A 144,179-nucleotide genomic window follows, 5' to 3' on the forward strand; every position below is an offset into this window, starting at 1 on the left:
CATAATAACTAAAAGTCTAAAATCACCACAGGGTTAGCAGTCATTGGTTAATATAGTAGTATGCATGGAATGAGATTTTATATATATATATGTGTATATATATGTGTGTAAGTATTCATATATAAAACATATTATATATTTTCTCATATATATAATTAAAATCAAACCTTTATATTATTCAAGGAAAAATATTTCTCCTGTTTTTGTGGGATTACATAATAATTAATTGGATAAAGAATTTTGCTTTGCTTTGAGTCTTCACAATCAGACTCTTTGACTAATCAAAAGTTGCTTTCAAAGATTAAGTGAAATGCTAAGTTTGTTTTAAAAAAAAGAAAAGTTGAAGTATTTGCATTTTGTTTCTATGGTTTTGCCTGATAAATGTGAACAGTCTTTACCTGGTTTACCAATACATTAATTTACTTAATTTGACATCAAAATGCCAATGGAGGGCCCTGAATGCCATATAAATGCCTCGTTTACCATGAATTATCCAGATAATTGCATCTGTTGTTTATCTTTTTAGGGCTGTAGTGATCAGGCTAACAGGTACTTTGCAAAAGAGAAAGATACTTTTGATGGGAACTAGAAAAGCTGATGATAAATAGATCTTTTTCTCTTCAGTCTCCATTAAATCATAACACAAATATGTTTTGAGAATCAATCTGTGATTTGTTTTTGAAGTGAAACCAGGGTGCTTTTTTCTCATCTTTTAAATTGTTAATTACATTAAGCATTTATAAATTGGGCTTCTCTGTGTCAAATTTCTCCTACAGAATGTTTTTCTACATTTTGTCTCCTACAAAGTGTTTTAAAATTACTACTCATTCCTGATTTTTAAAAGTTTAGGTATTTCTTATAAAACTTCATATTTCTGGCTTCTCTTGAAAAGTTTGAATATTTGGGAAACTGGCCCTGCTTGTTTGCATAAAAACAATTGATTGAAGCTGAGGAGCTGCCAGATTTAGACATGGGATGGTTTCACTGTTCATCGTTTTTCAGTAATCTCTTCACTTCCCTTTCCTCTACCTCTTGAAGTGAAATTGAGAATTTCTATTTTCCTGCAGCTGAAGAGAAACAAGTAAAAAGAGGGTATTTATAGATATGTTATTTTTCTCCTTTGAACAAACCCAAATCCAAGGAGGATGGTTCAGTTCATAGTGGACTCTTCCTTCCTGAGGGTGAGGGAGGGAGTGAGGTCAGGAGAACATCAGAGAAGTCCTGATCCTACCTTTGGGGTGACTGGCTTAACTCCTCTGTCTGCACTAGAGCCTTTAAGGATGGGCAATTTGGTCCCTCACTGCTTTTGTGAATACCTCTGATGTTCCTGAAGTCTTTTTGAGACTAAACTTAAGGCCATATCACAATGAAAGCAAGAAGTTAATCTATTTCTTATTTTTCACTTGAATTTTGTTCAACTATTTTTATTTTGAAAAAACATAGTGTAAAATTAAAGAGTGCAGGTCCTGCGTTCAGACTGACTGGAGTTATTAGGCAGGATTTATTAGTAGTTTCCTCTGCTGACCCTGAAAACGATGCTTGGTCTTTCTGGGCATCAGCCTCCTTCTCTGTAAAATAATGGTGTCTGCCATAGTGTACAGAGAAGAATACAATTCAGAGTCTAGATGATAGTGCTCAGTACAGAGGGTGGCACAGAGTAAGAGCTCAGTTAAGTCTGAAGGTTCTTCACTTTCCCAATCCCACCTCCAAGCCAACTTACCAAAGTATCATATATATTCTACATGCATCAGAAAACAGTAGAGTCTAAATACAAATTATAACTAAAAGGGTAGATATTGGTCTACTTATTGATCACTTACTATGTGTTAGCCACTTTTGCGCATTATTTTATTAAATCCTTACAGTAATGCTATGTATTAGTCAGGGTTCTCCAGAGAAACAGAACCAATGTTTATATATATATATATAAAAACAGGTTTTTTATATATATATGTATATATATATATAAAATCTCTTGAGAGAGAGAGAAAGACAGAGAGAGAGAGAATGAGAGAGAGATTGAGAAAGAGGAAGAAATTTACTTTACGGAATTGGCTCACAGTATTGTGGAGGCTTGGAAAGTTAAGAATCTGCAAGGTAAACTGGCAGCCTAGAGACCCAGGGAAGAGTTATAGTTGAGTCCAAAGACAGTTCCCTGGAAAAATTCCCTCCTCTTCCTGGTAAGTCAGTCTTTTTCTATTAAGGCTTTCAACTGATTCAGTGAGGCCCACCCACATTATGGAGTGTACTCTGCTTTGCACAAGGTCTACTGATTTAAATGTTAATTATCTAAAAAGTACCGTCACAGAAAAATCTAAAATGTTAAACCAAATATCTGGGTACTATGGCCTAGCCAAGTTGACACATAAAACTAATCATCACACACTATGAAGTATGTATGCAGTTTCATTATTCCAGTATTAAAGTAGGTAGATTAAGACTCAGAAAGTTTAAGTTGTCAATCTAGAAGGCTGACAGAAAAATATTGAATCTATGATTTCAACCTAGATCTGTTTCTTACTTTTTTTTTTTTTTTGGAGCCCATGTTCCTAACCATTTGATGATAAGTGATTTATGTATTATGATATATGATCAATAATCATTTTATGATATATAATTTATATGATATAGCATACCTTAAGTTTGCACAGTATGACTCCCATTATTAACTCAATACCTATTTCCTTACAGAAATTAAATTCATAATGTAAGGACTCTCCTATCATTTTGTTAGTACATAAAAATTAGAATCTCTAATTCAGTATGAAACCAACACCCTTTCTCCATTTTTTCCTAGTTGACACAGTCCTAGGCAGCAGTGATTAGCTGGATATCTGGTTTGCTTCTTCACTAGCTATAGTCTGAGCTGTCATTCCATGAAATTAAAGTTGTTCCTTTAACACCAGCAAACACCTCTTAAATTGGATTCACCCAATTCTAACTCTCCTTATTTTTCCCAGAAGATAAACAGAATATACATATAAGACTTGGAGCACCAATTACTCCTGCTGCAGCAACCAACATTCTTAATACCAGTTGCCTAATTGAACAGTGTTCCTCCAACAAAAGCAGTAGTCTCGTAATACAACAAACATTTTAATCTTGAGAAATGTCATTGCATGAACCATAGATCAAAAGAGAGATTTATCTGGGAGAAAATTAAACATAAAAGAAACAAGGTAGAGCAAAGGACAAAAAACAAAACAGCTTTGTCAATGTTTGGTTCAATCTGAGCCAGTTTTCGAAAGTGTAGAATCTGCGACTTTAAACTCACATGATATTAATCTCTCATTATGAATTTAGTTGCAACAAAATCATTCTCATATCCTGAAAATGGGGAATCCATGCCGAATACCATTTGTTTCCTTTCTATAAGTGGCAAATAAAATGTACTGTATTTTTGCAAGATTTTAACATTTGATATAGAGGCTCTGCTAATCATTAGACTTCCCTGAGGATGCTGTCTTTCTCTTACTGTTCGTATTTTACATGAAACCTCCATTCTTTCCATCTCTTCTTTGCCCCTCTACATTCCTGATACTTCAGTGTTGAATTATCTGGGGACCCTGTCTAGGGATATCACTTTTTCTTGTAGCAAAGTGCTGTTCATTTGAAGCTAGCATAGCTTCAGAATAAATTCATTGCCATCTCTGAAATGTTATGCCTCAGTAGGAGTCTACTTGATATTTGATCTTGATATTCACTTCTCCTCTGGAATTACTTAAATCTACTAATTATTTCTGCCAGTAAAAACGAGCCCCTCAACAAATTTCTACTAAATAATCTACTTTATTTTCCCATTTCTTCTAATCTGAACATGCTCTTAGTATTTTCCTCAATTTCATCAGATCTTAAGTCTCATTATCTTATCCATGAAACCATACTTGTCGACTCCGAGTTTAAAAAAAAAAAGTGAGAAGGACCTCCAAAAGGGAGAAAACTCCAGAACTGCTCTCATTTAATTAGCTTCTAGGGAGAAAGTACATTTGAAAAGAGACTATGCCCACATCTCTTCTTTAATAATCTTTTTAAAAATCCACCATTGAGGCTTTTGTCCAGTAACCTAACCAACTGATAGCAACATTCTTCAGTTTTTACTGTACAATAGAAGGGAGGGAGACAGAGAAAAGCCGTAGGTTTTCTAAACTCTTTCACTGGATGATATAGTAGTTGAGTTCATAAATTACTGCAAATCCAGTGCTTTTTCTTAGGAAAAATCCTGGGCTTTTTCTTTTTCCATATGAGAGCTCAGTCACATACCTTATCAACTGCCATAAAATAGTTTATTTTCCAAGCTGAGCATTTCCATCCTCATCATTCAGAAAAAAAATCTCTTCCTTCTAAAAGTAAGCTGAATCGTGCCACTGCTGATATCATAGATAGAAATCTTTTGTAGGTAAGTGTAGGTTTAAGCGCACACATTCTAGGTTCAAATTCTGGCATTGCTAATTATGAGCTTTGGGGGCCATACGATGCACCACTTGGGTTTCCTTCAGAAGCACCAGCTGAGGCCATGCTCCCCTCAAGCTGTTTCCAGTCAGTGGCCAAGCATGGCAAGGACTCTGGTGTCTGACTACTGCCTGAAGCTAGACCACGCTCATGAATGGGTTTGGCACAGTGTCACCCCATCAACCTGGTCAAGACTTCCTTGGAACTGCCATGAAGTCTGAAACTCTTTCAACTCAATCTTCATGTACTTTCTCCTTTCACAGGGGTCGTGCCTGTGTACTGGTTCAAAGGATCTCCTGCCTGATCTTGCTCCCTTCTCCTTCATCCTTCACAGGCATTTTCCCTCAATAAATCTTTTGAACATCTGATTCCATCCTCTGATTATTCAAGAAACCAAACCAACACACTAGCTATGTAAACTTCTTCAAGTTAATTTACCTCTCATTTTTCAACGAAGAAATGATGATAATAATTTGATGATAATAAATGACCTCTCTAAACTTTTGAGTATTAAATGTGAAAATAAAAGTAATGCTATAGTGAGAACAGAACGAATACAAAATCTTACCTTAACAACCACCACTCTAACCAACTTCTCTTCTCTTCTTCCTCCTCCTTATTCTCCTCCTTCTCCTCATCCTCCTCTTCTTTTTCCTCTTTCTCCCCCTTTTCTTCCTCTTTTTCTTTTTCTTCTTCTTTGCTCTCTTTATCATCATTAGCTCTGGAGAATACAAAGTAGTGAGAAACAATGGAGTTTCAAATAATACAATATGGGGAAGAAAGGAGACTGCTTGGGAAACAGCACTAACTTAAGCTTAATGGTGAAAATAACAGGTAATGATAAATACCACTTATTAAATATTTATGATATCTCAAATAAGAGTGAGCTACATAAAAAGAATCAACATAATTTAATTCCCACAAGAACCTATGGTATAAGTATTGTTATCTTCATTTTAGGAGGCAGAGACTAAAAATCAGAGAAGTTCCTTATGATCACACAGCTGTGAAATGATGAGATATGAATCCATGTTTTACTGACTATAATGCTCTGCTTTAACCACATATATATGCCTAATTATGGAGGAGAAAAGTAGACCAAAGAGCAAATGGAGAAGAAAGACAAAAAACATCAGAGAACAGAAGAAGGAAGGAGAAAAAACGTAGGAATTTACTACAGGGTAACACAAAATAAACCGTCAGGGACAGGGGAAGGTAGGAGACATAGACTGTTTTGTGGCCGAGATTGTTTTGGCTGGGTGATCTCCTCAGTTCTTTGTTTTATACCGAAGTGAATTCTTAATGAGTGCTTGTGAAACAATTCTTAAACTTCAAAGGAAATTATTAGGACACCTGAATGGCAAGAGATGGTAAACTGGTACCACCTTCCTTTCTCTTCCCAGCCCTACAGATTATTGTTTGCTACCTGGAATGGTTCTGAAGGAGAGTGAGATGTATGACTATGACACCAAAATGATCTCTTTACCAAACATTATGGACAACAGAAAGGGCTACAAAAGGGACAAATTCAACCTGATAGATGTCAGAATGCAGGAGCAGAAACACTTCCAACCTAGGAAGCTGACTGTCTAGTAAAAGCCAACAACCTCCAAACACACCTTTGTTTAGGATGCTTCACTATGTAGAGGAGAGTGCCAGAATCTGCTTTTGAAAATAAGATTTTTTTAACATGAAGTGTCTGCTGTTACTGATACTGTGTTGTGCATTTTCTACATAGATTGTTTCATGGTATCTACATCAGTGGCTTTTAAGGTTTTTTCAATGCAGGAAGTCTTATACTGAAGACCAGGCTATAAATCCTGTAAAAGTATGAGTTGCTCCTGTTTTCCCTACCCTCCTTGCATGATCTTTGAGTTGTTAGTAAGAATCTCTGGGATTTTGCATATTATGGTTGGAAATATATGCATATTATGCATATACTGTCCTTGTTCATGCCATCACAGAAGCTATGGATGACTGGGTGATTAATGGTTTAAGAGATCATAAATTCCATGCAACATATTTGAATATGAACCCAGGGTTTCAAACTCTAAACCAGAGGGAGAACATTGAGACTTTCAGACTTCAAAGGAATTGGGAAGAACATGGGAGAGTAATAATTGGCCAGGTAAGGAATCAAGCTTCCTGAGTTAGGGAAACCATTCTTAGAGCCATTTCCTATAGCACAGACAGCAATGTTTTACTGTATATGTTGCAATGTCTACATTTACATAGGTACTGCCATAAAAATAGATTGTTTCTGACCTTTAATCATGGCTAGGGAGATTTCTAGAGTAACCCAACTGGCGAAGTGTTTCACAATCCTTGTTTAATTTCTCCTGCTGTCATTCATAACTGGCATCTCTGATAGTATATGACTTTGTTGGGACCTGGACCAGCCCTTATAGAAATTACTGTTCATCAAATGAGGACAGGGTGATAAATGACAGAGGTTAACCATCCATATCTGAAGTGTTTTTTCTGCTTCTTCTTATATTGGTGTGACTATTTATTTTTATATCTTTTCCCCCAACTTGATTGTGAACCCCCAGAGGGTAGGAGCTTCATCTTTATTTGTCACTATTTACTTATCTGTCATCTGCTTCGCTCCCACACCCCCAATCTAGAATATAAATTCCATGAAGGCGAGAACAGCTTTGACTTCATATTTTTATTCCCCAGCAACTAGTATGTACTGGGCACATAGTAGGTATGCACATGCCTTCTGAGAAATGATTAAGGCACTGTCTCTGGAGGTGTTTTTTATATTTCTAATACTAAGTTAGAAAATCTATTGCAGAAGGTACATTTATAACTTAGTTTATCCTTTTTTTGTTTACTGTTTTGTAAGGCTACTTTCTTTGGCTCTAAAAATATTTTCTGATGCATTTCATTTTTAACTGCACACGTATGAAACTAAACCTGATCAACTTCCCCTTGTATTACTCTAGGTTGTGTGCTCCTTCCATGTTTAATTCATGATGATGTTTTGCAGGCTGTTATCAGCTAAGAGCTGAAATCTAAAGTACCTGGATCAAAAATCCCTTAAAGAATATTATGATAGACTAGCAGTGACCATGATTTTCATGTACTGTGAAAGCAATTTTGTAACATCTCTATGCAGGTTTTCTGATGTTATCTCCATATTTGGATGAGATTTAAAAATCGAATTACTTCTCTTTTTCCTCCTCTTCACTGCTACAATCCTCTGAATTTCTTTGCAAGAGACACTAATCCCATTTTAATGGAGGCCATGCATCAAAGTTTTTAATGGCCTGCCCATCACTGAAGGAGCCTTTGATATTTTTGATAAAGGTAAGATGCAAATGCATAATCCAAATCTCAGTGGAATTTTCCACTTAGCATCCAGAGCATCTGCTGTCTTATTTCTTTGCTTTCCTGAATTTATTCTTAGATTTTAAAAAATATAAACAAATAAACTATGAATCCTATTTTATCTCAATGTCTTACTAGCAGAAACAGAGGTACACACTCTACTCCTTTCATCGAAATTTCACTCAGTTTACTATTTTATGAGAAAGTTACAATTTTTCTAATTGCTTTCACCCTAAGGGCTTTATTACCACAGTACGTTTGGGTGAAGAGTGCCTTCTGCTTGCTAGTTAATCGCCTAAGAATTGTTTGTACCTCCTCTAATAAGAGTAGCAAGGAACATAGTTAAATGAGCTTGTGCTTACTGATAGAGTTTAGGGCTTAGGAGGTAAGGCAAACATTTCAGGTATCAAATAGATGCTTAGAAATGGAGATGTCATTCATTAGTGTGTTAATCAGTATATAAACAGCTTTATTATTGCATGAGCCTCTGGATGAATCAGCAATTTCACTTACTATAAGATACTGCTTTATTGATGTTAAATACAGAAGATCAGTTGCAAATAGGATTGTGCTTTAGGCTAGAGTTCTGTCAGTTTGTCTGGATGAGGATTTAATGCAACTATATATCGTTCTTGTGAATGACATTTATTAATGCTGTTTAAGAGTTGCCATAATGTGGATCAACTCCAGGCTTTCTGAAAAATGGTTAAAACGGCATCAGATTGAGAATTATTGATAAGTTTGTAAATATCTTTTCTTGAAATTTTCATTTATTCCATTTTCCAGGAGATAAAGCAGTAGCCCTAACAGATCTAAAGTCACTTTCTTGAGATTTCTAATAAAATAGATTATCTTTTTTCTTCTTCTTCTCCTTCTCCTCCTTCTCCCCTCCCCCTTCTCCTCCTTTTTTTTTTTTTTTTTTTTTTTTGTATTTTGAGTGGGGACAGGGGCAACCATTTACCCTGGGAAACAGAATAATAGAGGCAGCAGAGAGCTGTTCATAGTTTCAATGTTAATATTCACGTTCACTCTTGGAACAATTGTTCCAGTGAAACTCCTCGAGAAAAGCTTTCAAAGAGAAAACATGTTTAGTTTTCACCAAACAATTCAATCTTTATGATAATCCCTGGTCCTATGTATTAGTTGGAGATGAAAAAGCTACTTGAGTGACAGGGTTATTGAAAATTAGTTGGTACATATTAACAAGCATTTCTTTGGTAGAAAGTAGAACGCATATTATAGTAAATTTGACTTTTTGAGCTTTCAGTTTGAAATGTATTAAAAATGGCATTTAAAAAATTATGATTAGAAAATAAATTAGTTTTATTCTAATTTTCCTATAAAAGGCTTCAGATTAATTTCCCTTCCTCAGAGAGGCCCTCATTCACCCTTTCATCAAAACCATAATACCCATTTTCTTCATAGCATTTATTTATCTTAATTACTTGTGCATTTGTTCCCTGGTTTATGTGCTGTTTTCTCCCCACAGTCAGAGGTATAAGATCCAAGCCAGCAGGGACCCTTCAGTGTGGTTCACCTTCTGACAGTTCCTTGGGGCTTCATGTGACACCTTACCCTGGAAGGTGTTCAATTAACATGAATGAATGAGTGAATGATTTGGAAAGCATCAAACCAATTGCAAAGTGCTACCTAATTGCCCAAGATGCAATGGTTAGATCTATGGCTGAATGTCAGAGCCCATCATAGTCCTGGAGATGTCCAGCTGTTGGGTGGTGGCAGTATCTCAGCTCTCTCTACTGAAAGGACACCGTGTACAGCTGTATATGTATTGCCAAAATCATCTAGAAAAGATCTTAGCATTTTACTTTACTTTTATAATGTCTATGGATTTCATAATGAATAACTTTTTCTGCTGGCAAGAACTGGTGATAGTAACAAACCTGTAAGGAAGACATTAAGTAGCCCTGTAGACTCTAACTAGCATTTCACCTCTCTGGACCTCAGTATTCTCATATACAAAATGAGGTTGTAGCTAACCAGATTCCTAAGGTTCCTTCCAGCTGTAATACCGTATGATTCTATACTTGAAATTTGATAACTTTTGTTTTATCTCCTATACACTTCCATACCTTGCAAAGGACTAGATAAACAGATAGAAATGAAAAGATCAGCAATATAAGTTAAGCTTATTTTATTCATTTATATATATTATATACATAAAATTAAGACATATATATATAAAAAAACATATATATATAAAACATAAGCTCCTGATCGATGTAGAGAAGAAAACAATTGGGTTGGTACATATAAGAGAAAGGACAGATCATCATCCTATTACTTGTTGAAGCTATTTTATCCCAAAAACTGTCAGTGAGGAAAATGAATGAATGAAAATAAAACCTATTTGTGCCAAGAGCTGAACACTATTATAGTGATTAACTAAACGATTCTTTTCCCAGATGGTGATTTATTGTCTAGTAGACTGTTAGATTGCTTTAAAAAGTAAACAAAGAAACAACAATAACAACATAACTTGAAAACTCCCTTTCAAGTATTTTTGACTTAGAAATTTAACTTATTTATATTTTAGGCAAATAGTTTAATGAAAGTCTGTTTTTTCGTTGGTGCTTGGAATAAAATCAGATAAATCAGAGACTTAGCAGAGGTATTTCTTCTGCTTGATCAAAATAGCAATTTACTATAATGATATGTATTTTCTGTGAACATTCAGAAAATAGAGATCATCAAGAAAAATATAAATAAAATAAAATGTTATCCAGACACAAATAACATTTCAATGTGAACTCTTTGGGATATATATATATATATATGACAGTCGAGCGCTGCGTACATGATTCCTAATTATATATATATATATATATATATATATATATATATATATATATATAATTCCTAATTACATATTCCTAATTATATATACATATAATTCCTAATTATATACATATAATTCCTAATTATAATCATTGAATTATATTCCTATGTAAAGTAAAGTAAAGTAATATAAAGGGTAATGGAATTTCTCATTGTCCCCAAATTACTTAAATGTAATAAACCCATGAGTAAATTTTGACTTTCCCGGTTAGATAAGGAAATGAGAGCAGGATAGGACCTTGGTCTTCACATGTATAAACTGTTGGAGACTACTGAAGCATAGGTTCACCTGGATGCCTCAGAGGATTGCTTTCCTTAACTTTATAGAGCAAGATCTACAACCTGAACATTATAATCTCCCCCTTAGAGCTGTGAATGAACATTGAATGTAGGCTTGACGTGGAGTTCATTTTACTGGCTTTCTTTTGAGATCTGTGTATTATCTAGAGTACTGTCTCATGTTAAGTAAGGCAATTGTTTATTCCTCCAAATTATAGTTCTATTAACTTCTTTGAATTGCAAATTTAGGTTTCTATATGAAGAATAGAAGAAATGTGTTTACCTAAAAACTATTTATTTAGAGGCATTTATTCATTTAGAAGATATACGATCTTTTCTAACCTTTAATTAGTCAGAAAGGGATTACTGATTTAGATGTATTAGAGAAATGTGAAATATTTTCTGTTACCTGTTTGTGCAATTTAACAGGTCTTTCTAAGGTGTTTTCTGCTGCCTTAAAAACAACATTTTAATAGTCTAACATTTTAATAACTTGAATGCATGTTTTCTTTGTGCAGAGAATTATTTAATTCTCACCATAACTCTTATGAGTTAGGTTATATTATTCCCAGTATACAAACGAGGACACTGAAACACAGGAGGTTAAATATCATTTCCAGTGTTATACTGTAAATGGGATCTTAACCAAGTGTGACCCTACAACCCGTGCTTTCTTACTCCAAAGTACAACCTCCCAAATCATGGCATAATCTGGGTTGTAGAATTAGCCCCAGTGGAAGAAGGAGACAATAACTCATCCAAAGGGAAAGAAAAACATATGTCAAGGCAGAATGGTATAAGAGCAAGTTAGAAGCAATGCTGCATTATTCAAGAAACTCAGTGTTTGGTATGCCTATGACATCAGGTAGAGATGAAGGATGCAGTGAGGTGGGCATGGGTGTGAGGGATTAGGATGGAGGTCCTTATATGTCATGGGAAGCAACTAGGTCTAAGGGATAGATATTTTATATGTTTACTGAATTGTTTATCCACTACAGCTATAATACACTGAGTGTGGTAAATTCAATATTCTACAATGGTGTGCTTTTCTTTGTATGGCTTAGCTTTTATGCTTCTATTGATGCTGTATTTTTGATAGCTTATGATTTATGGAATTTTCCTTTAATTATAATTAAATGTCCTTTTTACCAGCTTTGTCACTTTCTCCTTTAATTTTATTTTCTCTTAGAACTTCAAGGTGGGAGTGGGAGTTTTAGGAGTTCTGGAGAAGAAGACAGCTTAGTTGGTGCTCTGGACAGTCCTAATTGGTACACCTGACTTCTGCTTTCCCTTATATAATTATGTTAATATGCCTATTACTGTGTCCTATTACTGAGAAGGTTAGATGAGGTTTTGAATCATTTTATGTCCAGGTAGCAATACAATTAGAAATTAATACAGAAAACAAGTTTAAAATTTAAATAATCTCTCTCTCTCATTGGGGGTAAAAACAAAAGACAGAATATATAGAAATAAAAACAAAGTACATCATAATCCAAATCCAAGAGTCATGTCAAAAGCTGTACAGAGAGAAAATCTGTTTAAACATGTTGTTAAAAAAGAAAGAAAAAAACCTTAAACATTCAATTAAAGTAGATGAATAAAAAAATAGAAGATTTCAGTTTTGATATGAATTGACTGTAAGAAACTATATACTTAATCATTTATTTTTATAAGGTGTGGATATATTTAGTCAAGGATATATGATTTAAAAGGCTCGAGGTGGTCACACAAAATAGGAACAGAATCATCTCAGCACATTATTTTTTCTTTGTCTCTGGTTTGCCTATAAGGCATGAGGATTTTGAAGGCATTATCTATACACACAGGATTCTACAAGTGTTGAGAGAAAAAAACTGAAATTCTTTTTGTTTATATGCAGGCTCTATACTAGAATGTTCTTATACAATAATGTCCAGACATCCCTAAATAATAGCCTGCCTCCACCTCTCTAATGTCTTAGCAAGTTCAGATTCCAACAAGAAAGAGAAAAAAAAAAAAGCAATAAAAATACTGATGATTTAAAAAACAGAAAAAAAGATACATAATTTTAAAAGCTACTATTTTTAATGAACCACTAAAATATACATATCACTGACTTACCTATCCAAAGGTATAAAAAGCCCAAAACCTGAAAGGAAAAAGAAGAAATAACAATAAACACCAAGATAATTAAATGGCAATATGTAAATAACTTTGATAGTATGGATAAAATACGTACTTTTTAAGAAAATATAAATAATCATAATTATATCTGCAATTGATAACCATGAAAAAAATTTAGAAATTTATCAAGACCTACTCTTCATACCCTGAAACAAAACAACAACAAAATCCACACACATAATTAAACAAATAAATACAATAGAATGAGACAGCTTCCTAAAAAAACCTTCATACTTTACTATTTACTCTTTTTAAAAGGAAAAAAGCCTTACATGGTTTTCAAATACCAATTATGCCATTTACTAGAAAACTTCTCTTTGGGCCTTTATATTGAACTTGGAGATGTCTATCGATAAACTAGAATGTCTAGTTATTCTTTCTTGTTTGAGATTTTTGCATGTTGCTGTCAACAAGCATTGACTGAAACATTTTTCCTTTAGGCAGCACATTTTCCCTTTGGACTTTCCTTCCCCTAAAGGTTTATAAGCAGAATTATCCAATTTTCTCTTTTTCATCATAAAAATAATGAAACTGTCCTTTTTCAAGTTCCTTTACCTGCTCATATTTTTCATAATTCAGCTAAGAAGTAGCCTTATGGCATAAAGAAACAGATATTCCAACTTTCTCCTTGAGTAGAATAGAGAATAATTATTGTTAACTTGGAGTACAAGAAAAACAAGGGGAAAAGGAACACTTATTAAGCCACTTTGAACAATTATAAGTTATGAGTGAAGTTACCTCTAAGTTCATCAAAAACTACAGTGATTTTAAATCATATGATGAATATATGATGTTTTATACTCTTATATGCAAATGAATGTATGTGCAGGCACAAGCGTTTCTGAGTATAAAGGCTGAACTCTCATGATAACATTGATGCTGACACAGCTTATCCTTAATAGCCTCTCTAATCTTTTTCTGCTCTCTTCCCAGGGTTATTGTTCTTTTTAGATGACTTCTCTGTCTGCTCAGGGTCTTCCGAAAACAGTGAAGAATTACAATAATAATGATGGCCTCTAACCAAAGCCTTTTTGGGTACAAAAGATAAAAGCCCACTGTAGCTGGACCGAATAAAGAGGAGTGGGTTTGAGGTAAGACTGTAAAGAGCTCAGTGAACAAAGTATATGTAGGTAGATTTCATACAAACTAGCTGAATCTTTAGTTAAACTATTGGCTGTCAAAGCAGATAGTTTTCCTATGTCTCTCTCGCTCTTTCTAGAACTCTAGTCTCTTACTTCTGCTCCATTTTCTTCATGTGAAGATTGGCCTCTTCTACTTAGTTATCCAAATGTACCAGATTCATGGAGATCTCAGTTAGAGATCTTGGCTTTAGCACCTTCCAATCAATGAGTACAGTTGAGGTATAGTCAATGTTTTTCTTAAGAAAGATATTTCCTTGGTTGCTGGATAGACAATGGATTGCCTGGTTTAGGGTCAAATGGGTACTACGGGACAAATCAGCCTTGTCCAGGGTACGAGATCCTCTGGTTATGTTACACTGTGACTTTCAGTCTGATAAAACAAGGGTATGTGGAAGTATCAGGACTATGACTGGCAAAGAAGTTGGTGCTTTTAAGATAAATGTTTTGATAGCCCTAAGTTGCCAATATTATTTTATATATGAAGTTAGTGTATACTCTAAGAGAAATGGTAATAATGTCTTTAGGGTTTCTGTCTGCCTTCCTTACACCTTTAAACCAACTTGATTCATTTCCTGGTTTCAGTTCCTTTTATTATCATTAAAATTGACTGCCTACAACCCTCTTCCCTTGGCCCCTAGCCCTAGTCACATTCTGTTTTCATCTTCTGACTCCTGATCCTTATATTTGTCTTATCAACATCATTGTAGTTGGCTGGGAGGCTGATATTAGTCCCTGAGGCTGGACCCTCAGCTCTCTCTAAGAACTAACTCCCCTTCTAGGTGCCTCAGGAAAGAACTAGCCTTAGCTCACTCCTGCAACCAAAATTCTAGAACTAGCTACTAGACAAGAGTCTTGGACCTTTCAAGGTGTTGTTTGGACATTTAGCTGTCTTGTGTGATGTTTCAGTTTCTTTCTAAGAAGCGTTAATAAAAGTTTTTTCTGGCTAAAGAAGTTTCTTATAACTTTGTTGATGATGTCTAAGAGCTAGGAAATACTGTGCTCAGATTTATTTTTTGGCATATATAAGTGAAAACCAAATCAGCATTTAGACAGGTATGAAGTAAATGGGACCATTAAGGTGAAAAATCTAGGTCAGGAAAATAATCTAGTTAGAAGGTCATCTTAAGAGAAGGACATTTTTTTCAGGTTAATGACATCACTTGCAAATAAAAATTTCTCATGTTAATATTTTGGATATTTTATCTTGGCTAACTTTGACGCCTGTATGAGACTCTTATTTGAGATGCAGAGAAATCACTCACTTCAAGAATATTTGCAGGCTTCTTGATAAATTTATCATTGGTCTTTCCATCCAAGGACGGTTTAATAATAAATTAGAGTCTTTTAATAGCAATAGCAAAGCACCGAAGTTCTTCCTCTCCTGCATGAGATCTATGCCCTGACCCAGGATATTGTATCATATCCTAATCCCAGCATGCTGAGCAGTCCCTTCTCGGTTTGCACAGAAGCGTGCAAATGAATGCATCACTTTATCAGCCTTCAGAGTCAGAATTATGAGCTGAATAGCTTAAGAAAATTTCAGCATTCAGTTATCCTGCATAAAATGACTTAAACTGGATTTAGAGGATAAAATTTTGGTTCTAATGTGAGCAATGGAGATGTATTTTATAGCCTTCCCCCCTTACAAGTGCACAAGAAACTTTGCTAAATGTGTTTAATATGATCACTAACACTGGTGTGCTATGATTGGTTGTGACGTGTCTTAAGTGTCTTATTACAAACAAGAGTTAAAATAGTAAAGTTTAGAAATGATATATTTTTATAATAGAGTGACATAAATGCTAACATTTTAATAATCTCACTTGTACTTGTTGCATTCAGATAACCTCTCGTGTAAAAGAGAAGAAAAGTTTGGGGTTAGAATTAATGGGTCAGAGAATTTGCAGATACTAACTCCTATATATAAAGTAGATAAACAGCAAGATCTTACTGTATAGGACAGAGCACTATATTCAATACTTTACAATAGCCTATAATGAAAAAGAATATGAAAAGGAATATATATATGTATACATGTATAACTGATTCATATATACATATAACTGAATCACTATGCTGTACACCAGAAATTAACACAGCATTGTAAACTGACTATACTTCAACAAAAAATTAAAAAATAAATTAATGGGTCAGAAATTAAGTCTGGCCGTACGTACTTTTCTCCTGGAGTTAAGTTATACATCCAACTATGTGTCTTGGAGGAAAGGTGTAAGTGCTGCACGAGCTGATCATCTCCAGAACTGAAATGCCTAGTTTCTAAGAAGACATCTACAATCTGACTTTTGAAAACCTGTGTAGTCTCCACTTCAGGGGCTACTAAAAACAAATACATAACAACAAAATGTTTGTAAGTCCCTATGAAAATTTTAAAACACTTGTAAACCTGTAGAAAAAAAATCAATCCTATGTTTCCTCTTGGGTAGGTGGATGGGAAGATCTTTTCATAGAAAAGAGAGTAAGTAAATCAATCAATCAATTAAAATGAAAAATTGAGAATTTCTTATTCTGTTTTTGCCCCTTATCTGATGTTTTCTTATTGGCTGTTAGAACTTGACAGGATTAAAATCACTCACTATAAATCTCTTATTAATATAAAATGAGTTAGATTGTTTCTAAAATGTCATTAATCAGTTATCATGTTCTCATTCATTTCTTTCTGTGATCAGAGGACACAGAGAACAGCTGGTTACATTTTAGTTACAAGATAAATCATGGTGTATGATCCATATTTTCAGCTCTGGTTTTCTCCAACACTCCCCAGCACCTTAAGATATTTGGAAAAAAATCACCTAATTTTTTCATTGCTTTCAGTGACAATGTTCACCAAAATGCAATGCATGCCAGTATTTATTTTTGCAACAAATTAATTGGAGTTATAATAGAAAACAAAAAACCTGGAATTAAAAAAATTATTAGGGATCATCATGTTAGATGTAATGATCACATTTTCCAATCTTTATTGGCTTAGATTAATACACATGTAAAAAGCCTGGGGATCTAATAGTTGGAAACTAACTCCTTGTTAAAAACATACACACGTACACATATACACAGAATTGAGATAAAAGATTCATGGAGATATATTTATCTATACATACTATGCTGTGTTTTCTTTTGTATTTCATTAACTAATGTTTTTTATAACACACTAAATTGATTTAACAACATATTAATGGATGTGGATGCAACAACCTTCAGTCTGCAAAAGCTAGACTAGAAAGGGAGGCTGATATATGTATGAATACTTACAAAGTAACACTATGTATGCTAATACAGAAATGTACAAAGTGCAACTAGAAAGAGAAGGAAGTATTTTTATTTTGGGTGGAAATGTGAAGAAGATATGACGTAAAAGGTAACGTGCTGACTCTTAGTATGTAAATAGGAATCAAGAATGGGTTAGGGGTGAGAATGTGGAAAGATGAAGAATGAGGAAAGAACAAGTCTGTAGAGAGAAGATGATACCTGAGCAGCATCTTGAAGTCTGAACAAGAGCTCTCCCCAAATTCAGTGGCTCTAAATTATAAAAAGTCACATATATCATGCTGAGGAGCTTGGCCTTCATTTTTTAACAAATGGAAAGATATAGGACATACATATTATTTATGACTGTGGGCTTTGGGGTCAGACTGCCTGAAATCCTGGCCTCACTACCAGTATCTTTGCCACCTGAAGCAAGTTACTTCCCCTTTCTGTGCCTCAGTTTTCTCACAGGTAAATGGGGCCGATAATGGGGCTTACCTTACAGAGTTGTGAAAATCAAATGAGTTGATACATTTAAAATTTTGTTTTGACCCATAAAAGCCAAAACATGTATTAGTTGATCTTCATTTTATTATTATAGGAGGATGTTATGTAAAGAAGTGAAAGAAGGTGAGAAATGATTGCTGGCTGGTTTGTAAGGTCTGTAGATCAGGAGTCAGCAAACTGAGGTCTGGGGGCAAATCTGGCAGTGACCTGTTTTCTTGGCATCTGCCAGCAAAGAATAATTTTAATATATTTCTAAGGGTTGTAACAAAGAAGAAGAATATGCAGCACAAACTACATGGCCAATAAAGCCTGAAATATTTACTAACTTGTCATTTCCAAATAAGTTTGGAGTAAGTTCCAAATAACTTTCTATAACAGATGAATCTACATGTACCCAAAGTGAGTGGGTGAAAATGATTACACAAAATAAGGACAAATACCTCCCAAATCCCCAAACCTCCAAAATGTTTCTTCTTTTTCCTTAGAGGTAAAATGGAAGTTGTGGTTTGCTGCCCAGATTCCCATTCCAGACTGAGACTCTTATTCCCCAGAAATAGTGAGAATCGACTGTTGGTGGCTCATGGTTGGATTCCTCTCTGGGAACAGCAAAAGGTAGCAGCCAAGGTGAATCCCCTTCAGAGCAGCAGGAGTCCAATGAGTGGTTAAAATAGGGGAACAAAGTCTGGTAGTTGATCCCAATTGGGGAAATTCTAAAGGATAATCTAAGTTCCACAGCTCCTCTCGAGAACTTGATTGCAACTATATCACAATTCAGTCTCTCCCTTTGCCCAATCTGTTTCCCTCATTTCCCACAATTTTGTTCTTGAGAACCTTCCGCTTAAAAATGCCTACATGTTTATCCTAAAGAGTATGTCTCCTGAGGAATCCAAATTAAAACTGTGGGTGTCAATAGTGGTCCGAGGAAGCAGATTCTAAAATGGAGCTGGATTGAGAATAACACTGATGAAAGTAGATGTAATGTGATAGTCATGGCTTGCTGTTTACATGGCTTATAAATTTTCTTGGTGTTGAACTAGGATGGAATAGCTGCATAAGAGAAGCTACTAGTTGGTGCAATATCACAGATGTTTGAAAGGGTTGGGAAAATTGAGACCATGCATGGACCCAAAAACATGGGTTTCCAATGACCGAGGCTAATCTTACTACAGCTGCTGAACATCCAACACTAAGTTCCAGTACGGCATCTCCCGTGAGAAGGCCAGTAAGTTACTGCGAGGCAAGCTAATTACATTAGACATTCTCTACCCTGCAAAGGGCAGCCACATATTCTGAGTATAAGTTTTCCTTTTATCTTCAGACTCTCAGTCAATACCATTATCTGATGGTTTATAGTGTTTTAAATCAACCCATGACTCCATATCAAATCAGGGCAAGGAACCCATTTTAAAGAAACAAAAATGCAGCTGAGTGTGCTATTTGATACCACACCTCCCAAAAGCTGTTCACTTGATGTGGTAATGGAATAGCCTTGTGAAGCTTTAGCTGAGGTGACAATTTGGAAATGACTCCATTCAAGGATGGGGGAACCATGCTCTGAGACTGAAAAACATCCTCAAAGACTCCAAACATATGTTGTTGTAACTCAGCAGGTAGGATACCTGGGCCCCAGAGCTAAGGGTGAAAGTAGGAGTGACCTTGCTTGTCATTGCTTCTAGTGACCCATTGAGAAATCGGTGCTTCCAAAATCTGCAAGTCCAGATTGTATTTATCTAGAGATGTGAGTACCCAGAGAAAGACTTCTTCCACAAGGGTACATAACAAGTGTTTCATTTAATTTGAAGCCCTGCTATCCCGCTATCACTTTGAACTACTGGTGCCAAGAGACCAGAAAGCAAGGAAATGAGTCACCATCCTGCCAGGAGTTGCTAATCCTGTTCACATTGTGCATTTTGCACAATAAGGACAGGGAAAACATGTTTGGCACACAAGGGACTTAGAGTGCTTCTTGGTATGTTCTTGCCCAATTTTGATGAAACATGGACAAGTGTAGCAGCCAGTTTGAGAATACTGTGGTGACTATGGGGCTGAGATCTCTCAGGGATGTGTGGTAGACAGAATTATGAACCCCCAAGATGAGTATTCACCCTAAAGCTTGTGAATGTGAATATGATGGAATACTACCATTCCCAACAGCCTTATGGTGTAAAAGAAACTTGTGATGTAATTAAGCTTTTGAACCAATTGAATTTAAGATAGAGATTATTCTGGACTACCTAGTTGGATCCACTGTAATCACATGAATCCTTAAAAGTAGAAAAGAAAAGAAGGAGGTAAGAATTTGTCACCCCAGGTGGTGCAAGTGAGACAGCACGCATTTGAATGCAGACCCTGCCAGTTCTGAGATCTTGGGCTTGTCACTAAAACATTCTGAACATATTTCCTCATCTGCAAAGTACAAAATATAAAATCTGCAAAAAGATTTCTATAAGAAATAAACATAATTCATGAAATGGGGCATACACAAGATACTCAACAAATATTCATTTCCTTCCCTCCTCTAATTTATTGAATGCTAGTACAAACAAAAAAACTATGATAGAAAATAGAGGGAATACATAAAATGTATAAGGTTCTACATTTTAAGAAATCTAAAATCTAATTAAGGATAGATGTGTTATATATTATATAATATTTATGGCAGATATGGCATTTCAGAATAGTCATCTAGGCCTTTGCAAAATTTTATCTCTATTTGAAATTAATACTGGTATTAGATCCAATATTACAATCTTCTACTAAGTCATTTTTATTATCATGCCTTTGCTTCCCGTGTTTGGTTTCCTCAGTACCAAATTGATGAACTGTAAAGTGTGCACCCTCTCTCCTTAGCATTGCATCCACAGCCCTCACTGCAGTTGCACTGTGTGTAATGAATTGTTCCAGGTAGGAATGTTTGTCTTCTCAGCATGTTGTTCTCTCTCTGCACCTGCTCCTCTGTAACACTTCACTCCCAAACACAGATGATTTCCCTCTATGGCGACTGTTTCGAGAATGAGCCAAACACAGAGCCAGCCAAATGAACCCTTTCGAGATGAATAGGAAACCAAAAGAGGTTGGAAAGGGAACCATCCAAGGATCCAGAATCAGTCTGACCCAAATCGGAGAGCTGCCAACAGAGGACGAGGGGAACTGCCTCCCCAAGGTCACTGAACATGCTCTGGCAGCAGTGCCCGCGGGAGCGAAGGAACACCAGGTCCTCCTCCCACAGATAATTACGTGCTGCTGATGTCTCACTGTGAACATGGCAGAACCTGTGTTGTAATTCTTAGGAGGTTTCATTTCTGAATTCTCAGGAGTCCTTGGAGCTGTGGGTCTGACCCAGGCATTAACATTAAAGCTGTAGTGGAGACTCTACATGTGGCTTTGATTTCTGCTTGCTACAGGCACCCTTGTAGATCACTGTCATGAGGACTGACTGCAATTCTTTTGTGTGGCTCTGGCTCCAAAAAAAATGTCAACATCCAGGCACAAAAACCAAAGTTAGAACACACAACAGGCATCACCAAGATTTTGCAGACATCTCCCTTAGCAGAGAGAACGTGACTCAACATCTAATTATTGTAAATAGACCAAGGTGACCACTGTCTGTCTTGCTCTCCAGCAAAGAGAGATATTTCCATTTTAGCAATGGACTTCTATAGCTAATAACTACTATAGGGTTAACTTGTTAGCGATTTTTGACGTTGGGAAAGATAGGTAATTAAGGGAGCTATTTTTACAATCTTCTTTTTAAAGAGAGTTATTTCTGAGTAATCCTTTAAAATTTTTCAAGTGCTTCTGTAAACTAAACTTCCAATTAAAAAAAAAAAAGCAAAACAAAAAGAAGTTTCAGAATTGCCATCAGTTCTTATGTAATATAACACCCATGTGCAGTTAGTCAAGGATATTGGCTAATACATTCTCTGGTTTGGATACAAATTAGGAGAGTAAGACAAAAATATTTCAAGGTCATTATTTTCGAAAAATAGCATTTGTTTTATTGTAAAATTTGCATATGTTTACTACAAAATGCAGACAAGAAGTAAGGAAAAAAAAGCCAGCTATAATCCCAGCATCCAGAGATAACAATGTATTCTGAAATGTGACTTGAAGGCAGGGACCATACAGTGGTCTTGTGCTTTGCATAAGTCAAGTCAGAGGTTCTCAAACTTCATCGACTATTACATTGACCCTTGAACTAAAACACAATCAGCAACCAAACCTACAAACTTACTAAGTCACGTTTTCCAAGTGACTGTCCCTGTCCTTGCTGTCTGTATTTTCAGAAAACTGCATAGGTGATTCTGGTACATAGTCATGGTTGAAAATAACTGGATTACATATTAAACATGATTTTCAAATGATGATAAATAAATAAAATGAAAAGATAATGCATCAAAAGAAATCAGAGTACATAAACATGTGATTTCTTTTTCTCAACAGCAGAATGTGCTTATATCCTTTAAAGCCTTAAATCAGTAGCAGAGAACTCTAGTACACACATTGCTGCTTTGTGGTAGGAGAGCTCCAGCCTTAATATTCTTGAAACTGTTTCATGTACCTCTGACTAACTCCTGACCCCAAGGTTTAAGCATCGGGTACCTGTGTTTTGGCTATGGACTCACACCTCCCCATTAACTGGTGACATGCTGGCTGGTATATTCATCTCTTAGTTTTCAAACTCCTGACTCCACTTCCTGGTTTCAGTATCTCTTTTGTATTACTTTTTCTTTGGAAACACTTACAACTCATCGGTTTTTTGTTTGTTCGTTTTGTTTTTTAGGATCATGGGTGGATGGGGTTATAGTTTCTCTCTGGTTTTGGTTGAGTTTTTCATTTTCTTCCTCTTAGAAATTCCTCCCTCCTGCCCTGGCCTGGTGGACCAGCTATGCTAACCATCTTGGGCTAAACTAACCAAAGGCGAACACTCTTGCCCACGAGGTGCCTTGGAACTCAGGTTCTAAGCCATAAAGACAACTCAGTACACGTATCCTATTTAAGATAGGTCTTCTTTCATTCTTCCTCAAGATACAGTGCATAGGCTTCTTGAACTGAAGGATATCCCTTTATTCATTTATTAGCCAAATACTGATTAAGCATTTACTGTGTCCCACATACTACCTGGGGCCTGGGAGCTATACTGGCCAATAAAACATACAGTATCTTTTCACACATGAGACCTACAATCTTGTGAGGTCCTATAGAAAAGAAACAGACAAGTAGATAACACGTCAGAAGGTGATGGTGCTAGGAGGAACAATAAAGCTGATTACGAAGATGTGATGAGGTGGCCATTTTATATAGGGTATTTATGAAAAGGCCTTTCTGAGGAGTTGGGTGGCTGTTGTTAGCAGGATGTGCAGACATATAAATGGATAAGGAAAAGCTAGGTGTATAGCTGGAGCACAGTGCCAGCAAAAGGGGTAGATGCGGAGGCCAGTGAGATTTTGGGGAAGTGAATTTAATTAGAGCCTTGTAGGCTAGAGTCAGGACTACAGAATTTACTCTTGGTGACTGGGAGGCAGTTGGAAGGTTTTGAACATAAGAGCAACATTATCTGACATATTTTTTTAAAGCAAGACACTGGCTGGTAAGAGTAGAAAAGCCTGTGGAGAGGTCAGGGTGGAGGTTATGCCAAACATTTAAGTAAAGGTTAACGGGCACTTGGATGGGAACAGTGAGAGTGGAGGTGGTGATAAAATGTCAGGTCTTGAAGGCATAATTTTCCAGATGAAGGGTTTGTCTTAATTAAAAAAGGTTACTCCACAATTTCTTTATCACACAGCTAAAAAATATTAAACCAATTCTCCTTAGGACGTGGAATGAGGAAATTCAGTCTTTCAGTTTGCATAATTTGGAGAGTGTAAAACAAAGTTTTCTGGCATCTACGTGCATTTTCTTTTATTTGGAGATATTGGTGAATTATTATTTGAGAATTTGGAATATGAGTAAGCACATATTCTTATTAGACTTTTCCTGGGAGCCAGAGGTGTATGTACCATGACTATATTCCTCATCAGGCTGATCATCTCTTGATGTTCAAGTTTAAAATGTGTCTCACAGTCTGTCCTGGCCTTGGGTGCCTGGGCCTCTGAAGATACAACTTACTCTATAGTTTGGAAACCATCACTGAGGATCCCATTTTAGAATTCACACACATACCTGCTACCGGAGTACTTTACCTAGAGGCCTATTCAAGAGAAATCACATTGCTGATTCTGTTGTTGTTTTGTTGAGATTTTGGCAAGGCATATTTCACATTTTTGGAAGTACAGATCATCTGGCCAGGTGAATAATTTCCTTTCCAGTAAGTAAATAGTGCCCTGTTTGAAACATAGAAGTCCTATCTATGCCTTTTAAATGAGAGTGATTTGAGATCCCCATAGGCTGGGATTATGTTTCAGTCATCACTTTATCCCCATTGCTAAGTGCCTTTTCCGGCACCAATAAAATGTATTTTGAGTAAATGAATGTGTTCCTGCCTTGTTTGTCTGTAAAGGGGACTTTGGATAGCAACCCTTGGATATGAGTCTAGGACTGCTGCAAATTCCCTGGCACTAGAGAATTCTATGATGTAAAAAGAGATATTTTTTTTGGCTCCTTAACAAAGCTCAGGGATTTATAAGACTAGATATAATTGCTTCCAACTATGTTGGTAATGTAACATGTGTTGCACATAAAATGTCTTATTTAAACCCGAAATACTCATTGCTATTTCATAGGACAGTGCTCAGAAATGTACTTCAGAGCAGAGGCAGCCAATATACATTGTGTTTACTTTGATCTGTGATGTCTATGTATCATTTTGTTTTGACCTCCCAGTGCATGTTTACAGCAGAAAAACTGAGATCCTTAGAGGAGCTTCATGGATCTTAAATAGAAGTTTTGTTTGTTTGTTTGTTTTCTTGAGAGGAGACTTGGGAATTCAGAAATGTAGAAGAAATAACAGCAGGTGGTTAGTGTTGAGATAAATTCAAAGGGATAAAGGAAGAAATTAGTAGAACAAGGCAAAAATAATGAAACAAGAGCATTTGTATTCAGCCTATGTTCTGGATATCCTCTCTCTGTTTCTCAGCAGACTCCATGGTACCCATTTAGTTCCCTTGGTACCCAGGAAGATCATTTTCCCTCATTTTTCTAGTGATCCTTGTTCTCAGGAAATAGTAAAATAACTCCATGCTAGAGTAGCAATAATCTGCTTTCTCTCCAAAAACATTTCCATGTTAATGGGAGAGAAACTAAAGATAGATGAAGGAATAAATTGCTCCATATGGTTTCAAGAAAACAGTGAAGTGGGTGGAGGAGGTATTTTAGGATACATGAAAAGAGACCTACCCAGGCATTCCTGAAATGATACACCATGAACAACCTCCTCGAAGCCAACAGCTACTTTCCAGAATGCCACTTGACTCTGAAGAGTTGGAAGCAATTCAGATTTGTTCATGGGGTTTTCCCTAACCTGCACTGTGAAGATTATCCAACATAGTTGCTGCCTCTGAATTCAAGTACTTTCATAAGGTAGCAACAATTGAGTTTGGTCAATGTTTTGGCAGTATAAAGTTGAAACAATTACTTCTTAATTAGCTCAATTGACTTTTTCACTCCGGGGCTTCCTTCATCTTCCTTTAGCTCCTATGGTACTTTATAATTTTTACACTCTATGAAGCACGTCATACTTCAATTAGCCTCATTTTTTGTGTTGCTTAATACATTAAACTTTTGTGCCTTTGTGGATAGGGGCCATGTTATTGTCATCTCTGTATCCCCAGGGTTGGTACACACTGGTATATAGGAGTTGCTCTACAAATGTTTGAAGAAGTATATGAATGAGGCCCTCCCATGTGTGAGGCACTAATATGGGGCAAAAAGGTGATAAAAATAGCCAATACTCTTTTAGTGTATATATGAAGGCATCTTTGGTTAAGCATGACACATCAAAGGATATACTCACAAAGCAATTTATTTTTATCTCCTAGAGACTTTTAAAATCCTCTCTGTTGAGCTATTTCTTCCTCTGGTCCATTAAATTCTAGTCACTCAAAAAGAAGATGATATTCTCTAGTCTGTAAAGGAAATGTTGTGCTTGTGTTATAGTCATATTTGGAACTTTTTTCCTTCCATTTGGAAGCTTCTTCTCAGGCCTGCTATAGGGAGTGGGAGTGGGGGCTTGAGTGGAGCTGCAGAAGCTGGGAGTCTCTTTGGAGGCCTGTGTGTGCAGCTAAGGGGTGTCTCAGTAAAGGCATCTTGGAAAAGGTGCTAAGGTCTCAAATATTAATCCCAATCCTGTTCACTTATGAAATATATTTTCTTTTGAGGCTAAGAAAAGTGTTTATTCCCTGTTAATTTAGATACTAAATGGTGGTTATTAGGGTGTAAGCAATCAGTGTGCCATCCTGAGAGTGTTTCGTGGGGCTAAACTTTTTATTATTGTTGTTGTTGTACTTTTTATTATTATTTGGAGTGACTTCCATGGCTTTCAGGGTGACAGAAATTGATAGAGGCACGTGGGGTTCAGGTTCAGCTGAAGCCTCTGTGGGGGTCAGCTCTGTAGTGCCCCTTCTTCAGGAAAAACTATATGACACAAAGTCAAAAGGGAGAAGCTGCTCCAACACTTTCTGAGGTCAGCACTGCCGTGAGTACATCAAACACCTGCCATGCACCTTCCTTGGGCCCGGCATCCACTTCACAGAGACATTAGGAACCCTGACTCTCCTGCCTCAGAGCTGTTGTCTTTGTGCCCAGTGGTGTTTTATGCTCACATCTCCCTTGTGGGGACTTTAGCCAAGGGGAATGTGGGAGCTTTGCACGCTGACTCCCTCTCTATGGAAAAGGCAGGACTGGGTGGGAAGCCCACCAGCTGTACTATACAGAAAGTGTGCCTGTCACAGGTAGACCTCCAGCCTTTCAGGACTTCCCTGCTTTCATCATCCCCTCTCTGGGTTAGTGAGGCAGTGACAACCTATAATTCATGCTAGAAAAATTTAGTTGCAATGAAAACTGCCATTTCCTCTCAATGTCTGTTTGTGGCACTTTTGAGGAGCTTTTATATTGGATAGGTTGAGTAATATTCACTCACCACAGCAATGCAGAGCACAGTTTGGATGGGAGTCACAGTGCTTTGGTTGTGCCCTCACCAAGGGAATCTGGAAATTAGCAGTTACCAAGTCTTCTAGGCATATCTCTTTGGTCTTCATTACTTTCTTTTGTAGGGGCAAGCATGGCTCAGAAAGTTTCCTCTGGGTATTTCCCTTTATTCGTTTTTCATACGAGATGGACTTCTAGATCCACCACTAACTTGTGGTGGGATCTTGTGCTGTTGCCTGGCTATAGTCTCAGTTTTTTAATCTGTAAAATTGATGATAGCAATAGTACCAAAATCATAAGTTTGTTGAAAGGATTAAATGAGATAAAGAATTCAACGTACTAAACCAGAGCCTGGCAGGGTAAATTGTAAAAATTATGATTATGACTGTAATTATGCTCAACAAGTTTAATTCTGTTCTGTTTCAAAGATATTGTCCACTCATAATTTCAAAGAGTGCTTAAAGCACAATCCTTGTTTTTAAAAGCAAATACATATAAATAAGGTGCATTGTTCACATATGTATGTGCATAAAGAATGAAAAGATATAGGCCAACCTGTTAGTATTGTGGGAATACAGGTGTTCTTATTTTCCTTATTTTGGCTTAACTTAAGTTTACTAATATTTCTAAAGTTACTCATTGAAATAATTTCAGTAATAAAGTAAATGATTTATTTAATTTTAATTATTTAATTTTTTTTAGGTAGAGAGTTTCAGAGAGCAGTTTCCCCAGTCAAGGGCTGTTCTAATCTGGTCAGTGTTTTCTGTTAGCCTGAGCACTGCCAAGGATTCCACGATGAGACACTGTGTCAACAAGGTAATAAAAAATATAGTGGGGGGAAAATACAGTGAACCTATTGGCCGACTTCGTACAGAAAAATCAATATACTCTTGGTGATAGTCTATTCACTGTTGAACTAGATGTGGCTTTATTTTCTAAATACTCATAAGTGGCTTCCAACTTCACATCTGATCTGACTTCAGAATTGGAATGAAGCCTATTCTTCTCCCTGATGCTTCTCTCCCTCCAGATCTCTGAATCCTGTAATTAGTGATCCTCTGCAATTTGCAGGGTTTGATAAATTTATTTGCCTACAAGATGGAGGACAAATCATTCTTATTTACACTCTTATCTTTCTTAGCATGATAATATGCATGTAGAAAGATATGAATAAAATTTAGATTAAAGAAAAAACAAACTACTCTTTCATATATCTGTGTAAATTAGTTCATCAAGTTTCTTCCAGAAAGCAGATTTTGATGGAGGAAAGTTGGAGGGAACTTGGAGAGTTTGGCTCTGAGTATGTGTGTGCATAATGGAAGACAGGAATGGGAAGAAAGTGCAAAGGAAAGATGTGTGACAGAGGATGGCATAGACTGCGTGGGGGTCAGGGGGGTGGGGAGGAGGTGTGGGGTGATTGTGAAGCTTCTGCAAAACTCAGAGGAGTCCTCTCTAGCCCTCTGAGTATTGTGGTTGTTTATTGGTGGCAAGCAATAGATAATGATTCTCTTAATTAAAGTGGTAAATGGGGACTTGTTGGAAATGAGGTGGGCTTATAGAAGCGAAGGAAAAATTAAAGAGGGTTCAGAGTCAGAGAAGGCAGGGGACAGTATGATCCCTAAGTTGGTGAAAACTAGTCAGCAGTCTCAACAGTGACAAGCCTCTGTGATGAATTTGATCATTTTGGTTTGCACTCTTGGTGTCTCTATTCAAGATTCAAAATCCAGCAAGAATGTGACATTGGCCTAGATCCTGTGCCCATCCACTGCAGGGGGAAGACAGAGAGTTTGGTTACTGCTTCTCCAGAGAGTATGCAAGGGAGAAGGGTTTACCCCTTACTCTAGTAAAATTTGAGTTTTATTTTTGAAGGGAAAATGGTTATTCTATGGCAAAACAACCAGTAACAGTGACACCATTTTAATTTTTTTCTCTTCAACCACGTGACTTGTTTTTCTCATTTGAAAATAGGCATAGCAATACCTGTCCCTCTGTAAGACCTGATTTGGTCTGAGGTCAAGAAAGAAAGGGTTTTTGCAGAGAAGTGTTATTTAGGAAGCAATAAAGCTAGAGATCACAGCCTGCAAAACAAATAAGATAAAATAAGAATGATCGCTGTTCTCCCCAGAGTTTAGGATCTGAAATAAGGTGAACATTTATCTATCCAATCTGGTAAATAAGAGAACAATCTCTAAGGATCCAGTATTTACATCTTACTAGCTTGTCCTCCGTCTAGCAGGTTAAAATAGATAAGATAAATGAAGTCAGAATCTTAATTCCTTGCTCAGAACGACTTGCTGCTCATCCTGAGGCCGTGGCTATTGTCTGTCTGTCTCTCTCTCTGTATAGATAGACAGACAGATAGATAGATAGATAGATACTTTTTCTCTTAAATATATTGGGGAACATTTATCTAATTTTAAACTGACAAGGGAGGAAATATCTAGACAATATTTCAAAAGAGTTACTAACTTGTAGAAACTATGTTCCTATGCCTCTTTTCTATCACTGAAGGGGACCATGATGATTGAATGTCTACCCTGATATCTTTCAAAGGAGCTCCCTCAGAAGGAGTGATACAAATGTGGAAGAACTGACATTTTCTAGGTTGTTATGAAACATGTTTTTTTTTAAGGAAGAGAATCCTGGGTGGAAGGGTCTCTGAGAAGTCACAGTTGAACTCAGGGATCAAGAGACAGCAGCTTTGTAATCTTCCTGAAAGTTATTCTGGTTTTGATAGCAGTGTGTGGTGTTTGGCTCTTTTAAAGAAAGAAAAAAAATAGTTATTTTTTATTGAATATTTTCTGTAACTTGCTTTGTGCTCCCAACAATGCACTGCTCAGATTTTTTCATGTCAATTGAATAGCATTTCATATTTGGAAATGCTATAATTTGTTTTGTGATTCTAGCTCTGATGGACAGTGTGTTTCTGAGTATTCATTATAATAATAATCAGGAAATGAATTTTCATCTATTCACCTCCTTGTGCACATGCATAAATAACTCTAAGGGTAAATGTGTGTAAAACACAGAATTCTTAATCAACCTCAAATTTATGTTAATGAGTGGATAGCCAATTTTCTCAACACTATTCCTAAGATGTTCATCTTCTTTCCACTGAACTGAAGCTCAATCATATAGTAAAATCAGAAACGTAGCTATACATAACCACATTCATCTAAACTGTCTAGCATGTTCCATAGTTCTATTTAACTAACTTTATTCCAATATAATTTTTTTTGCATTATTATCATTTATCATATCATAATTTGAAAATTATCTTGTATACACTTTTATGAGAAACGTTGTCAAGATTTTAATTGGATTTGCATTTTTAGATAAATTTGAGAACTGCCATCTTTCTAATACTGTCTTTACATTAAAAATATTTCCATTTATTCAAAGCCTCTTTTACATCCTTAAGTATATATTACAGTGATTGTAATTCATTTTACATGTTCATTGCTAATATAGAAATGCTATTGATTTCTGTGTGTTGATCTTGTAACTGTCATTTTGCTGAACTCACTTATTAATTCTATAAGTGTTTTTGTTGACTACTTGGGATTTTCTACATAGGCAATCATTTCATCTGCAAATAGAGACAATATTATTTTTCCCTTTTATCTGCATGCCTTTTATTTTTTTCTTGCCTTGCTGTAGTGGCTAGCACATCCAACAGTAAGTTGAATAAGATTGGTGAAAGAAGTCCTTGCCATAGACCTAGTCTTACAGAGAAAACATTGTCTTTCAGGGTTATTTATGTTACTTGTAGTGTTTTTTAGATGCTCTTTGTCAAGTTGAGGAGGTCTTCTATTCCTCATTTGCTGAGAGTTTTTATTATGAATGAGTGTTGGGTTTTGCCAAGTTTTTTCTGCATCAGTTGATATGATGACATGATTTTTCTCTTTTAGCCTGTTGAGTTGGTAAAGCACATTGTTTAGTTTTCAAATGTTGTATCAGCCTTGCATATATGAAATAAATCCCACTTGGCCATGGTGCATAATTCCTTTCATATATTACTGGATTAAATTTAGTGATACTTTGTTAAGAACTTTTGTGTCTAAATTCATGAGAAATGTTGGCGGGGGTGTGTGTTTTATATTAGCTTCTCATCATTAAATAAGAGGAATGGGGAGGGCTTTTCTGCAGAGCTGATTTTCAAGCTAACACCCGAATAATGAGAAAGGCTGACAGAAAATTTGAGGAAGACCAGTCTAGACAGAGGGAGCATCAAGGGCAAAGGCTGTGAGGGCAGGAATGAATCTGGAGTGTTTGAGGGAAAAAAAGGAAGGTCACTGTGAATGGAGTACCGTGACTGAGGGAGGCTAATACAAGAGAAAAGTCAAAGAGGCAGAAACGGGACAACTCATATAGGGTCTTGCAGGATAGCTAGCTCAGAGTTTGCTTCCTTGCTTCCTTTCCTCCTTCCCTCTTTTTAAATTTAAAATGCAAAATGAAGATTTTAGAGACTGTAAGAAGATGAATGAAATGATCTGATATAGTTTAAAAACATTCTTTAGGTAGTTATAAGAATAGAAGACAGGAAGCAAGCAGGAAAACAAGTTGGAGGATGCTATAGTGTTTAGGAAGGACTATGGTAGAGTACATGTACCTTGTCACTTTCATGTTACAGTTGAAGAGTAAGAAGCAAAATTAGTTCCCAGATCTTAGTATCCAAATACCATCCTCTATCAAAGGAAATCAAATCTCACTGAAGAAATGTCTGAACATTTCAAGTATAAGGTGAACTTGGAATATCTTGTGGTAGAAATTAAGAACATGGTCAAAATGTGATAGGAACATATCAGAAAGATGCCGTCTTGAAATGGTTCACACTGGCCAAATCTAGCACAATTTGAGCATCAAAACAAATAATGACAGTATCACAATACACAACACTGAATAAAGCAGAAATACACAGGTCCATTGTGAATGTAATAAAATAATAAGTAAACAGATATGGAAAAAGGAAATATCTTTAGAGTAGAATGCTAACCAATAAGCCACATATGCCTGAGACGCTTAATACCCATTCATCCATTCATTGACAGCAAACTTGTGTGTTACCAGTGGATAACTCAGTGGAACAAGGCTTTCACAGAATTAATTTTCTCACTGTTATGAAGTGTTAGCAGGAAAATTGCATAACAATAAATTTTAACTTTTCTTTCTCTTTCCACTTTTTCTTGATGTGGTGGGGGAGTGGGAGAGAGATAGATTCATTCTGTAAGAAGTGATGTCCCACACAAAACTTTTCAATCACTAAAGTTTTCTAATAAACTGCAATAAATCACAATGATTATCAGCTATGTTAAATTTTTTGTAAAAATATCATCTATTTGGATCAGTTCCTTTATGGCCTTTCCAAGTAAGTTAATTATCAATATAAAATTGTTTCTAATCAAGCAGAAATTAGGCTTCCAATATTGAATATATTGACAAAAATCAACTAAGATAATCTAATCTTCCTGATGTACTTTTGTGCTTTTAATGATTATAAGAAATAACTTGTTATGTCAAGGCTGCAGTTGATGAGGCAAATATTTTGTAATAAGTTTTTATTATTATGGATTATTTTGTATTATAGTGTAATTTGTTTCATTGCATCTTGGCATATACATGAAATTAATTTTCTTAGCAATTTCTCAAGGATGACTGTGCTGGTACTACTGTAAGAGTTTCTAATGTGTCATTTACTGTAATTGTTCTAGTAATTAATTTATAAATGTTTATTTTCAAAGACTTCCCCATTTAACAAGTAATAGCATATATGTTCTATCCAAGCAAAGGGTGGTGATAATGATGATAAATTGATAACCAAATAATTCCTTCTAATTTAAGGTTTCTCTTTCAATGATTATATTAGGTGTATCAGAAATAACCATTTACTGGAAGCACATTAGTATAGGATGTCATTCATAACTGCAGCTGAATTTTAATTGAGTTCTGCAGAATTCCGTAAGTGAAGTAACTTGCTAAAACATAGCACTTATCTTTTCTATATCACTACTGACTTTCCCATTTTTTACAATAAACCTTTCCCAAACTTTTGCATTTAGGAAAAATTATTTGCAAAATTACTCTGAACTATTTAGAATCTTTATTATACCACTCAATTTTTTTTTACACTGTAGAACTTGTTCCTCTAATGCCATCATTTAAGAAAGGTATTTTAGGAGGGATGTAAGTTTTATGTATGTATGCAACAAGTATACAAGTATGACAAGTATCATTTTCTCTTCTTTGTTTTCACTGTCCTGTACTGCTAGCAAAATAAGCAAGTTGATAAATCAAAAGATGTGGACAAAGAGTTATAAAACTTATTGAAATGACTTATTTATTAATAAGCTAGACCAGGAACCTAACTGCTTATTATTGTATTTAAATACATTTACTACCTCAAGGTCAAATCCTCATTGCAAGTGAGATTGAAATATTTTTGGGAGTACAGGAAAATAGTGCTATAATAGCAGTTTTCAAATGTATTAGAGTAGATTATTTACATAAAGAAATTGTTAAACTGCTGATTTAGGAGAGATTCAGTAGATCTGAGACCTTCATTTTATGTGTATGTACAAAACAAATGGGTTGGACTAAATGTTCTCTTGGCCTCTTTTAAATCAAACATTCTATAAGTATTTGCATTTCCAATTTTGAAATGTATGTTTCTTATTAAATTCTCAAATCATTTTGCTTAAGCCTGGAAGGAATTATCCACTTGATGACTGCAGTTTGATAAAGTCAACTCAAAATAGCGAACTTTATGGCAAACCTGTTAAGATCAAGGAATAATAAAGAGATGTCCTTATGAATAAGGTGAATAATATTACTGCATCAGAATTACTGGACCTGAACAAGATCTTAGATGGCATACAGAAAACCTTGCTGGTCTTGGAGGGCTGACTTGTGTTATCTCAGGAGGTGGTCTCTATAGCTTGGTCTCTTATGTCTTTTGAACCAGCGACCACCTTTCACATATTTGTGATTGAAACACCAGGTGCTACCTCTGAACACTTGGAATCCAACTAAAAAATCTGTCCAATTAAAATTAAAAGAAAATCAAAAAGGCTTGTTTACCTGGGGTGGTTATTATTGAATCTACTAGATAGTACGCTAACCCAAACTTGACATGAAATGAAAAAATCCAGACACATACAACAGTTCTTATGTATGTGTGTCCTTTAATTGTGAACAGACTTTTGAGAATTCAGAGCAATGATCAGGCTAATAGTAACTCAGGGGACTAAATACTGCCCATAAACACAACATCGTCTACCTTCTCTAGTTTCTAATTTTCAGTGAAGTGTAGTTTGAAAGCATGATGGGGAAGAAGAAAGGAGGTATTTCTCCCCCTTTCTCTAATCGCCTCTGCAGATTACTCACCACCAGCACTGGCCTCCACAGTCAGAGGTTCCCTAGCCCTACTTTCATTTTCTCCTTGCCTTTTTTTGCAAGACCCAGCTCTTCTGCTTTAACTTAGAACTTGGGTCCATCTTTGTGATTTAAAAACTCAGTATATCTGAAGTCTGTTTCTCTTTTTGCATGGTAACTGATCTTTGGGTCTTTAGAAACCCAGAGATTTACTATTACTGCCAAGAATACAGAATATAAAAACCAATCATAAATGTGGAAAGATATTGAGAAACTTTATTTCCTCATTTTTGTATTTTTGTACATAAGATATACAAAGTGCTGTGGAATGTTATGTTCAGGGATACTTGGTTAAAGAAAAATTGTGAGGCTTTCTTCTGTTCCACAGAGGGGAAGTAGGGGGAAGGTGGAGAGAAATACTGGTCAGAAACCAGAATTTTCACAGAAGAATAATAATGAAGTGATTAGGTTGGAAAGGCCCCGTCTCCTGCTGCTCCTGGCTTAATAACCTCAGGAGGACCTGTCTCTGACATTCAGCCACTACATATCAAGTAGTCTCATGGAACATCTCTCCTAGAACATCATACATGGCTTGGAGTAAAATATCAGGAGAAGCTAGAGAGGCCTCAGTTGTTGACCCTGCCATAGTAATAAGGAAACTGAAGGGATGTTCCAGTAAGAATCTTGTTCATAGACCAGGTTCTAGCTACAGAGCAACATTTTGCAGTCAATAATTTACCTCCAGGAAATTAATTAAAAGCTGTCCTGATATTTAGAGGATGTTTTATAGAATGCTCAGGAGAATTTCAGAAAAGCACAATTTAGTAAAATGTATTTTTCTTCAAGGGTATATTCTATTCTTATTACCAAAGGCTTAAATTCAACATTTAACATCTAATTTTCAAGGTGGTAACTATACTTATCATTTTTTAGATCATTTTTTAGAGTTTTTTTTGTATTGCTTGTTGATCTGTTGATTTTTTTAAAAATTAATTAGTTAATTACTTTTAGTTACTTATTTTTATTTTGGGGGGAAGTAATTAGGTTATTGATTTATTTATTTTAATGGAGGTACTGGGGATTGAACACAGGATCTTGTGCATGTTACGTCTGTGCTCTACCATTAAGGTATACCTTCCCCCTCTTCATTTTGTAATGTATAACAATATCAAATCACTATGTTGTACACCTGAAACTAATATAGTATTGTAAGTCAATTATACTTTAGTAAAAGTATGTTAACAATAGCAAAGAAAACATTCTACTTTCAGAGTTGTTTTGTATTGAAAAAAGGAAACATAAAAAGCTCTATTTATCAGAAAAATCAATTTGATTGATACACAACTACTGCTCTCTGCATGCACTTGGGGCAACATATATTTTGTCTTGTTATTCAAGGAGATTTATAAGAGTTCTATTTCTCCTTTATTCATACAAAAAGGCTGGCTAAAGGCATAGATTTCAAGTCCAATAAACCTGACTTAAATCCTTAGTTGGCTACTTACTAGTTGAGTGATTTCAAGCCAATTAGCTCTTTCGGGATTCATTTGCAGATGGGAATTCCATTCCCACTTGTAGACGGGAATAGTGAGAGTATCCATTTCATAAAGTTTTAAGAATTAAATGAAATAATGTTGTAAGTAAATATTAACTACCATTATTATTATTAGTTTGGGTCAGTGCCCATTAAGTGTTGGAGGTAAGACTCAAACTCAGGCAGGCTGGTTTGATAGCTCATCTCATAATCACTGCATTATTTTATATATAAGATATATAAGAGATGTTCAGAAAGGAGAATGGCCAAGATGAAAGAGGAAGATGCTTTTGCTCATTGAGGTATCAAAGATCATCTTAGAGACAGAAACACTTAGTTTCCTAAAATGTTCATTAAAACATCAAAACTTTGCATAAAAATTTACTTGTAAGGAGTGTTGGTCAGCCTTTAGATAGACTGTCCAGCCAAGTTAAAAATATAAGAACTTAAAGAAAAAAATTCATAAGTTGCCAAGGTCACCAAGTCTTCTGTTTAAAATAGGAAACAGTGACAGCCACATGAGAATCACATTCACAAAGGTAATAACAAATCTGTCTAGACATCAGCAGAGACAGAATCAGGGCTTGTTTCTACGGAAGTCCAGGTTTATGGGACATATTTAAGGTTTTGTTACTTTGGAACCAAAAATAGGGTGATCCATTATTTTTTTTTTTTTTGGTAAAGTTATTTGCTATTGTTTTTGATTACCCCATTGCTTCTTTGTTTTATATGAGGATGAAAACATTTTTATTCTATTTCTTTTGAATTTATTTGCATATATATTTATTTATCACTGGTAGATGTCATGCTTATGTTGCTTGAAGCAGGCCAAATTATTAAGTTTTCCTTTTTCTACAGCAGATTCTACAGTGCCTTGGAGTAAGACAGTATGTGAAAGCAGGGTAATTTTGTGTGGTTTTAAATGTAATTTTAAAATTCTGAGCACCCAGTATGTCATGCAGCTCCACAGCAGTTTCATAATTATTTATGAAATTTCTCATTATTTAATAAAACAACATAAATAGTTTGTAAATATTATTCATTCCTAGTCTGTATCATGGGTGGCTATTAGTGGTATTTATGCTCATGCCAAATCATCTTATTTTAATATATTCATTTAATTATTTCTGACTTGATTGTTTATCCCAAGAGCACATTAAAAATACTACTGATTTGAAGTGGTGGCCTTCTGTGACTCTCATCTTTCACCTCTCATTGTTTACAGCTAGCATTGTAAATCATCTGTAATTTCTCACTTTAGTCTGTATTTCATTACAAGAAGTTGGCTTAGGACGGAGTCTCTGATTTTGGATTCACCCTGCTGAGCATGGTTTGTTCATGTCAATTCTAAATCAGGGTCAACCTCAGCACAAAATTGAAAAGGCTGCTTACAGCTAAGAGAGTTGCAATAATTGCTGTTGGTTGTCTTTGGTGCCCAAAGCTATTAATTATTAGGAGAAAATGATGTGATTTTATTAGCAGTAACATTTTATAACACTAATATTCTTGTCTCAGTGCAGTAAATAAAATGCCTTTAAGCACATTTGTGAGTAGAAGCTTCAAACCAAGTTAATGACAGAGTATATATGAGATGTCCCAGGGAATTTATTCTTGCCATAGAAGAAGAACCAGACATGATTTTTTTAAAAAAAGAGATACATTATATTATTTTCCTAAAAGGATAATGGAGACTATTCTTACCTGAAATGATGTCTCTTGTACAAGAGGATCTCAGTTCAGCTTAACAGACAAGGCTAGAAACAAGCAGTTATTACTCCCATCTCCAACTTGCCATTTTAGTTGTCTTCCTAAAAATAACATCTGAATCTGTCTTCTTGGTAGTTGGACTAAATGACTTGTAGACATGAGTGCAGCAAAACTAGCTCAAATAATGCTCAACCACTTAGGTTTATCCTTGGCCTCACCCCCCACAAAAAACAGAGAACATTAGACTGGATTTTCCAATCCTGTTCTCATTTCTCCCCTCAACATAGTGCATAGGCACTGTGACAAAGGTAAATGGGAAAAAGAAGAATGAGGAGAGGAGACTGACATTTACATATCATAAAACTATTTCTATCAGTGCCCAACAATACAGAAAGAAGGAGTTTACAGAGACATGTAAACAACTGACAGTTGACCAGGGACCTGATATTATGGCCTCCTGAAGCAAAGTCAGTATCTGCCTCCACCCAAAGTATTACCAGAATTATACATGCTGTATTTAAGCCACTGTGAACTTCTCCAGATACTGAGACAGACAAAATGCCCTGGACAATTAAGAAGATTTTATTCAGGCTATTGCAATTATGAGAATGCTCATTAATGAAGAACATCTCAAAGAAAAGGAAAGGCAGGTTTTATAGACTCAAGTAAACAAGGGAGTCATCCATGAGTCTTATGAGAGTCATGAGGATTGGAGGGGATGGTGTTTTCTTGGAACATGTAAGACAGGATAGCCCTCTAAAGTTGGTATTTCACAGAACACAAAAAGATGGAGGCATTTAAGAAAACAAAAGGATGACAGGGTTTCATAACCATCCTGTTTTCTGGGAGTACAAGGCTCAGGTAAAGTTCAACATTATCAGGATCTTAATTCTTTAGATCAAGAGTATTTCAACATTAGGCAAGCCACTTAACCTAAGTCTCTGTAAAATGAGAATATATCAGAAGTGGAGTCATAAGGTTTATAAGAAGATTAAGTGATAACAGTTTTTTTTAAATTGAAGTATAATTAATTTACAATGTTGTGTTAGTTTCTGGTTTACAGCATAGTGATTCGGTTATACATATATATATATATATATATATATTCTTTTTCATTATAGGTTATTACAAAATAATAAATATAGTTCTCTGTGCTATATAGTAGGTCCTTGTTGGTTATCTGTCTTATATATAGCAGTGTGTATATGTTAATTCCAAATTCCTAATTTATCCCCCTCCTTTCCCCTTTGGTAACCATAAGTTTGTTTTCTATGTCTGTGAGTCTATTTCTGTTTTATAAAGAAGTTCATTTGTATCATTTTTTTTTTAGATTCCACCTGCTAAGCTCAGTATATGATATAAAGAAGCAGCCAATAATGGTAGGTAGCTATTTATGTAAGATACTTCTCTCCTGGTTAATATTCTGCCCAAAGCCATATCTCTGAGTAAGTAGAGCAACAGTGCATGGCAAAATTGCACTAATTCATATTAATAGGAATGCTTAAACTGAATCAATAAAAAAAAGAACGATTTATAGATTATTTTAAAAGAAGCATACATTTGCAACTTCTGAATTTAGGCATTATCTGGAGCTCTGCAAACAATGTATTTAATAGAGTCTTTGTTCTAAAAGTATACAAGAACAGTTGTTAATTAGCTTTTCAAAACACTGATTAGATGGTAACACTTATTCCTTACTGGAGACTCTGAATAGAGCAGCTCCCCAGAAGGTGATAAGTCTTCACTTAAATAAATTAAAAACAGAAGAGGACCAGATCAAGTTGGTGGAACAGAAGGACACTGAGCTCACCTCCTCTCATGGGCCCCCCAAAATTACAACTACTTGCAGAGCAACTATCTATGAGAACAACCTGAAGGCAAACAGAAAAGATTTTCCACAGCTAAAGATATAATGAAGGAGACACAATGAGATGGTAGGAAGGGTGTCGATGTGTTCTAGTCATGACTAACACCCCAGGTCAGTGGCCCACTAAAAGAGGAACCTCACAACCACAGAGGTTCTCCCCAAGGACTGGGGCATTCAAACTCCACATCAAGCTCCCTAGCCTGCGGGTCCTGCACCAGGAATAGGAGTCCCCAGAATGTCTGGCTTTGAAAATCGGAGGGCCTTATGTTCAGGGAGAGCCAGAGGACTAGAGGAAACAGAGACTCTGCTTTTAAAGGGTGTGCAAAAAATCTCACGTACTTCGAGTCCTAGCACAGCGGCAGTAGTTTGAAAGGCTCTAGGTCACTTGCTGATCTTGGAATTAGGTTTCAGGAGAGGCAAATGTCAGGTAGAACTCCCTGTGGGACAGACATACTGGTGGCAGGTATTTTGGGGATCTGGTCCTATCACCAAAACAGTGGCACTGGAAAGCATCATTCTGGAAACCTCCCTTTAGCTTATTAGCACCAGGGGCTTATCCTGCCCACCAGCAACCTGAGCAGAAGTGCACTGCTGGGCAATACAGCCAGCCACTGGGGGAGCCTGCTCCACCCACCAGCTGGCTCACAGCACTTGTACACTGCCAGGCATCACAACCAGTCACACCAAGAGCCTGCCTTGCCCACCAGCTCACCTGCAGTAATCTCACAGGGCACGGCTTTGCAGCCAGCTGAGGGAGTGACCAGCTCCAACCATTTGTGTGCCCACAGTAGTTGGCCTCGCCACAATAATCATGAGATTAACAATCACAAAAACTAGAAGAAATAATCTAAAGAAAAATACCAAGGAATAAATATATTTAAATTATTTAAGGGATAAAAATAAATTGATAAATACAAACAAAGAACAAAACACTATAAAAAGATGAAGAAAAAGAACAGAAAGGAGGAAAAAAGAGAAGGAAATGAAAAAAAAGGAAATTAAAACTCTTTTGGAATTCTAGAAATAAAAATAAATCATCTAAATAAAAAATAATCCTGAGCATCTTTACATAACACATACACAAGAGCACTCTGAAAATTGGAGAGATGGCAGGGAAATAAATTTTTTCTCAGATGGACAGCTGAAGGGATTCACTGTCAGGAAACCTGTCCTGCAAGAAATATTTTTTAAAGTTCAGAAAGAAGTAAAATGATATAGATCAGAAACTTAAATCTCTATAAAGAAAGGTAGACCATCAGAGAAGGAATAAATGAAAGTAAAGTATCATGTTTTATATTTTGTAATTTATATAAAGTAATATAAATAATATAAAATATAATATAAATAATATAATGTTATAAAGTAATATTACTAACAATGTTATTTGATGATTGTAGCCTATGGATAAGTGAAACAAATACCATCTTATGACCAATGTCATAAAAGCAAGGAGAAAGGAATAGAAAATACTGTTATTAGATCCATATATTACAAGTAAAGTAATATAGTATTACTTAATGTGAACTTAGATTAGTTGTAAGTGTATATTGCCAACTTTATGGCAAACACTAAACAAAATTTCAAAAGACATATAATTGGTATGATCACACAGAAGATAAATGGGAATCATGTAAAAGTTGCAATTAAAAGCAGAGGAAGCAGAAAAAGAGAAAGAAAGAAAAAAAAGAAACAATATGTGCTGTGAATAAAAATGTTACAAACACAGTAGTTACTAATTCAATTATACCAATAATCACTTAAAGGTGAATGACCTAAATATACCACTTAAAAGATTGAAATCATCAAAGAAAACAAAAGTAAGGCCCAACTATGTGTTGCCTACAAGAAACCCAATTTAAATATAAAGACATGGTAGATTAAAAGTACAGAATGGAGAAAAATAACAGTACTCAATATTAACACTACTCAAAAGAAAGCTGGAATAGCCATATTAATTTCAATCAGGCTTCAGAACAGAAAAATTATCAAAAATGACGAGGGACACTATATAGTGATGAAAGGCCCTTTTCTTCAAGGAGACATAACTGTCCTTAACATGTATATAATTAACAACAAAACATCAAAATGCGTAAGGTAGAAACTGTTAGAACTGAAAGAAAAAAATAGATAAATCCACTATTATATCTGGATACTTCAATACATTCTTTCAGTCACTGATACACCAAACAGTCTGAAAATCAGTATGATTAGAATTGACCTGAATATTAATCAATTTGATTTAATTGACAATTACATAATAATCTATCTACCAACAACAGTATAAATACTCCTCTCAAGCTTACAAGGGACACTGGCAAAAATAGAACACATTCTTGGCTCTTTAAATATACATTAACAGATTTAAAAACATAGGAATCACTCAGAATATGTCTTGGATTATAATAAAATTAAACAAAAGATCAACAACAGCTGGAAAACACTTTGACATTGGGAGTTTAAACAGAATACTTCTAAATAATTGATAGAGCAATAGAGAAGAGATCAAAAATTTTTTTGAACTTAATGACAATAAAAATACAATTTATCAAAATTTGTGGGATGCAATAAAGCTATATTCAGAGGGAAGTTTATAGTTTTAAATGCATATATTGGAAAAGGTGAAAGACATAAAATCAGTCTAATACTAACAATCTATTTCCCTTAGAAAACTAGAAAAAGAAGAACAATTTAAGCATAAATCCAACATAAGAAAAAAGTAATATAAATTAGACAAGAAATCAATGAAATTGAAAACAAAACAAAACAAAAAAACAGAGGAAATCAACCAAACCAAAAGCTGCATCTTTGAAAAGATAGATAAAATTAATAATATAATTAATTAGCCTCTAATCAGGCTAGACAAAAAGAAAAATTGAGAGAGAGAAGACACAGATTAAGCAATTTTTAAAACTTATCACAATGTTCATTGATGGATAAAAGTATATAAAGTCAGAGCATGAACATGACTTGGTAAATTAAGTAGACAATTTTAATACTGTAAGAAGAAGGAATAATACAAATCCTCACCATTTGTATTGCTCCCACAAAAACTACTTCAAGAGCATTTACCATTTTTTAAAGCTGATCGTTTTTGTGCAAGAAACCATGTTTCTTTTAAAAGGACTTGTGCACCCTCCCAGGCTCAAGGATATTAAAATCTTGCACATAAAGCCCATTATCAGAGATTGAAATACAGATAATATTATTGAAATTTGGAGTGTTTACCATTGCTTACCTCACAGGCATTAAAAAGATAATAAAAGGAATACTATAAACAACTCTACGCACACAAATGTTACAAATTAGATGCAAAGGACCAACTCCTTGAAAGACACAGACTAAAAAACTCACACAAGGAGAAATCAGTAATCTGAATAGGTTTGTATCTATTAAAGACATTTAACCAATAATTAATAATCTTATAAAACAGAAAGCGCCAGGTTCAGATGATTTCAATGAGAGATTTTACCAAAGATTTAAGGAAGCAATGCTACCAATTCTCCACAATCTCTTCAGTTAAAAAAGGAGCAGAGGGACTATTTCCTAATTCATTCTATGAGGCCAGCATTTCCTAAATAGCAAAACAAACTAACTAAAATTTTTTTTTTAAAAAAGGAAAACTGTAGGTGTATATCTCTCATGACCATAGATATACTAGTTCTTAACAAAATATTACTATTTTGAATCCAGCAATGTATATCAAAATCAGACATCATAATCAAGTGAGATTTATTCCAGGTATGCTAGTCTTCTTGGACATTCAAAAATAAATCATTGTAAATCACCACATCAACACACTAAACGCTGAAAAAGATGAAAAAATTCAGAGTAAGAAATGCACTTGTCAGAGTTGATTTTCATAGGTTGGACATATTAAAATGCTTTACTAAATTTAGATTTGATGTATTTTCCAATAATGAAAAAATTCAAGTTTTCCAATTACCCTTTCTGGGTAACAGAGAACCCCCAGTGCTACTCATCTCCTTGGTGGTGAGAGATGTGAGGCCTTATAGGTTATCAGTGTAGTTTTATTAGACAGAAAACATTCGGTTTTCTGAGACGTTCTTTTTGTTAAGAACAGAGCTCACTTACTCTAAAACTAACACTGGTTTGTCATATAAGCAACAGCAGCAGGGAAGAGTAAGTTTAATTTTTGCACAAGCAATTTTGTGCAGTTGTCACTAATATCAAGGAAGTAAACACTGGGCTTAATGCTGTCCTGGTTTCTAAATAAAGAGATGTCAGACTGTACCTTTGGAGAATAGAAATTTGCCTTTTTTCTTTTTTTTTTAATCACTGAAAGGATGACAAGAGAAAGAACTGACTCCTTCCCCTTGAAATCTTGCAGCATAAGTTATTTGCCATTCAAAATGTGCACAGAAATGGGAGTCTCTTGTAACAAGAGGAACATGAAGAGAAAAACTAAAGTTTTCTTTTTCCCTTTTACTACATCATAGCAGTTGGAAGTCATTATTACGCTTGTCATTGCACTTGGGTAGGGTGTGCCAACTGTTTACGATGCGATCCTGTACAAAGAGGCAGAAACTTTTCTTTCTGGCATTTCTGGGAGAATTTGAAGGAAAGGAAAAAGAAAATGGGAAAAAAAATGAGAGTAGTTTTCCTCACCAATCTTGAGCATGGTCTCTTTCTTGTCTCACTTGAGTTATCTTGACTGCACAATTACTATGTATAATAAAATGACTATATGCCACGTTCTCTTTTTGCTTCAGTTTCTTTATCTCTAGTGAATAGCTACAGTTCCATTCATGAAAATCTTTTTATGTTTTGGAAGAAAATAGATAGCAAAATTCAGAGATTCATACAATCCAAGAGTTGGAAGGGGCTCTAAGATTTAGTCCATTTTGGACACTGAAATATAAGTTCCTTCCTATCCATTTACAGGAACTTAAGAGTAGAGCATATGTGATTTGTAAACAAAGGAGCATTAGGCAGGGAATTTGCAAATGCTCCTGTTCTTCTTCCTAGTTGCATATGTGCAGTCTATCCTCTGGAAACAGGCCACACTGAATTTTGTGTCTTCTTCAAGTTAAAAAATTGTTAAAGATTTCTCTAACAATTAGGGTCTTTGAACAATTAAATCAGCTGGCAGCCTTCAGGTGGCTGGAAATATTAATTAAAACAGAAATTATGTAGGAGATTCTGGCACGATAGAGCAGACTAGCTTCCAAGGTCCATTCATTTACTATGAGTCTATGGTTTCTTCTACCTAATTTTATCCATCCCCTTTCCTAGTTATATTATAGTATGGGCCATTACTAATGCTGTAATAGCATTTTTGATGTAATTCATGTAAATTAAATTTTGTGCAAAATTCTAAAACATTGCATATGACAAAAATTTTAGCTTGCCCTTTGGGCATCTGTGAAAATACTAATTACAAAGGCAACAAACATGTCCATGGCTTGATATATGAAAAGATGGTGTGTAATTGAATTATTCATAAGAATACCAGGTAGAACATGAGAAGCAGCTTTTATTAAGGGAAGGAAGTCAGTACCAATACCAATGATCAGAACACCATCTTTTGCTAATTTTCAGGTCTAGGCCACCAGACCTTATTTCTTAATATTTAGAGGAGATTCCTTGTGAATGATCTCCAGCATCACAGCTGTGGTTCAGCATCATGACCCCCACTAACACAGAAGAGTCATTGCATCTTCCCTAATCTATTACATCTATGGCCTATTTTCTTTGAGTTTTTAAACGAATATGAAATGACATTCCCAAGAAAGAGAATCCAGCATTACTGGATGTTGACTGTACTTACTACTGTGACTTTTGTAAAACTTATTCGTGTTTCAGAGTCAAGTAAAATAAACTGAATCTGCTTTTTGAAACAAGTCATGGCTGTCAGTTGGATTCACAAAGACCTTGTGTGACACTGAAGCGAATCTCTGTGCCTGGGAATATGGATCACTGGGTTCATTAAATATCATTTAGTAGAGATAGTTTCCACTAATTTCCATTCTCTGTTCTTCACATTTGGGAGGACCTTAAAAGGATTCAAGATGCACAACACTGTGTTACTTACTGGTAAAGGCAGAACTCTTTTGAAAAGAGATAAGGATTGTTCTGATGACAGGCATGTATATTTTAGGCTAAAGTTGATTACGATATGAATATATTGGGGATACAAGTATATTGGGAAAGTATGACAATGATTATGTGATAGACATAGGTGAAGGGGTTACCTCTAAAGACCTCTAAATGTAAATGAAATAACATTTACTAGATTGGTAACACTGGGCCAACCATTTATTTAATCTCTTAATTTATAAAGTGCAGATGATAATTTCACCTATCTCCTACAGTTGCTGATAAGACTAAATGAGAAAACATGCACAAGTTATGTAACAAATTACCTGGAAGGCAGTAAGAGCTTAATAAACATTAGCCTTTATTGTTGTAATTATTGTTGTGACAAATTATACAGAACAGGGAATTTGCAAAGCAATGTGGTGGTAGGAATAGTACCATATTGCAAAACAGCAGGCCTGGAATCTAAACTTTGTTCTATGGCTAAAAAAGCTGTCAGCAAATCGCTTAATGTATTTGAGCTTTGTACATTTTCTTGTTTCTTTGTTTTGTTTCTTTCCTATTATTTTGTTTTGTTTTCTTGCAGTCCTTTTTTGTTTTTTCTTGCATTGCTTTCTTTTTGCCTATGTTACAGAGATACAGGCTAATGAATCTGTCTCCGTCTCCTTCTCCTAAATGCTCTTAAAAAAAAAGTTGTAAAGGTCTATATGAATACATATAGCATATATATATATATATGTGTGTGTGCATATATATATATATGAAAGCCATCATATTGATTGCAAAATAAACTTGCATGTGCCTTACTGACTCTGACGATTGAAAATTTATACATTAGCATATCCTGAAGTGAATAGGATACAAGAGCATAATTTAATCAAGGAATTTAGAATAGAAGTTCCCAAATAGGTGCAATTTTTCCCACAAGTGACATTCGGCACTATCTGGACACATTTTTGATTGTCAGGATTGAGGGTGAGTAAAGGTGTTATACCACTGGTTTTCAGTAAGTATAGGCCACAGATGCTACTCATCCTCCTATGATGCACAGGCAGGGCATCCCCAAATAACAGTACACTATCTAGCCCCAGAGAGCAATAGTGCCAGTATTGTGAAACCCTGATTTAAAGCATCATTTAATAAAAGCAACTCCACAGACTTCTGTTGAGGGCCAACTGTGTTCCGGACACTGGAGTGGGATAAAATAGCCTTTGTCTTCAAGGAGCTCAGTGCCTCTGAGCGTTAAGTCATCTTCTATCATTTCTTTGTAATCATATAATTGCCTTTAATAGTAAACCAGTATTAGTCTTAACTCTACGAGAAGTATGAAAGGATGAAGGTCACAGACCTTTGGCTTCTCTATTGGATTGATAAGATACCAGCTGAGTGGGTGCAATAGTCTTATATTCATACCCATGTATGGTCCACATAGTTTGGAAGAAAATAAAAGAAAAATAAATGAAATAAACATGTAAGAAATATAATACCTATTCATAACATAAGTTCATTTCATCTCTGCAAACATACTTGAAAATGACTAAGGAATAAAGTCAGAGACAAGAGAGAATTTTTTTGGCAGATACCAGAGCACTTAACTAAAATTCTTAGTTAAGAACTAAGAATATTTTTTATTCTTAGTAGAAGTAACTTTTCACAAAAACTGTTTTTGTGAAACTGTCAGTATAAGTGTCATGGAAAAGAAAAGGGCACAGGAGGTAAGTTGAAATTAAACTCGTAATAACTGTCTGTCTCACAGGTTGTCAGGGGGGTAATTGTGATTCACACTCACAAAGTGGAAGGTGGCAGTGTACAGAGAGACTGAAACTCCTTACAAAATACCAGATAGGGATGGCAGAAATAATCACGTCAGATGCTCGGTTAGGAACCTGATGTTCTATTAGGAGAGAAACTGTTAGAGCAGAGGCTGCAAGGAATGGTGATGATTTAATAGAGGATTTAAAAGCAAAGGAGTAGTATGCTTTGATCTCTTTAATTTACTCTTAAGAAAATATTTTATTGCCATAAGAATATTTAACATTAGATCTATTCTCTCAACAAATTTTTAAGTGGACCGTACAGTCTTGTTGACTACAGGTACACTGTTGTATAGCAGACCTCCAGAGCTTGGGCCTCATGCCTAACTGAAACTTTATGCCCATTGATGAGTAACTCACCGGTTCCCTTTCTCCTCAAGGCCCTGGCAACTTGATCTCTCGAATTTAAATTGATCACAGTAATGGTGTTTGGGTGGGGAAAAAGCTGAAAGCTTTCAAATAACTCAAACTTCTATCTATAAAATTTTATCTTTAAATGCTTTTGGCCATATTGGAGCATAGGGGACCAGATTTACAGCCCCACTTTATACAATAGAAAACTGGGAAGAAATATATAAAGCATTGGTTTTCAGACATTGAACAATGGGAAGTGCAGGACCTTGATCCTTGAGTCAAGTGGAACAAAAGTAGGTGAGGTGATACTTACTTCAGCGTAAGCCCTGAGGGCAATTTCCAGGCCACAGCAGAGAGAGGAAGAATACAAGCAGAACCTTATTGGAACATTACATTGAAGAGACAGATTAAAGTTGAAGAGGAAAGCCAAAATGACTGAGCTTTATGAAGCAGAGTGTAAGAGAGGAAGGGGCTGCATAGAGGGAGTGCTCTGGAGATCTGCAGGGGTCCCCTTGAGTCAGGAGACTCCAACCTGGATAATGTAGCAGCAGAATGCAACAGGCTAAACAACTCCTGGAGCTCATGCAGGGGTGGAATGTGTTTGCATTCTCACCAGCCAGAGTAGAAAGACATCAGGAAGAGTCCTCAGAACAATGCTACCTGAATATTGTGGCTATGTTAGCTACTGAAAGGCTACTCTGCATCTGTCCTAATAAAGCTTAAAAGTGAGCCTGGAAAAGATACAACCAATTTCAAGTAATTTAATACATAACAGAACAAAATCTAATATTATTTAAAGAAATATATCAAAATCCACATAACCACATAAAATTCACAATGTCAGGCATCTACTAAAATTTGCCAGACATTCAAAGAAGCAGGGATGTTTAACTTATGACAAGGAGGATAACTGATCAATATAAAAAGACCCAGAAGTGACAGGAGGTGTGGAATTAGTAAACAAAGACATTAAAAAGTTTTTTAAAACACACTCCCTATGTTGAAGAAGATAGAGGAAAAGTTTAAGTTGATGAGGAGAAAACTAAAGACAACAAAAAGAATGAAATAGAATGTCTAGATTTATCTGAATAAAAAAATATTAAAAACTCTGATAAAATAAACAGGAGATTAGACATTTGAGAAAAATGGATACGTGAACTGGAAGGTATAGTAATAGAAACTATCCAAAATGAGATTCAGACAGAAGAAGAAAAAAAAAAAGACCACAGGTGATCTGCGGAATAATATTGAGGAGGACAGTATTAAGCAGTCAAGCTTTCGTGTAACTGGAGTCCTAGGAGAAGAGGAAAAGGAAAAATGTTTGAAGAATTAATAGCTAAGAAATTTTTCAAATTTGATGAAAACTGTAAACCCAGAGATCCAAGAGGCTCAATAAATCATGACAAAAATACAAAGAAAATTATCTCAAGTCACATAATCAAATTGGTGAATACCAGTGATAAAGAGAATATTAAAAGTGCCAGAGGAAAAAAGGTTTCATACAGAACAACAAGAATGATTGCAAACTTCCCATCAAAAACTTTGCAGGCCAGAGACATTATACTATATGAAAGAAGCAAGGCACAAAATGTTACTTACAATATGACTCTGAAAAATATACAGACAAGAAAGTTTCAGAGATCAAAATTGATAAGTGATTACCAGGGGTCAGGAAGAGGGGACAGAAAATGACTTCAAAGGGGCATTAGGGAACTTTTTGATGTAACTGAAATCAGTGGAAGCCACATGATTGAACACATTTGTCAAAACTTACAGAATTATATAATTAAACTTAGTGAATTTATTGTATGTAATTAAGCTTCGGTAAAGCTGCTTAACAACAGCAAAAACAATTTAAAAAGTAGCCTATAGTAAGTTCTTCGGCAAAGCACTTGGGTGACAAAAATCTTTTTTTATGATAATTAAGCTTCTCTATAAAATCAGATATTTTCTCATTTGGCCCTTAATTTATCTGCTGATTTTTGGTTAGTGATCATAGTCCAGGAAGAAATTTTAATGTCAGTGGGTAAAGGAGGTTTTCAAGCTCTTGAAATGTTGCAAAGTGTGAGAGATTCTCTTACGATATGAAATATCCTCAGATGCTTGAATTTAGTGGTGTTCAAATTGGAGATTAATATTTTTGTCACTAACTTATTGCTGGACTTAGTTGATTGAATGTTTAGAATGAAAACGTTAGTTTCTTATCATTTTTCTTTCTTTTCTCATCAAGTTTTTCTATCTCTGATGCAGAGCAGGTCAGAAAGATTTGCCCACTGGATGGCCTAGAGGTGTGTATCCATTTGGTGGTAGGATCAAGGTACTTATTAGTTATTGACCTGCCGATGCCGTTAGTCTTTGTGTACAATCTCACAATGAACATGAAATGTAGTGGATGTCCATTCCATGGCTTGGTCCCCAACAATTCCGTGTTTTTGAACTGGGTCTTACCTGCGCCCTGGCTATACTCTTATGGCTCTGATAAGCCAGAAAAAATGGTTTGTACCAACCTGGGCCACAGTTGGCCCAATGTGATGGCCTACTACTTAGACACTTAACAATCAGACTGTCATTCAGTTTATGTTTAAATGGGCTACTATGAAAGCTTAATGTACTATTCTACATCCTATAGATAAATAGATAAATAGTTGGATGATTTAATGGCATTTAAATGAAAGGTGAGAAAAAAATAGCCAAAAGTGAGGAAGTTTTCCGTATTTTTGAGAATAGCCTAAAAATGTGCTATGCACAATTTGTGAGATTTCACAAATATTAGAATCATGGAGTCTAACTTTTCTGGTATAACTTCCATCTAGTGCCAAAATATCTTTATAGTAGGCAATCTTTAGTGAAAATAAAATCCATTCCACTATTAAGTTGGTTGACTACTGTTCCCAGACTTAGTGAAGTTACATGTAAACTTGTAGAATTTTATTCAGTAGAATGCAAATCATATCTGTCCAGTAGACTGGATCATTCCATATTTGTATGTAACCCAGCAATCCTAGCATTCTTTTATTAAATCGCCTAAAAGTACCTTGCTCCTCAAATGCTCTTTTAATCAATTTTAACATCTTACTTGTATCCTCGTTGATAGGTTAAATTAAATCTTTTTCATGTGTTTATTTTGGATCTGTTAAGACCTTGAAAATTACATTTTATATCATGTTTCATGTTATTCCATAGCTCAGAAACTCTTCATTTCTTATATTAACATTGACTAATTTCTCCTCTGTGCCAGACACTGTACCAGACACTAGTTCCACTGTCAAGATTGTCACAATCTGGTCAGAAAGTTCGTAATGCCATGTGGCAGGATCTCTATTGAATTACTCCAGGTAGTGCACATGAGTCTGACTGGAGTATTGAAATCAAGAGAGCTGCAAAGAAGAAGCAGTATTTAATCTAAGCTTGGAAATTTGAGAAGAATTTAACCAACAAGGCAAGGGAGGGAAGTGGACAATGGGGAAGAGGACATTCTAGGTAGAAAAAAGTAGCAGTAAAGGAAGGACAGCATAGAAGAGTTTGGCACATTCATTTAATCAAGAATTGCAAGGTTGCCAGAGTAGATGGTACATAAAATGGGAAGTGGCTGCAGTGACACTATAAACAAAGGCTAGCTATAGTTTGTGAAGAACATTTTAGTTCTTGCTAAGGAATCTAGCATTATATTTTTGGCAATAGGGATCTAATTTTAAAGCATCTTTCTTCATGGTTATCTGTATTTTGGACACTCTGTGCCAGACTGGAGAATTTATTGAAGGAAAAATATACTATATTTATGAAGATCAAAAAAATGTTTCTTGAAAGAATCCAAGACAGAATTGATTAAGCTCCACATCAGAAACACTGTAAAAGAGATGGAGTAATTTTCAGATTCATTAGGGAGATAGATTCAACAGGACTTGATGAGGTGTGAGTCAGAAGGATGAGTTAATGAAGCCTTTATTGCTTGGGTAATAAACTGGGTAGATGGTCTGGTGTGGCAGTTACGCAATAAAGGGAAGACAGAATTAAGAACAACCTGGTGAAAGAAGTGAGTTTAAACATTTTAAAAGAAATAAAATACTGCCAGATTATGAGGTTAGGGAAAACATGTGCCCCTCCCCCAAGATATCTAAAGGAAATTGGGTTTAACTTAACATAAAAATGGCATTAAGCTCACCATATACTTTGGAGCTGGGCAGATTAGGGCTAGAATTCTGGATGGATTCTGAAATGAAACTTATTATATAGCATTTCTGGACATTAGATTCCTCATCTGTAAATAGGGGGTAAAAACCCCTACTTTCTATAATGTTGTTATGAGTTAATGACTTTAAAGAAACTAACATAGAGCCTGGCAGTTAGTGGACCCTCAGCAAATGAGAATATGGGAGGTGAAAGTTCCCTTACTCTCCTAAGAATAGTTTCAGTTTTATATATATAAACATATATATATATATATATATATATATATATATATATATTCAGGTATAGTTGATTTACAATGTTGTGTTAATTTCTGGTGTACAGCATAGTGATTCAGTTATACATACATATTACTTTTCATATCCTTTTTCATATAGGTTATTGCAAGGTATGAATATAGTTCCCTGTGCTATACAGTAGGATCTTGTTGTTTACCTATTTTATATACAGTAGCTAGCATCTGCAAATCCTGAACTCCCAACTTATCCCTCCCCATGCCCCTTTCCCCCTAGTAACCATAGGTTTGTTTTCTATGTCTGTGAATCTGTCTCTGTTTTGTAAATAAGTTTATTAATGCTACTTCTTGTTTAGACCATATTAAATGAGCATTTGCTCAATTTCAATTTTTGCATCTGTATTCATTCTTTCAGCGACTCAAACTTTTCACAAATATTTTTGAGTCTAAGGGCCAGACACTACTCTAGGTACTGAGGGTGCAGCTGGGTCTCTACCCTGACAGAGCTTTATAGTCCAGTTGGATACCATGAAGGGAATCCCTCCACTAATAAGACCAGAACAAATAAATGAGAGAATTATAGCTTATTTATCTTCTCAAATAATAATCTGTATAGTAAGTAGGTATTGTCAGTGGGAAATAACTGAATAGAGCTGTTGCTGTATTTTAAAAATTCCTGCTCTATAATGGAAACCTGAGGGAATAAAGGGGGCAATTTACATGTACTTAAGGTTTTACCTCAGGCATGGTGACAGTTAAGGAGGATCATTACACAGAGGCTGAAGTGAGATGGTCAGAGCAAGCACAAATGCCACAAAATGTTTCAGAAAAGTAGATAACAAGTGTGTAGCAAACCAAATTTAAACTTTAGTTTTCTATTACTCTCTATGTATTATCACGCAGTTCCCAACCCTTGCAATGCTAAGTCCTAAAATTAATGTCTTGTTACCAAAAGTTTAAATTTAGAAAGGAAGGTGGGTTCTTGGGTGAGAACTCCAAGACTTTTGTAACTTCAACAAGCTATTTTTCGACCTGCACTGGGAGAACATCAAAGTTCAGAGGACTCATGAGAATGAGATGACTCCCATGTCTTTTCTTGCTTATAATGCAATGCTCCATTTATCTAAGTTTGTTATAGATGGACTTTATTTGATTTGAAATTGATTGAACAATATTTGAGTTCACATTTGAACTTGGAGATTTCACTTTTAAAAAAAACCCAGATTTCTAGTTTTTCTTGAAAAATCTAGGAATCTGGCAACCCTGAACCTGAATTTCTACATGTCAGCTGAGTAGCTGCCTGTTGAGATGTAGCCTGTGTTCCCTCATGCAGTCTACTTCCTCATTATAATGTATCAGCTGTGTAAGCATTTGATTTTGAGAACATCTAGTCCACAGAGGTGAATGGATGCCCTGCTGTGACTGTCAGTTGGTACTTGGTATAGTTTAACTTCCCTTTGTGCCTGTGATCACATTTTTCAGACTCCCTTATCAACTAGGTTGTAGATACTTTTTGAATTTCAGATACAACACAGTCATAGGAGACTCAGAAGAGGAGCACAAGGGAAGAAACAGTGGTGGACAGGGAAAGATTTTTTTTTCCAAAATTTCTTTTAGAGGTATGATTCAGAAATAAACAAATGCTCATATTTTCAGTGTTACAGATTAATAAGTTTTAACAAATTCATACACTAATGCCACACTTAACCCTACTAAAATATAGAAAGTTCCATCACCACAGAATATTGCAGTATAAGTCATTTTATGAACATATGTTTTCAATTTCTTTGGGTACATGCATAGAAGTAAAATTTCTGTATTAGAAGGGATATATATTTAACAATTTAAGAAAAGATCAAGCTGTCTTTCAGTTATACCATTTTATACCCTCACCAACAATAAATACATGGCAGTCCCAGTTACCACACTTTCTAATCAACATTTGGTACTAGATTTTTAAAATCTTAGCCAATCTAATGGGTGTGTTTTAATATTATATTATGATCTTAATTTTATTTCCCCACTTGATTAATGATGTAGAATTTTTTTCATGTATTTACTTCTATTTCTCTTCTTGTTGAATTGTCTATGGAACACTTTTACCTACTTTTAAAACTGGATTGTTTGTATTTTTGTTATTCATGCTTAAGATCTCTTTATGTATTCTGAATACATGTCATTCCTTATATCTCTGTAGGCACATGATGAGTCATATGTCATGTCTATATACATCAATGACAATATCAATATTGATATAAAGATATAGAAACATCTGTATAAAATATAACTCCCATCCTGTGGATTGCCTATTCATTTTAATAGTGTCTTTCAATGAGTAGACATTTTTAATTTTGATACAGTCTACTACTATATTTTTTTATTATGGTTTGTGTTTTCTGTGTCTTGTATAAGAAATTCTTGCTTACCAACTAGCTAGAATCAAAAATTAACAAAGCATTGATGAACCCTGTATTGTCCAATTACCCAATACTTTCCTTCTTCTTGCCACCAAAATTAAAATACTATTTTGAATTTTGTCTTAATCATTCTCTTAGTTTTCATTAATATTTTATTGCATATATATAAATAAAACTTTTCTATTCTGAATATTTGTGATGTGAACTAAATTATATCTTACTATACATAAACTTTTGTGACTTTCTTTTTACTCTCAACATTATATTTTTAGGATTCATTTATGTTCATATGTGAAGCATTAGTTTATTACTTTTTATGGGGAAACATGGTATTCAATTCTATGACTATACCACACTTAGTTTTTTTATCAGTGGACATTTTATCCACTTTACCTCTAATATAAAAATTGCAGAGGGTGGGAAGGGATAGACGGGATTTCAAAATTGTAGAATACATAAACAAGATTATACTGTATAGCACAGGGAAATAAATACAAGATCTTATGGTAGCTCACAGAGAAAAAAATGTGACAATGAATATATATATATGTTCATGTATAGCTGAAAAATTGTGCTCTACACTGGAATTTGACACAATATTGTAAAATGATTATAAATCAATAAAAAATGTTAAAAAAAATTGCTACTATAAACATTTTTGTACAAGTTTTCTGGAACATACATGCCAGAATTTCTCTAGAGTATATAGGTAAAAGTTGAATTACTGAGTTCGTAAGGTATACACAACTTGGCTTTATAAGATAAATCATTTACCACAGTAGCTGTACTGATTTATATTCTCACCAATAATTCTAACAGTCTCTGTTACTGCATATCCTCATTGGCTCTTGGTGTTGTCTGCTTTTAATTTTTGCCATTTACCTCACCTACTAGTAACTGCTGAGGGCTTACTGCATTTCAAGAACTTTATATCTGCTTTACAAATGTTATTCCTTAATCCTCATAACAAATCTGGGATGCTAAGGACAATTATCTTAATTTAACCACATTAAATCTGATGTTCTGGAAAATTAAATATGTAAATATGTCCAAGTTAGTGATAGCAAGAATTTTCATACTATGTCTTGTTTACTGTGTTCAACACTGTACACGCCTGGTTCCATTCTAGTCCCCATATGACTCCTGAGGTACAATCTAGGTGTCAGCAGGGCTGTATTCTCTGTGAGGCTCTCGGGATTAACCTGTTCCCTTGCCTGTTCCAGCCCCTACGGCCATCTATATTCCTTGTCTCATGGCTCCCTTCTTCCGTCTTTAAAGCCAACGACAAGGTAATTCTTTCTTATGCTGCCAACTCTCTGACTCTCTTTTCTGACTTGTCCTTCCATTTTTATAAACCTTCGCATTTACACTGGACCCACTCAGAGAATCCAGGATCATCTACCTGGTCAGCTGATTAGCAACATTAATTCCATCTGTAACTCCTTTGCCATGTAACAGCATATTCACAGGTTCTAGGGATTAGGACACGGACATCTTTGAAGGGTCATTGCTCTGCTTACCACAGTGAGAGACCAGAATTTAAGGCCCAGTTTGTATGATGGCTAGATGTCCTTATAACTCTAAATCTCAGGCTCATATAGCTGGCGAACCCTGGCTGCATATGAAAATATGTTAGAGGGAAGAGTCAAGTGGTACAGTATGGGAGGGTTTCTTTAGGGCCTTTCAGGCAAGATCAGGGCCATTTCCTACATTGTGCTCCTTAAATCACTAAAGATCCATGAGTTGGAATTAAAAACAAAAGGTTCCTTGGGTAAATATTTTTGTTAAACAGTTGGGGGGTGGTGGAGAATGCTGCATAATGTATTTACTCCTTTCCTTGGGTTAGCAACGCACATTAGCGTATTAATAATCCCAGGATGCCTAGCAGTAAAGGAGTCTATTTAGCTTTCTTGTTTCCACAACTAATTGGATATGGAACCCTTACTTCTGAAATGTTGCCTCTTGGCTCTTGGCTCGCTTTTAGTGGAACATCTGAGGAATCACATGCTATGGAATATTGTTTCAGCATATTGTTGTGACATTAATTGAATTTTGGTTGTCAGACAATACCCAGAATATTGTGATATCCTGACCAGAGTGGTTTAAGTGAAACAGGGTCATCTCATTTATAAAACTTTCAAAATCAGAGAAGGCCTTTTTCAAGTAAAATTTTAAGATAGAAAGTCTTCACAATGAGATGCCCTTACCTAGGCTGAATGTAGAGCTCAAAGGAACTTGAATATTCAGCTAGAGAATATGATATTTTCCAAATAAGCACTGTGATGGCCAATGTCTTTCCTCTGTTTCTTTGAGGCAGAAAATGCATCTTTTCTTTTTTAAGTTTTTCTGAACTATCAAGTTCAGATCTTCCATACTGTAAATGCTCAAGAAAGTTGTTTTTTTGTGGGGAGACAAATGTTTTGAATATAATCTATATGAAGATACGGGACAAAAATGTAAGAAAAGAATTAGAGAAGCACGATAAGGGTGTAGATCTTCAGAACTGTACCTGTAGAAATGCCTAGATTTTTTCTTCAGTGATTTTCTATACTAACAATTTATTCATTGTGAAAAATTTGGAAAATTCAGAAAAGTGCAAAAGGAAAGTGAAAAGTGACCAGATGCAAATATTATTATCACTTCAGTGCATTTCCTTCTAAATTTGTAGAGGAAAAAGTAAAAAGCAAACAAACAAACAAACAAAACCAAGATCAAAATCAAAAACAATAGTGCTGTTTGTGGCTTTTTATTACTTAATTTATATTATGGTCATTAATTTGTTCATTAAAAACCCTTGGCAAACATCATTTTAGGACTAAAATATATTCTCCTTTGTATTTTATGAATACAACATTATTTTATCTTAATTTAAGTTTGCAAATTAAAGAAAATCACATGCATTATGGGCAAGAACTTACCATTTGGTATAGAAAATCCCAAAGTATGAGTAGATGCAATATAAAAAGAAATAGTAATTTGTGAACACAGAAACACAGAGGGTAAATGCTTTGTTTGAGAGCCCATCAACCTGTATCAGAACTGAAAAGGGAACAAGATCCTCCACATCTGTTTTGGATGCTCACACACCCCATCCTAGTCCTTTAAGTAGATTTTCTGCAAGCAACTGTTAATTGGGAATTATTGATCTGAGGGTTGATACAGCCCACAACAAAGGATCATAACTGAGAATGTTTCTGCTGAAAGGGAGAGAGTTACTGGAGTGTTGCTATCCCTGCTTTATGCCCTCAGAAACTTCAAAGGGCTGAGACAGGGCAGTCACCCCAGTTTCTCATAGTGTGAAATGAAGTGGGCAAAACTGGGCCCGTAGCAATTACCACTCCTAATTGCTGTGAAATGCTCAAACCACTTTTCTATAGACTTTTCACAGCCTGATCAACAACTGAAAACTATTCATTTAGTTTATAAATGAAACAAAGGAAGATGGGCATCCCCATTCCTGAAGTAATCAGCACAGAGCGCTTGCAGGAGGGTTATGGAATCCACCTGACAATGTAACAGAATAGGAGACGCTGTTGATCAACAGTCAGAGAGACCAATTCTGACCACAACGATGCAATTCTTTTCCTTCATGGGTCATCCTGCATCTCTCCTTCTTTTTAAACTAAGTAGAGTCCTACAAGACGCAGTTTGGGAAGCCAGAAAAACCCAAAGAGGAATAATTCCTTTATTTTTGTAACAATTTAACTGTGTTCTTTGTTTCTTTTTAGAGGGAAATTTAAAAATGTATAATTAAGTTCCTCATATATGTAGGAATCTTTCTTCCATAGTGATTTTTAAAGGAAAAATTATTCTACCTTTATTAAAATTGGAGGGATACTGAATTATTTCTCCATTGACCAGGATAATAAAATCATGGTTCACAAAATTCTATGACTGGGAGAACAAAAGGAAAGCATTTGCTTTCAAATGAAATAAAATTCATATTTATGAATCCCAATTTTTATGTTAATTTGCATCAGCTTAAATGAAACCAATTTACAGCTACTCACTCCACACAAACTCCACAGTAAGTTGGTGAAAAGTAAATTCAGGTTTTAAGAACTTACTCAAGCACCACATACTTGATTTCCATTTTTTTCTTAAAGGGATTTCTTAAAGATTGTAGTCAACTACATTGGTCATCACACTGATTTAGGAGATAATTTTCTTCAACCTTTCTTCGTTTAGCAAGCCGCTAAGTAATTTTGTGTCCTTAGTGACCAGTATTGCTAGATACTTCAAAAGAGATTACCTTATTTATCATAATAATGTGTAAGTCTCTGTGAAACTATGCATTTTTCATATTATCTTATTTTTGCTAGCAAGAAAACTAAGGTTCTGAAGCTCAAAGTTCTGATTATGTGCTTGACCTGATTTAAACTCTTATTGTGGGGATTTTTGTCTGTCGAATCCGACTACTAAAAGCAAGAAGGAGAGGAAAAAGGGGGATACATAAATCAACAATTCTACACTCCTTTAAGACAAAATCTGGAAATGGTAAGAGGAGAAAAGAGTGTCTTTTTTCACCATTTATGGTGAAGTATCTCCCTCCCCCCTACTCAATCCCATTAATAGATTTATTTTTAAACTTTCTTTTCTAATATAGGTGGATTCCTGGTTCTTGATGAGCACTTTTAACAGAGTGCTTTCTGCCTCCAGAAAATCAGCTCAGACTTTTCTGAAGGCTTTTTGGCCAGTTCTAGACACAAGTGTAAGAACTTGGCAGAAATGTAGACTGTGGGGAATTATGTGCAGTAACATTCTTGAAGGAAGGTTATTTTGAGTGCAGAAGTGGAAGCTTAAGTCAAAGTTTTCCTAAATTCAGAGATAAAATACTCTCTGGGATGTCACAGATTTCAGTTACTCTCTTCTGACTTCTACCATCATCTCTAACATGATGGTGGGCCTTGAACTTTGTGGATGGTGTACCAATCGAAGAGTAAATTCAAGAGTCTATAAGTAATGAGTCTATGAGCAATGTCCTTTTATTTTGAGTCTACCCATGTGTATTGTCCAATTTGAGGTGATTAAATGGTTGTGCGCCTCTGCGGTAAAGCAATGAATCAACACAACCTCATGATTGTCATGCTTTCGTCACTACCATCATCGTAACTACTGTCATCACTATCATCAACAATAACAACCTCCATAACAAAATGTTGCTCTACTTTAAGTAATAATTCATGGTTTTACTTATTACCTCATTTAATACTAATCATTCAACCAGTAGGTCTCACTATATTCATACACATGAGGACACTGAAGTACATAGAAGTTAAGCAACTGACTTAAGGCCACATATCTAGTATTAATAGTTAATTTAAAAAAAGTTGAAATCTGGTCTGTATAACTATAATGACTATACTATTTCTGCTGTGCCTTCTCCCTCCAAGTCAAATTAGATAAAAATGTCCCACTTCTATTGTTCTTTTAAAGCCTGACTGCCTTTCAGGAAAGATGCTTGAATATATCCTATCCATAACCTCTTGAAGTACACTGTTAATTCTGAGCTAATCCCACCTTGAAAGCACATTGGATGAAGGACATAAGAGGATACAGCTCTTTGAAAATATGTTTCTTAGATAGCAACAGCATTAAGGACATCCCAAAGGAATTATAATTAGATTGTTTTCCCTTTTACTTAATGCTGTTAAATATGTAAATAATGCTGACCTTATAAAGCATTTTGGAGGGTAATTAGAGACATGTTCTTGTTTAAACCATATTCAATAAACACATTTTAGTGGAAAGCATGTGCATCTTTTCCTTGCATGTGAAGCACTAATATATTTTGGTTTGCTAAGTAAATATACATTTTAATGTGTGTTTTAACTTGGAAAATTCATATTATTTGCAGGCTTTGATTTTTGTTGTTAGGCATTGAAAGATTTATTTATTTATTTATTTTTTGTAAAACAAGCTCAACAATTTTGGAAAAAAAAATAGCTTAAATTGCAGTTTAGGCTGAAAAAAGAAGCCAATTACACAGACAGGGTTTTGTTTTGTTTTTGTTTTTGTTTTTGTCTTTTTTTTGGTAAACCTATAAAAACATGAAGGGACTATTATTTCTAAGGTAAATAATTACTCCAGAAGATGGTAAGTCTATAATCTTGGGAAAACATTGTATGCATAGTATGGGGGAAATGGCATTAAACCAACAGTCAGCTCCTGTTCTCCCCTGAATTCAGTACTTGTGACTTTGGACAAGTCACTTAATCTGTCTGAGACTCCTGCTCCTCATCCAAATAACAAATGTATGATCCTAGAGTTTCTAAGGTCTCTTTTAACTGCATGATGAAAAGGGTGTTTTGAGTTTAGCATTTGTGTTAATAAGAATATTTATTTTCTAAGTAATTTAGATTGTCTTTAAGAATATGAAAGAAAATTAAATAATCTCTCAAAGAAATAAAATCTTGTTCATATGTCAAATTCTTCATTGACATATTATCTATGTTATATATGTTCATGTTTCCATACCCTATATAAACAGGAAAACTAAAAAGGTAATAATTGCTTAAAGAACATTGGCTTTATTGGTATAAAACAGATAAGATCATAAAGGCTAATTTCCAGACAACTAATGTGGACTTTTTCAGTCTTAGACACCTAGAAATAGATATTATTGTTCATAATTTTTAACTGAAGAAAAAGAGGGTCAAGGAGGTTAACTGAACCAAAGACATAGCTGGTAAGTGGCAGAGTTGGGCTACAAACCCAAGTCTCCTTGTTCTTATTACTTCCACATCACCATATAGTTCCCTATAGAGAGAGAATATGACCTCATTGAAAGACAAAGTAAGCACCCAATATATGAAAGCACAAAGCTAAAGTCACTGTTTATGTAAGTGAGGAAAACATGCTACTGGGATAGTCTTGTGTAGCAAAGCGAGTTGCTAAAATTGTGTAAGATTTTTGGGAAGAGTTGATTTTGGAATTATGTTGGTTACAGAGACAAGAGGGCATAGACATTAGTTGTTGAAACCTGTTTTGTGTTGATTTTAGAGAAGGGATGGGTTGACATCAGCTTTAGAAGAATGATCACTGAAAGAAATCCACAGCCTGTCCACTGACCTTCAAAGTGTCAAGCTTTGTTTATGGAAGCTAATTGTCACTGATCAGTCAGGCTTAAAATGTTTTGATGTTAAAAAGCAAACAACAACAACAAAAAACAAACAAAAACAAACAAATCTTGATTGTTATAGGCACCATGGCTATAGAACTGCAATAGATTGAGTAAATAGGTTTAAAACCATTTATAGTGTTTCCTTGTTACCACAAGTATCAGCAGTTTCACAACTGCCTATCAGTTTGGTCATTCATTGGAAGGACTCACACAACTCAACATAAAGCTATAGTTATGGCTAAGATTCAGTATAGTAATGGCTATAGTCCAGCAACAGCAGGAAAAAAGAAATACAAAGGTGAAGGCTAGAAAAGTAGAACAAAATCTTTCTTGACCTTTCTCTATAGGATCACACAGACACATTTTTCTTACAGCTATGAACTGCAGGGATGTATATGAGATGTCATTGCCCAGAATGTCCTGTTTGAATCTTGGCATCTAACTATCTTAAAGGGAGCTGGTTACATATTTACCACCTGACCAGCCATGGTGCAATCCAAACCAGTTACTATGTGCCCATCATGAATCTCTAGGTTTACTTTAAACATGTTGACAGCTTGATTCATCTTTATCCACTGCTTCAAGTGTATTGAATGGCATCAATACCATTGCAACTGTGAAAAAATCCCAATAGTTTAGTTCTCAGAGTCTGACGGAGAGTTGTCATCATGGCTACAGAGATAAGCAAGAATCACGTGAAACGGACTTGCCATTATCATTACCTTTCATCACATCATAACCATATAAATGCTAGCCTTTTATATGTCTTTTACAGATTTTTAAAAATTTCTCAATCTTTACCCTTCCATATGGACGACAGATATCTTAGGAATGTGTGTGTAAGAGGTTATAGGAATAACTCCTTAGGTATTATTTACAAGGTCTTTCAAGTATGGCTCCTAAAGCAGGGAATTTATTATAGCACTTAAGTCTTTACTCTGTCATCAGACTGCCTTGCTTTGAGTCCTGGCTGTATGCCTCACTAGCTCTTTGATCTTGTACAAGTTGCTTACCTCTCTGTGCCTCCATCTGCCCATATGTACTGAGAATAACAGCAGTATCTACTTCATTAGGTTTGTATAAGCATTAAATAAATTCATGCATACATGCTCCTTAGCAAAGAGTTTGGCACATAATAAAGAATTGGAAAATAATAACTTTCAATAACAATAATTATAATAATTAGTATTATTATTACTATTATATTCATGATCACATTTGTTTTCAAAGTCAACCCATAATTAGACACGTCATGTGTTATCATCTTAATTTACAGATGGGAGAAACTGAGATTCAAAAAATTCCAAAAAGTTTCCTTCACAGGTAACCATTTTGATAGATTTTAGACTTATGACTTGTTTCTCCTCAATTAAGAAGAAATACTTAAAATCTGAGGACACAAATATCAAATAGTTTTGAGTAAAATAAACAAAGTTAATATCTTGACGCAAATCTCAAAACTTTGTGGCAGTATTTGGATTTGTGTGCTACCAGGGTTAATTGTTTGAGGTAGGGGACTAAACCCTCCAGAGTCTCATCTCAGGAAAACATGGTTAGGCACCAGGGAATCACGAAGCATTACTAGGTATAACTTCCTAATGCACAGGTCCTTATTTTGGGGCTCACGGATAGATCTCCTGAGATGTTATATGGATTTGGTGAAAGGTCCCATAGCTTCATTAGCTTTAAAAATGGCTCTAGAGTTTCCCAAAGCTAAGAACAATTGATTTAGGATATGAGCTTTATTGTAGTTTGCATAAAACATTTATCTCTGTGGCAAGGTGTGGTAGCTAATCTCATGATTATCAACCCTGTCATACTCTTTGGTATCAGATAAAAGAATCAGAATATTATAGTTAGAAAGATCCACTGACATTATCTTAACAAAATCTATGATGTAAAAGAATAAACTAGGACCTTGAAAGTACAGCAAAGCCTTCTTAGTGAGTATTATCATTAATTAAAAAAAAATCAAATTAGCTAATCATAGCTTCATTTAAAGTGCATTCACCATACAGAAAATAGCTCTGACTTAAATCTTTGTTTAATCACGTCGTAAAGTCTATTCAGGTCATGGGATGGTTGATATTTCAGTTCAGTGGATTCTTTAAAGCTAAATTGTGAGTGTGCCAGTTTGTACCCTAGAGCTACTGTGATAGGAATAAAAGTAATATCAGCTTCTTTATACTGATTATTTGTGACTTTGAACATTTTTATTATATTTGAAAACTGTCATATTTTTTCTCCTTAAAATATTTGATTTTGAAAAGTTTTCACATTTTGAAAATTTCTAAGGCATTTTCTCCCAGAGATAAAAGTTTCCAAGTATAATAATGGCCAGTATTAGTAAATGATTTTAAAATAAAGAATATTGTTATTAATAAATATTTTCAGGCACATATTAATATAATGTGAAATGTAACTCAAAATTTGCATCAATCATATATTTTATCTTGTACTGAGTTCTTTACAAAATCTCAAACGTTGTTCTAGGTGACTGGTAGATGACATTTGTAATCCATGCCAAACCTTCCAAAGTAACTATTATTATTTCTCCTGTATAGATAACTATGTTTAAGCAACTTGTCCCAAGATGCATAGATTCTAAGTGACAGCTGGAATTTTAACCCAGATATCTACCTATTCTTCCCCAATATCCTACACATTTTTTCCTTATGTTACTGTTTATCTAAAAGAATGGTGATGTTTCTAATTTGTAGAGATTCTGATGCTGGAACTTATAAAACAGAGAAGAGATTATCCTAATTTTCATAATCTCTTTGAGATAATTTGTCTTTTCAAATGCAGATTTAATGAATTTATTAAAATGATTTAATAATCTTAGTAACAAACCATGATAACAAAATAGGGAAAAACTTTCAAAAAATAATTTATGACACTATCAATCACTTTGGCAATTATAGAAATTTGCATAAACAAAAATAAACTAAAATAGAATATTTAGACTATAAAAGTTATTCTTCTTATAAGATAGGGTATATTAGAGAGAGATATAAAAATCAGATTAACCTAAGAGACATATGGACTAAGCCCTCATTTATAACTGGTCCTATGCTTTGTACCATAGGTAAATGGGATAAACTAAGCACCCTGGAAACCAAATAAAAGAAAATAAATATGTGGTTATTAGCCTAATACAAAAATTTGTTCAAAATACTGGAACTGATAGTTGGGTGAGGATGAGATCTTATAATTGAATATAAATTCCTTCTAAGTGGAAGGCATTACATTTTCATGCAACAAATGTTTAATGAAGAACCTACCAAATGTCAGGTGTTATGCAAGACTATGAGATACACAGTAGTGAGCAAATGGGAAGGAAATGCTTTCCACGCCCTTATGGAGCACACTTCCAGGTGGGGAGACCGACAGCTGGATAACCAGTTACATGTGTTGATAGAGAATGCTTTGGGTGCTAAGGGAAGACATAGGAGGATACAGGGTCCATGTTGGGCAAATCAGGGAAAACTTTATTGCAGTGGTAGCATCTAAACTGAAAACGAAAGATGAGAGGGTCAACTAAGTGAAAAGGGTTAGAGTGTGTGTAAAGGAAAATTCCATGGTAAAAAGGACCTTCCAGGTAGCAGGAATTGTGTAGATAAGGCCAACAACAAAAACTAACAAACAAATCTGTCATCTTGTCATAGTCAGGAGGTGCCAAAGTCCACCATCTTATGACTGGATGGTCATAAGGCCTTTGCAGCCCATTTTCACCCTTATTTTGGAAGCTACGTTATAGGCACAAAAACATAGTGAGTCATTGTACAATGAACTATGAACACACATACTAAGATATTCCTTATTCATAGTCCTTTTTCTACTGTAAAACTAAACAGGACAAATACTATCTCCCTTCCCCTTGGTGATGCCATACATCATCCATTAGACCAAGTCCCAGGCAACATGGCTGCAGTGCACTAAGATCTCACTCATACAGGTGTGCACTTATCATTTACATGACCAGTGAACAGTTTATCCATTTGGTGGCAGCCAAAAAGAAACAGTGCTTTTTAAAAAAAATACATCTTGAATATAAGTGGCAAGAGATTGATTTCATGCCTCTAGGCATTTTTGTAACATCTTAGATTAGTACAGGAACACAGTAACTTGGTAACTAAGGTTTTCAAAAATTCGGTTTTCAAAAAATCAAAGCTATTTTCATCCAGAATACATTGATCCTTTGGCAGGATCCCCAAGGTAAACATTATGTGCAGTGTGTGCTGATTTTCATTCATGCCAAACTATTCCTTAAGAGTTATCTTCCATTTTCTTCACACACCTGCACATTTGAGTTACTGGGACAGGACATCAGTGATTATCTGCTTTATTATTTTATTATACTTTGGCTTTTATAAGGAACCTTTTTTGACATATAGAACTTCATCATTTCATTTGAAAATACTTTCTAAAATCCTGAATAAATGTTTTTCTCTCTGAAACACTAGCAAAGGGAGGGATGCAGATGCATACTTGCTGCAAGGGCACTGACAGTTGATGCAATCACCTGCGATCTCTCTACTTCTCTTTAGGAGGAGAAAGAGGAGAGAAGTGAAGCCAGAGGTGTGAGAAATGGCAGATATGTTTCTCCTCATCATTCAGTCTTGGTGTGAGCTTGTACTGGGAAAGCCAAACACACTGAAACTTAGACCTTATCTGAATTTCAGTCTTCATTCAGTCGTTGTTTCTGTAAGCTCCACAGCACTGCCTTTATGCCTTTAGCATGACACTTACATATTTAGAACACTTGTATTTTATCTGCTCGACTGGAAAAGGTATTCTTTGTTAGCAGAGACCGCATCTTCTCCCACCCTCCCACAATTTCTGACACAAATTGGACTCGTAATATACAATTTGGGACTGAATGTTTGCTAGACAAGTAGAGATTCCAAATCTCAGTTTAGCCTTCTATGTTGTGTGTTGGTGGACAGACTGCTTAAACTGCTGATCCTCAATTTAAATAAAAAATTCAAAAGGAGGATAAACTGTTTTGTAGTGTTGTTGTGATCATTAGACATAATATATGCATTATGTTTAGTGTTTTACAACTGTGTTTCTTACACAGGGCAAGCATCTAATAAATTTTGATTGAATAAGAGAAAGAAAACAGGGTATTATTACCTCTTAAAAGAGCCTTGGGTTTGAGAACTACTTGTATTTCTGAAATGTAACAATAGTAGCTTTAACTGACTAATAAATAAAGTTTTTCAATAGGAAGTTTATTCCCATGTAGGTCAAGACCATGAAGAAAGTCTTCTAAAAGTCACAAAGCCTCAATTATAACCCACTTTGTCCTCAGATTTCTCTTAATATGCTCACAGTAAGTCACCACTAAAGGTCATTAAAAAGGGCTGGGGAGGCCAGACAGAAAGAAAACAGGAAAGGGTGAGAGTTCCCATGACAAGTGAAGGATATGTTATGGCCTTGTCCTTAAGGAAAAAATATTTCCTGGTCACTTTTTAGGCCTAGTCCTCTGAGGGGTTTCTAGTTGTCTCCTCAAGGCTAACATAGCTAATAAAGAGATATGACAAAGATCTTGAAAGTAGAAACTAAAAAGTGAGGTCAAAAAACAGATCAAAGAAGGCTCCAAAGAGAAGGAAGATACACAAAAAATGGATTCTGAAGAAACCATGGCATTCTCAGGATTTTAGACCATTTGACCACAAACTAAAAAGTTCCCCCTTTAGCATTGTGTCTTGACTGTGTCTCTGGCTTTGGCCTTGGACTTCCCCAGATATATGAATTTAACCACAAATGAATTTTCCAGAAAAAATGCACCTTTAAATTATCTCAACATACCTGTCAATCAGAGAATAAGTGGGTACAAGTGGGTATGTTTTTATTTCACTGAGCAAATGAGTAACAATTGTTGATATCAGCTGCCAGCTATGAGTTCCTGAGTATAAGTATTTCCTCCGTTCTTTCATGTCAATGTTAATAGAAATTAATGATCTAAGTGTCTTGTGCTGAGGGACTGTGCTAACATCTATAGGTATGATGACTATTATTCTTCAGTTTGTGTGCATGTGTGTGTGTGTGTGTTTTGACTATTCAAGCTAAAACCAATCTGCCAGCCATCAGAATCAAAGTGATTCAATATAATGTTGGGTGTACAGGTTTAATGCTATTCTTATCAAAATCCCAGCAAGACTTTTTTTTTAGATATACACAAGATTATTCCAAAATTAATATGAAAAAGACAATGATATAGAATACCTAAACAATTTTTTGAAAGAAGAATAAGGTGGAAGGAATAAGTCTGCCTGATTTCAGGACTTATATTTTATAACTACAGTGATCAAGACTGTGATATTGACAGAGGAAAAAAAAAATTCATCAATAGAACAGAACATAGAGCCCAGAAATAAACCCTCAAAAATATGCTCAACTCATTTTTGATAATGGTAAGGGAGGAACTGTAATCTTTTCAACAAAAAGTGCTGGAAAAATTGGACATCCATAGGTGGAAAATTAAACCTCAAATTAAGTTTCAAATCTCATACAAAAGTTAATTCAAAATGAAATATTGACTTAAAACACAAAATCATGAAACTAAAAATTAGAAAAATAAATAAAACTTTAGTTTCCAGGGCCAAGTAAAGACTTTTTAGCCAATACCTGATCCATAAAGGAAATATTCATAAATTGGAATCTAACAAAATTTAAAACTTTTACTCTGAAGAACACTGTTAAGAACTAAAAAAGATTAGCTAAAGACTGGGTGAATCATATATTTGAATATATGCAAATCATATATTCAACTAAAAAACTCATATCTAGACTACGTAAAGAACTCTAAAAACTCAACAGTAAAAAATTTTAAAATTCAATTAGAAAATGGGTAAAATACATGAATAGACATTCTATCCAAAAGGACATATAGTTGGAAAATAAACACCTGAAAACATATCAAGCATCATTAGCCAGTAGGGAATGCAAATTTAAACCAAAATTAGCTATCACAACACACCTATTATAATGACTAAAGTAAAATCTAGTGACAATACCAAATGCTGATATGGATGAGTAAAACTGGATCACTTATGTTTTCCTGGTAGAAATGTAAACTGGTACAGCCATTCTGGAAAACAGCTTGCTTGTGTCCTAACTATTTAAACATGTAACTACCATATGACACAGCAATTATACTCGTGGGCATTTAACCCTGAGAAATGAAAACTTACATTCACCCCAAGTCCCATACAGGGATATTCACAGCAGCTTTATTTGTCATAATATCCAACATGGGAACAACCCAGAAATCTTTCAATGGGTGAGTGGTTAAACAAACCTGGCATACCCATACCAGGGAAAAGTATTCAGTAATAAATAGGAACAAACTGTGATACATACAATTATCTGGATGAATCTCTAGAGATTTATGCTGAGTGAATAAAGTCAGTCCCCAAAGGTTACATATTGTATGATTCCATTTATATAACATTCCTGAAATGACAAAATTATGGAAATGGAAAAAGTATTATTGCTTGCCAAAGGTAAGAAGGGATTGGGTGTGGGAGGGAAGTGGGTGTGTTACAAAAAAATAATCTGAGAATGCCTGCTGCAGTGAGTATGTCCAGTATATTTTCTGTACCAATGTTAATATCCTGTTTATCATATTGCGAGAGAGTTTTGCAAAAGTTAGCATAGGGGGAACCTGGGTAAAGGATACATAGGTTGTACTGTATTATTTCTTACAACTACATGCATATACAGAATTATTTCAAAATTAAAAAAATTAATTTATTAAAAATGAAATTTTGGAGAGGCAGATTCATCTCAATTTTAAAAAAAATTTATGTAAAAGATAAATGACAGCCTAATCTATAATTGTGATCTCTTATTGGAGGTGCTGAGTGATCAACTCAATGGTAGGATGGAGGGGAACTGTGAGATGAGTAAAATGTTACACAACGGAAATTTTGGCTTTTACAATAACTGAGGCCTTACGACGGCACAGTGTCCCTATTGGTTAGTGCCAAATCCCAGCAGTAGAGTTTCATTTCTTTTAAGCCATTTGGATCATTTTACAATTTCCCACAGGCATATGAAATAATTGACACCAAAACCACATCAAAACAACATTAAATATTTTATAGTTCAAGTTTCTTAAATTCTATGGCTATATTCCAAAAGTGCATGAATTTTCAGAAGCAAAGAGAAGAGTAGAAACATCAATAAACATAAAAACTCTACTGGATGTGTCTTTATAAACTAAACACCTGGATAATAAGGTCAAGGATACTTTCATGCCTTTGTAATCCAGGGATGCAAGTGGGGATACTGTAACACAGATATTCTCTAAGATTAATTACCATAGACCTCAGAGGATCTGCAAATAAATGGGGCAAGTGTGAAGGACATAGTGAAAGTAAACTTAAGAACAAGAAGATAGAAACTTCAAGGAGAACTAGGGCTGTGGTGAGAAAAATCATTGTCACTATTTCATACATCTTGGTGGTGACAAAAATACTGTAGGAATCTTATAACTTAAATTGTGATTTCATTGGACCTCTAATTATATTCATTTTTAAAATAAATTTTTATTGAAGTACAGTCAGTTTACAATGTTGTGTCAGTTTCTGGTGTACAGCACAATACTTCAGTCATATAGGAACATACATATATTCATTTTCATATTCTTTTTAACCATAAGTTACTACAAGATATTGAATATAGTTCCCTGTGCTATACAGTAAAAACTTGTTGTTTATCTATTTTATATATAGTAGTATCTGCAAATCTCGAACTCCCAAATTATATTCATTTAAAAATGGTTTACTTACATTCCTGTTGGATTGAATCCTAGCAACTTTATGGATACACTGTTGGTAGAAGCACTCCACTACAGGCCCTGAGACATGTTCCTGCTGACTATACGAGAATGCAGGACCCAGACCACTTTTTAGCCAAGACATTTCTCAGAATTGTACTTGCAGCAAACAACCTTAAGGAATGTGATAACGCCTTCCTCCACACAAAGAGCAGCCTTTTTTACACTTCCTATAAAGGAGTCTTTCAATCTGTGTTTCCCAGATATGGTACATCCATACCATGAATAGTACTTGGCAATAAAAGGGAATGAACTATGATACATGCAACCCATTGCATGTGCACTATCTGCTTTGCATCACTCCTGCAGGACTTAAGGATCAATGGGAATCAATGCAAATTTTATGCTTGTGCCTGTTGCTATGGTTGCCTTGGTCTCTAACCCAGGGATCTCATGTCTTCTACCAGCACCTGTAAACCTGTTTAAGCTAGTTTGTTACCTTGTAAGTAAGGTAAAATAGAATCTCAGACTGTGAGATGTATTTTTTTCTGAGAGTTATGAAACTATCTGATTCCCTAATTTAAATGATACATAGTACTGAAAATGTATCCCTTTGTTTAGGACTCAATTTATTTATATTTCATTAAAAGGCTATAAAGGAAAACAACATTTTTATTTGTTTTTTGTGTTTTTTTGGGGGGGGGTAATTAGGTTTATTTATTTACTTATTTATTTAATTTTTTTAAGTGGAGGTACTGGGGATTGAACCCAGGACCTTGTGCATGATAAGCATTCACTCTACTGCTAAGCTATACACTCCCCTGAGATTTTTAAATGTTTAGGAATAAGGAGCAAGTATTCTGTAATAGTCCTCCCCTTGACTCATTTAATGGAATTTACAGAGCATTCATATGTTACAAAATACACTTCTCCATTCAACTTTAAAAAAGAACCATTTGATTTTTTAAATCCTATGCTTAAAATTAAAATAACATGACAAAATGTCAGTAAGGCTTTATGATGTATATTTAATAAGATGGCTGTCTTAGAAATGTTTAAAATTCTGTTTTCTCTAGCCATAATAAGGATTTTACATGTTTTTAAAAATTTTTATTTATGCCATAATGACTTGGCATTGTCTCAGTAAATGGTGTAATAATGATGACACATACAGGAGGAATTTATACTAATTTTGAACATAAGCGCAATAGGACTACATCTACTTCCGAAGTCACTGAAATATGAGTGTTCCATAGGTGACAAGTGTTTTATTGGTATCCTATGATTTGTAGGATATTCATTTAACAGGGAACCAGGAAAACAACCCCCTTTGATACTACCAATGCATTCCATCTCTTCTCTTAACATCTTCACCCAGCTCCTATTTTCTCTCCCCTGGACTATTTTAATTGCTTCCTGTGTGTGTTCTTACCTTCATCCTCAGTCTCCCTGCAAGGTATTCTCTACACAGTAGCCAGAGTTTCATTTTCCTTATTAAAAGCACCAAGGATTTCCTACTGAACTTAGAATTAAATCCAAACTTCTTGCTCCGGCCTCTGTCTTCTCCCTCCTTACCCTACTATGCTCCAGCCACACTGTCCTACTTCTGGTCTCTTGTTCAGACCAAAGTCATACTTCACACTGGAATTCTTTACTCCTGGTTTTCAGATGATCGGCTCCTCATCTGTCCCAGCTCTGCTTACAGTGCCCATTTCATAGAGAGGACTTCCCTGACTTACTTATTACAACCTTCTTATTACATTTCCCTACCTTTTTCTCCACACAAAATTGATTGTTTTATTGTATTTCCCTTATTTCCAAGTATGTATATATTTATTAATTCATAGTCCACTTCTCAAGTATGATCCCAGGAATCCGATTCTAGTTTCTCTTGTTCATCACTTATTTCACAGCTGCTAGAAAAGGGTCAGTCACATAGTAAATGCTTCATAATATTGAACAAATGAGTAAAAAGGTAAATACCTATGGGTATTAGCTCTGGTATCAGGGAAACCAGAATCAAATCCCCAGCTCTCCGTTTTACAAGCTACGTGACATTGGGCTAGTTGCTCAACCTCACTAAACCGTTGTTTTCTCACTAGAAGAGTAGAGAGAACAACAATTCCTACCTTATAGATGTGTATGAAAAAAATACAGTAAATGCAAACTGCTGAACCCGCTGCTTCAAAAAGAAAAATTTCTCAACAAATCGTAGCAGTCATTTAATTACTAGTACCCACATCCTAGATAGCTCCTTTTTTTTAGAGTTTCCAAGCTAGCTTCACTCATGAAAGGAACTGCTGGCGAGTTGAACTTTAGGATTACATTAGGAGATGCTGTTACTCATATCATGGGATGTGGGCAGCATCCTACTTCAAATCGGATTCAGAGAGATATTTTATAAAGTTAAAATATTAAAACATTTTGCTTAGAATTCTTCCAGTCTGTTCTGTCATTATGGCTTTGCAAATAAACAATATGGGGAGAAGGACTTTTTGATCCTAAATTATCCAGAGGCCCTGCCTCATCCTGAGATATTCGAAGACTCCTATTTATACCAAAGCATTTTGCAAACAACAGCTATCACTGGGACTGCTTGAAATATGAGAATTTATCAGGACAATCTAAAACAATTTTTCAGGGCATAAAAAGAACAAAAGAAGAAATGTTATTCAACTGTTTTATTCATTCACAGCTTTTATTCTTAGAGGGCTTAGAATAAAAGGGGACATTGGAAGATTTGAAAGTTTTCTAAGTTATTAGATCTCCTTCTAATTAATAAGTTTTTTCATTACTGTTAATGTTATTCTATAGTATCTATTATTAAAATTATTATGTGAAGTGGTGACATGTTGAAAATGGCGTAAGTTTTGAAACAATGGAGACACTGGATAGATAACAAAAAGAGACATTTTAGAAGGCAGGGTTGATTTCCAGATGAATTTGGAATGATGTTGATAGCTACATCTCCTGCTCAAGTGGGCAAAAAAAGTTAAAACTCAATCTTTAACATCAACGTAGAGCTAGTAGATTAACTCAGCCATGAAACCTACCTATCACTATGAATCAATAAATTCTCAATAGTATTTAAGCTATTTTGAAATTGTTTTCTGGTTTTTTACTATTTAAAAACATAAAAACTGACGCTCTGAAGTAGGAGCTTGTCAGGTGGAGAAGAGAGAATAGTATGCATTGAGAAAAGGAATTCTAAGAGGGGCTGGACTGTCTTGGGAATGGTGATAAGTACTGAGCCCACAGGAGAAGAGCTGAGGGGGGATGGAATGCTGGAATATGAAGTCTAAAAAGTGGCCTGCGTCAAGATTATTGCTTAAAATTACCTAATCGATCCTTTACACGAGCAACTCAGGAATTGTTTTTGTCAGGGCAGGAGAGTTTGGCCATAAAACAACATATAGACAAACCCTACTAAAACAAAATCTGTTGAAATTTTTATAATAAAAGTACCATGACCTTATGTCAAGTCTTCATTGTTTATTTATCTAGGTAATTTATCATCACCTAGAAGATTATAAATGCTCATTCTCTCCAACAATCTCTTTCTCTCAATCTCTCCCCGCTAACCCTTACAGCTGTCAGATAGATTTATTAAAAACAACAAAAACACTTCTTTGATTATGTCACTTGAAGTCGAATCACTTTCAGTGACTTCTCAATTCCTTCTAAATAAATTTCAGAAAATTGTAATTGATATTCAATCTTTTCTGGGCTCAATATCTACATCCATGTTTCCATTCACACTCTAGAGTATCGCTCCAAAATTTTCTGCCCCTTTGACATTATTTATTATTATCTTCCCGGAATGTACTTCTTTTCTCCCTTCATTTGTTTCTGTGAATGTTATATCCAACTTCATGGCCTATTTGAAATGTCACATCTTTTATTTTCTCATATCTCTTCCTCAGTTGGATTCTATGTTTCCCTCCTTTGTTCTGTCTTAGACTTACTGGTGAATATTTAATAGCATTTAATTTCACTTTATATATTCACTTGTCTTATTTTCCCTCCTAAATTATAAGCTAACATAATTAACCCTGACAAGATTCATATCTTAATCATTCTAAGGAACATATTGAATTATTTATTGTAAATGCTCAATACATATTTGACTACTAACTGATTAAATAAATGAATATGTGACTTTCACCCATCTGTACATTCTAGATATTTAAAAATCTTGAGGAATAGTTCATGACCTGCTTTTAGAATTGCAAAGTAACTAGAAAGTTCTCATAAGAAGAGAAATTGATATCCAGCCACATGAGCTGATGTTCTGCATCCTTTTGACATATTATTTTCAGATATAAGGTGATTTACACTTTCTTCTTGAGTGGGCAGAGCCAAGTCAGCCTGAAAGATATACTGCAGCCTGATACATAAGCAGGAGAGAAGGGGCTAGATTGATGAGTTTGTGCAATATGCGAGAACTAGTATGAAAACACAGAGATTTCTTAATAAAATGAAACATCTCATCAATAATCAGGAAATGAAGAGTCAAAATACAGCTCCATTAAATTCAAATGTTGTGCTTGATTATACTGAAGTACAATGAAAGATATTGAAGCAAACATTTATTCAAAAGACATTTAAGAATCCTCTATATTTTTCCAACTTGTTCCTGGTACAAGGGATGCAGGAATGAATATGGGATTCTTTTCTTTGAAAATCTCAGACTATTTGGGATAACACATGTAAAACCAGGTAAATTCAAGTGTGAAAACTTGATACATTAAACAATATGTGTATACATCCAGGGGACACAAGAAAACCACAGTAGTTAATCTTGAGAGATGACAAACAGTGACAATATAAAAACTACCTGATTTCTTAGTGATTGCTCATTTTGGATGAAATATAGATTACCATATGTAAAGTTAGACATGTGTCACTTTTAAAAACTTGTATAAATCATAAATATGTAAATAAGGATATTATGCACTTCTGACTATTCACTTCCTTAATTCAAATAGTAAAATTTTAAGAAAAATGACTGAGTAAGGACCCAGAGAAACTATAAGAAATACTAATAAGATATTAGAGAATATATTAGACTATGAAACCAAGAAAAATTCTCTGAAAACTATGGCAAAGAAAAATGAAGTAGAAAACAAAGTAGAAGAGTAAAACTTTGTAGATACACATTCATCAAAAATGTCAATGAAAGTGCAAGAACCCAATATAGGAAAAGTGAGTTACAGCTATAAGTGCAGCAAAGGATTTGAATGTGTTTCTCACACTGTGAGTACCTCTCATTTCATCTGGTCAAATATATTCTTTATATTTAACAGATGTTGTTTTTTCCTACAATCAGTTTTTTCATTAATCATTAATAAGTCAAACGAATTGATTGTCTGTTTCAAAGGTGTCATGTTGGTCAGATGTAATGTAGATTGCAATGAAGAGTTTGTATATTAGATATTAGATCACAGTGCTATTAATATTTTTTAAATAAATAAATCATTAACAATTCATTAATAACAATCAGGGTAACTTAGAACACCATATTACTTATAGTATAAATAAAAATAGAGTTTTTAATCCAATAAAATATACTTATAATTAATTAATGATGCAGATTATTGATTTTAAATTAATATATAGAAAATTCACCTGATAAAATCATGATAGTAAATTGAGTGATGTTTCTAAAATTAGTTATGTCCTTTTAGAGCTGCATGGAATGAAAAAAGAACTGGTCTTGATTTATGTGCCATTATTTTAGAGAAGATGGAAATCTGGAGTATATCTTTTTTTTTTCACTAAAATGAGTAAAAATTGTCCTTTAATTTCTGTTTAAAATTAAATGAACGACTTTAAGTTCTGGTTCACTGCTTCATAATATAGAATTCACAACGATTGACTAGTTATAGTTCCTCTCGGACAGATAAGCCTGTCTAATTTTATGATTTAGATTATCTGTAGTGGCTATACACATCAGCATGAGGTAGCCTTATTCCATGTATTAATGACTCTAAACTCTTAAAAGGGCTTACTAGGGCTATGTAAACCCAAAACAGGTCACCAACAAGGTTCTGCCAATCTGTCACTCAGACACTTCATTTAATAACATGCTTCCAAAATCACCTCAGCAATAGGAAGAAACAGGGTAAGTCTTGTTCTGTCTCTCAAAGCTACTGTCCACAAATGACAGTCTCTAACTTGGGGGAAAAAGTCACATGACTATATTTAACTTCAAAGAGGTCAGGGAAGAACAAATCTACCAAATACTAAAATATATTTATGAGGTTTTTTTTTTTTTCAGCATTAGTGAGATATAGTTGAAATATAATATTGTATAACTTTAAGTGTTCAATGTGTTGATACATATTCATTGCAAAATTATCACCATATGTTAGCTAACACCTATATCACATCACATCACATAATTACCATTTCTTTTCCATGGTGAGAACTTTGAAGATCTACCCTCTTAGCAACTTTCAAGTACATAATATAGTATTATTAACTATAATCACCACGCTGTACATTAGATCCCCAGAACTTATTTATCTTATAACTGGAAGTCTGTACTCTTGGCCAACATCTCTCCTTTTCTTCGCTCTCCATTCCCTGGTAACCACCATTCTAGGCTCTGTTTTTATGAGTTCTGCTTTTTTAGAGTCCACATAAGTGATACCATGCAGTATTTGTCTTTCTCCCTCTGACTTATTTCACTTATAATGCCCTCAAGGTCCATTCATTTTGTTGCAAAGGGCAGAATTTCCTTCTTTCATATATATATAAATATATATATATGTATATATATATATTTATATATATATATATATATACATATATATATATCTCACATCTTCTTTATCCGCTCATCTGTTAACTGATATTTAAGCTGTTTCCATATTTTGACTACTATGAGTAATGTTGCAATGAACATGGGAGTGCAGGTATCTCTGACATTTTGTTTTCATTTCTTTGGATATATGCCCAGAATGGGATTGCTGAATCATATGGCAGTTCTAGTTTTAATTTTTTGGGGAAACTCCAGACTGTTTTCATAGTAGCTGTACCAATTTATATTCCCACCAACAGTGAACAACGGTTCTCTTTTCTCTACACCCTCGCTAACACTTGTTATTCTTGTCTTTTTCATGATAGCCATTCTAACAGGTATGAGGTCATATATCTCATTGTGATTTTGATTTGCATTTCTCTGATGATTAGTGATGTCGAGCACCTTTTCCTGTATCTGTTGTACCTGGTGGCCATTTGTGTGTCTTCTTTGGAAAAATATCTACTCAGATCCTCTGCCCATTTAAAAAATATAATTATTTTGTTTTGTTTTGTTTTGTTTTGGTATGAGTTCTTTATATATTCTGTATATTAACTGCTGATCATATAAATGATTTGCAAATATTTTTCCCATTCTGTAGGTTGCTTTTTCATTTTGCTGTTGGTTTCTTTTGCTACACAGAAGCTTTTTAGTTTGATGTACTCCCACTTATTTATTTCTGCTTTTGTTGCCTTTGCTTTTGGTGTTAAATCCAATAAATCATTGTCAAGACTGATGTCAGGAGCTTATCTACTATGCTTTATTCTAGGAATTGAGTTAATTTTAAAATACGTCTTCTTTGTCTTGTTGGGACTCATCATTGTAACAACTCATTATTGTCCCTTAATAACCAGAGATGCTGTCATGTTAGAAATGTCATTCTGAGTCAGTGACATCACCAAGCTCCTTCTTAAAAGTTAGAAAAGGGTGATCACAGGAAGACCATATGTATCAAATATGCTTCAGAAAAGATTACTCAGCAGAACATAAGCTAGTTCTGAGATTAGTGAATGAATCAGATGAGGTGCCTGAATTGGCTAGTCAACCAAATTTGAGCCAGGCACTTAGGCTTAGGAAAGTATTAAGTTTAGCAAAGAAAGAATTGACACTGGGTAAGCAGAATAAACAAACTGGCCAGGGGCACCATGTAGTTGTTAAGAGTAGGAATGTAAGCAGGGACTCTAACCAGGATAGACCAAAAAAAGACAGTTGATAGAAAAGACAGATATTGGAACTACATAATTACCTGGTTAAGCACAACATCTTACATAAGGTTGCCAAATAAAATTCAGGATGCTCAGTTAAATTTAAATTTTAAATGAACAATGAATAATTTTTAAAATGATACGTATGTCTCAAAAATTGCATGAGACATACTTATATTAAAAACATATTAATTTGTTACACAAAATTGAAATTTAATTGGGCATCTTAATATTTTTATTTGCTAAATCTGACAACTCTAATCACACATGAAGTTAAAATAAAACTATATAGTTCATAGCAGGATAAGTTCTGCACTTAATGTTCATTGGATTAATTTTTTTAAATGGGTGCTCAGAATTTTTTTATTGAGTGCCTAAATTCTGGAATGTTTGTCCTAATCTTTTCACAGTTTAGACAGTTAGGAAACTTTCTTGGGTCTGAATATAAATAGAGTTCTTCAAACTTGATCATTAAGGATGGTATTCATTTAGACTTTAGTCACTAGGTGAAAATAAGAGTCTGGTGAGGCTAGAGAGGAATAAGTAAATTTATCTAACAGAAGGAATATTTTTTTAATATTAAATTGCAACATTTGAATTTGATAGTTAAAATAATTGAGAGCAATCTTTGATAGACTGGGTCAAAGTGCTTATTATACAGTACAGATTATACTGTACATAGTATACTTTTTTTATCTTTAGTTTTTGTTTGTTTGTTTGTTTTTATATGCCACTACACAAAAACCATACATAAGGTGGTTTGTTGTTTTGTAATTATTAAACAAATAGTGAATCTGTTAAATTTCCTAATAACAATGTGCATTGATCAAATTGTGGTACTCAGAGAAAAGCTCAATCCAGTGGAAAATATCAAGTGACAGAATCCTTTAACATTTTAATATCTGTGGAAACATCACAATCTTTTTTTACTTGTTTTTTTGTGTGTAAAAAAGAAACTTTTATTTTAAAAAACATTTTTATTTTTAAACTCATGATTTCTCATAAAACAAAATATTCTGCTCAGAGAACTGTTCTAATATTATTATATTAGCTATAATGTTGTAAAGTATAAACCATTTTAAATGTAATATTTGTATTTTGCAAATTAATTTTAAAATTAAATTACCTAAATATAATCACTTGCTCTTATCTCTTTTTATATATTAATCAAAATAGGAATTTTCCCCAATACTAATTCTTTTATAAAAATCAATTTTCTTCTCTCTTCAGAGTATTTTTCCTTTGGATTTCATTTATAATGACTACAATTTTATATAATAATAGGAAGAAAATATGCAGAGGTTTTTCATAATTTATACCTAATAACTGTTGATTTACATTTTTCTGTCACATTAAAATATATTAAAAATCTAATATTCCAAAGAGTTTGTCTTTTGTGTCCTTTCAATATCATATTTATAGATCTTTGAAAAGAGGACACACCTTATATGTTGTATATTACCACCTTATGTATTTTATACATGCATACATTTTCAAACAGACTTTATTTAATGGTTCTTTATAAAATGATTTTAAAGGTTTATGGTATTATTTCAAGGCATATGAAATAAGCAACTGTGTTATTTCATCACAAAACCTAAAACAAAAGTCATTTTTATCATTGTTTAAACATTTGATAAATGCAACAGACCTGAACACCTATTTTTAAGAGTATTTTTGGGAAAAGGCCAGCAGTATTAGAGGTAATTTGCTCCTGTGCTGTCAATCAGGAACCATCCTTGTTTAAATCCAGAGACTGCAAAAATAGTGATTACCTGACCTAGAGACCACACTAAAGGCCCATTTACTTTCTCGAGACTTTAAACACACAAATTTAGACAAATGATTTAATATCCCATCCATCTTTAAGAAGCCATCAAAAGCACTTTCAGAACCACTCTCCTTCATCTATGAAAAGCCGATATATTTAAACATATACTTCACTTTTGTAGACAATGGTGATGTTATGGCAAAAGATATATAAATTGATTGTAAAATGAAGGGTTTTTTCCTAGCTTATTTTGAATGAAGTCAGTAAGAAGAAATAGAATTTTACTTTTCCATTATTCTGGTAAGTACCATTTTACTGCTTATAATTGAATTAGGAGAAAGAACATAAGGCGACAGTAAAACAAATAATACACCTGAAAGAGGTGAGCGCACCAGGAACTCTCCCAAATTTCCAGTATATTGCTGTTAACAGCCTTTTCTATCCTCCTTCCTCCTTCACCTGGATATTTCCTTATTTTTTAAGACTCAGTGTTGACATTACTTCATCCAGGAAGTTTCCTAAAACTTTTAAGATTGGAGAGGGTCTATCACTATGACAATCATAATGCCTTGGTTTTTCACTCTATTACATATGACACATTATATTGATCACACCATATTATAATTGCCTGTCAACAAAGGTCAGCCTTTTCTCTTCAATGTCTCTTGCATAAACAGCACAGTGCTTATTTTACTGCAGCCATGTAATAATATTGGAAAAAAATGAATGATTATAAATCAGTCTTGCAGAATTCAATTGACTACCTGGACTGTCAAACATAGTTTTAAAAAAATTCTGAATTGGAAATTAGTAAAATAGTCCTTAAAAAGAAGTTACAATGGGGGAAGAATACAATTTCAGAGACCATAATGAATTCTAGGTCACAGTAGTTGGAAGTGAATTTCTGCCTCTTTTGTGCTCTTGCATATATTAGGTCAGCGGTGAGTTTATTCTACTAAGTTTCATGGTAGCTAAGCTTAATCCTGTGCAGTACTGAACAAATCTTGTGACAACTCAGGACAAGTTTTGCTTTTATTAAAAAAAAAAGAGATATTTTTCTTGTAAATTTCCAGGTTTCTTTTGTGCACCAAAGTTACATGATTATGAAAAAAAAAGTATCTTGGCAGATAACTAAGCAGAAACTTAAAATATTGCCCTGAGAAATGTACAATTATATACGTAGGGAGTGTATTGGTTAGGAAAAGGCTGCTGTAACTGAAGGATCCAATAAAGTATAGCATAAAGAACAAAAACCTGTATTTCTATCTTCCACAACAATCCTGAAGTGAATGGTATATGTCCATGGATGCAGTTCTATTCAACTGGGTCATTCAGGAAACTAGGATTCTTTATAAGAGATCGGCCTACCTGGGGCAATTTGTTTCATCCATATGCTCAATGCTGGGTTGCTGCAATGTCTGCTTTCCAGATTGAGGAGAAAAGGAACAAATAAGGAGAGCTATGTGCTACCTACCATGCACAATTCTATTGTGTCGAGCTCCCCAGCTATGACTTCAGGCAAAAAAAGGAGAACAGATTTTGGAGGATGACTAAAAATTTCTACCATTGAAAGGGAAAACATATTAGCTCTTTCAGTAATAAGGAGAGAAATAACCAAATAGATTCAGGATGCACTTTACCTGGATTATTATTATACCCCATTTGACCCACTCATCATGATGCTACATATACATAATTTCACTGTTTAATACATCATACTTATATAACAGATTAGTTTTGAAAAACATTTAATGAATTAGAAATATGATAGAAATAGATGGCTAATTTTAGAAAAGGTTATGAAATTTAAAATAATCCATTTATTATTTTATAAAAAAATCATATATGTAATAACTGGAAAGATATGCCCCAAATGTTAATACTGATTGATTTTGGTGTTGAGATTATGAGAGCCATTTAGTTCTTTTGGTTGTTGTTTGTTTTTGTTTTTGTTTCAGTAACAGTATTTCCTAAATTGTCTATCATAAACATTAATTTATTTGTGATATAATTAAAAAACAACACCTATCTATATGAAGAAAAGATAGACAGGGATTCTGTAAACACCACAGGAGAAACTAAGTTTAAGTACATTTAATTTCAACTACCATTTGTCTACAACTAGTAAATTTTGTGGTCAGAAGTGTCCAGACATGCTTATGGCATCTTATAAGAATTTGTAAAAATCTAGATAAAAACAGTATTAGTAATGACTTCTGGAGCTACCTCACTGATATGTGCTGTTATTATTAAAGCAAACACTTACTGTAACACAGTCCCATAAAGAATCTTATCACAAAGCCCATAACAGCACATAAATGTTTTATTCTACAAAACCATTGAAACAAAATGTTGAAACTACTGTGAAATTCAAAATACAAGCCGTTATTTCTCGTCTAAATGGCTTAGTTGGTTAAATATTTTAATCATCCATTTTTTTTATCTGTATGAGGCTTGAATTCTTGTTTGTGATCAGCACCAAGTTAAACAAGGAAGTAACCATTTCATTGCTGGACATTTTAATATTCTCCATGTTATTGTTATAAATAGCCTTTTAAATTATCCTGGTCTAGTTATTTTTCTTTCCTATGCCAAAATGAAAAGATTGTAACAAATGTTATTTGTCATTAGTATCAATATTCTGCTTTTTTAATTGCGAAATTATGATCATATGCCCATAAACAATAAGTACAGCAATTAATTTCAGGCAATTTATAACTTAAGTAAAGTAAACTCCATTTGTTTGCTGCCCTCTTCTCTCGCTGGAGGAGGAAACCACTTTCTCTAGCCTACAGATACAACCAGAAAGTTTGTTTATACATTACTGCTTGACAACTTATTCCCTGAAAGTCTATCTAGTGTGTCAAGTGCTCCAGCAATCTCTAAGCAACAACGTAACTGCTAGGTTTACTTATCACACTTTCGTGAATTGAAGTGAGAAGGAAACAATGCACTTTTAGATAATTTATTACTCACCAACACAGCAGGCATCCTGAACTTCGCACTGGTTCTCCATGCTCCCCAAGTCCTGTGGAGTTGATATGGAGGCAGGTGAATGCTGAGCACACAGTGGATTTGTGTCTGAGCTGAGGAACACTAAGCATAGGAGATCACCAGTCTTATGAGTTGCCCTCAAAGCTGCCTAATATTTGACCTTGAAGAAGATACTATTTTATTGTTCTGGTCAGGAAATAAATCTGATCTCTGACCCAAAGTGAGAAGCTCTATCTTTCCAGGCCATTGGCTATAAAAATATCCTCAAAAAGATAGTATAGGATGGCTAGAAGAGTTACAATTATTTCTCAACAGTGTACATGCTGTTGTAGGTTTAGCCATGGATCACCCCCTACTAGGATTCGCCTCTGGGAGATACCAATATAGGTAGTCCAAATAATACAACAATGCCAGGAGAAGACGGAGAAGATGGCGGAGTAGAAGGACGCTCGCAGGTCACCCTCTCCCACAAATACACCAAGACCCACATCTACAGACCCACTCAGCCAACCAGAGCACCTGCGGAACTCCAACAGAACATCGCCCTCTTCAAAAGATAAAGACGCCAAAAATCTGGTAGGAGAAAAGGAAAAAAGAAAGAACAAAAGGCAAAGCAGCGCGGGACGGGTCCCGCGGGGAGGGAGCGGCAAAGGAGGACTGGCGCTCGCTCGCTGGGTCTCCCCTCTCCAACTGAGAGGCCAGCGGGACGGAGGGGGAGACTCCGAGGCTCGGATCTGTACAGAGCAGCCCTTGACTAACAGAACTAAGTTAAACGGGCACAGAGCGTTCCCCCGACACCCAGCCTGAGACGCGGGCCGGCAGCGGCGGGCAGGGCCAGGCTGCACAAGCCAGGCGGAAGGCGGAAGTGGCTGCACGGAGGCAGCCCCGGGGGAACGCAAGGGGCTGCGCGCCGTGGCTGCGGGTGCACAGGGCAGAACAACCTGGGCCCTCCAAAAAAAAGCAAGGTTGATGTGCTCTTGGGGAAAGGGTGCACACCCCCATCTCTGAAAACCCGCGGAAAGTTTTCGGGAGAAGAGAGGCGGGGCTCGGGCACAGCCGCCATATCCTCCGCGCTTAGCACTCAGGCGGGGGCGGGGGCGAAACCTGCATCCGCACCGAAGGGCTTAGCAGCCTCAAAGGCCAGACTGAGACTGGCCTGCAGCCCGGGGCAGATAGGATCTTTCCATCCTGGTCCCTCAGAGAACTTGCTCCACAAAGACAAACAAGGAGCTGGGTTTTGGCTCGGAGCAGGAACAGGGCTGTCCCTCGGTCTTCCCCAAGCCCACCCATGGAGCGCCGACCAGGGCGGAGCGCGCAGCTGCACAGAGAGCGGAACTACCGGCGGTGCAGGTAGAGGGAGAGCGGCCCCCTCGCCTTTCGGGCAGGAACACAGCCCCTGACCGAGGTGCTGGGAGGGGGCATGACCAGCCCTCCTACCCGGCCAGTCTGCAACATCTGACTGCGGAATCCGGAGGGGCAGCAACCCGCCCGCCCACAGCAGAGAGGTGCACCTGACCCAGTGTTAGAAGGAGGCGCGATCGGCTTGCCGACAGGTGCTGGAAGCAGCACAGAAGAGGGCGCCAACAGAGGGCCTCTGAAAACAGCAAGCTGAGCTTCCAAAACAGGACGAAGACAGAAAGACTTCACATTAAAAGCACACAGACTCCAGGAGAACACCGACAACCCCCCCCCCCCTTTTTTTTTAAATCTGTTTTTACCTGTTCTATTTTCTATTACTCTCTTAATATTTACTTCTTAATTCATTTCTATTTCTCTTGGGTTTTGATGTCCTGCTATTGATTAGACACAGGTTTCAAATATATCTATTCATCCCCCCCCCCCTTTTTTTGTAAAGGTTTTAAAAGGACGTCTCAACCCGATTAATACTCTGCTTCAACTCACTCTTCTATTATTCATTATACACTGTTTTCAAACCCTCTTTCTCCCTTCTTTTAAAATTCTTTCTCTCTCTCTCTTATTTTTTTTCCTTTTTTTCCTAAGTTCTATTCCTAAATAGGCATCAGATAGATAAAATCCTTAAGGACCAAAATAAACAACTGATACTCCATAAACCACAGTGCCAGAGAGGTATGAGCAAGATGAAGAAGCAGAAAAACTTTTCCCAATTAAAAGAACAAGAGAAATCCCCTGGAAGAAAGATCAACGAAATAGACATCGATAGCCTACTAGATCAAGATTTCAAAAAAGGAGTGATCGAATTGCTGAAGGAATTAAAAGAGATAGTGTTTAGAGATATAAAATATGTCAAAAATGAAATTGAAGCTATAAAGAAGAGCCAAGTAGAATGGGTAAACTCATTGACAGAGATGAGGAATGATCTAATAGCTGTGCAAAGCCGACTAGATAATGCAGAGGAACGAATTAGTGATCTAGAAGACAGGGCAATAGAAAGCACCCATTCAGAAGAACTACAAGAGAAGCAAATAAAAAATAATGAAAATAGCATAAGGGACCTATGGGATAATATAAAGCGTCCCAATCTTTGCATAATAGGGGTCCCAGAAGGAGAAGAAAGATCAAAGGGGATTGAAAAGGTTTTTGAAGAAATCATGACTGAAAACTTCCCAAACTTAAAGAAGGACTCAGATATCCAAGTACAGGAAGCTCAGAGGGTCCCAAACAGGAAGAACCCAAATAGACCCACACCAAGACATATCATAATCAAGATGGCCAGAGTCAAGGATAAAGAAATGATTCTAAAGGCAGCAAGAGAAAAGCAAAGAGTAAGTTACAAGGGAACCCCCAAAAGGCTCTCAGCTGATTTCTCTACACAAACACTACAGGCCAGAAGGGAGTGGCAAGATATATTCAAAGCCCTGAATGAAAAAAAAGATGCAGCCTAGGACCCTTTATCCAGCAAGGCTATCCTTGAGGATAGAAGGAGAAATAAAGAGTTTCACAGACAAAAAAAGCTGCAGGAGTTTAGCAACACTAAACCCATGCTAAAAGAAACATTGAAAGGGCTATTCTAAATAGAAAAGCAGCAGGATGCTACAGAAATGAGAAACACACAACTGGAAAGGTGATAACTCATGAATTACAAATAAAGTGAACATGAAATTATAAAAGAAGACATACAAACCACTGAGAGTGGGAGAGGGAGGCAGGGAAATATAGAATATTTTTTTCTTTTTTAAATTTTTTTTAACAGTAGGATGGGTTTGAGATCATGTTACTATCAGTTTAATAAAAACAGTTATAGTAATGGGTTGATAGATTTACAAAAAAGGGTAACCACAAGCCAAAAATTTACAAAGGAGTCACAAAAAGTAAATAAAATCCATGATAATACAAAGGAAAATTACCAAACCACAAAAGGAAGAAGAAAGGAACAAAGAGGATATACCAATTCAACTGCAAAGATAAGTTCAAAATGGCAATAAACACACATCTATCATTAATTACTGTAAATGTTAATGGACTAAATGCTCCAGTCAAAAGACACAGAGTGGCAGACTGGATAATAAAGCAAGAACCTTCAATATGCTGCATACAGGAGACCCACTTTAGGGAGAAGGACATATATAGATTGAGAGTGAAAGGATGGAAAAGGATATTCCATGCAAATGGAAAAGCCAAAAAAGCAGGTGTTGCAGTACTGATTTCAGACAAAATAGACTTTAAAACAAAGGCCATAAAGAAAGATAAAGAAGGACATTTTATAATGATTAAAGGAGTGATACAAGATGAGGATATTACACTCGTTAATATATATGCACCCAATATAGGAGCACCTAAGTACATACAAGAATTACTAACAGAGATAAAGGGGGATATTGATGGGAATACAATCATAGTTGGAGATTTTAACACTGCCTTAACATCACTAGACAGATCTTCCAGACAGAAAATAAACAAGGCAACAGAGAAATTAAATACTACAATAGAAAAACTAGATTTGGTGGATATTTTCAGAACATTACCCCCTCCAAAAATAGGATATACATTCTTTTCAAGTGCACATGGAACATTTTCCAGGATTGATCATGTACTTGGGCACAAAAGAAACCTGAACAATTTTAAGAAGATAGAAATTATCTCAAGCATCTTTACTGACCACAATGCCATGAAACTGGAAATCAACAACAGAGAAACAAAGGAGAAAAAAAGGAAAGCATGGAGATTAAACAATATGTTATTGAAAAAACAATGGATCAATGAGGAAATCAAAGCTAAAATTAAAAAATACCTTGAGACAAATGATAACGAAAGCACAACCACTCAAAACCTATGGGACACAGCAAAGGCAGTGCTAAGAGGGAAGTTTATAGCGATACAGGCCTTCCTCAAAAATGAAGAACAATCTCAAATAAACAATTTAACCCACCACCTGAATGAAATAGAAAAAGAAGAACAAAAAGCCCCAAAAAGCAGCAGAAGGAAGGAAATAACAAAGATCAGAGAGGAATTAAATACAATAGAGATTAACAAGACCATAGAAAAAATCAACCAAACCAAAAGCTGGTTTTTTGAAAAAGTAAATAAAATCGACAAACCTCTGGCCAAACTCACAAAGAAGAAAAAAGAGAGAGCACAAATTAGCAAAATAAGAAAGGAAAATGAAGAAATTACAACAAACAAAATAGAAATACAGAATATCATATGAGAATATTATGAAAAACTATATGGAACCAAACTGGATAACCTAGAGGAGATGGACAAGTTTCTGGAAACATACTGTCCACCGAAACTGAATCAAGAAGAATCTGAACACTTGAACAATCCGATCACTAGAAAGGAAATAGAAATAGCAATTAAAAACCTCCCTACAAATAAAAGTCCAGGACCGGACGGCTTCACTGGGGAATTCTACCAAACATACAAAGAAGAACTCATACCAGTCCTTCTCAAACTCTTCCAGATGATTGAAAAGGAGGGAATACTCCCAAACTCATTCTATGAAGCCACCATCACCCTGATACCAAAACCAGGCAAAGACACTACAAAAAAAGAGAATTATAGGCCAATATCACTGATGAACATAGACGCCAAAATCCTCCCTAAAATTTTAGCAAATAGAATCCAACAACACATAAAAAAGATTATACATCATGACCAAGTGGGGTTCATCCCAGGGACACAAGGCTGGTTCAACATACGCAAATCAATCAGTGTAGTACATCACATCAACAAGAGAAAGGACAGAAACCACATGATCATCTCAATCGATGCAGAAAAAGCATTTGATAAAATTCAACATCCATTTATGATAAAAACTCTCACCAAAGTGGGTATAGAGGGAACATATCTCAACATAATAAAAGCTATATATGACAAACCTACAGCCAGCATAGTACTCAACGGTGAAAAACTCAAAAGCTTCCCACTAAAATCTGGGACAAGACAAGGATGCCCACTATCACCACTCCTATTCAACATAGTCCTGGAAGTCCTAGCCACAGCAGTCAGGCAAGAGAAACAAATAAAAGGGATCCAAATTGGAAAAGAAGAGGTAAAAGTGTCATTATATGCTGATGACATGTTACTATATATAGAAAACCCTAAAAGGTCCACACAAAAGCTACTAGAGCTCATTGAAGAATTCAGCAAGGTAGCAGGTTACAAAATTAACGTTCAAAAATCAGTTGCATTTCTTTACACTAACGATAAGTCAACAGAAGAAGAAAGTAAAGAAACAATCCCCTTTAAAATAGCACCCAAAGTAATAAAATATCTGGGAATAAATCTAACCAAGGAGGTGAAAGAATTATACACAGAAAACTATAAACCACTGATGAAGGAAATTAAAGAAGACTTTAAAAAATGGAAAGATATTCCATGCTCTTGGATTGGAAGAATCAATATTGTTAAAATGGTCACACTGCCCAAGGCAATCTACAGATTTAATGCAATCCCTATCCAATTACCCAGGACATATTTCACAGAACTAGAACAAATCATAATAAAATTCATATGGAACCATCAAAGACCTAGAATTGCCAAAGCATTACTGAAGAGAAAGAAAGAGGCTGGAGGAATAACTCTCCCAGACTTCAGACAATACTATAGAGCTACAGTCATCAAGACAGCATGGTATTGGTACCAAAACAGACATATAGACCAATGGAACAGAATAGAGAGCCCAGAAATGAACCCCCAAACTTTTGGTCAACTCATCTTTGACAAAGGAGGCAAGAATATACATTGGAATAAAGACAGTCTCTTCAGCAAATGGTGTTGGGAAAACTGGACAGCAGCATGTAAAACAATGAAGCTAGAACACTCCCTTACACCATATACAAAAATCAACTCAAAATGGATTAAAGACTTAAACATAAGACAAGATACAATAAACCTCCTAGAGGAAAACATAGGCAAAACATTATCTGACATACATCTCAAAAATTTTCTCCTAGAAGAAATAAAAGCAAGAATAAACAAATGGGACCTAATGAAACTTACAAGCTTCTGCACAGCAAAGGAAACCAGAAATAAAACAAGAAGAAAACCTACGGAATGGGAGAAAATTTTTGCAAGTGAAACCGACAAAGGCTTGATCTCCAGAATATATAAGCAACTCATACGACTCAATAAGAAAAAAATAAACAACCCAATCCAAAAATGGGCAGAAGACCTAAACAAGCAATTCTCCAAGGAAGACATACAAATGATCAAAAAGCACATGAAAAAATGCTCAGTATCACTAATTATCAGAGAAATGCAAATCAAAACTACAATGAGGTATCACCTCATACCAGTCAGAATGGCTGTCATTCAAAAATCCACAAATGACAAATGCTGGAGAGGCTGTGGAGAAAGGGGAACCTTCCTACACTGCTGGTGGGAATGCAGTTTGGTGCAGCCACTATGGAAAACAGTGTGGAAATTCCTCAAAAGACTAGGAATAGACTTACCATATGACCCAGGAATCCCACTCCTGGGCTTGTATCCAGAAGGAAATCTACTTCAGGATGACACCTGCACCCCAATGTTCATAGCAGCACTATTTACAATAGCCAAAACATGGAAACAGCCTAAATGTCCATCAACAGGTGACTGGATAAAGAAGAAGTGGTATATTTATACAATGGAATACTACTCAGCCATAAAAACTGACAACATAATGCCATTTGCAGCAACATGGATGCTCCTGGAGAATGTCATTCTAAGTGAAGTAAGCCAGAAAGAGAAAGAAAAATACCATATGAGATCGCTCATATGTGGAATCTAAAAAACAAAAACAAAAACAAACAAACAAACAAAAACAAAGCGTAAATAAAGGACAGAAATAGACTCACAGACAGAGAATACAGAGTTGTGGTTACTAGGGGGGTGGAGGGTGGGAAGGGATAGACTGGGATTTCAAAATTGTAGAATAGACTACACTGTATAGCACAGGGAAATATACACAAAATTTTATGATAACTCACAGAGAAAAAAATGTGACAATGAGTGTGTATATGTCCATGAATAACTGAAAAATTGTGCTGAACACTGGAATTTGACACAACATTGTAAAATGATTATAAATCAATAAAAAATGTTAAAAAAAAAAACAAAAAAACAAAAAAACAATGCCAGTATAGACACTAGTAACCACTGATTGCTTTAGAGAATATAGTTAATTTACTGAAACCTGCTGAAGTGTAACCAAGATGGCAATTTTGAGAGTGCAGGTATTTCTCTCATGATGCCCTCATTCTGTTCCTGAAAAATGTTAAAACTGGTATTCATATAAGGAAACCTGAGCTGCAATTGGAAATTCAAATTCCTACCTAGTCACAGTTTTGGATCTGAGGTTTAACAACAAAATTTCCTCAAGTGATCATGTGAAACAATAAGTGTGTGTAAGATATGAGAAATATAAAATAGGACTGGACAGTTTCTGAAAACACTCAGAAAGCATTTTCTTAAAATGTACAAAGCCAGAGTGTGAGACTGCCTCACTGAAACTGCAATATCCCTGTTGATCCAATTTTAAAGTCCAGGAGTTAAAGAGGAGATCTCTGTATTTTGATCTTTGGCTTGGTCACTTGCATTAGAATGGAAAGAAAGCCCAAGAAGTTGGTGGCAACATCATCATAATCAAGGAACCTACAGAGATTGTGCTGGCCAATTGTGTCTTGTGCTTGCACTAAACTCAGTTTAAAGTGGGCATTTATTTAATATTGTAAATACTCAGTATAGCATCTGCATAAGAAATTAGCAAGTGGAAAATGCTGAAATATTTTTATTTTTGCCTTTAATATCAAAATCTTAAAATGTCACCATTGCACTTTAAAATTATAAAATTGTACTAATGCACCATAGTATTTGAATACATTTAGATTTATTGCCATATCTCAAATGTTCATTCTATGCTGGTGATATTTTGCTTCAGTCTTGACTTTAGCTGGATAGAAACTTTAACCCTTGCCCATCCAGTATTTGGCCAATGTGGTTTAACTGTACTTTTAAACATTTTTTGCTGAAGGATTATAACCATTTTAGAAGGGAATTACAATATAGGAAGTTAAAGGTTAAAGTTATGGCTAACATGGACTATCTTAGAGACAGAGTCTTCAAGAGAATTTTCCCCTGTTCTAACTTGACATTTTTGTCTTCAGTTTGGAAAACACCTCTTAAACTAGCCTTTCTGCAAGGCCTTTGGTCTGAAACTCTGACCTCCTCTGTAATAAGAAATCTCCTCTCTGGAAGATCCCTGTAGGATCTGTGCAATGGCCCAAGCATGGGCTATACAATCTCAAGAAACATTCAACACTTATGATGTCTGATCCTGAGTTCACAGTTACCGGGGTGAGAGGGGAGTAGAAATGGTATAAGAAAAATGAACCCCTAAGCCCATCCCATAAGCCAGAGAAATACATTTATTTTAATTCAAGTATCCCATTCAATATTCCCATCAGTAGGAGCTATAGGCCTATTGATTCTTTACTATTGATCTATTAAAACAATAACTTTTTTAAATAATAACTTTTCTTGCAAGGACAAACATTAGTTTTTTAGAGACAGTGAAATGTTAGCTCACAGTAACCAAATTTACTCCCTTAATAAGATACCTTTCTTGTCTTTGAAACCAATGTGTCCTCACTGAAAGTTTATTTCCTATTCTTCCCATAGCCCTGAAGAATCATAAAAGAGGTAGACAAGACTTTAATATCACTTTTATTGTGTCCTAGGGACTCACTCTATTCTCTTCTGTTCTTTTATGTCAGAGCCTTCCTTTGAAAGAAAGGTAGGGAATGTTGGTAATTATCAGAATGCTCTACCACTGATTTAGCATACATGGCTAAGTACTTGCACAGTCATTTATTAGACTGCATAGTATAGAGGCATGCAGGGTGAAAAAAAGTTAGGAAAAATAAAAAATGAAAATTCATACATCTCTTGGTAGTTCAGATATTTTTATCCTTTTTGTAGGTTTCCTCGTGTAGGGGGGAGGACTGCAACTTGATAATTCCCTTTTAGAACTGAGATGATCACATTGGGGATAACCTACTGAAGCAGATTTCTGTGGACTATGAGCACCCAGAGAGTCCCCAAATAATTAAATGAATAGCAAAGATGCCTAATGAAGGAGGAGAAGGATTACAAAAGGTGAAATTCCAAATGCTTTCTCTGGTCAACTAGAGGGAATAGGCAACCAGCCAGAGTAGGCAGCTCTTCTATGGAGTCGTGGGAGCTCAATTTTCTTAGTTCTCCAGCCTCAGCTACAAAAATATTTTTGTGCTCCAGGAGGATTAGGTTGTCTGGAGATAGCCCTATTTGTTTCCAGATGTTTCATTCACTTATATGTTCAACAAATTATTACTGAGTTTAATGTCTGGGAGTATAGTACATAACAAAACACTTTAAGTCTGGCCAATATCAAACTAAAAAACAAAAAACATTTAGTAGAAAACATTCTACTAAAAAACAAAAAACAAACTCAAGAAAAACCAATAGTAATTCAGATTATAAATGCTGTGGAAAAAATTGAAGCAGAGTAGAAAGAAAGGGAGAGCTGGGTGGAGCAAATGCATTGTCATTTTAAATAGAATGATATTGGAGAAGAGACTCAAGGAAGTAAGTGGACAAGGTATGTAGGTATCTGGGATAAAAAAGTTTCAGGCAGAGGAAATAGCATGTTATGGACTGCATAGCTTTTTTGTCTTTGTTTTTTAAATGTCCTGTAATGTGCAATTTTATTTCATATTATACAATGTTTACATATTGTTATAACTCTTAAGAACATGATTTTTTTCTTTGCCAGTTGTATGCAGTGCTTAAATCTTTCCTTTTAAGCTGGAGAAAGAGTGGAAATCCACATTGAATACTATCCTGAGAGTTATAATGAGCCGCAAGTGTGCCAATTAGAAGGAAATAAAAATCTTAAAAGAGCACTGTGGCTTACAAACCCTTCACTTTAGTGAATTCAAGCATACAGGATCCATAGTCTCATGTTGTTGTAAAATTCAGTGAACTAAATTAGTGTTGGGCAGAATTCTAAATTGTACAATATTGAATGAAAGACCATAGTGGGACCTTTTGTTTACAGTAGCACCAGTCCACACCTGATTGTGTTTCCAACATTAATCTTCCAGTTGAATAAATCATTTACACTTTGAGTTCCAACAAAATTCGTATGTTGAAACCCTAATCCTCGATGTGATAGTATTTGGAAGTGGAGCCTTCGAAAGGTAATTAGAATCAAATGAGGTTATGAGTGGGACCCCCATGATGGGATTAGCAACTTTATAAGAAGAGATAAAGACCAAAGCCCTCTTTTTTCCTGCCGTGTAAGGATACAGCAAGAAGGCCACCATCTGCAACCTAACCTGCACCTTACTGCACCTTGATCTTGGACCTCTCAGCCTCCAGAACTGTGGGAAACAAACATTTGTTTCTTAAGCCACCTGTTCTATGTTATTCTGTTCTAGCAGCCTGAACTGACTAAAACACCAGAAGAACCAACACAAGACTTAGGCAAGCGTGAGGTATTAAACTGACACTAAAAAGGCAGTGTGACTGGAGAGGAGGGAGGAGAAGAAGTTAGAAGAAGATGAAAAATTAGAGAAATAATGAGGCATAAGAATCTTGTGTAGGCCATTGTACAGACTTTGTCCTTTAAGCTATTATAAGGTTTAGGGCGGAGTAGTAATCTTATTTATGTTTTACTTTTGTGGAAAGTCTCTATCTCATTTCTATAAAGTGTAATTTATCTGATATAGCTGCTGCAAACTTCTTGCTTGCTACAGATTGGGGAAATGTCCAGGGGAGGCCCGACACAGCGTGTGCTGACCCAACTTTAGCCAATAAAGCCTTATAAAGCCCATCAGTGTGCACATTGCATGGAGAAAGGCCACTGGAAGGAGGAATGCCCCCAAATGTCTCCGAAGGAGACTAAGTGGGCTGCCACGTCCTGGTCCATCCTTTCTGGTTGCACACATAAAAGAAGAGGACTGAAGGGCCCCAGGGGTTCCTCAGAGCACCCTGGAAATTACTCCTGAGGAGCCTTGGCTGCCCCTGACCACAGCAGGTAAAAAGGTTGACATTTTAGTCAACACAGGGGCCACCTACTCAGTCTTGAACACCCAACGAGGCAGAACAACCAAAGATAAATGTAAGATAACGGGAGTGGAACAAAAGGCACAGGAGTACAATTTTGTATAGCCCCTTGAGTGTGATTTGGAAGGAAAAAATTTATCTCACTCTTTCTTATATGTCCCAGAATGCCCAATTCCTCTAATAGGAAGAGATTTACTTATAAATTGGGAGCTACAATTTATCTCAGAGACAAAAACCTTACCACTGAAATACCTAAGACACGCTTCCATTCTGTAGCCCTAGTACCTCCACTCTCTGCCAGGAATAATGGCCTGATTAACCTTTAGGGGATTAATCCCGCAATGTGGGCAAGTAACACCATGGGCAGAGGCAGGAGGTCACCACCAGGCAAGCTGTGACCTGGCTACAATCATCCAAATAAAAAGCAATACCCTTTTAAAAAATAAAAAGCAAGGAAACCCTAGCAGCATTGATCCTATGACGGAAAGCCCACCCAAACAAGGGTTTCTTAGACACAGTCAGTCCCCTTGCAACACTCCTATTTGGCCCATAAAAAAACTAAATGGAAATATCAGCTAGTTCTGGATCCCTGATCAGTAAATGAAGCTACTGAGGAGAGTCACACAGTGGTGCCCAACCATTACACCTTACTTTTCACCCTAAGCCCTGAAAGGATCTGGTATTCATTGTTAGATTTAAAAGACACCTTCTTTTGTGTGCCTGTAGGCCAGGGAATCTCGATACAATTTTGCATTTGAATGGCAGGATTCCACCAGCAGGAGAAAACAATAGTTGTGCTGGATAGTTCTGTCCCAGGGATTTAAAACCCATTTTGGAAAGGTTAGCTGAGGATCTTGGTGACCTTGAGTTAGAACAGGGAACTATACTTCAATATGCAGATTACATTCTAATCACCAGCCCCACCGAAGAGCTTCCCAATCATAATGTTACGGAAATGACAGGCCAGCCAAGAAACAAGCACCACTCAGAGGGCTGGAGTACTCAGATGTATTATGCCAGCGGGCTCAGAGGGGCTTCTGCTCCGAAGCTCTCCAAGACGTGGTGCATGAGGTTTTATAGGGTAAAGTACAAGCTTGGGGTATTCGGCCAATAGGCATGGAACAGCTTTAGCAGCAGCATTATCACAAAAGTGGAGGCAGGGGGGCAGCAAACCAACATCCCAAAGCCAGAAATATCTCTTTGAAAATCCAACTGGCTAGCAAAAAAAAAACATGAACAGCAAACCAACACTAATTAACTTTACGAGTTAGTCCAGCAGAACTCAGATCAGTATTCCTGATACTTAGATTTGTGAGTTATCCTGCCAGCCCAGCCCAGCTTTTCCTTCACATTCCTAGACTTGTGAGTTATCTTGTTAGCCCAGCCTGGCTTTTCCTTCACAATAATACAGTTAATGCCTTAAATTATCTGGCTGAGAGAGGATATAAAGCTTCAAAGGAAAAAGCCCAGGTCTCCCTCCAGCGGGTAGAATATTTAGGATATAAAATAGAAAAGGGGCACAAGTTACTATCTAAGGAGAGGAAAGAATTTGTGAAATAAAAAATATATATTTTATGGTAAGACAAGAAAAATTTAAACATAAAAAATTCTTCTCTGCCCTTTGGCCTCCTCTCCCCCCACTGTGCTTGTGTATCTGCATCAGCCAAACCTCCCCCATGGGCAGGAATACCTGCTCAACCATAAAAAGCAGCATTCTCCTAGCATCAACAAGACCTCTCCTTAAAAGATATTCCTTCTTGATCTTGTAAGGGGTCACATGACCCACCAGGATGACGCTTACATTCTGGATTACATAAACTGTCAATAATACATAATTTGATGTACAGCCTTCAGTGTCAAAAAACTTATAAAACTGTGATTTTGAAGGAGGATTAATAAAATGGCCACACTTAGGCTAACAGATTGCTTATTTTTATGCTTGCCCTTAAAACGGTCAACTGACCTGACTGACTGGTTGCTACTCACAGTTCCAGGCCCATTGTTAAAATTAAAGCTATTAACCTTACTGTTTCTACTTTATTCCAGAAATCAAAAGCTATAGTCATGCTTGGTCTCTGACCTTATCTCCAGGGAGAAGGTCACAGGACTTTAACCTTACAAAATAGCCTGAATAACCAAGACCACACCTTGAGTGCTTATGAGATAATGAGATCTAACCGCTGGCCTCTATAGAATTGGTCGCCTGGAGGCATCAATGATGCCATTCTAAGTCTTCCAATGAGAAAAGATTCTGTTGATTGTAATCAATGCTTTATTGTTTGGGCTATGGCTATATAACCACCCCACCCCATCCCCAAGGTGCGTTCACTGTTTTGAAGGCACTAGCCTGCTGTGAGTCCTCTTTGCCTGGTAAAGCAATAAAATTGCCTCTTTTCTTTTAAGCTCCAAGAGCTTATCTCTGGGTTATTTGGCTTGTCAGGGACGGGGGCTGATCTCTTGGCAATAACTTGATTTATAACCAGCAGAACAGTTCTCAGAATTTTCTGAGATTCTCTTCCTGGGTTATAATCCTCAAAGTTGTCTCCAATAAAATTTTCCATTTCTTTGTTAGATGAACTGATTAATTTTCTGTCAACAAAAGGATCTGCCAGATGGCACTCCCTAATAGGAGAAAACAGATCTGGGCTTTCCTGGGGATGGCCAGTTTCTGCTGGATATGGATCCCAATTTTGGCTTAATTGCTAAGCCGTTGTATGAACAATTAAAAGGGAAGGACCTTGACCCTTTTGAGTGGAACTCCAACTGTGACTGGGCGTTCCTGGAATCCATCTCATGAGAGCCCCTGCATCTGCTCCACCCTACATTAGGTGCCCCTTCTGTCTACATGTATATGACAGAGGAGGAACTGCCCTGGGGTGTTTACACAAAAATTGGGACATTTGACTCAGGTTGTATCTTATTTTTCTAAACGATTGGATCAAACTGCTAAAGAATGGCCTCTATGTTTATGGGCTGTAACTGCTACTTCCCAGATCCTCAAAGAAACTAACAAATTAGTCCCTTTGGACAGCCCCTGATTATCTGGACTCCCACCACCCCCAGTTTTAAAAAAGGAAAGGAGGGAAGATTGGTTATCCTCTGGTCAAACCCTCCAAGTCCAAGCTATACTTCTAGACAACCCGTTTGTGACTCTGAGGCCCTGTAATGTCCTTAACCCTAACTCCTTGTTAACACAGACAGGTCCAAAATTAATTCATGACTGGGAGGAGGTTATGGAACAAGTATACTCCAGCAGGCCTGACCTAAAAATCTCCCCTGTAAGGAATGCAGAATGGAATGGTTCACTGATGAGAGTAGTTTTGTGAAAGAGGGGAAATGAAAGGCAGGATGTGCAGTGGTTTTATCAGTGAAGCTCTGTCCTCTGGCTGTTCTGCCCAGAAGACTGAACTAATTGTCCAAATCAGAGCACTAGAACTGGGGAAAGGGAAAGCTGTCAATATCTACTCTAAATAAGCCTATTTAATCCTACACACCCACAGGGTTATGTGGAAGGAAAGAGGAATGGTGACCTCAGGAAATAAACAGATTAAGAATGGGAGCGGGCTGCAGATTATGTGATTGCTGGAGGCTATACTCCTGACAAAGGAGGTAGTGGTTATTCACTGTAGATGCCATTAAAAGGGAGAAGCAAAAAAAAAAAAAAAAAAAAAAAGAGAGAGAGAGAGAGAGAGAAAATAACAGAGCAGATATTATAACAGAGCTAAACAAGTAGCAAAGGCTCGGGACAGACTTCAAATGCCATTTCTACTGGCTCCCCCAGACCTAACTCCTCACTCCCATATATATACTAGATGAAGGGAAAAAGGCTTTGAGATGGAGCCAGAAAACCAGATGTGGTTGGTTAAAAGTCATGGGAAGCAGTTCTTCCCCTTGGCCATTGCACTCCAAGCCATCCGGGAACATCCGATGCACACATTATAGGCAGGAGGCTCTATAAAAAAGGGTTATCAAATCCATGACTACTCCCAGTTTCTGAAGTCTCCTTAAATAGGTGGTTGGAACTTGCCCTTACTGCCTCCAGAATAACCCCAACACTCACCCCTCCAAGGTCAAAGAGTGACCCCCACTCAATATAGAGGCACATAGCCAGGTCAAGACTGTCAAGCTGAACTTACAGTAATGCCTCTTGGGCACAAGGAGATTTTAGATATTTGCTGGGTTTGCCTGGCACTTTCTCCAGCTGGATGGAGGCATTTCCCACTGGAACTGAGACTGCTTTGGAAGTCTCTAAGGCCCTGCGCAAGGAAATCATCCCTTGGGTTTGGGCTCCCTACATCCATTCAAAGTGACAATGGGCCTGTCTTTGTTTCCCAAGTTACTAACGGAGTCTCTAGAGCCCTGGGAATTAAATGGCATTCACACTCTGCTTAGAGAGCACAGTCTTCCGGAAAAGTTAGGAATAACAAGTCAAATGCTCAAAAGAAACTTAGCCAAACTATGTCAAGAGACTCATCAATTCTGGATCTCTCATTTACTAATGCATTTTTGAGAACACAAATAGCCCTTAAAGGAAAGTTCAGGCTAAGTCCATATGAGCTCACGTACAGGAGACCCGTTCCTGAAGGACCTAGCTACAAAGCCAACCTTAGGAACAATATGGACTGACTGAAATACGCCTTACAAATAGGGGAAATAGTCAAAGCTTTACATGCCTTCAGAATCAGAAATGCCTTCTCCTTCTGACACGGTTCTACTATCTTTCTCCCCTAGGGATTGGGTTTATTTGAGAACCTGGATGGCTGGAAATCCATAAGACCAGTTAAACCAAGTGGACAGGACCTTATCTAGTAACCTTGATTACTCATTCTGCCTTAAAATTGCAGGGCATAATTTGTGGGTCCACAATACCAGAGTGAAGACAGCATCTATGCCTGAGGAAGGAGTTACTGAGCCACCCACTCAACACACCTGTGAACCTGTCACAGACCTTAGGTTACTTCTCAAAAGGCCAAATTTACCAATAGATAAGTAATATGGTGGACAGGCTTAGTAGCTGGCCTTGTCATACAAATATAAAACACTCATTCTAAAGTGCCATTGCTCTAACCAGTCTTGCTGCCATTGCCCCTATCAACAGCCCCTACCTAAGGGAGGAACTTACAATAGCACCCTGGGGCTTCCCCGGACTCTGATTAATGCTTCTTCCATTACTCCACAACTTAAGTGCCCCAGGATTGACTCCTGTGGAAATCTCATCCACTGGAGCCCTCTAGACCTACTTGATGAATACATACACAGGGCCAGATGGAAGATGTACTTATTGGCGAGGGAAGATGCTAGTTGTCTGGCATGTAGTATATGATCCTCCTAAGGCCTGAGGATACTAGTCAAGAATCCCCCAGTGACCCCCGCTATTCATGTGGGCCCCTCTCCCCACACAGCAAGGGAACCCTCTCTTGGGCTAGCCTCTTACAAACGTGGTTCAATTCCTCAGAAGTGCACTGGGCATGCACTCCCCCTAGTAACTCTTCCTTTGTGGCCCAAGAATAAACCAATTGCCTCCTCAGAACAACCCCAATTCCTCCTTCCCTTATCCAGGATGGGTTCCAGCCTATTCTTGTTTAGATAATGCCTGATATTTCAGACAATGCACTCTGGACCGGCTAAGTTCTCCGAACCTAGGTATTACCATTCATACATAATGTCACTCAGCCCAGAGATAAAAGGGAAGTAGGACTCCCTCTGGCAGGAAGAGGGGTTACTCTCAGACTAGTGGCTCCCTGGGGAGGTTTCCCATACCATGAAACCACTTTACAAAATCTCAAATGTGGGGATGACTTCCAAGGACTCCAGGCTTCTATGAATTCCCTAGAAAATGTTGTTCTTGACAATAGCCTAGCCATTGACTATCTCCTAGCTGAGCAAGGGGAGTTTGCAGTGATTAATAAAATCTGCTGTACATATGTCAATAACTCTGCTAAAATTGAAGTAAACATAAAAAAGATACATGAACAAATTCAATGGTTACATAGATATAACACACAAGGTCCAGATCCAAGCTTTATCTGGAATATGATAAAACAGAGCCACCCTGCTTAACCTGGTTTCTTCCATTTCTTGGCCCACTAACTGCAATTATCCTCCTGACTGCCTTGTCAGCTTCATTAATAAACAGCCTGAAGCCATCAAACTTCAGATGATACTACCACAAGGGTACGAGCAACTGGGACTTCAGTCTGGCAACAATCAGACTTATTTTAGACTAGTCAGGGGAGAGTTCTGCAATTCTAATCTAAGGAAAACTACACCCATGTTCAGTAGGAAGGAGCTTTAGAAGAGAAACCTTTGCCCTTCAGCACCCCTCAAGAATGAGGAGCAGTAAGAAGGAAAGGGGTGATTTTATTGCCAGAGTTGGGCCAGGTCCTTGCTCAAAACTCACCAACCCCCATTTTTAGCAATAAGTTAACATAAATCTTTAAGTCACTGGGTCCAGAGATAAGAAAGAAAGCTACAGGGAGAGACAAACAAAACAAACAAACAAACAAACAAACAAACAGGTGGAACCAGCTGGGACAAAGATGGTGACAAATCTGGCCTCCAACAGACCCTGAGTCTCATTATATATGGATTTTACTACATTAGAGTATTAAATATCAGATCTACTGGCAGCCATGTCCTGACATTAAGGACCAGAAAACGGTAAAAAGAGGGTGGCACCCCACTCCCTTGAAAAGCCCTGCACCTTCCCGGGTAGACTAATGCATATACCTCCCTGTCATGAGCCTTGCTCCTCCTCCCTTTGTCTTTAGTCTTTAAAATCAAATCCCTCTCACCACGTGGGGAAGAATTTGATCTGTGAACTAAGTTCACGTTTCTTCATTCTTTGGCCACTGAGTAAAGCTAGTGCTGCATCAACGTCAGCTCTGGTTTAGTTAAGTGGCTGCTTTGAACCCCAATAGAAAAAGTAACTTTCCCTGAAGAGAGAGAGAGCATCAGCCAGGCCAGGGCCTGAGCTGATACAACTTAATTCAGTAACTAGAGCTCTTGTCTTGGCTTGCAGATGGTGGCTGCCTTCTTGTTTGTGATATCCTTCCACAGTGGGGGAGGAGGTAAGAGACAGAGAACAAATTCCCTGGTATCTTCTTATAGGGACACAAATCCTGTCATGGGGGCTCTGCCTCATAATCTAATTACCTCCAGTTGTGACTTTTTTAAATTAATGTTTCTTAAGTAGAACCTTAGGGTGTTGGATAGTGGGCCAGGGTTTAACAAAAGACCACAAGGGAATTGAAATAGAGAAGTTTATGACTCACAGGTCCTGGAGGGGCCATGTGGGAAGGTCAAGGCAGGGTGCAGGCAGAGAGAGAGCACAGCAGGACCTGGGGCACATGCCTTTATTAGTGTTCACAGGCAGAATACTTTGGGGTTCCCAGGCTAAGGCCAGATTGGTCAATTCAAACAAAAAAGAGTGGGGTTTTGGTAAACTTCTTGGGAGTGCACAGTGTGCACAGAGAGGGAAGGTCCTGGGAGGTGGAGGGGAATGCTCAAAACAGTGGTGGTCTGTAGAATCATACCAGAAATTTACATTTACCTGTGACTCTGTGGACTGTTATCTAGAGCATGAGCTCACAAGAGGGGCTGGTGTCAGTTCAAAGCCACACTAAATGGATGCTGAGGCAGCAAGATTATGAAGTAGTTCAGCTAAACTCTGAACACTTCCCAAAGGCCTCATCTCCAAACACCATCACATTGGGGTTACGGCTTCAACAGGTGAACTTTTAGGGGAGCACAGTTCAGTTCATAGTAAGTGCTTACTATGTGAAATTGATACTGTTAAAAACAAAATTCATCTGAGTAAATTTTAAAGATCTTATTGGTTTTATTCAAGGATTCATTAATTGGGAACAATCCAATCTAGCAGATAGAAAGGAGCTCCAAGGAGCTGTACGAAATGAAAAACTTTTATAGAAAGAATGGAGCAGGAACAAGGAAGTTACAGAGGCAAAAAGGCAAATTGGATATTGCAAGGGAACATGCATTAGAGGGGATGTCAGGGTTCTATCAGGCAGATTGCTTTACTAATGCTGATCAGGTGATTCCTGACGGACTCGTTTAAGATTCCATTGCAGAATCAAAACTATAATTAAGTCAAGGTTTGGTGATGTGGCACTCAGTGTTATGCAACTCTATTTGGGACCTATTGTCTTATTTCTAACAATAAAGACCAAATACTATGTTTTTCATTGACTTTTTTGGAGACAAAAAAGAGATTTATCTATTTTTCTCATTCTGAAACATTCAGGGATGCCTGATGGACAAAAAGGAAAAAAAGTTCAAGTATACCTAACCAAACTGTTTACTGTAGAGAATGTTCCTAATCCTGATCTAATCACCATAGCAAAAGTCAGTGGTGTTCTTAAATCTTGGAAAAAATGAGAGAAAAAAAGAGAAATCTACTGACTATTGGTTACCTAATTTCTCTTCTGTATGGAAAATGTTCCTGAAGATTAGAATTTTCTATTTTGGATATTAGATATTAAAGTAGCAAATACCAGAGGAATAACGATTGAGAAAAAAATCCAGGCACTCTCTTATTTTACACAAAGTTGGGTAAGTCATTTTATATCTCTGCATCACAAAGTTATCATATGCAATTAAAGATACTAATGGACACTCTTTTGCCCGTATCTCAGGGACAATAAGCATTCTATGCAAAGTTTTTGTATACCTCCAAAAAACCCAAGTCAGGTTCCACAAATAAGTCATTTTATTCAGCTTTGAATCCTCTATACTCTACATTGGTTTATTCTATGCAGCATTGACATGTTTGTGTGGTGTAAGCAAGAAATTCTTACTCACCAAGGACATCCAAGTGTGACAACTGTTCTGAATGGTTATAAAGCGTTAGGAGCTCCAGCTGTTAAACTTTGCACCTGGAACAATATGGTCAAAACAGAAAGACTTTTAGGACACCAAATCTGTGCTCTTACACTACCTTATATAGACTCATTAATTAAAAGGAGATATTTAGTATTTGACTAGTAGGTCATTAACACATATTAACTGAAGAATTTTATTTTCAAGCAGAAAAATAGCCAATACCTTCTGAATATTCATTATCACAATTAATTTTATGTGTCAACTTGACTGTGCTAAGGGATATTCAGATAGTTGGTAAAACATTATTTTTGTTTATGTTTGTGAAGGTGTCTCCAGAAGAGATTAGCCTTTCAGTCAGGCCTCATCCAATCCATCCAAGGCCTGAATATACCAAAAAGACAGAGAAAGGGTGAGTTCTTTCTCTGCTTAAGCTCAGTCATCCATATTCTTCTGCTCTTGGAGATCAGTGTTCCTAGTTTGGGGGCTTTTGAACCCAGACCAGGACTTACACACCATCTTTCCCCGCGATTCTCGGACTGAATTACATCACCAGTTGTCCTGGTTCTCTAGCTTGCAGATGGCAGATAACGGGCTTCTCAGCCTCCATAACCATGTAAGTCAATTTTACAATAAATCTCTTCTCATACATATCTCTATATATCCTACTGATTCTTTTTCTCTGGAGAACCCTGACTCATATATTCATGGAGTAATTGAGTTACGTGAAAAAATTTTCCCAACTATTTTTCAAAGCCCTCTGATTACTTTTTGATCCTTAAAAAAAAAAGACTCCAAAATCTCGACTTCAGCTCTTGCTGACCTTTTCATCTTGCCTTTCTCCTATCTTTCAGGGTATGAATTCCTGTGGAGTATTGAGTGGTTCTGAGTGATGGGCAAGAAATGAAAAGAAGACTTAATTTTTTTTTCTTTCTTTGAGTTGGGGAATGCCTCTCACTCACAAGCATTGCACATAAAACCACATACATACATACATGTTATTTTTTTAGAGAACATACTCCATTATTTTACATATTTTGAGTTATAACTAGGATTCATAGAATTGACTGGATTAAATCATTACTTATCTACCATCCAATTATATTTACTAGAATTCCAGAGTTTTGAAAAGGTGTAAGAGAGCATTGCTGCTGTTAAAATTGTAAGGACGGTTGATGAATGTGAGACAGCAGATTTGGGTACAAAGAATACATTGATCCACCTTTTCTCTTTTCATCAGATACCCAAAACTAACTACTTTCTCTTCATTTAGTTTTATTCTAAACAAAGGCAGGATTTTCCATTTTGAGCCCATGGTATTTCAGGGGGACTTTTGGATATTAGTGCAAGGGTCAAGAAGATAATTGGGAGGAAATAACCATCTTTTATAAAGCACACTCTCATGCTGATCAGTAACTCAACATTTTCTCTCTGTGTTTAACAAAATAAAGAAATTCTTGAATTTCTTATTTTCAATCATTCCCTAAAGAATATGACATACATAAAGGAAGGAACTTTGTCTCTCTTGGTCCTTACTGCATCCTCAGAACCTAGGTGAGAACTCAGATTATATTAAACACAGGCATATCTTGAGTATATTGAGGTTTCAGTTCCAGACCACTGGAATAAAATGAATATTGCAATAAAGCAAGTCACACATTTTTGGTTTCCCAGTGCATATAAGAGTTATGTTTACACTATACCTGTGGGGTCCACAGACATCTGGCAGATTCCTATTCCAAGGCCCCTCTGCTCCAAGGCCCTCAGGCATCCAGTTGCTGCCCTTTAAAGATAACAGGAAACATTTGTTTTCTAGTACGTACCTGCCTTAGCTGAACAAACTACCCTAGATAATACAATGCTCAGAAGCCTGACCACCAGAACCGGTCACAGCCCCCTACCAGAGTCATGTAGCCCTACCCTTTCATGAGACCTGCTCCCTTCTCTATTACGTCAACATCATCCAGACTTGGGCACTGGCTGATCATACATCATGTGCCCCATGGTACCTGATGTAACCCTCCCTTATAAAAGACCTCAGTAACCAACCCTTGGGGCACATACAGGCACCTCTTGTCTGTGTGGCCTGCTGTTGTCTGTGACAGAGTCTCTAATAGAGTCCTTTTCTATTTTCATCCTTTGTCTTTGGTAAATTCTTTTACCCCCCAAGTATTGGCCCACTGAATCCCATGACAATACTGTAGTCAATTAGTATGCAATAGCATTATGTCTTTAAAAATCATGTACATACTTTAATTAAAAAATAGTGCTGTTGGAAGAATGGAGCCAATAGACTTGCTTCATGCAGAGTTGTCACATTCAATTTGTAAAAAAACACAATAGCTGTAAACCACAATAAAGCAAAGCATGATAAAATGAGGTATGCCTGTACTTAATACATGTTAATAATCTGATCGATTGACAGTGTGACAGAATCTATGCATGACAGACAAAAGGTTTTAAGCAAGCTATGAGTAGGCAGTTTCTAGCTGTCTAGATGAATCATGGTGGCGTAGTCTGAGCATAACCCTGTAGAAGATGTACATGCAATTTGTCATTGCTTTTCTCTGCAATTGATAAAACTGGCATTAAGATAATTAGAACAGAATCTATTTTTAATGTATAATCAAATAATGAAACTGGAAAATGATCATCAATGGATGCTGATATCACAAAAAAATTAGACAACTAGATAATATTTACCTCTTGATTGATGCACATAACACCAGTTTGACATAGTGTACCAAAAAGGAAAGAAAAAGAAAAAGAAAAAAAGGACCTGAAACAAATAGACCTAGTCTATAAATCTACCTAACAGTTTGGAGAAAATGGAAGGATGGGAGAAAATATAAAATAATTACCCAAGGGAATATAATTAGCAAAATTCAGAATGTGAGAACACTATAAGAAAGATGATCCAATATCTTTAATAAATTTAATAAAAAAGAGGAAAAGAACATGTATATTAAACTGAAACTTAGCTAAATGCTGGTGCATGAACTTTATTTCGACACAAATGAGAAAACTGAACTCTGGCAGAATATCTAATTGTATTAATCACTTATATTTTACTTCTAGTTTTAAAATATTATTGGTTATGCTATTTAAAATAGCCATTTCCTTTAGAAATAAGCACATACATAATCATAGGTAAACTGTAAGTTGTAGAATTTATTTCAGAACAATCCAGCTCAGAAGCATTTTTTCCCCCATAACATCCTAAGGTCTTTGAGAAATGCCCAGCAAATGGTAGGTGCTTAATAAATGTTTATTGAATAATTACATAAATTGAAAAATAAATGAAGTTTCTCATCATTAGTAAGTATAAAACTCTTATAATTTTAGCAGCAAGATCAGTCTTTCTTAGGAGGTGAAGTGGTGATCTAATAACTGATATAAGGAGAATTAAGTTCACAAATTAAATACTGCTACAGAACAAACAACAAAAAAACTTACTAGTTTAAAACAACAATAATTAACATGGCTCAGGAGTCCACAGCTCACCAGAGTTTGCTTATATAACCAGAGTTAATTAACTTAGCTAAATTTAAAAGTGATACAAAATTTTTTTATCTAATAGACCATTCATGTTTCAATTTTGTCACTTGGCTCAATGTACTTCATTGTATTTGTTTTCTTCCAGTACATGATGTTGGAAGAGGTCACTGAGAGGATGCGACCATCAGTTGACCAACGAGCTGGACCTGGGCAATCGAGGCCTCCCCATCCCCTCCCCTGTCATTGGAGTGTAAGTTCTGCCCACAGTGGGAGCCGTCTCAAGGACAACCTTGAGAAAGCAATGTGTTGTTGAGACCATCTGGATGGTATATGTGACTGAAACCAGTAAAGGCCTCTTTATAAACTTCTCAGATTCTGGCAGACAGGCTTGGAGCTCTACTCATCTAATGGCCACCCAAGACAAGCCTTGTATATAAGTTCTCTTGTTTATAAAACCTGCCACCTACCAGTCTTGAGTGGTCTGTCTCCTTCTTCAGTCTTTTGTTGTTTGTGTTCAGGGGTCAGTTTTCAAACCAACACATGTGGTCCTGCATCTAATTGTCATGTCTCCATCTATTTTAATCTTTAAAGGTTCACAGAATTTTTGCTCCTACAGTATTGATATACTTAAAGATTATATTCTATTTTGGGTCTTTCTGATGCTTTCTCAGTACTGGAATCAGATGCATTTCCAATCTGAATATCTTTAAGAATTATCTGTCTTTGTCAGAATATCACACCTGGAGGTATTCGGTGACCATCTATGCTTCATTGATGATTTTATTATTGATTGCCTGTTTGATTTCTCAGCTTTGTAGTAACTATTTTTTCCCTCTTGCAACTTACTGATCTGTAGGGTGACATTTTAAGATCATGTAAAACATGTCATTGTTTATTGTTTTATCTTCTTAGCCTATTGCTTTTTATTATTATGTAATATTATTTCTCATTATTTCCAATATTTTGCCTTGAGAGCTATTTTTATTCTAAAATTTGCTACATCAGATTTTATTGTTGAGTTTTTTTGATGAATTGATCAATTTGTTGTTGCATCCACCTCACATATTTTCTTTATTTTGAAACTTTCTCTTCATGTTTTATACTTCTCTCTTGAAAATAAACTATAAGACAAATTTTACCTTTGTACAGAATATCTATTTAACAAGTGATTGAATAATTACACTGGTCAGGATTTCTGGTATCTTTACAATTCTTGCCCTATTCTTAAATTTTGCTTTCTGTTTACCCACTTGCTTTGTTTATCTTTTTCTTCTTGCCTGATTTTCCTTCAATTTTGTTTTCCGTATATCCTTCCCTTCTACTTTCCACACATCTCATTATAAACTGTAAAATATGCTACTGTGTGGTTATTCTTTAAAAATCCTACATATATAGCAATAAATATTTATTTCGATGTGAAAAATAATTCACTGCTTTTGTCATCATCAGAAACACAATCTAGATGTTATCAAGCTTTAACTATCAGGGAAAAACTTCTTTCATGCCCTCTTCTATATTGTCGTTTTTTACTACATCTTTAGTTTTAACTTAAAACAAAGTTTCTTAACACTAAATATCTTCACTTTTTACGGAATTTAAGTGTTCAAGCTTCACTTTAACTGTTTTTTTTTCCTTTTGTTCTATTGCTTCTTTCCTTTCCTCTAATCCTTCCTGTTTCCCTCCCTCCCCTTGTGTAAATTTCTTCCTTTCTCTCTAACAAAGCTTAATTCAGAACTCAATCTCTTAAAAGCATTTTAAAAAGTGATGCCCTTGGATAATATGAAGGTATTATAGGTTCATTCATAAGTCTAGTTGATAATTTGACTTACTGCTGTTCACAACACTATATCTTATATTCAGAGACTGCTGTTTATAATTCAAAACAGAGATTTGGTTTCAGTATCCTTCTAGGAATAGGAATGCTTCACTTTACTTTCTGGATTTAGCTAGTGAGCCAGACTTACCTTGCTATCCAAGGGAGCACTCTTAACTCGTTACCTGGTAGAAGCCAAATTCCCAGCTACCACTGGCTGGCTCCAGACTCAGCCCACTGGATCAGTGGTTTTACCTCTAATTATCTCCTGTCACTTTTACATATGTTGAATTTCTGTCTTTGGATCCAGCTATGCCATTTTCATATTATAATAACTTATCATTATAATTTCTAGTTACACTGATACTGTCTCTTGAGTTTCTCTGTTCTTTTTAGATCTTGGCTACTTATCTCCTGGGCCTTGGTATGTAATACCACAGATACACTTTGTGGCCCTCAAATTAGCCTCTAAAGCCAACACTTTCTTCTTGCTTTTGGTGAACAGAAAGAATTTGTTAATTCTGTAATTCTGACCTCTTAAATGGCAGGAGTCCTTTGACAGGTGGAGGTCAGAACTATTAATTCTCCCCTTATTTTAGTTGAAATTTCTTTAATTAGCAATTGATTGTGGTATTTTTATGAATTTCATATCCCCTAACATCTTTTGAAAAGGGTAATAAAATTCTTCTGTATGTGAAAGAGCTATCAAATTATAATTTTTTCTTCCAGAATAATTGAACTCAAATTTTATAGCAGTGTGAGCATAATGCCAATTATTCTGAGCAATTATCTTTTATTTTCTTTAATCTCCAGAGTTTACATAATAGTGTGGCAAGAATTTTCATTTGCTTCATTTCTTTGTTTTTTTCTTTTGTGGCTACTGGTTCTATTTCTCTTTTATTTAAATGTTTATTGATAGTTTAGGATTTTCTTGAGTTATTAAATTAAAAATTTTTTCTTTCATCACATGTAATGGTTCTTCTTATCTTACTATTGCTGCTAAAATGTAGGTTACTTAGGTTAATGAAAGAATCTACTGGCATTCAGGACCCCATGTGTGTGAACTGGTTAGTTAAATTACCTAAAAACAAACAAACAAACAAACAAAAAACATAGTTGAGATAATGATTTTAGAGAAATTAGACACGAAATAGGAGAGTCTGGATTAAGAGCTTGAACAAGTTTCTCTCCTCTTACACTACAGTTGCAGGAGTAACAGGAATTTCATAGAGCTAGGATTTGTTAGAAAGTTAGTGAATGTCAAAAGAAAGATGATAAAAAGGGGGTAGGCAAGCATCCAGGTTCATCTGGGCACAATGAAGAGGTAGGTAATTTTTTTCGAAGTTTTGCCAGTCTGCCTAGTTTGAGGTTACAATTTCACATGGCTTTGGGTCTTATTTATGATGTTCTGTGTGGATTTTTTATAAAAATGGAAATCGTTGCTCATAATTTGCATAAAATTTGAAGTTCTCAGTGTAGCAGTAACAATAATATGATAGTTCACAGACACTGAGCATTTACTATGTGCAATGCCCTGTGCTCAGCATCTGCAGTATACTTACCCCATGAAATACTTACTCTGAGCAAAACAGATAGTAAGTGGCAGAGCCAGGGGTAAATTTTAGGCATATGTGCAAGAACTGTTTCCTCATTCTGTCATGCCCTTTCTATAAGTGCTTTACACATTCATGATCATGTACCCTGCAGCCTTTTTGAACTCTGTGAATCTGCTTATCCAAACAGCAGTTTGAATCTTGGACACCTGAGAATGTGGAATTGATGGTTGGTGGCACTGATTTGGGAAAAACATGTAGCTTTAGAGCTGGAAAAGCTATTTTCTATCATAATTGGAGAATCAGAAAGAGTGAGTGACCCTGGAGAAGGGAGGTGTTGTTCATCACACTATCCTAGATAAGGGTCCCTAATCAGGGTAGTAAATTGTCCAGGTAGGCTTCCTTTAAACCTCCTTGGAAGGATTCCTGCCTCTCTGGGGAAAGAGATGCTGTGAGAGTGGCTGCAGCAGAGTATGCATCAGAAAGGAAGAGCCAGCCCCCAGAGACCAGTCCAACACCAGATGGGGCTGTCCACAGAATTGGACCTGAGTCTGACTGACAGATGGCAGTCAAAGCCTGCCAAGGAAGAAATAAGTATCAATGTGGCTGATTTGAGATACCAGGTGTTTAGACCCTGGGGAAATCCTGTCAGCACATCTCTGAGGAATGCTTTACTAGCTTAAATATTTAACAAGAACACAAAGGATTTCATTGAGATGAAGACAATGCATAGAAAATGCACCCTGGAGGCCATCTGTAAGATTTGTCCCAGTTAAGCCTAGTTCAGCTGCCTTTTACAGTGATTACAATGGGAGAATTGTGATTTAAAAAACAAAGGGGTGTTTTCTGAAACTCTCCATAAGATATCTGGGCATAAACAACCATCATGTAATAATTTTTAAAAACCCAATACTGACTATTAATATTATTCTATTAATACAAGAGCACAAAACAAGAGAATGAAGTAACTTTGCTAAGGGAACTATGAAGTTTTTACATCTTGTGAATCCTGTTGTCTGAAATTTGTAGGGTGCCATCCCTATCAAGCCCATAAACATTTTGTTTTGCTTAGATAAAATGAAGGGATAATCGTAGTAGAGAATAACCTTTGTTTTGTTGGAGGTTTACAGGGACACCATGACCTAGCCCACAGGGATGGCTGCAAGAACAAAGAATGCCTGCAGCAAGAAGATTACAACAATCAACCACACCCTCACCCTTACTTTTTGTGTAAAAAGAGCCTGTATTCTGACTAGAGCAGGATGGTTCTCCAAGACCTTAGTCTGCCATCCTCTCGGTCTGCCGGCTTTCCGAATAAAGTTGCTATTCCTTGCCCCAGCACCTCATCTCCCAATTTATTGGCCTGTCGTGCGGCGAGCAGAACGAGTTTGGACTCGGCAACAATATTTTAAAAATATTTTAACTGTGAAATACAGCATATATGCAGGAAAGTACATTAAACAAATTTACATTTTAAAATAGTCATAATAGCCAAGAAATATAACACTTTCAACATTCTCTAACACTACAATAAGTAAACTTTCTCCACCATGGGACTACTATCTTAAATTTGTTTCTCTTTGTAGTTTTAGTAAATTGTGCATGTACTCCAAAATATACAGTTTAGTTCTGCTTTTTAAAAACTTTATATAAAGGTAAAATATATTTAAATGAGATCTTTGGTTATATATTTTTTTCTTTCACTCAACATTGCTTATGCGATTCAAGAAAGAAATAGTAATATAATTCATATAATTTATTATTACCAGGTTACTGTACTGGGACTTTAAACCAAAGTGTAGGGTGGAAAAGACAAGGTATTAACTGAGGCACAAACGCATGGAAATATTTTCTGGGGCAGAGGGGCCTCTGTATTATACATCTCTCAATCTTACAAGCTATGGTAATTGTCATTAAAAGCTTAATTTAACATGCTAGAAAAATTTATATATATGAAAGCATTGTTGGACAGCTGTCTCCTAAATGGCAATATGTAATGGGCTTTCAGTTCCAAGGTTGGAGTCAATTCTTTTAGATCTCAAAGGAGATTCTTCATTTACACCTCCTCCTTTCTGCTATTCACTTAGTATGTGCACTTACAGGTACCTACAAGCTACCTTGCTTGAACAAGGTAGCAGTGATTTGGATAGAGATACCCTATGTCAGATTCAATGAAACCTTTCAGTAGCTACTAAAAGATATATAAAAAATGTTGTATATATGAAGCTTGATTATACAACCTGAGTTTCTCATAACCACCCCAACTTATGAATCATAAGAATTCACAGTTCTAGTAGTAATTTAATTCATCTAACACTCACTGGTATTTTTAACGCAAGATTTTAATCTATCTTAGGTTCTCATTCAGGTATTTCTGGGAAGTATTCTCAAGTATTTCCTGAAAGAGTCTCATATCCTCATACACAGTTCTCTTCCTGCTAAACAATAGCCCTGTGCCATTGTCTCCTGCCCACCATTCACTGATCATTCCTTTGTTCATTGGACAGCAATATCATCTTACAGAGCTGAGGAAGTATATTCCTAAAGATGATAAACTCCATGGTGTTCTGTTGGAAAGTGAATCCTAGCATTCCATTTGTTTTACTTAGTATTACTTGATAACCACTACCACCACCATCATCATCATCATTTTATGGCTTATTCAATTTACCCTAAAGATTTACAGAATTTTTAGTGAATAAGATTTAAAAATTTTTATTTACAAATTTTCTGTGGTTTGTAGGTCTAAGATATGAATCAATTAGGGGGGGCTGATCTATTTGGGGAGACACATATCACTGAGAAAGACAAGAGGTATTCAAAATTGGCCCTTTTCTCTGAAAAATAAGACTTTCTTATCAGATATGAAGAGTTCTTTCCTGAGCCTTTGTACAGTCTCAGAAGACTCCTTAGTCTTTATATCACATGCCAGTTTGACAAATGCTCTAGAGACTTCTTACCCAAACGGATGCAGGATTAGCTCAAGCTAGATGCCAACTATGTGAACATTCACTATAGTTTTAACTGATCCACTATTGGGATTCAGGAGAGATGCTATAGGATCTGCTGCCATGGCTACCAGCAAGCTCTTTCACTTATTTTCCTTCCTGTTTATGTGAGCTCAATTCTAACTTCACTAAAATAGAACACAAAATAAGGTGAGAAGTAGACTAAGGGATAGCTAAGTGGCTTACTGCTCTGGCTTAATACATATTTGAAGAGGCCAAGTAGTCAATATGAATAAAACACATACTGTGTTCCCAGTCATACTGACCCAAAAATATTTTCTTTAAAAATTTTGCTATATTATTCCAGTGCACAGTTTGCTACAACAAATATGTGTTGAGGAAGTATGGTACAATGGAAATGAGTACCGGGTTTGAAATGTAGAGACTCGGATTTCAGTCTCACCTCTGCCGTCACCATCCTGTATCACCATGTGCTGTTCATTTCTCCTTTCCTGGCCTAAGCTCTTAACTGTCAAAAAATGAAAGCTGGATATAAGTGGCAGTTCAGAGTCTATACAGTCGTTACATTTCATGAAACCCACCATTTCACATGCTGAGCCAATCCACTGAAAATTATACTTAGATCTCTCAGTGAAAGTAGAATACAGAATTTTTTGTCTTTTAATGGCCATTGAACATACTTGGACCACACACAAGAAAGTAGGTTTTTCACAGAAAAGTCAAACTTTTGAAAATCACATGGTATATGTTGAAGAACATTAGATATTAATACCCTATAGTTTCTTGCATTGATACAACCAACATTTCTTTATACTATAAAATTGATAGTACTAATAGAGAAGAACAAAAGTGCCTTTTTCAAATTAGATACAAAGCTGAAGTTCATATCAAGAGTTCGTTCTTCTCATGCATTTCTTAAGCCAACAACATTACATTGACATGGAGGAACCATGAAAGAACATGAAGAAAACAATGAGGGGAGAGTTACATTCATTATGTTATTGTTAATAAATAGCTAAATGTTTATTAAAATTCCCTTTGACTTTAACCTGGAATGAATTGCTTTTAAATATGATTCATCCAGACACAGCTTTTAGAATCCTAACTGTTGTCTTGGAACGAATATGTCAGCAATGCTAAATGCATTTTCCTAATGCCCAGAGGTCCTTAGCAGCTGACTGCTAGAATACTAAGTATTTTAAGTTATTTAATTCAATCCCATTGGTCTGATTCCTCCTGCTCTGGTAAGATAAGTACTTGACTTAGATGACGTAAAACAGTTTATTGCTGACTTCCTGAACTATGCAATTCCCTAGAAAAATCCAGGAGAACAGTGATGATTTTAAATTAACAGTGATAATCTTAAATTAACCTTGAGATAGCTGAATTTAATAAAATGGAATGGTATAATTGCTAGCTGAATTTCAACTCATGTTTTATAAGCTCTAAAATCATTTAAGGGAGTTGTGAGTTTAAAAAAGGTGCATGTGGAGAGAATTTGGGTCCTTACAATAATTTACCATTGAGTACATAGCTTTATCAAGAAAGAAAAATATTTGTTTCATGCCTCCTTAAAGATGTGTTTCTGAATTTAGGGTAATAAATCTTTTGTATACTAAGTCATTGTAATTCCACATTTCTCTGCAGTGTTTTCCATGAATTCAAAAATCCATGTTAAGGAAAGAAGGTTTTTGCAAGCTTTTTATTCTGAATTTCAAAATTTAAGATTTGGGAGAAAGTTTAGTGATCATTAAGAAAAAAACCGTCAATAAAAGAGTAATTTGTATTTTAAGCGATAATCACGTAAGAGCTCCTTCTGCCGCCACTATCTGTCAGTTGCAGCCAGAAAGGTTCACTCTTTCTTTTCTAATGTCTTACAACCATTGCTTTCTGCTGTTAATGAGACTGACTTCCAATCTGTGACCCATGTACAGCTTGCACTGATGCAGATAGTCATCAGTTGTTTCCTTCAGGAAACTTTCCTGGGTTCCCTGACCTGCACTATGTAATCACTAGGGAATCATACCATGTAGAGAAATTTCTGTTCTTTTTGAAGACTGTTACTGCATAGGGTAAGTTTAATTACTGTTAAATTTAACCTGATATATGAAAAGGACCATTTCTAGTACTGTTTATTTTAAGCAAAGGCAGGAGAGATGCTAATCTGCAACTGTATCAGTCAGGATCACTAGGTTATGCTGCAGTTACAAGTAATCCTTAAGTCATGAGGACTAAGTGAAAACAATTGTTAATTTCCTGCTCACACTGCACATCCATCATTGGCTGGTTGGAGGGCATCCTCTCTGTTTTCTTAATTCTGAGGAGACTGATGAAATAACCAACATCTGAAATGTTGCAGGTTGCCAAGATAGAGGAAGAGAGAAGGTGAACTTGTGTCCTGGCTTTTAAAACTTCCATCCAGAAGTGACACATGACAATTTCTGCTCATATTTTATTGGACAAATAAAATCACATGGCCATACTTAACTTGAAGAGGGCAATGAGAATATTTGTTCATAAATATTTTGCAGTGACTTTTAGAGTTATGTACATATTAGTGTACTTTTTTCTGAGGATTAGTGACTTTGGGTAGAAATTTATATATAGAGAGAATCTTGGACAGTTTACTGAACCAGTTAATATTGGTAGATACATGCATCAAGCTAAAGCTGATGAGCAGTCTCCTGTTTCCACCTCAAATCCTAGTGAAAATTGAGACAAGGAATGGCTGGTGACCCTTAATCTCTCCATTATCCTAATATTACATTCAGCCTATTTCTTTCTTTATGCAATTTTAGCTTTCCATATTGCTTTGCTCAGACTTTATCAAGGCTTTCAGTATTATTCTGAGAATTCCTAGTATCTCCAACTGCATCATACTTGACTAGAGACCTAAGAAATACTACTTTATGACTTGCATACTTCAGCTCACTGAAAAGAATTAATTTTTTTTTTGTCTAATACATTCTGAGAAATGCCTACTGCTGCCTTCTCTCTATTTAACTTGCTTTCCTCTGTATTTCTCTTGATCACCTCAATTTCTTCCATTGAGTTTCCTCTATATTTCTTGCCTTTTTTTTCCCTCTTTTTTTCTGAAAAAGATCAGTTTTCATGTCGTGAACATGACCTCAAAAACACTCCACTTTCATTGCTTGAAAATCCCACTCTGGGACAATTGCTAGGTTGCATTATGAAATACCTTGGCTGAATACAAACATTTTTGGTCTTTTTTTTTTCTTTTTTTGTGTAAGGGTTCAATGACTCTTGTGGATAAGCTCCATTCATCCCAAAATTTGTGCTACTGATCTATTAAAAGTACTATGTATCCAGTTTATCCATTTGCAAACAATACTGAGCATTATCATTTTCCATGATATTTGAACCATTTTCCTGGACTCCTAGTCCTAGAGAATCTGTTTGAATATGTTTTAAATAGTATCCTAAGAACTAACTTTTAGCAGTTATTCAAGATATTCTCATGAAATCACTGCTTCATCTAGATATATTGAGGATATAATCTAATCATTGTGTGTCTCCTGTTATGAATGAAGAAACTAAAGCACAAGCAGCAAAATACAGAAATTAAGATCTTAGAGTACAGCAGAGGCAATTCCTAGCTATGATATAACAGTTGTGTGATCATGGGTGAGTTACTGACCCCCAGTTTGTTCATCTGTAAAAGTAGGAAGATCCTACAAGGCAGTTGAAATATTAAGTGAGTTAATACATGTATTTAGAGCATTTCTTGGCACATATTAAGAATCAATAGTGACTGTTTTTATTGTCTTTGACATTCTTCTTTGTCCTCATCTTTCTGGGCCTCTTGGCCAGATCTTACACAAAAATTATGGGAGAAAACTGCCATAAATATATTTGTTTTTTGTTTTGTATCATATCATGTGATTCTTCTCTTGGTGTTCCATCAGAGATTCTATTAGCACTTAATAGCCGATGATGTTGGACCCCCATCCAGCTACTCTTTACTGTATGTTTTAGCTGCCAACAGTTCACACCTTCACCTTTCCTGGAGACTAGCCTTTGGCTGAATGAGCCATCTTTCTTGGAAATGTCTAGAAAGTTATGCCCTGTTCTTCCTCCCTTCATGACTGATCGATGCCAGGGTATATAACACTCTAGATTTCTTGCCTCTGGGCAGGATACAACTCATGGTCCAGAGCTATACTTGGAATCAGTCTGAAGTCAAAACTTCTGAAATCACATCTTTGCTATATTGATTTCCCTGCTCTGTCTGGTCTCCCTTGCTGACTTGTAGCTTTCTCCTGAGGACATCCTTTGAATAAATTCATAATCAGGCTCTGCCTCTAGGGAACCTGCCCTAAGACAATGCTCATAGTATTTTCTTGATAAGACAGGCTCAAGGACAGGAATACCACCAAAGAGAAAAACCACTGGATTCTATAACATGGCATCTAAGCAAGAATCACCTATTACATTGTCTGGCACATGGCAAAGTTTCAAACATACGAAAGGTGTGGCTTTAGCATGTGACATTAACTTGGAAAACACAATGACTTTGTATCACTCACACTTTTTTCACAATAGTGGGTAGAAAAATGGGCTGTCATTTCTGACACATGGGGGATTATCACCAAGTTACATGGTGGTTGTAGTGATTCACAGTAATGAAATTTACTTTTCAATAGTTCTATGAAGAATCACTTAGCTTAGATGCTGTTATTAATTAAAATGGGGATATATTAAATTTATTTTCTGGCAGCTTACATATTTTGTGTCAAAAATTAGGTTATGATTTCTGGAAAAATGTCTTCCAATGTTGCTTCTTTAGCAATTAGTCACGTATAATGTCTGTAATCATGTACTTTAATTAGAAGTATTTATAATTATTGTTAGAGAGTTTGTTTTGAGGAAGATTCAATATTTTTAGAACTCATGCATTTTATCACTTGTTTCTAAAATTTATGTAAATTTTTAATTAAAGTTTCAGTGTGGATAAGGAAGATATCTATGTGATATGTTCTTTCAATAAGAGGGGCCTAAACATCTTCTGCACTAGTCTACTACTTTGATTTACAGATGAAGAACTCAAGACATGGAGAATTTGAGTAAGTTGCCTAAACTAGGATTAGGAGTATGGAAGAATTTGGGGACATAATATTTAAGACACTGAACATTTCCTCAATAGATTGTGTTACTGAATTTTTTTTTTCAGACAGTTATTAGGAATCTGGAGTACATTCAAAAAGAGTTACATAAAGTGTAACATAATTATGTAATTGTTACATAAAGTGATTAGTTTCTTGGCTTTTAACAAATGCTTCCTTATCATTCAGTACAGTTGAAATACTATTCATATTAGGAATGAACTGTCTTAAATTACTGCTGTAGTGCAAAATAGGAGGGAAAAAACCCTACAAAGTTAAATAATTTAATTTTCATGAGTGCTAGAACTTAAGAAGAAATAAGTTTAATCAGGATGATGAAAATGCATTCATAGAAATTCTGAAGAAGTTTGTTGGAATTTAAAGAGGTCTTAGGGGCAGAAAGCACTAGTTCTCTCTTGTCACTTCAAAATGTTCAGCTTTCCTTTGCCTGAGTGGAGCTGTACCACTGGCTCTACTTTAAACAGCCATGATTAGAGTCACAATCTAACAGAGAGAGATACAAATTAAACAGGTTGAGGAAGCCAGGATGGCATGGGGAAAAGAAGGAGAGAATGAAGAGGTGGATATATATTTTCTTAAAGAAATTAGATAAAATTCATAGAATAGAGGAAGAGTATTAAAGAAGATGCATATTTATCTGTGAAAAATAGCTGATGACAGATGAAATGGTCTTGGTTTCTCTATGGAGGAGGCAGAGTGGGAAGAGAATGTGGAGAGCTGCCAGCTGTTCATGTACATGAAATTTTCCTAAATCAATTGTCTACTCAAGGAGGACTTATACAACAGTTTAATTGTTTAGTTTCTGCTTTTAGGATACAACTGATTGTTTCCTAGATTGTGAAGAAAGGAGTAGGCCACTAAAAACTGTTTGAAAGCCACTTCTGATCTTGACCTGCCCAAGATCACAGTGTCATTGGCTGCAGAACTGAAAAATGGAACTCATGTTTCTGACTCCAAGTCCAAAGTAAGTTTTGTTCTGTTCTTTTAGATGTCCTTTGATTGGAAATATTTTATTATGAAATAAATTGGAAAACAGATCAGTATTATTAAAAGTACTAATTTAGTGTCAGACTGCAGGGTTTTTAACTTTCAGCTTTTCTTAGCTGTGAGGCATGGTGCAAAACAGCTTTTGTACTTATATTTTCTTCATCTTCAAAGGGTATATCTAATCAAGAATACCAATCTTGCACATTTAGTTTGAATGACAAATGAGGACTGTATATGAAATGTTTAGTATAGTAGTCATACGTAGCAGGTATGCAGTAAATGTAGGTGTTCCAATTATCTGCCTTTCATCTCAGTCCCAGGTATAAAACCTGATTACCTCTAGTACCAGCAGTACATAGAGAAAGTTTCTTGCCTTGTGGATTTGCAGTGTACAATTTTGCACAAATGGAAAACGAAGGCCCCTCAGCTATTCCTCAGGAAAGGTAAACCCAACACTGATTTCCTAATTCCTGACTTCTGACTAGTCCCATAGGTATTATCCTATGGTATTATTACAAATTAATTTCAGGAGGTACTTTTATTTAAAAAAAAAAAACTTTGAAGAGGAATATCCTCTTCAAAGGTCAGATCTGAGATGAACTTGGGTATATTTGCATCAGTAAACCTTTCCTGAACCAGCTAAGGAAGAAATTTATGAACAAGGGAATATCAAATTTAAGAGATTCTGTAATTATTTTTAGTGATTTCTTCACACGGATGGACTAATAGACAGCAAGAATACCTAGGCACTAAGAGGGAAACACAGTAGAAACACTGAATTGAAGGCACATAATATTCCTGCTTACCGTTATGCTTTAATTCATTCATTTACTACCTCATTAATACATTCAATAAACATTTATTGTTAACATTGGGTTAGAAAAAAGCAGATAAGATCTCTGCTTTCATGGAATTTACATTCTAGCTCTGGTACAGAAATGAATGTATAAAAAAAGATATATATTGTACAGATGCTACACGGAAGTTAAAATGAAGTGATAAGGTAGGGAAGACTAGGTGCTAGTTCAGACTGGGTGGTGAGGAAAGACTTGTTTGCAGAGGTGTACTAATCATATAATTTCATGTGGAAAATAACTCCAAATATCAGTGACTTAATGCAACAAAGTTTTTTTTTTCTTGCTCATTCCAATGCAGGCTGGAGGTAGCTCAGTTATCTGATTCCAAAGCCAATGCCACATAGTTTATGTTTTTAGTATGACAGGATCCAGCTTCGAGATACCAGGTTTAAACCAAAGAGAACTACAGAAATTATTATGAAATCGTAAGTTATTAGAGGAATAAAAATTCACATGATTGTAGAAAAACTGTGGGGAAAAAAAGGTTCAGACTGGTGAGTTTGAGACTGAAAAAATGACTAACCTAACTTCCCGAAGCCAGGCACATCCAGCTGTCATAGGGTGACTATAAAAGAGGGACAGTGGGGATGTTGCCCAAGGGTCAGTTGTGGCCAACAAGACCAACAGGTGGGCAAATATCTAGAAATGGAATTGGAGAGAAAAATACCTTGCTGCTATTGGCTGGTCATTCTATATCTAACATATGACCTTAAAATAATGATTATTGCTTAAATTCTCCTTTCCAAGTCTTGAGCAAATTTCTTTTTTTTATAAATCGAACTTGATATGATGCAGTAAAGGGGATTCTGGGTAACACAGTTCCATCTTATCCAGGGTGACATAGTAGAAAACCATCATAACTATGGTTCAGTTCTAAGATACTAGATACAGATACTAGATACTAGACACTAGATACAGATACTAGAAATCAATTACCAAAAGAAAAATTGGAAAAGCACAAACATGTGAAGAATAAACAATATGTTACTAAAAAAAAACATTGGGCCAATGAAGAAATAAAAGAGAAAATCAGAAAATATCTCATGACAAATGAGATACTGATGAACTGAAATGGCTCCACAATACATTGATTGAGATGGTGATAGAATCTTGGAGCAATGTCCTTTGAGAAAATGCTAAAACAATCGCAGATACGGATACAGGCCTTAGAGGACCTGAAGCTTTTATATTTTAAGAGAAAGACTTTAATACTATCTTACATTTTCTAATTATAAAAAATATACAATCATGCAGGCAATTCCTATAGAATGTCTCATGGTCTTTGCAGGATGCCATAGAAAAAGTTGAAAAGCTAAAAGTCTCATTATCTCCATAATAAATCTAACATATAAATATAGCACAAAGTAAAAACAATCATACTTTGGAATAGTCTTATATTTTACATTAAGTACAATCATATTAACGCTAAGTAGATTGTAATAAGTTAGAGATCCACATTTTAATTCAAGGGAAACCACTAAATATAATGTGAGAAAGGTACTGGTAAAAAGCAATAGGTGAGTCAACATGAGATAAATAAAGGATATTTGATTAACTTAAATAAGATAAAAAAGCTTAATAAAGAAATAAAAAATTCCTAAGATATAGGTAGACAATAAAAACTCCAGATCTAAATAAAAATTACTGATATTTACATTAAGTATAAATAAACTAAATATTCTAATAAAAACATCCTAGGAATTTGGTAATTAGAATAAAAAGGTCTAACTATGCCTTAAATAAAAAAGACATAAATAGGTTGAAAGTAAAAGAAGAATAAAATATATTTAATTCACTAATTATAAAAAATTTGAAAAGGTTATTTTATTTTTGAACACAATAGACTGCATTAATGGAGTTTTATAAACAAAGATTTAATAAAAATTAAAGAGTCAGGGAAGCAAGAATTTCTTAACAGTTGTAAGTATATAATTTCTTAACAGTTATAAGTATTTTATTATCATTAATTAATATCAGTGAATGAAAATGCATTATGTAAATACTAATAAGCAAAAGAAGAAATTAAAAAAAAAAAACTATAATTGAAGTTTGAGCTGTTAGTACCCTTGCAGAAATTGATGGAAGATTTACACAAAACAAGCAGTAAGACTAGAGATCTTAAGGACACTATACCCAACTGACCTAAATGAAAAATACAGTGTATTACACCTAATATGTAAAATATACCAAATTTTCAAGAAATCTTGGTAGATTTACTATTATACACCTTTGGATGGGCTATCAACTAAGTCTCAATATATTTTAAAAGACTGAAATTTACAGAGTAGTCTGTCTGACCACACAAAAAAATTTAAAGATGAATTATTAAAAGATATCTATTAAAAGACATAGGCATTAGGAAAAAAAAATGAAACTCCTGACTCAAAGAATAAATCACAAAGGAAATTAGATATGTCAAACAGTATGAGAGTGAAATATAATATTTCAAAATTTTTTACATGCAGCCAAAGCAATTTTATATACTTAATGTTATTTTTCAAAGGCTAACCAATAGTGCTTTACATTTATTTCTTGAGAAGCTAGAAGATGATAAGCAAATTAAACAGAAATAAGCAAAAGAAATTAAAAAAAGTATAAGCAGAAATCCATGAAGTAGACATCCAAGCAAAAGAGAAAAATATCAGAGCCAAAAGCTGGCTCTTTGGAAATTTAATAAAACTGATATAGTTAATAAAATTGATCATATAAAGATAAAGAAAAACAGTAAACATAAATTACCAAAATCATAAATGAAAGATAGGATATTAATACAGATCCTACTCTTATCAAGGGTGTAAAGGTGTTATAATAAACTTATATGCCAATAAATTAGACAACTTAAGAGAAAAAGAAAAATTTTTTGAAAAATAACCATTTCTAAAACTGATTCAATGTGGAGAAAAGGAATTCTTGTACACAGTTGGTGGAAATGTTAATTGGTGCAGCCACTAGCGAAAAAGAGCATGGAGATAACTCAAAAAATTTAAAATGGGACTATTGTATGATTTAGCAAACCCACTTCTGAGTATATACACCCAAAGGAATTGAAATCAGCATCTCAAAGAGATATCTGTAGTCCCATGTTCATTGCAGTATTATTCATAATAGCCAAAACATGAAAATAACCTCAATATCCAAAAACAGACAAATGGATAAAGTGTAATATATATATACACACACACACATATATATACAAGGGAATAGTATTCAGTCTTTAAGAAGAAGGAAATCTTACCATCTGTGACAACATGGATGAATCTGGAGGACATTATGCTAAGTTAAATAAGCTAGACATAGAAGAACAAATACTACATGATACTATATGAAATAGTCCAACTCACAGAAGCAGAGAGAAGAATGGTAGTTCCAGTGGCTAGGTGACAGGGAAAAGGGGAAGGATTAGTCAAAGGGTACAAAGTTTCAGTTATACAAGATGAATAAATCCTAGGAATTTACTGTACAGTATAGTGTCTATAGTTAAAAACACTGTATTATATACTTAAAAATTTGTTGAAAGGGTACATACTATAAGTTTTCTATCACACACAAAATAATAATAATAATTAGTAGTAATAATTTTAAAGAGGGCTGGAAGAAACTTTTGGAGGAGATGGTGTGTTTATGGCATATATTGGATTGTGGTGATTGTTTCATGGATATATACTTATCTCCAAACTGATCAAGTTGTATATATTAAATACGTACATTTTTTAGTATATCAATCATACCTGAATAAGGTGGCTTAAAAGTAAATATATATACAAATATATGTGTGCATATATATATGTGTGTGTGTGTGTGTACATATATATATCTCATCTTTAAAGAGTTTTACAAAAAAAAACTTATTATAAAGTAGAAAATTTGAATAACCCATTATCTATAGTAGAAACAGAATTCCTTACAAAATGTTCAAATTCAAAAACTCTAGGCCCAAAACATTTCACTACTGAATTCTGTTAAATAGTTGAGGAATAAACAATACCAATCATATACAAACACTTTTTTAAAAATAGAGGAAGATATATTACTTTCCAGAAAAATCTTTATATACAAAAATTTTAAATACAGTGTAAGGAAAGAATTTATAGACCAATTTTGTTAATGAACATAGAAACAAAAAACTTACTGAAATTAAATTCAGTAATACATAAAAATGACACACAATTGTGATTAATTGGGGTTATCCCAGGAAATAAGGGTTGCTTTGACATTTGAAAATTTAATCAATGTATTACACCTTATTAACAGAAAATAGGAAAAATAGTATTATCTCAACTGATGCAGCAAAAGCATTTGGCAAAATTCAGCACCCTTTCATGATAAACTTTCTCAGAAAACTAGGAATTCAAGGAAACTTCCTCAATTTGATAAAGCAATTCTACACCAGATCCTGAGATATACTAGACATAAAAGTAAAACACTGACTGCTTCTCATGTAAGGTTAAAAATAAGGCAAGGATATCATTCCTACCACTTTTATTCACCACACATGAGAGGAGGTCCTTACCAGTACAATAAAGCAAGCAAAAGATATGTGGAAGGAAGATTAAAACTTTGCATATTCAGAAATGACATGATTATTTATATAGGCTATCCCAAAGATCAAAAAATACTATAATTAGTAATAACTTCAACATGCTCCCAGGTACAAGGCCCATATTCAAGAATCTATTTTACTTTTATATACCAGCAACAAACAATTTAAATATGAAATGAAAAATAGTAATTGTATTTAAAAGAATATCAGAATATGAAGCAATCAAGAGAAGAAATCTCTACACTAAAATGGAGAGACATACTATGGTCATTGATATGTTATACATGGTACTGCTTTCAACATTTTAAGATTCCAGTTCTCCCAATTTGATATATACATTTAATGCAATTCCAACCACAGTTTCAGCATGCTTTTTTTTGTTTGAGAAACTCATTCTAAAATTCATAAGGATATGCAAAGGATATAAAATTGGTAAAATAACTAGAAAAAAATGTCACATTTGGACTATCTGAACTAAAGGTTTACTGCAAAGCTAGATAATCAAGACAGTTGGATATTTACATTATACAGACAGATAGGTTGATAGATGTAAATAGTGAATTCAAACACTGACTCATACTTTCAAGGTCAATTGATTTTCAACCAAAATTCCAAAGCAATGCAATGGAGAAAGGACTATATTCCAAACAGTCAGTGCTGGAACAACATATCAATAATCTTTAAGTTGCTTTATATGCTATGTAGATGTTTGAATATCTAACTGTTATTAAAATTATCTACGTTTTAAAATTCTTATTTCTTCTTAAGCTGATATAACATTCCTGTCATTACACAGTATTTATATATTATTTTTAATGAATACACTGAAATCCCACCAAGTAAGTAAAGAATAATATACATATATTTAGGTTGTCTGAATTTGGGTTAATATAAATAATACTGTACCTAATATTTTGAACATAAACTTTTTTTTTTAAATGGCATTCTTAGCACAGATTTCAAGGCATGAAATTACTGGAAACAAAGCTTTCACTCTTTGATAGCAAATTTCTTTTCAAAACAGTTATTCAAAGATACATTGTCCTAGCATATTTTGAAGTAATTGAATTTTAATCATTGAAGGGTTATAAATAGAACAATAACATATCTCATTTATAATTCAGGAAAGAGAAATGAGACTGGAGATAGTAAATACAGTTAGGAATTGGTAACACTAGAAAATGCAGGAATAGATTGAATATAAGGAACAATTGAGCAGCCCTTGATATTCACTTATGTATTTCTACAATACTTCATAAATATTTATTGGTCATCCACTCTGTGCCCGGCGGTATGCTTGATAGAGAAGTGATTTAAAGTCCAGAACTTATGTTTTAGCAGTAAAAACAAAAACAAGATAAGCTTATTTTGAGATTTAGGAATGCTTGGTGGTAGTTGGAGACAAAGACTCCATTTTCCAGCTTGATGATTAAGTATATAGTAAGGTCATTTATTAACCCCATTTCTTGCTTTTTTTCTGAATCCTTACACCCATCATTTCACCTGAATAACTTTAAACTCTTCCTTCAAGTGTCAGCATAGATTCCATTTCCTTCAGCAAGTCTTTATGACTCATTTCCAACAGGTAAGATACATTTTTTTCAGTTACTTTCCTGCCTCCTAAGCACAGACAGGGCAACACTGTCTCAAATATAATGCCTTTGAAAGAAGCCAACTACATATCTCAACAGAAAAATTGCAAATTTAAGAAGACTTGAATACATTTTCTATATATAAGCCTATCAGTTCCTTCTGAAGAAACATTTTTCCCTCAGACCATCTCTTCTATTTCAAGCTCCAACTCAAGATCAGCACCTTGCCATAGCGAGCTGTACTTATTCCATTTTCCCTCATCTTTCTCTAAGGCAACAAGCTCTAGTTATTCTATTCTTTTGACAGTGTTGGGTAACATAATTATGCATTTAAATTTATTGTGGATCGTGCAAAGAGATAAATGGAGCACAAGTTTCATCACTGATTCATGCATCATTTGCCATGAAGTTGATTCAGAGAAACACAATTTTTATGTTGTAATTACTTCATTTAAAAGTGTTTCAATAACATAAAGTGCTAAGTTTTAGAGCCGATGGTCTTTTGGGGAAATAGACCTTAATGTATGTACATTTTTGAAGTTTTCTTGCTGTAAACCAAACAACACTTAAAAACTGAGTCAAAATTAGCATACCTATCTTTAAAAAAAACAGTTTTTTTAATTGAAAAGGAGGAATATATTCTCCATTATTCCTCTTCAATCACAGTTTTATTGTTAGAAAATAAAAAATATGTTCTTTTTAATCTGGATAGTTTTGGTGACCCTATGTTAATGCTAATAGGATATATAGAATGCTGTACAATGGCTGCATACATAAATGCTTTTTCAAAATGCTTTCTTGCTTGATCATATAGCATTTAGAAATAATTAGCAAAAATTATACAATTAACTGAGTTGTCACAATAATGTCTTGGTCTAATTTAAATCTTTTTATATCTTTGATAGTTGTTTATAACATTCTGACAAGATCTTATTTTCAATCAAAAGGTGTACAGATGGTAAAATTAGTAATTTCTATTCCTCAGAGAAGATAATTGAAAATTATTACATTGAATAAAACATGTAATCTTGTAACAGAAGGCAAAATTTTACTAGCATTTTTTTTTAATTTTCACTAACTTATTTTCTTCCACAGAAGTTGCCAGTGTAATAAAATTATCATTACCAGTATTATTTTTCTTTTTTGTCAGTTAGTGATTTTCTTTAAGAGCTTATATAAAAAAGACACCTTGAAAACATTTATAATATTTTGTCTATAAGACTGAACTCAAAAACTACCTCAGGACAGCTAAACATGTATGTTCTTCACAATTATTTAGCCAATTTTGACATCTCTTTTCTAATTTCCCCTTGTTTATAAGTATTTCCAATGCAATTTGGTACATGACTATGTATAGCATCATATTTTTCTTAGTTGTTATAAGACCCATGAGGGCAGGGATTGTCATCTTTTTTCCTTTGTATTGCCCTAAGAATAGGCTTATACTAACCCCTGTAGTATTTATACAGGTAGCATGTAGCAAGCCAAAGAAATTCCTCTGGCACAGGCAGTCAAGTTTCCCATATTAAATAGACAGGATTGACACAAAGAAATATGTGTTCTCATAAGTTTTTGTGAATATGTATTTTATTAAATTTCTGTATTTGTGATAGAAAAAAGGGAAAAATAAATATTTATTTCAATTTCTTACTACAAATATACAATGAACTTAGTAGATTGCAATATAACCAACTTCAGTATATGTCACACATAACAATTCAACCATTACTCGGCCTCAGTGTAGGGGAAAAACTAGAGATTAGTGAGAACTATGTTAATATGGTGACTAATGTGTAGGGAGAAGGCCCAGTGCTACAAGATACTTCAATTATTTAAAGGAAGGAAATACATGTCAATTTATATGGTATTTTTCTCCAAATATGAATGTGGGCACATAATTAAAAACAAAATTATTTAAGAACACATAGCCAATATCAAACATGTCTATATGCATTAAATAGACTGGCCCAGCAATCTATAATCTTTCATTCATAAATCACAGCACAGAAAAAAATTTGCTCAAGAAATTCCATTCTTTTTTTTCAGTTTGTTTCTCATGTAATTTTGGGCTGTATCACTTGGAAGGCAAAGAGATAAAACCTGTTAAACTGATTTATGGAAATTATCAATTTGCTTTTTTTTTTCTTATAGATACAGAGGAAGTGAATGCTTTTTTGCTCTTCATTTTAAACATATGCCTAAACTGGTTTATTTGGTAGAATCATATTAATTTCACTATCTTGCATAGAGAGGGGATTTGGATGGATTTATGAAATTACTTTTTTATTTGATAGTAAGTTTACTTATTACTTCTTTAAGTATTTCAGCAAGACAAGCAGGTGCTCTTTTATTGTAGAAAACATGTTATTTTTACCAAAAGAAGAATAAAAATCATTTCTACCTGTGGTCAGTCAGTCAACTGTGGTTAATGCTGACTTTCCTGTAGCCCAGTGTTAGATGCTTAAGAAAGGATGACAGTTAGGAATTAGGAGGGAGGGAGCTGTCCAGTACTACCTCTCCCTCACTTATTAAAGAGGAATAGGGCAGAGGCGGTTATAGCTAGGGCACCAGGGTTGTGAAGACAGGGGCTCTGAGGGTCACAAGTAAGAGCAAGGGGAGACTCATCCTGTATTACAGGAGGTGCTGGAAGGAAATGAGCGTCCCTACAAAGTTAAAAACTAGACAGGTGCCAAGTTCCAAAAGATAAAAAGAGAATCATAAAGGTGGTCAAACTGTGTGGGTAAGTGGTTGTCAAATTACAAGAAGGGACAGTTATCACTAACAGTGTAAACAGGTCAGGATCAAATAGCAGGTTGTGTGGCAATTGGGTGTAATTCTGAGTAAATGCAGACCTGCCAAGGCTGCTAGGAATGAATATCAACTAATGGAGGTATTGCCGTAAGAAGACCTAGAAATAAATGTGTGTAGATTAAAAACCCTTAAATGCAGGCTGATGAAAGAGTTGGAACAAAAATTTGAGAATGGCTGGTCCTTTATCTCTAGCAGATCCCATGCAAAAAGTATGGAATAAAATGAGCCATGTCTGACCGCAAGTGGATTGTAGCTGAGTGTAATGCAGAATGGACTCGTAAATACTCTTCAGTGAGTGGACAGAATCTCTGGCATTGCTATGAGTTTCCTCAAAATACGTCTAAGTAGGAAGTCGAAAAATATAATTGAGCAGGAAACAGATGTTGGCTGTGTGAGGCCCATGACAGCCACATCTCGAGTAGATTAGACAAGCAAGGTAGACAAGAAGAATTCTTTCCCCTTTGGATTTAATCCAATTACAGAAGTTAAAGCTTGTTATCTTTTCCCACATGATAAAAAGTAACTTTTATTCAACTTGATTCAAGGAAGATTTGGCATCACTTTTGGTTGGGATCTTTTTCTCATTCTTCTGGTAGTAATAGTATTAGAAGAGACCCCAACTGTGTTGCAAATGAAATGTATGGCAATTCCAGGCTAAGATCAGATACTGTCATTCATGGTTTCAATGTATTTGTATGGCTACAATAGATCTGTATGGAGTGTCTCTATAAAGCACTAGACTCCTCTAAAAATCTCTGAATACATTTTGCTTTTATCAAAAGAAGTTTAGTTTTGCAGTTGATAGGAGTGCACATGTGAGTGTATGTGTGTATGTGTGAGTGTGTGTGTACACACACACGTTTTTCTTTTTTCTCAGCACTATAGCTATGGTCCAAAGATAGCAAGAATGTTTCCCTGAACATTTTCACTCAGAAGTAGCATAAGTGCTGATAAGCAACAGTGAAAAACAGTTTTTAAATGCTATTATAAACATTTTTTAAAAACTGATTTAAAGATTTACTGACAAAGCTATGGTTTAAAGCACTTTCACTATTCAAAGTAGAAAAACCAAAATATTGTAAAAGGTCATTCAATACTTCTTACAGAGGCTAAAACAAAGGCTATTTAAGGTCAAACTACACTGTTAAATATAAATGTTAAATTTAAAAGAAGCATCAGATTTTAGTTTAGTTTGGTCACATAATCCTGTTAAGTAAATATCAATGTACAGGTATGTAGACAAGCCTTCAAAAATATGCTTACATTTGTATAGAATGGTAATATGATCAACAGGAATATTTTAGATAGTTTTAAAATTGTAATAATAAATTTTCTCAAACAACCTGTGTATGAACAAGGAGTCTATTTCCAAGCATGTGCAATTGTTAGTGGATTATCTTAAGTACGAAACAGTCTATTTCAATTTCCTTTCTCCAATTCACATAATATAATTAAACTAAAAAAAAAAAATTAAGCACCATGCACCTACAAAAGAAAGGAAGCTAACTTGGGGAGTATTATGGGGAAAGCGGCATAAGTAGTGCAGCATCTATCGCTCATACAACAATTATTTTATATTTGCTACCCAGAGAAGCAATTTCTCAGGAAGAGAAATTTACCTCAAGATTTTAGTGGCTTGCAATGGATGTGTATAAAGGATTTTTCTTGATTGCTTCTGGAACTCTGTTATTTGACATGTTCTCACAAATGTTGTCAACTTTGAGTTGGATACCAAATAATCTTCTGAAAAGCAAGATGTACACAGAAAATTCTCTCATTTGTGATGCCCTACTCCAGCAGAGATATGCACCTTTTCCTTAATGGCTCTTCAATGAGGTTGCTAGATTAAAAATGGGCTTATTTTTTTCAATGGCTTATTTTCTCTTAAGTATCTATCAGAGTGGTTCAACTACTTTATCTGACTTAGAAAATAGGCTTACACAATTATTTTCTCTATTTAGGTCTCACATTTATTGAAAAAACTATCTTTGGCTCATTGTATATTTTAAACCTGAGAAGTACTCAACTCCTAAACCCTAAACATAACAGCATGGCTTTTTCTTTTATATTTTCCAAGGGGAAAAATACTTAATGTTCTCTAAAAGAAAACCCCATCACAGGTGGATTTGCTTTACCATTTTCATCCCAAACTCTAAAGGTTAGAATTTTAAGAAATATCCCCTCCAAGTAGAGATGAATAAAAGATTAAGCAAACATGATTTGACAGTGACTGTGTCTCTGTAGTTATAAACATCGTACTTCTGAGTGGAAACTACAAAATAATACCACTGTAAGGAGTCTTGGATGTCTAAGACCCAGAGAGATGAAGTATTTAACCCATGATTGGCCTGTTATTGTTACTATTAACCACTGGATATCAGATTCCTGGTGCTCTGAATGTCATTCCACCTCTGCTTCTCTTATGTTACAGTTTAATAAAATGACTAAGAACACGAGCTGCAACTTCAGATGGACGTAATTCAAACTCTTTTCTGTATCATATGAACTGCATGGATATATTATATAAACTTTCTGAACCTCAGTCTCTCTATCTATAAAACAGGGGTGATATTAGTATCTATTTCAAAGGATTCAGTTTTATCATACACGGAATGTGCTAGACAAGTTTTGTGACTGATAAAGATTGGTGATTATTCAATACAGCATCATATTATAATAAGAAATATCAGAGTATGGCAATATAATTATTAACACTAGCCGAGCATGTGCTGAGTGACTGTTTTACCTTCATGGCAGTGCAGTTTGGATACTGATTCATATTCTCTTGCTTATTATATCTTAGAGTGTGTAATACAAATTAAATTGGAAAAGTCAGGGACTGTGATTTAATATTCTCCCCCCAATCTCAGTGGCATAAGGCAATACATTCTTCTCATCTTTGCAACAGTCCATAGTCAGTAGGTGAGCTTTTATCCACAAAGTCATTCAAAGACTTTAGCTCCTTCAATCTGGGGTCACTAGCATCCCCTAGAGCCTTGCAGCCCTCTACTTGAGGATAATGAAGCTTAATGAAGGCAAATGAATAATCATGAAGAAATTCATCTGTCCAATTGAAAAGCTGAGTACAATACTTTGGCTCTGTTTCTTTGCCAGAACACAGTCACATGACTCCATAAAACTGTAGGGGAAGCTTAGAAGTAAAATCAAGGTGTTGGCAGAGTTGTGTTACTTTCTCCCCTCCTAGGGAAGCATCTGTTTCCTTGCCATTCCCAGCTTCTACAGGCTACGTACATTCCTTAGCTGGCATGTGGCTTCCATCTTCAAAGTCAAGAATGGTGGGTAAAGTCCTTTTTATACTGTATCACTCTGACCTCATCTTCTACCTTCTCCTTTGATTTATAAGAATCCTTGTGATTACATTGGGCTCACCTGGATAATTCAGGATACTCACCCTGTTTTAAGGTTAACTGATAAGCAACCTTAATTCTCCTTTACCATGTGGTACTACACATTCACAGGGTCTAGCATTATTCTGCCTATCACACCAGCCATAGACAGCTGCAATGAGGGCTAATCCTAGGAAATAGCCACTTTAGGATTTTGCACATGGATTGCTCACCAACCAGTAGGTAACACAGACCCCATTATGTTAAAAGGCAGAGTATTGATAGTCTTTGATGTGTTATCTGCAGTACATCTATGATAAATTGGAAACAGGTGGAAGATGGTTATTACTTTGTGTACAATCTCTGGCACTTGAGAGATATGAGGAAAATATTAATTATAAAGCTTGTGAGATGAGTGGCTATTGCTAAGCACCATCAATACGTCTATGCACCCAGAAAATGACAGGTCATGGATGGTTAATTACCAATTTAAGCAAAGTGTGGGTTATAGGGCAGCCTTTGGGTAGTAAAAGAGACCCCCATCTTCTGGAACCAGAGGGTTGATTGTGCTGAAGACCAAGCCCAGATCTTAATTTTAAGAGGAACATAACTTTAAGAAGGCATTAGAGTTTAGGAAAATTATCTACACCATCGTCTCAACCCTTATAGAGGAGAGGTGACTTGGGAGGAGATAAACAGGTATGTGTAGTTAAAAATATTAAGCTACCATTTGCCCCTATCCTCTTGCCCTGCAGAAGTCATCCATTTATTCTTGCTGAGAATAGCATCCCCTATCCCTCTTGACTAAAGATTGTAAAGAGGGCTAAGATGAGGCAGTGGCATTACAGGAATGTGTTTGCATTTCATGGACATACGTCTCCCGCCTTTGCCACTAGACTGATAACTAGGGTTGTAACAGAACATGATCCTATGGGAGATACCAGACTGGCATCAAGATGAAATCAAAAGGCTTAAATAAGTGGGCATGTTAGAATGGATACAATATATCCAGAAGAACTACCAGTCAAATGAGCTCCATGGGAGTGACTGGAGGACACCTCTTTTACTGAAATAAAAAAAGTTGTGATGGGGTTACCTCTATTGTTAGCTACAGCTTAGACTAAGAGTCCTCTGTAGGCCAGTGTTGATGATAAGTGATGAAGTTATAAATTTCTGATCCCTTGTAGCAATGGGGACGGCAGAATCCAAGAATAGCAGGGAACAGGTAACAGCAAATATATTTTTAAAACTATGTTATTTTACAGTGTGACTTTGGTGGTTTTGGCTTATAGAGCTGAGAAGTAAATGTACATATAACAACTGGGACATATACAAATACATCCTACTTCTGCCTTATTGAAAATTTTGATACATACTTTCATGAATGCTAATATGAATATATAGCAATTTAAGCAAATACTATTTACGTTGAATTTTTTTTAAGGATGGAGATTTTTAAATAACAAAGTAGTAGTTAATAAATCTTACATATTACAGAGAGGTACGATCAAAGGTATCTTTTGAATGAAGATATTAGTACCTGATGACTCCTCAGTTGTACATCCAACAGATTCAGCCACCACTACTTAAAATTGTCTGTCTTTCTGAGTCTAATTTAGGAAAGTGTGGAGAAAAGACTGATTGGTCCAGTTCAGGTCTAGAATTTGAAATAATACAGGACTGATTACTAGGATGTGGGGGTTCATAATATTGGAACAGAGACAGCTGGCTTACAAAGTGAGTGAGGAATAGAGAGAGAACACAGCAGTTATAGAGAGGAGGACCCAAAAGGGAAGGTGATAGCCACACTTGTACTTTTAGTATTAGGTTCCTGCTGAGGCACAACTTCTTTTATTCTCCTTGGACTACCTGAGATACAAGAGCTTCATTATAATTAACATATTTTTCTTTAAGTCAGTTGCTAATGCATGAATGCTATTTGAAAACAGAACATTCTATTAATATAGTTCCTACTGTATATTAACCAATCTATAGAATTAATTGTAACTTTCCATAGGATGGCTACATCTATTGTTTTGTATTCAAATAATATGCTCTGATTAGATCACCTCTTCTATGCCGTCAAGGTTTGGATGTAATAGTATTATTATATGAGAGAGGAAAATGGTTCTACATAAATTTGGCTGAAAGAAATGGCGAAGTGAGGAAACATCAGCAATTTGCTTAGCCATTTGCCACTGAGACAGAATGACGGCTTTCTCTTAAGTCAGGGGAAGAGCATGTCTTACTTTGCTGACTACAATTGCCACTATTGAAAAGAAATATATCTAGATGGAAAGAATATATTCTAGGTATATCTGGAAACCAGTATCTTTTATAAAATACTGCTACAAGTATATTGTAGTTGTAAATCAAGAGGAAGCTTCTCTTTGACTTTGTGATATATAGATATATCTATATGAAATGAAATTTTATAAGCTTTGCCCTTTTTACAGCTCAGCAAATCTAAATTCTTGTTTTTCCCTGCAAATTGCCTCCCCAAAATATCAGGTTACTGAGTGTATTTTATGGGCTCCAATATGAAGGTAGAATTGTCAATCTAATACCCCCCAAAATGTGACAAATTCATTTAGTTAGCCCACTTTCCATTTAAGGCTCAATTATGTGAAATAACATGTCTCAAAATTGCATACATAACATGCTATTAATGTGTATAATTAATGATGTGGGCACTTTTACATGATTAAGGTATAACCTCTTGATCATGTGTTATTAGCCCACTCATATCTTAAGTACAAAACATATCAACACACTGTAAAAACTCTATTATTATTATTATTTTTATTAAGAAGTGGGTCTTTTAAGCTCAAATTTATGGTCTTAAGTAATGGAAGATTTTAATGAAGCAAATGGCCAAATCTACAGATAAACATATAGAATTGTTAGAATGTTTTAAAGTCTGTATTTATTGTAGTTGGATGAGAGAAAGTTTTTGATAATTGTGGTTGTACATGTAAATATGTCTCCCATAGGCTAGTATGCTTCTTAAAGTCGAATTAAAAAAAGACTTTCCCAAAAGCCCAAACTTCAGTCCAAATGCCTTTAAGTGAAAAGATGAGATACTGTCAGTCAAATTCTACATGCTGGGATGGATATTTTACCCTGAACCAGGAACCTAGGGGACTAGAAATAAAATACTAGGAGACTAGTATTTTAAGAAATTAAAAAAAAGAATACTCTAGATACTTAAAGATAATGGCCTTTCCCACCTTCCATTGCTTTTCCTAGCATACATGTAACTGTATCCTGAAATCACATGCTGCAAACAAGTACTGGACAGCAGATGATGCTTTTCAAACTCCTTTTCAGCCAGATGACCCTTATTTTTCTTTCAGATTCTGCCTACTTCTTGGTAAGCTGGCATATTCTAAACTTGTTTAAAAGATTTTAATATTTCTACTTCTTGTAAGTTAATGTTTCTGGCATATTCTATAGTCACATCAAAGTTAGAATTTTGAAATTAACATAAAAATATTCCCAACTAAATCAAGCCGAATTTTACTTCTTTTTTTCATTTCTTTTAAAGACATGACCCTGGCATCTCTTCTCTATAAAGCAGGTCTTGATGTGAAATTTGAAGGTTCAAATGAAATGGGTTTTGACATTTTTCAGCTGTTTCTCCTCATGAGAAATGGTTGACAATTTGAGAAACTATATGTTCACTGCATCAAATGATGATGAATGTTCTGAGTAATACTTTATGCCTTCTGTTTCTCCCTAAAGATTTCGTGTTTATATTTTCTTTTTGCTACTTTTGATATTTTGACTCTGTTGCTGTCAGAAAAAAAAATTCAGAGAGTACACTTGAGACATTTTCAATCTCTGTTGTAAATTGTGTTGCATTAATATGATACACATAGAGGTAAATGGTGTGTGGTGGGAACCAAACTCAGGTCTCCAGGAAGTGAAGACAGAGGAGGATTGGGGACTGGCAGAGGATGTTGGCAAATTAATATGATTAATATGATAGTGTTTGCTGTCCACAAAATATTTTGCATAAATAGTGCACTGTGAGAAAGGCATTGCTACTTAAACTTTGAATTGGTATTGCTTGCTGGCATTGAGATAATATGAATGAAATAAAAATAGGAGAAACTGTAATGAAACAAGACTGTCCATAATATACTCTAGTGTAATACTTTAAAACAAGAGTAAACCAATTACTAATATTTTCTTACTGCTGGTATATTACTGGTGTATATTACTATGCTATAGTCACTTGAGCAGATATTTCTCCATATAACAAATCACTTCTTTATTTTAGCTGAGCCAAATTCATTGGGGAAAAGTAGGAAATAAAATGATTTGAGGTATGAGAATATGGGGATCATAACAGTTTATAAAAACTCCATTTAAGTGGCTGAATATATATAAATAATGAAACAGAATAAAAGAAAGGATAATGTTTCAGAATAGGAGGGCTAAAATAAGCCAAACTATTCAAAAGGCAAAATCCTCTCGAATCTTTAATGAATCATAAAATTTCTACAATTGCAATGAACTGACGTTACGTGTGTTGTTAGTCCTTATGCAAACAGATTTATACCAAAGTAATCTTTTTTCTCTCCATGCATATCTGTAAAATTCACATGTGTAAATACTATACTGGTAGAATTAGAGAATTAATGTATTTGAGTTGAATTAGAAATGTTACATTTGCTAATTTTTATTAATCACAGTTCTCATAAACTAAGCACAAGAGCAATTAGCTCTTAATTAAGAGACAGTGTAATTAAAATCTATTACTTATTGTAATCTCATGTGTTTTCTGAGATGTAGCAATGTTTCATTTTGGAAATCATGGACAAAGGAAACAAGCAGGATAAAAAGTAAAAAATAAGATGTATAAGTGAAGAGAACTGGGTGAATTCATTGTTCTACTTAAATAATACAATTTCCACAATGGAAAAAAAAACTTCTTGTCTACTATTGAATCCAAACCACCCAGACTGTGTCTCCCAGTAGGTTCTCAAAATAAATTAGAATATTGTCTTCTTATTTTCCAAAGCCACTCCAAATAACACATCTTTAGAACTACTGAACAGTCATAAACAGAAACGTATTTTATATATAGATTTTAAAAATTTTTACATAGAATAAGAACATTTACAAAGTGTCAAAAACCTTTCAATAATTAACATCATTAAAGCTATATTATCTAATTGTAGAATACTTAGTAACTTCTTAACCTGAGGCAGAAAATTAAAGCTTGGGTACTACAAACGTTTAAATCATGTTTAATGCATTTATTTTTCTCTCTAAACAAAGATACATATGTTAGCTTAATTACCATCTACTGGTAATGTTGATTAATCATGAGCAAATTAGCTTATTACATATTTAGTTTCTAAATAATAAAGGTATTTCCACTAATTACTCTGTTAAATATGTATTTTATAATTAATCCAGAAATTATTTAGTTGCTTTATCAGGCTTAGAACTAAAGTGTCTAAATAATCACTATATTTTTAAAAAATGTAGATTAACTTTATATGACCAAGAGTGTGGATTTATATTATCCATGCCATAGTTATTTATCCACTCAATAAATATTTACTGAATAGATGCTGTGTTGGTCCCAGAAGGACTATACAAAGTTAAATAAGTAATGCTTATCCAGTAATAAATTTGACAATAACTGAAAAATTACTTTTAAAATTTTGTGATGGGTATCAACTTTTAATTGATTTTTCTATATACAGTTCAAGTTGTGGTTGGCATTGACAAAGTACTACAGTAACAGATTCAGTTGAATGGCTGAGGACAGGTTCTCCAAAGCTTATCATAGCAAGAGGATTTAGTTAAAACAGAAGAAAAAGGTGTGAGGATCTTGAGTTTAAGCTGGTGAAGACATGAGAAGTGAGATTTTTGATCATGCAGTATAACTAAAACTGAATCAGTCCTTATTTCATAAAAAAATGAAAAACTGGTCTTCAGTTAATAATGAAGTATTGATATTGATTTATTAATTATAACAAATATAACAATGGAAGATGACATAATAGAGAAAACTGGGTACAAAGTATATGAGAATACTTTGTATAATCTCAATTTTTATATAATGTTCAATTTTTCTGAAATGTCTAAAGCTGTTCTCAAATATAATTTATTTTAAAAATAGGACTTTTCCCTAACAGTCAAATTGAGGCTTTATGATATCAGGTGGTAGATGGAGTCTTGTATGTTCCTCAACTTTGTTCTTCAACTTTGTCTATTCTTTTAAAATTTCCATATAAATTTTAGAATGAGCTTGTTAATTAACACAAAAATATTACTAGAATTTATACAGCCACTGTCTCAAACAAATAGATCAATCTGGGGAGAATTAATATCGTAATAATATTGAGTCATCCAATATTATATCCCTCTATTTATTTAGGGCTTTTCTAAATAGATATTTTCTAAATGTATTTTAAAATTTCTCCCAGTAATGTTTTATATTTTTCTGCACTGAAGTCTTGCCCCTCTTTCTTTAGATATATTCCTGAAAATTTGACTTTCTATATTGCTATTGTAAATTTTAATTTTTTAATTATTTGTTGCTGATAAAAAATTACAATTCTATTTATATTGACCTTGCAGCCCACAAGCTTATTCAGTTTCCTTATTAATATTAGCAATTTTCTTTATAATATATACGACTTTCTGCATACACAGTCAAATCACTTGCATATAATGACACTCATTTCTTATCATTTATCACACTTCATATCACTTCCTTATCACTGCTATAGTACTTATTATATTTCTTATCAGTTCCTATCAGTCCTTACAATTTTATATTTTATCTTTGCCTTCTCATGCTATCTAGAATATCCACTAAAATGTTATAAGTTGAGAGAGTGCCATATTAATCTTATCCTTTTTCTAGGAGGAAAAGCTTTTAATACTTTCCAATTCTTCAAATGATTATGACAGTTGCTGTAATTATTTTGTTAATATCCTTCATTAGGTAATGAAGCCTCCATTTATTCATAATTTAGTATGAATTATTTTTATTGTGACTAGATACAGAATTAGTTCAAATGCAGTTTCAACTTCTCTTAAAATAATCATGCTTTTCTATTTTATTCAATTTGATTGGTTTATACATCTATATATGTGTGCATACATATATATAATTTATAGCTAGATTTGGCTTATTAATATTGTCTTAGGATTCTTATACTTATTTTCTTTGGAGAGATTGACTTGCAATTTTCCTTTTCCCTGATGTCCTTGTAACATTTTTATTATTGAGATTATGCTGGCTACATAAAATGAAATGGAGATTCTTTTTACTTTTTTCTGTCTTCTGCTTTCTTTGAGCTTTACTTAATTTTCCCCCCTAGCTTATTGAAAAGAAAGCATTTACTTTCACCTTTTTTCTTAATATATTTATTAATATTATAACATTCTCTCTAAACACAATTTTAGCTGTATTATACAGATTTTATTACATGCACTATCTTCAACACAAAATGTTCCCTGATTTTTATTTTATTTCTTCTTGGTAATTTAGTGATATATTGGTTAATTCTAAATATATGGAGTATTTTTAGTTATCATTTAAAAATTGTGTCTTAGCATAGTTTCATTATGGTCAGAAAAGATATTTCTATGATTTCTGAGTTTAAAGTCTGACAGACTAGCTTTCAGAACCCACACAGCAGCAAGATGGACAACTGTTACACATGTACTGGAAAATTATGTTTATTCAGATGATTTTGTAGATGGTTTTTTATATATAACATTAGCTCAAAACAGGTAATTGTGTAATTTGAAACTTCTATAGCATTGCTAATATTTATTTCCTGCCTTTTTTTATGAATTACTAAAAGCTGCATTATAATTTTCCAACATAATTAAAGATTTGACTATTTTTCTGTCAGTTTTTGCATGCTATATTTTGAGATGTGTAGCATACGTATATACATATAATTATATACATAAACACATTATGTGTGCATATATATAACTTTTGCATACTCATTTTGAGATGATAGGCACATATTTGACATACATATGTGTGTTTACATATTTATATGTATAATTTTTCTCCTTGATGGAAATTACCATGGATAAATTACCATTCTGAATATCTTCATTTATCCCCACCAATTCTTGCCATAACGGGCTCTGCAGCAGGTGTGGGCTGCAGTACAAGCATGCTGTTTCCTTCATTATATGACTCAGTATCTCCTATAATATTAGATGTATCAGTGGTAGAGAAAGTGCCATCTTTCTTTACTTCATAATTGCATGGTATATTTTTTCTGATCCTTCTGTTTTAAAATGTTCTGTGTCCTTGTTTTACATCTCTTATTGTTTTTTAAATCCATTCTAACAATCTTTATCTTTCAACTAGACTGTTATATTTAATGTAGCTACTAGTTTTTTCGTGTTTAAATATACTATTTTTAAAATCATTTTAGTGATATGATAGTGTTTAAAACATTTCTTCTTGGCTTACTATGACTTGCTATAAATTAATAATTTTATTACTTCTCAGAAAATTCAGTCTTTGGAACCTTTTATCCTTTCTATCTTATAGCTATTTAAAATTTTTTTTTGGTATAAATTCTCTATATATTTTAAAATCACAAATGTTACAATGTTTCTCAAGTCATTGTTCATTAAATCAATCAACATTTTCCATTTTCTGTTGTTCTTGCATATCCGTGTTTCCTCTGGGATTATTTTTCCTCCCTTTGAATAATTCTCTTTATAGTTCATGCAGTGTGGGTCTACTTGTGTCACATTTTCTTAGTTATGGTTCATTTATAGTTTTGTTATTGAATTTCGCTATTAATTTTGAAAAATATTTAGGGTAGATATAGAATTCCTGGTTTAGTTTTTCTTTCAGAACTTTGAATTTATAACCAAAAACTTTTAGCTGTTATTAGTTATCTTTCAAAATTAGCTCTCAATATTTTTCCTGCTTTTTTAAATGTAATATAACTCATTTTTGCTTTAGATTCAATTAGTTTTCTTATTGTCTTTCATATTTATCAATTTAGTATGATATGCACAACTATACTTTAAAAAATTATCTTGCTGTTTTTCATATTGCTTCTGAAATCTATTTGATAGTATTCATTAATTTTTGAACACAGAACCATTTCTTAAAATATTGCTCCTGTCCCATTTGACCTCTTATCTCTTTTTGGGAATATTATTCTATACATTGGGGGTCAGCAAGCTTTTTTTTTAATGTCAAGGGCCAAGTGACCAGTAATTTAGGCTTTGTAGATCTCATAAGGTTTCTATCTTATATTCTCTTGGAACTCTTTAAAAATTTAAAAAGCATTCTTACTTGAAGGGCTGTACAATCATGGTCCACATACTGTATTTGTTCCTAATTTTTTCTTCTTTGTATCTGAACAAATTTTGTGTTTTAAGTAACTTTTATTTTTGTTTGAATGCCATACATTGTTTATAATAAATATAGAGATGATAAAAACTCTCAACAAAATGGGTACAGAGGGAATGTACTTCAACATAATAAAGGCCATATAAGACAAGTCCACAGTTAACATCATACTCAATGGTTAAAAGCTGAAAGCTTTCCTCTAAGATTAGGAAAAAGACATGGATGCCCACTTTTATAACTTTTATTCAACATAGTAGCAGAAGTCCTAGACAGAGGAATCAGAAAAAAAATAAATAAATAAAAGGCAACCAAATTGAAGAGGAAGAAGTGAAGCTGTCACTATTTACAAATGATGATATTATATATAGAAAACCCAAAAGACTCAATCAAAAGACTTAGAACTAATAAACAAATTCAAGAAAGTTGCAGGATAAAAATCAATATATAAAAATCTATTGTGTTTCTTTATACTAATAATAGACTATCAGAAAGAGAAGTTAAGAAAACAATTTCATTTATACTTGCACCAAAACTAATAAAATATCAGAAATAAATTTAACCAAGAAGTGAAAAACTTGTACACTGAAAACTATAAGACACTGATAAAAGAAATTGAAGAAGACATTAATAAATGGGAAGATATTCTGTGCTCACAAATTGGAAGAATCAATATAGTTAAAATGTCCATACCACCCAACCCCATCTATAGATTCAATACAATACCTATCAAAATTCCAATAGCATTTTTTACATAAATAAAACGAACAATCCTAAAATTTGCATGGAACTACAAAAGACCCTGAATAGCCAAAGCAATCTTTGGCTTTTAATGTTCCAATATTTATAACTCTATTTTCTTTCTGCTTCAGTATCATGTTATCATTTCTTCTCCAAAGAAATTACTTGCTCTGCTGAGCTCCTAATAATGGTAACTATTAACACCTTGCCCAGATACCTTGGTCACCTTTACTTTAAGTCACCTCCATCTGGTTGTACAGTGTGTTAAATTGTTTTTAAAAAGCATAACAAGGAATTGACATAGTGATGGAATCACTTGAGAACTGGAGTTATTTACAAGATTTGAAATACAGGGGGGAAAATTAAAGTTGGCATCTATGTGAATATAACATTAATGGAAGAAAATCAGAATAATAGAAGCAAATAATTATTCAAAGCTGCAAAGAATTCTGCATTCTAGAATATTGTCTATTTTGCTTTCAATGTCTTTCATCCATATAACTTTGGAGCTACACTTTGGTAAAATCGCTCATTCAAAGAAATTATTTATCAGTAAAAAAATATATTTAGAAAATTTGTAATTACAACAGTTTCTTTTGATCAAACGAGCTCTGCAACCTGCTGAAGCAAAATTAATTTGGTTCGTGTTCTGAGAGAGTTGAGTCAAAAATCACACCCTAAAATAAAAACATTGATTAAATAGATGTTAATATGAATAGCAGGACAGCGAGATTCTAGAGAATCTCACGTGTTCTGCCGGCATTTCGTTAATGAAGTAGAATGCCAACTGGTATCTTTTATTCAGCTGTGACTAATTATCTTCCTCACTCATATTAAACTATTGAATGCAGCTTCATTTACAATGACACTAAAGGTCTAACTTTGGCATTAAAATCAAAATAATGACACCCACAACTGCCTAAATGTCATGATACTCGTTCTCACAGTGAAGGCGCAAAAGAGCTAATTGTACATAGGAGGGAATGAGTGACATATTCTTTTGTTTCTCCTAGACAGTTTCAGACACAATACTTGTGTTTGTGTATAATCCTTGCGAAAAACTCAGGAAAAAACCAATAATAATTTTTCCTGACACTTACACCCACATACACATAATACACACAGCAAGATCTTGAGTTTTAAATTCTGATGCTGATTCCCCTTAAAGGGATGCCGATCCCTTTAAAAATGGGTACTTTTCCTACTAACCGTCTCCTGTTAAGTGTGAAGAAATTTACACATGATTGTGCATACATGTACGTGTCTGGGTGGGTTTCAAGGTTAACATTTTTATG

The 144,179-nt window shown here is 35.1% G+C and overlaps 1 protein-coding gene across 1 annotated transcript; it reads right to left on the bottom strand.

Moving 5' to 3' along the window:
- Positions 1–4,888: 4,888 nt before the first annotated feature.
- Positions 4,889–103,674, bottom strand: LOC116155790 (merozoite surface protein 9-like). Its single transcript, XM_064488613.1, has 4 exons — positions 103,645–103,674; positions 83,299–83,350; positions 13,024–13,051; positions 4,889–5,170 (listed from the first exon to the last, which is right to left on the bottom strand). Exons 1-4 carry the CDS (start codon positions 103,651–103,653, stop codon positions 5,014–5,016), a joined length of 246 nt encoding a protein of 81 aa, XP_064344683.1. The 5' UTR covers positions 103,654–103,674; the 3' UTR covers positions 4,889–5,013.
- Positions 103,675–144,179: the final 40,505 nt, after the last annotated feature.

Source organism: Camelus dromedarius, chromosome 8 (assembly GCF_036321535.1).
Source record: "Camelus dromedarius isolate mCamDro1 chromosome 8, mCamDro1.pat, whole genome shotgun sequence".
In the NCBI taxonomy this organism is placed as follows: Eukaryota; Metazoa; Chordata; class Mammalia; order Artiodactyla; family Camelidae; genus Camelus; species Camelus dromedarius.

Bases quoted from the DNA above. Each gene is read 5' to 3' on its own strand.
- LOC116155790 (XM_064488613.1), bottom strand. The intron at 13,052-83,298 runs GTGAGTAATAAA...TTTTCCTTTCAG, and splicing joins TCAGGATGCCTGCTGTGTTG to GTTTTGGGCTTTTTATACCT. The intron at 5,171-13,023 runs GTAAGTCAGTGA...TGTATTCTCCAG, and splicing joins CTTTTTATACCTTTGGATAG to AGCTAATGATGATAAAGAGA.